This window comes from Macaca mulatta, chromosome X, assembly GCF_049350105.2.
Source record: "Macaca mulatta isolate MMU2019108-1 chromosome X, T2T-MMU8v2.0, whole genome shotgun sequence".
In the NCBI taxonomy this organism is placed as follows: domain Eukaryota; kingdom Metazoa; phylum Chordata; class Mammalia; order Primates; family Cercopithecidae; genus Macaca; species Macaca mulatta.
Window position 1 is genome coordinate 100,382,649 of NC_133426.1, and position 144,179 is coordinate 100,526,827.

At 36.3% G+C, this 144,179-nt stretch overlaps 1 long non-coding RNA gene across 1 annotated transcript; it reads left to right on the plus strand.

Annotated features, from left to right (window-relative positions):
* Positions 1-27,787: 27,787 nt before the first annotated feature.
* Positions 27,788-82,478, plus strand: LOC114674925 (uncharacterized). The gene is made up of 4 exons (XR_013412754.1): positions 27,788-27,922; positions 54,424-54,526; positions 79,427-79,522; positions 80,118-82,478. It is a non-coding gene; the product is annotated as an uncharacterized LOC114674925 (long non-coding RNA).
* Positions 82,479-144,179: the final 61,701 nt, after the last annotated feature.

Here is a 144,179-nt window from a genome sequence, read left to right on the forward strand (position 1 = left end):
TATAATAATGGAATCTGGACCACCTATTATGGAGAAAAACCTGATAATTTGCTTGCCTCTGGACAATCAGGACATTCAAATAAATAAGCAAAATGGGTACTTGGAAGTGAAGACATCAGGAAGGGAAAGTGACTGGAAAGGGATGGGAAAAAATATGATAACAAACTTCACAATTTGGGCCATAGGTTTACCACACTTTTTGGATTTCTATTTTTGACCAATAACTGTAAGTGATAATTTTTCAATAAGATATTTCCTTGCAGAAAAGGATAAACTGTTTCTGGTAATCTCTCTGTATATTGGGTTCAAATTTGATAAAGTGGAAGAGGTACATGGTTAGGTAAATTTCCTGTGTTTCTACTGATTATATGGCCTTGAAGCAAATGACACTGTTGAGTCTCTGTGAGCCTTAGTTTACACGACTATGAAATTGGAACATAAATACCTAACTTGCATAGTTACTATGAGGATTAGAAGAGATAATAAATGCTTATAAAACACCTGGCACATAGGACATGTATTTTAGTGTTTGACTGTTTGAAGACTGGGTTCAAATCCTGTGTCTGCCACTTAGCTGTGTGACCCTGATAAGTTTTCTAACCTCTGAGCCTCAATTTCCTCATCTTTAAAATGGAGAAATAAATAATACTTAGATTTAGTATTTGTTTTTGATTGAGTGAAATAATGCATCAAAATCTTTAGTGTAATGCCTGACATACAGTACATTCTTAATACACATTTATAGTTATTTCATGTATTTCATGTCTTTAAAAAGTAGCTATTATTGGTTTCCATAACATCAATTTTAGGTCCTTTTAGGCTACTTCTTGTGTCCAATAAACTCTAAAATGGTCAAACAAAAATAAACTTGTAAAATTCAGCAATCTAAGGGTAGAATACAATTAATTTCAGTGGTAGGTACATTCAGAAACTTTTCTTTAGGAAATAAATTTCTAAATTCATGTTGCAGCTATCAGCTTTCATATACTCTTAGTGATGATATTACTTTAACAGGGCACACTATTCTCTATCTATGTAGACACTACAACTGTTAAACAAGAAACATACATTAGCTGCTTAAAATATTGAACTATGAGTTAGAAAAACCTGGGTTCTGACCCTAGCTATATTATTTATTAGTCATGCAATCTTTTGCAAGTCATATAGTATCTCTGAGCTTATTTCCTCACTTATATAAAAGAAAACAATTATCCTTGCCCTAGCTAAGATTGAATGAAGTATTTGCAAAAACACCTTGTGAATGTAAGATAGTGCTTGAATTATTATTAATTATGTGCACAAGCTTGAGGAAAACAGTCAACAAGAAACTATATTTTACATGTCAATGCAACAAACTATAAATACATTTAGAATCCAAATCTTTCAGGTACTAAAGTACTGAAATTTGAGAATCTCGTTTGCCACTATATAAAAAACTCATCTCTGGCTTCCAAATTCCCCTGAGGAAGAGACTGTTACAACAGTGAAATGTCTTTTCTGGCCTTTCTCATTTTTGACTCACATCTAAATACCAAAGACAAAATAAAAGGAAAAAAAAAACACACACACATGCAGGTTTTCCTGTAGAACTAACGTGTGAAAAGCACTGTCTGCGTTTGATGTGTGCCAAAAGCAAATTTGAACAGTTGAGGGAAGAATCAAGATTAGGTGCCACTGGGTGTTTGCCCTATTTTCAGGGTGGCTACACACCAAGTGAGTTTTATTCTCCATTGCCTTGACACCTTTGAGTTTAAACCAGTCTACCATGAGCTTTTGGCACACCCAAAGTGCCTCTAGGCAGTTTCCTTATGCAACACATTGTCTGTTTTTTTCTTTCTTTTGACAATAAACATGATTTCCCAAGTGACACAATTACTATACTCCAAATGTATAGAAATAATAATATTTTCCCCCAGAAACCCGCATCTGTGTGAAATTAAAATGTGTTACATAGGAGGATCAGTTGTTTAGCCAGACAAATGCAGAAATATGTATTTCTTAAAGCAAATAACATTTGATTCCTGCTGTCAATTTCCTGGATTCTGCCTATCATTTTGGCTGAGTGTTGGCACTTCAAAACCGAGAGCAAATGAAACCCATGTCTATTCTGCCATTGACATGCATTGGCAGGTGTCTTTTTGACAGGTGTCATTCTGCTCTTTCTATATAAAGGTATTTCTTGTTCCTTCTGGGCATTTTCCCTCTGGTATTTTTCTCAGTAACTTCTCGTTTTCTTTTCATGGCCAATTTTTTGAAGACTATGTTATTTCTGATTGGCTTCTTTCTCTGAGGGAAGAGTAGGGAAAGAATGACCTGCTGGAATATCATTTTTATAACAACATGCCATCTGTGGGCCATAGATGGAGTATAGGTGATGGAGTTGCTGACGGGACTTGAAGAGAGAGGTACTTTTTGGGATCTAGAAGAGAGAAAGGTCCTGGCCCCTTTAGTAGTAATTCTTCTTTAGTAAGGAAATGGCAGGCAAGTTTTTTTTTTTTTTTTTTTTTTTTTTTTTTTTTTTTAATTGCTGTGGCTTTCTAATGTTGGCTTCCCTGGAGTTTGCTTCTTCAGATTTGCTTCCTGTGGGGTCAAGCTAAAACCTCCCCTTGCCATTTCCAGAATAGCTATGTTGTTCTGCAACAGAAGCTAGGACATGTGTAGACCATCAATGTGGTTTCTTAATCCAGGTTCACTGGCACTACGGTAAATAGAAATCTCTCTATGAGTCTGATGGTCTGATGACATTATTGTAGTTTTGATGAGTTTTTTGTTCTGTTTTTGTTTTGTTTTGTTTTGTTTTTGTGTGTGTGTTTTGTTTTGTTTTGTTTTGTTTTGAGACAGAGTCTCACACTGTTGCCTGGGCTGACTGGGTTGGAGTGCAACGGCGCGATCTCGGCTCACCGCAACCTCCACCTCCTGAGTTCAAGCGATTCTCCTGCTTCAGCCTTCCAAGTAGCTGGGATGGCAGGCGCCCGCCACCACTCCCGGCTAATTCTTTTGTATTTTTAGTAGAGACGGGGGTTTCACTATATTGGCCAGGCTGCCCTTGAACTCCTGACCCCGTGATCCATCCGCCTCGGCCTCCTAAAGTGCTAGTATTACAGGTGTGAGCCACTGAGCCCAGCCTGTTCTGTTTTTTACATAAGTATTTTAACAGGAAAATCAGAGGGAACATATCAGGCATTATTATCTTGCCATTTTAACCTGGCATTAACAAAAGTGTTACTTCCCGTTTTTTTATTCAATTGTTTGCTTTTTTTTTTAGAAATTAGAGTGCACCTTGCCGGGCGTGGTGGCTCACGCCTGTAATCCCAGCACTTTGGGAGGCCGAGGCAGGCGGATCATGAGATCAGGAGATCCAGACCATCCTGGCTAACACGGTGAAACCCCGTCTCTACTAAAAATACAAAAAATTAGCCAGGCGTGTTGGCAGTCGCCTGTAGTCCCAGCTACTCAGGAGGCTGAGGCAGGAGAATAGCATGAACCCAGGAGGCAGAGCTTGCAGTGAGCCGAGATTGCGCCACTGCACTCCAGCCTGGGCGACAGAGCGAGATTCTGCCTCAAAAAAAAAAAAAAAAAAAAAAAAAAAGAAAGAAAGAAAGAAAGAAATTATAGTGCACATTAATACCTATTCTGTATTTCCCCTGAGATAATGTGTTTCACTCCTAAACAGAATTGAGCCTGCCATGTGAGCAGCTTCTTACTAGTATACTGCCACCCACAGCAACTTTCACTTGCTTTGGAGATTATCATCACTGCTCGCCGAAGAGTAAGAACAAAGGAAACTGGGATTTAGGTTCAGTAATCTGGCTTCCTTGTTATAAACTCCATGAGAATGGGCACCCTTTATTTCTTCATCATTTCTGCTTTGCCAGCATTAGCATAGTATCTGACATATGATAAACATGTAATAAATATGTTGAAAGAATTCCTCGTGTTTCTGAAAATTGTAACTGTGGCCCAAAGATTACAGTGAGGCTCTGGAGGCTGTGTGTATTTAGGGGGGGAAAAGTTTCTATAAAGAGGGCTTCTTCCCCATTAAAAAGTGTACAAAAGAATGCCTCAAAAATAATGTCTGAAAACTATGTCTTAAAAAATAAAAATAAGCCTCAAAAAAAGTCTCAGAAGAAGACATACATGCAGCCAACAATCATGGGAAAAAAAGCTCAATACACTGATCATTAGAGAAATGCAAATTAAAACAGTAATGTGATACCATCTCACAACAGTCAGAATGGCTATTATTAAAAAGTCAAAAAATAACAGATGCTGGTGAGGTTGTGGAGAAAAAGGAATGAGCATACACCGTTGGTGGGAGTGTGTATTAGTTCAACCATAGTGGAAGACAGTGTGGTAATTCCTCAAAGACCTAAAGACAGAACTACCATTAGACTCAGCAATCCCATTATTGAGTATATACCCAAAGGAATATAAATTGTTCAATTATAAAGACACATCCATGCGTATGTTCATTGCAGCACTATTCACAATAGCAAAGACATGGAATCAACCCAAATGCCCATCAATGATAGACTGGATAAAGCAAATGTGGGACATATACACCATGGAATGCTATGCAGTCATAAAAAAGAATGAGATCATGTTCTTTGAAGGGACATGAATGGATCTAGACGCCATTATCCTTAGCAAACTATCACAGGAATTGAAAACCAAATACCGCATGTTCCCACTTAGAAGTGAGAGCCAAATGATGAGAACACATAGACACAGTGGGGAACAACACACACCGAAGCCTATCTGAGGGAGAATGGTGGGAGGAGGTGGAAGATCAGGAAAAATAACTAATGGGTACTATGCTTAATAGCTGGATGATGAAATAATCTGTACAACAAACCCCCATGACACACATTTACCTATGTAACAAGCCTACACATGTACCCCTGAACTTAAAACAAAAGTTTTAAGAAACATTTACCATGTAAGAGAAAACATTAGAGCATAGGTCATGTGAGCTGAGACTCTCGAGACAGACTGAGTCAAGCTCAGGCTCTCCTGTGCCTTTCCTGCAGGGCTTTTGGATCAGATTCAAAATTGGACTACGAGATTGGTAATAGCACCTATTTCTTGAATATTGGGCAGATTTTATGAACTGATAACATTTAAAGCATATAGTAAACAAAAAAGGAAAATAAGTTCTTATTAAGTGGCAGAGTGGAGGTAGAGATATCTACATGTAAATCTAGGCTTTTCAACTTCCTTTCTTTTGAAGCTTCAGATCTGCAAATTTGATATTAGGAAAGCAAGACCACTTAACTTGACAGTTTAACTTCAGCTTACCATTTCACTCTTTTCACAAATTTGTTGCTAGGACTTGAGACCTTCCTTAGCCTTCTCTACCCCAAAAAAGTCTGACCCATGGGATTTTGTGCAGACAGTTTATTATTGAAAGTGATTCCAAGGAAGAAGAGCAGGAGACTGAGACAAATGGAGTAAGGCATCTGGTTTAAAACAAACAAAAACACTAGTATGAGCAGGGAACAAAATACATACAGCAACACTAATTTATTAAACCTTGAATGTGTGTATCTATGTGTATATCTGAGAATGGTGGAGTAAATAGAACACTCAAGGATATTCGGAGTGACCAAGTTAAAGGAGAAGGTACAACTCAGAGTTAGTTTTGTTAGTCGTAAACAGCATTGGTTATGGGGAACAAGGCTAAAACATAGGCTAAAGTGAGCTGTGACTTAATGTTCCTTGTGGAAATTATCATTCTCCACACATTTCACCCTTTATTTTATCTCTTCTTTTCCACACTCTTGTCTTCTTTCTTCTAAAACAGACACACACACACACACACACACACACACACACACACACAAGCATGTGCACACGCACACCCAGTTTTGCAGGTGCCCAGAAAAACCAAAGTAAAAGGCAAGTCTCATTACAAGGTTGCTACTTTATTTCCCTTGAGTCAGTTTGAGTTTTCCTTTACCTCTGCGATTGGAGCATTATCTTAGTTTTGTTATTGGTTAATTTGACCCAGAATTTTAAAGGCAAAATCTCTGCTTTGTTCTACACTGTACATCAATAAGATGTGGGTGCATTTTCAAATCTTGCCCAATCCTTAGAGAATGTGTTCTCATTATTTTCAACAGGGTTTTTTGAGTGATATTTGAAATGTCAATAATTCAGTCCAACTAACATTTAATAAGTGCCCATTATAATCGGTGAATTAACCTTAAGGAAAAAAAAAGAAGATGCCATGCCAATAATGAAAGTGCAAAGAAAGAAAACAAGGCTGATTTTGAGGTTTCTAAATTGACTTACTAGGTGGATAGAAATGATATTACGATATGGAGTAAAGAAGAGTTTTGTTAGTGGAAATACTTAGTTTGATTTTTAAATTTGTTACTCTGAGTTGCCACAAGACAGACAAAGTTGCCTGTCTAGTTGTTATTGGTGGCTATTGAACATGTTGTGGATTTAGCAGGGAAATATACATGCTAGGGATTTAGAAATCATTGGTATATATATGATAGTTCCAGTTATAGACATAAACGAGAAGGTCCAGAGAGATTGTACAGAATTAGGAGATAAGAGGTCTGAGAATGGAACCTTGGGGGAACACTTAAGGGGAAGTAAGGGAAAAAAGAATAAATGAAAGAAACCAATGAACCTATTATAAAGCTATGAGGAAAGCCGAGATCAAGTGGTATCATAAAAGCCAAGGAAAGAAAGTTTTTCTAGGAGAACAAAGTCAACAGGATCAAATGCCAGTGAGAGGGAAAATAAAGTGGAGAGATAACTAAAAAGAGACCATTTAATTTGTACATCCAAGCAAAGATTTCAGTAGAATTGTGAAGGTGGCAGTCAGATGACTGTGGGTTGAAGAGTGAGTGAAAAGTCAGCTCGTCTTTCAAAAAGTTTAATGTTACAGTAAGGAGAAATATGACAGAGAATTGGAATTGGAGAAAGGCTTGGTCATTTTTGTTGATGGTTTGGTTTTGTTTTGTTTTAACATAACAAATACTTCAGCATGTTTGGATAGAGAGGTGAGAAAGAAAAGAAAGAGAAAATAAAATTTGTATTGTGTGGGAAAGGATGAGATGAGGCATAAGGTGGAGGAATTTGTCGTGGCAAGACACAGGGACATTGTCCACTGGGGCAAGAAGGAGATTAGTTTTTAAGTGAATTGAGAAATTATAGGAGGTATGGGAAAGTAAAGAGATCGTACGAGGTATAGGTATGAAGGCACAAACACATCTGCTATTATCTCTTTTCTTTTTGTAGTAGAGACCAAGTGTGTGCCAAGTAGTAAATATGTTTTAATTTTTAAATTGTTTTCTAAAAGTCATTGTGATAATTTATAACTAAACTAGTAAGAAATCATAGAAACTATTGATTCTTATATGACTGGTTGTTTCACATTTTGGTAACGTCTAATTTGCCTTTCTCTCTGAGAAACTTTAGAAAGCACAAATTTTCTCAGTATTTTGACGGGATGCTCCTTCATTTTAATTAAATAGAACTGGATTTGAAGTACACCATATTTTAAATTTTTAATAATATTTCAGTAAATGATACTTATTACATAAAATTTACCACACCAAAAAAGCATACCTTTGAGAGTATATATAATGCTCTTCATGAAATGGAATGTTCTAAAATTTGCGTAGATACTGTGTTTCAAAGAAGGATTTTAATGACACAAGAAAGTCAATATAGTATTGAAAATGATAATTGTTCAGCTAAATCAATGTAGTTTGGATTGTTTGCCTCCATCAGAACCCTAGTTATAAAATTTCAGTACTTTTCCTTCTTCATTCTCACGTATCTAATGCTTTCTTCTTAAAACTCTTCTATTTGAAAAGCTGGTTTTATAACTTTGTTGTCACTCATTACATGTTTACCCATCATGTTTCTTAAACTACTCACACAACTTTCAAAATGTTTTCCTTCATAATACTTGTTCTTAACATGAGTCCAACCAACAAATAACTTCTAAAATTTCTGCTCTTTCACATAATTGAAATCTCAGGTAAAACCTCTTGCTTATAACAAGAAAAAATAGATGGAAGGGTTGGATAGAAATACTATGCATTTGCAGAAAAAAAACATCATTACATTTCAAAGCAGGTGTCTTTTCATAGATGGATTTAACTACTTCTTTCTCCAAATGACATCTGTGTTTCACTTGTAGCAACTTATTATAGCCCATGCTTTTCAATTGCAACATTTATTGCATAAATAAAAATTGATGAGTGTATTAGCCCATTCTCATGCACTAACAAAGACATACTTGAGACTCACTAATTTATAAAGGAAAGAAATTTAATTGACTCACAGTTCAGCATGGCTGGGGAGGCCTCAGAAAACTTACAATCATAGCAGAAGGGGAAGCAAACACATCTTTCTTCACATGGTGGCAGCAAGGAGAAGTACCAAGTGAAGGCAGGGAAAACCCTTATAAAATCATCAGATCTCGTGAGAACCAACAAGAGAACAGCATGGAGGTAACTGCCACCATGATTCAATTACCTTCCACCAGGTCCCTCCCATGAAATGTGGGGATTATGAGAACTACAGTTCAAGATGATAATAGGACACAACCAAACTATATTATTCCACTCCCGGCCCCTACCAAATCTCATGTCCTTACATTTCAAAACACAACCATGCCTTCCCAACAGTCCCCCAAAGTCTTAAGCCATTCCAGCATTAACTCAAAAGTTCAAGTCTAAAGTCTCATCTGAGACAAGGCAAATCTGTTCCATCTATGAGCCTTTAAAATCAAAAGCAAGTTAGTTACTTCCTAGACACAATGGGGGTTCAGGCATTGGGTAAACACACCAGTTCCGAATGAGAGAATTTCAATATTTAGCTGAGAGGAACTTGAAAAACCTAGAACTTTCATAAAAGATGGCAATCAGGCTATAATATATATTGTTACTGTTATTTGGTCTTGCAAAAAGCTAAAAAGAATTATTTTTGCTTGTTTCTTTTCTATATTTTACAAAAGGTATGTTAAAAATCATGTAGTTATTTACATTAGTTTTTCATAGACTAAATTTCAATTATGGAAAAACAACACTAATAGAAAACACCAAGACTCATTTTAACCACAAGCTTAAATTTCTACAAAAGCAAAAATACAAATAATACACATAAACATACATAAATATGTGTACTAGAACAACTTCAGACCGTAAATGAAAATTTATAGTATCCAAGAATCTAGGTGGAGTTATGCGCTTTTATTACAATGACCTACTGTATTTTTGAATGAATATGTAAGCCAACATTCAATTTCCTGTTTTTTTAAAAAAGTAATAACTTTTACTTTAGGTTTGGGGGTATATGTGGTTTTTGTTACATGGTAATCTCATGTTATGAGGGTTTGCTGTGCAGATTATTTCATCACCCAGGTATTAAGCCTAGTGCCCAATAGTTATTTTTTCTAAACCTCTCCTTCCTCCTACTTTCCACCTTCAGGTAGGCCCCAGTGTGTTGTTTCTCTTTCTGTGTCCATGTGTTCTCATCATTCAGCTCCCACTTGTAAGTGGGAACATGCAATGTTTGGTTTTCTATTCCTGCATGAGTTGGCTGAGGATAATAGCTTCCAACTCCATCCATGTCCCTCCAAAAGACACTATCTCATTCCTTTTTATGGCTGCATAGTATTCCATGGTGTATATGTGTCACATTTTCTTTTCTTTTTTTTTTTTTGAGATGGAGTCTCACTCAGTTGCCCAGGCTGGAGTGCAGTGGCGCGATCTCGGCTCACTGCAAGCTCTGCCTCCCGGGTTCACGCCATTCTCCTGCCTCAGCCTCCCAAGTAGCTGGGACTACAGGCACCCACCGCCACGCCCGGCTAATTTTTTGCATTTTTAGTAGAGATGGGGTTTCACCGTGTTAGCCAGGATGGTCTCGATCTCTTGACCTCGTGATCTGCCTGCCTCGGCCTCCCAAAGTGCTGGGATTACAGGCATGGGCCACCGTGCCTGGCTTATGTATCATATTTTCTTTATCCAGTCTATCATTGATGGGCATTTAGGTTGATTCCATCTTTGTAATTGTGAATACTGTTTCAATGAACATATGTGTGCATGTGTCTTTATAATAGAATGATTTATGTTCTTTTGTGTATATACCCAGTTATGAGATTGCTGGGTCGAGTAGTATTTCTATCTTTAGGTCTCTGGGGAATTGGCACACTGTCCATCCGTTAGTTGTGGGAGTGATCACCTCAAGCTTTCTTGAGAATAAGACAGGTACTAAAAAAGCATATCAATAAATAAAAGTGATACATTTATTATATTAAAAAATGCTTGCCATCATTTGCTTAGAGTATACTGTTGTCTTATTCTTCTATTTATCAATCTAGTACATTCTTGATGTCTGCCAGCCTCTTTTCTTTCTTATGTCCTTTCATTCTGGACATCCTTCAGGGTTTAATCTTGGATATTTTAACAATTCAGCTATTTCATCTCTCAAAAAGGTTTAAACTACCACCTGTCAGCAAAAATTTAAACTTTGGCTTTGATTATTGACTCTTGTCCTAAATAGCTAGCTTACCCTCAATATTTTACAGCTCTTCAGCATGGCATATCTATGTGTACTCTATTAATTTGTACCTTGATTAATTTTTGAACTTTTCCTTGAGTAAGCCTACATTTTAAAGGCCATTCTCATCTCAAGGGAAGAGGCAGTTTTCCATTTCTTTTGCACCTTTCCAAAGCTCCTAGTAATGTGCTATTATTATGGACATCTAATAAAGGTGTTGAAAAGCAAAAAAAAACAGATGCTGGTGAGGATGTGGAGACATAGGAATGCTTTTACACTGTTGGCCGGAGTGTAAATTAATTCAACCATTGTGGAAGACTGGCGATTCCTCAAGGATCTAGAGCTGGAAATACCATTTGACCCAGTGATCCCATTACTTAGTATATACTCAAAGGATTATAAATCATTCTACTATAAAGACATATGCACATGTATGTTTATTGCAGCACTATTCACAATAGCAAAGACTTGGGACCAACTGAAATGCCCATCAATGATAGACTGGATAAAGAAAATGTGGCACATATACACCATGGAATACTATGTAGCCATAAAAAAGAATGAACTCATGTCCTTTGCAGGGACATGGATGAAGCTGGAAGTCATTATTCTCAGGAAACTAACACAGGAACAGAAAACCAAACACCGCATCTTCTCACTCATAAGTGGGAGTTGAACAATGAGAACACATGGACACAGGGAAGGGAACAACACACACTGGAGCCTGTCGGGGGGTGAGGGGCAAGGGGAGGGAGAGCATTAGGACAAATACCTAGTGCATGCGGGACTTAAAACCTAGATGATGGATTGGTAGATGCGGCAAACCACCATGGCACATGCATACCTATGTAACAAACCTGCACATTCTGCACATGTATCCCAGAACTTTAAGTAAAATTAAAAAAAAAAAAAAAATGAAAGCAAACAGATTGCTTAATCTGAGTTTTACTCCATCATTTCTGAGTTTCAATCATGTGCACAGCACTATCAATATAGCGATTAATAAGACGGTTCTTCATGGAACTCACAGTTTGGGAATGGGAGACAGATACATAAACAAATTCAATCAATTTGCTAAGGGAGGTAATACAAGGTACAGAGGTAACTCAGAGCGAGTAGTGAATGCCTATCAGGAAGTGAGGAGATGAGACTCAAGTATCTTCTGATATTTTAGAAATAAGAAAAGTAAAGTATCCATTTGATAGGCAGTCGGATGGTAAAGAAGGACAGACAAAAGGGCTGCACAACATGTTTCTGAATAATTGAGAGCCTCCTGTAATATATTTTCTGACATGAAGTAGTTCTTTACACCAATGATGAAGCTCTCTTTTCAGAGTTGACTTGAACTACATCAGAGTCCTTGGGAGGTTATTTTATTCCCCTTGCAAATGGGTTTCAGCTGAGTTTCATTGAGTACAATAAACTGAGATGAAAATTTAAAATATATAATGAAAATTAACATTTTACTAATTTTATTTCGTGGAGTTCATCTTTGAGCATATTAAAATATCAATAATCATTTTTTGCCCAAAGTCAGATATTCTGGCATTGCAGTCTAATTTGAATCTCCTGGCAAACCTAGTACTACTTAGCTTCAGGAAAACTAACTGAAAACTAATTTCTGTTACCACTGCGCCCTTTGAAGTTTTAATTTAAATGGAAATGTGAGGATTACAGAAATCTTGCATATTTTTGGTTGTTGTTTCAATTGGCAAACAGTAAAAAAAGTTTATGTAGATAATCATAATTTTTGGTAAGTCTTACATAAATGCAGAAGAAGGAAATTATAAACTATAAAACCAAAGCTCATCTTGATGCCTAAAGAGCCAAGAAACTTTTTTTAATTATATTTTTTTTGCTTGAGAAAAATAGTTTAAATATTTCCTAGGTTTGCTAGGCTTAAAAATGACAGCTCTGTTTTTAGACATTTAATTGCTCCTTGGAAATAATTATTTGTGCAAGTAAAGTTTCTGTACCAGTCTGCAAATTTTTGCTGCCCTCTGTTGGCTTGCTGAGAAATCTATAAACTGCCTTCTAATGATAAAGGAAAAATGAAACTTGAACAGAACTGAATGGAGTTTTAGGGATCATTCAGTTCAACATCTGACCTCCACATGCAATCACTTACACATTTAAATTACTTTAAAAAAAGCAAGAAACTACCAGAAGCACAGATGTATGTGTGTAGATAGTTAACGGCATTTTCAAAATCTCCTTTTTTTTTCTTTCTTTCTTTCTTTCTTTTTTTTTTTTTTTTTTTGAGACGGAGTTTCGCTCTGTCGCCCAGGCTGGAGTGCAGTGGCCAGATCTCAGCTCACTGCAAGCTCCGCCTAGCGGGTTCACACCATTCTCCTGCCTCAGCCTCCCGAGTAGCTGGGACTACAGGCGCCCGCCACCTCGCCCAGCTAGTTTTTTGTATTTTTTTTTTAGTAGAGATGGGGTTTCACCGTGTTAGCCAGGATAGTCTCGATCTCCTGACCTCGTGATCCGCCCCCTCGGCCTCCCAAAGTGCTGGGATTACAGGCTTGAGCCCCCGCGCCCTGCCCCTCTTCTTTTTTTGTTTTTAAGGTAAGGTCTTGCTCTGTTACCAAGGCTGGAGTGCAGTGAGCATGATCTTGGCTCACCGCAACCTCTGCCTCCCATGTTCCAGTGATTCTCATGCCTCAGCCTCCCGAGTAGCTGGTACTACAGACATGCGCCACTACGTCCAGCTAATTTATATATTTTTTGTAGAGACAGGTTTTACTATGCTGGTCAGGCTGAGCTGGAACTCCTAACATCAAATTATCCACCCGCCTCAGGCTCCCAAATGCATTTTCAAAATTTTATTCATGGTGCTGTCATCCATTTTAAAGCAAGCAATAATTCGGGCAAATAAATGACAGAACAAGTCAGAATGTATTTTTTCCCCCAAATTTAAACACTCTAAAATACATTTAAATCATCCCTGAGTATATGTATACAAACTAACAGCCCATACTTTTAACATAATCCACCTTGTGGACAAAACAAAAGAGATCACAGTCCTTTTCCACTTGGCAGACATTAAATGAAGGGCATGAGCTGGGTATGGTGACCCATGCTTGTAATCCCAGCACTGTGGGAGGCCGAGGGGGGGGTGGATCACTTGAGGCCAGGAGTTCAAGACCAGCCTGACCAACATGGTGAAACCCCTTGTCTCTACTAAAAATACAAAAAATTAGCCAGGTGTGTTGGCAGGTGCCTGTAACCACAGCTACTATGGAGGCTGAGCCAGGAGAATCACTTGAACCTGGGAGATCATGCCATTGCACTCCAGCCTGGGCAACAGAGTGAGACTCTGTCTCAAAAAATAAATAAAATAAAATAAAATAAAATAAAATAAAATAAAATAAAATAAATGAAGGGTGTATTAGTTTGTTCTCACATTGCTAATAAAGGCATACCCAAGACTGGGTAATTTGTAAAGGAAAGAAGTTTAAGGGATTCACAGTTCCAAATGGCTGGGGAGGCCTCACAATCATGGCAGAAGGCAAATGAGAAGCAAAGTCACATCTTACATGGCAGCAGGCAAGAGAGCTTATTCAGGGGAACTCCCATGTATGAAACCATCAGATCTCATGAGACTTAGTCACTACCATAAGAACAGTATGGGGTAAATTGCCCCCATGATTCAATTCCCTCCACCTGGCCCCACCCTTGACACATGGGGATTATTACACTCAAGGTGAGATTTGGATGGGGACACAGCCAAACCATATCAAAGGGGATGATTGCTCCCTTCATAAATTGGTCTTTGGACTCATTTTCTTCTCTGTCTATACCTTGCTCCCTTCGATTTTGACAGTGAATAAAATAAGAAAATTTGTCTGTGCATTATAGGCATGGTGAACATGCTCCAAGGAAAATGACAGGTCAGAGAGGCAGTAGCAAAGGACATTTCTGATGGCCTCAATCATTCCTTGATTGTATTTAGAATTTGAAGAACACACTCCCCATTCCCCACTTTTGCCACTCTTTCTTCCCAGCTTAGCCCTTTTGAATGTTGTGATTTATAATGAAACCATGCTTTTGGCTTTCTAGTCATTTGCCTTTTCAGAAAGATTTGTTTCAACAAGTGAATTCACCAAGTGAAAGTTTTTCCTATAAATATCTCTGTCAGAAATAAACGTACTATATACATCACATGCAAATTGAAAAATCTGAACTATCTCCAATAAACATGTAAATGTAACGAGAAAAATTCATGATCTTCTACATCATTATCCCTGTTCTAGAGCCTCTGAACAAAATGAAAGTGTGCAGGAAAATGGCTTTCAGACCAGACCCACTGTTCCTCTTACAGTACATGCTATATGGATCATTCACATAATAAGTTACAATATGTTGTAGCAATTCAGCGCAGCACACTTTGCTGATATTTGTACCATGATTGTACTAAGAAAACGTTATTATAAAATATTCACATGCATATAAACCAATTGGAAAGCCAGAGCTCTGCTTAGAATTAGACTGTCATATTTTATTCCTACTCTTATTTTAACCTTGAAGAAATAGAAAAAATAATTATGCTCTGTATACTTAAAGGACAGATACTGTTTTTATACTGTATGATATATTAAATAATTTATTTCCTCAAATAAATATTTGCTTCATTTATATTGTTCACATATTGGGTTTAAATACACCTTCATTTTTATGTGTAGTGGTTTCTACGGAAAAGCAGAAGTGAGATACATAAAAGAAGAAAAGCTGAATAGCTGGGAGAACCCAGAGTGGCAGCAATTTTATAGTAGAAGAAGGAAACTCATAAATATCAGAACAGATGATTAGAAGTCTGTGTATAAGAGTGGGTTGAAGTAATGCAGTTTTAAAACCATGAATTTTTGGCATATGTTTAGATAAATCACTGGGGCAGAAATTAGAGGAGAAAAGTGAAATCCCATCTACCACTAAACATTTTGTTTCAATTAGTGCCTTATGATATAACCACAGAGGGTGGATAATAGTGAGGAATCCTACTGGCCTAATGATAAAAGGTGCTAGGCAAATGATTCGTCTTAATCTTGGTTAGTGACTTTAATATTACACCATTTGCTATATATGCAACCTAGGAAAAGAGAACTGAGAACCCCAAAGTAATTTGTTTGAAAGATTTATAACTATGTGAGACAGTCAGAATAGTAAGAAGATTTTTCCCCTGAAGAGAACATCCAGTATACAAACGTTTTCATGGGCTGTTTTGCTTAAAGGAGTAAATAGGCACTCTAAGAGTTAGAAGAAAAATAAGTATAGAAACATATCCTCATCAGTAACTCTAAGTGCTCCATTGAAAATTCAAGGATACATGTCCTTAAAAGAAAAAGAGTGTTTTGCTTGTTTCGTTTTTTGTTGTCTGATAGAGTATTCATGTATTGCAGGTTATTATACTATTTGAGACAATAAAAGAATGGATCCTCTGTTTTAACTCATTAAATGAGAACAACAATTCTGAACACTATTTTTTTCTTGGCTTGATCCCTGAGTTTCATGTGTATATCCATACTTTCATAGGTTTATTGAGCTTATGCTGTGTGTAAATCATAAATGTATGAAAGCACATATATAAACACATATGTCCACATATACTCATATGGACACATACTTTCTTAGAGACCCAAAACAAAGCACAGAAAAAGAAATCATTTACAGGGATATTAATAAATAACTTATGTTTGTTAAAAAATTAATTTAGAAAAGTAATGCATGATTTCTTTAAAATAATTCAAGCACCATATTTGTGAGGTAAAAAAATGTGCAAAGTCATCTGTCACCTTCTCCTCATCATAATAAGAAATTTCTGTTTGTGATCCAATGTGTATCCTTCGAGAACTCTCTTTTGCTCTCGCTGTGTCTCTCATATCATATATTAGGGGCATGTTTGCCTGTACTGTTTGTGAAAGAGACAGAGAGAGAGAAAGAGTAAGAGAGAACATCTATTCTGCTACTTGGTACTTTAGTAATTTACCTTGAGCATCTAACTATTTTAATACATATAGATCTACAAAATTATTTTTAAAGTGCATAATATAAAAAAATTGATAGATAATTTCCTTTAAAAAAGTTTTAAAGGAAACTTTAAGATGTGCAGCACAATTTAAGGTGTACAACACAATCTATGTGTGTATACACACACACACACACGCATTATACAATGTCCTTCAGGTTCATCCGTATTGTGACAAATGATAGGATTTTCTTCCTTTTTATTATTTTATTATTATTATATTTGCTTTTCTTCTTTCATATGTATACATGTGTACACACGTTGTGGAATGAATAATGAAGCTAATCAATAAATCTATCATCTCACGTACTTTTTGTGATGAGAACATTTAAAATTTACTTTGCTATGCAATTTTCAAGTATATAACAACTATTATTTACTACAGTCATCATTCTGTACAATAGATCTCCAGAGCATATTCCTTCTATCTAACTGACACTTTGAACCCTTAAATCAACAGCTCTTCAACTTACCTACCCTCCACCAGACCCTGGTAATCAACATTTTACTCTATCTCTATGAGTTTGACTATTTTTGATTCTACATATAAGTGAGATGTGGCATCTGTCTTTCTGTGTCTGACTTATTTTACTTAAAAATAATATCCTTCGGGTTCATTTGTGTTGTGACAAATGACAGGATTTCCCTCTTTTTATTATTTTATGATTATTTTTTCTTTTCGTCTTTCTTTTTATGATTGAATAGTATTTCAGTGTCTGGATTACCACATTTTTAAGCCATTCATCCTTTAATGAACACTTAGGTTGATTCCGTGTCTCAGCTATTGTGAATAATGCTGCTATGAATATGGGAATGCAGACATCTCTTTGACATTCTCATTTTATTTCCTTTTAATCATTTCTTATTGATGTAGAATCAGGTTGTTTCCAATCTATCACTATTACAAACAATATTTTAAAAACCCAGTTTTTTATATATATATATTATATATATATATGTATATAATTGTGAATGTTTGCAAGCTTTTCTGTAGAACAGATTCTTAAAAGTGCTCTGCGAAGTCAAATGGTAAGCACAAATTATTTCCAAAGAACTTCACCTAATATCTAGTGCACCCAGACAAACATTAACCTTGTGATTACAGAATCTATAAGGGGTACTTGTTACCCTTGTTTGTCCATCTTGGGAATCAGAATCTTGTTTGCAATAGTCAGGAGGTCAACCCAGCTCATTATTGGGCACAACAAAAGCATATATGACCTTTTTGAAGAGAAAATAATTGTTTAATTGAATTTGACTGTCTCTGTGAATACTACATAATTCTCCTTTATCTATATCAACTCTCTCTGTGTGTGTGCAAAATAATTGTTTATTTCAGTTTGGCTGTCTCCATGCATATTATATAGTTCTCTGCACTGTTTTTGAGATATATTAGCCATGTCATGTGATTAATGCAATAGTTTTTAGCTTGATTGCTTCTGTGTTCTTTTTCAATAACTGCTTATTTTTACTGACTTCCATGCCATTCTGGCCATACTGGGATTGTTATGTATTTGCATAGAGGTCTTTAATCTGTTTCTACTTATGAGTTTACATGAAAATTTTTTTACATAAAATCTTTATCAAAGTACTTTGACCTGAGGCTCTGCTTCTATCCAACATGATATGCCCGACACACTATGCCCAACACAACTTTCCACTTTATTCATTCACCTGGGAATGACGGTTCCAGCATGGCTCTATTTAAATACTTCGTAGTGTGTGAAATCTGTATTTTATCAGTATTTCAGTACTGTAGTGATGAGAGGAGTATTTTAACCACTTTTGAGTTGAGGGCAAGGGGACTTAGACTGATTGGGGTCTGAATTGTGCCACAGCACATTCTTTATAATACCATTAACAACCTTCTGCATACAGCTATCTGTCACTTCAGCCCTGTCCCCATCTGCACCACCCAGGTCTATCAACATTATCTCACTCTCACTAAGCCATGTTAGCAGGCACAGTGTCCTACACATAATAGGCATTCAAATGTTTGTTTAATAAGTGAATGATTTTATCAATCCTACTGACAGATTATTCTACAAAGAAATTTGCTAAAACCCTGAAATATGCCATATTGTCATTTCACTTTGGAGAATTTGGAAGGAACTGATACAAATTAAACATGCCACCTCAAAACTTTGTGTTTTAGAAATCTGCCATATAACCTTACTTTTCTCCCACAGATATGAAATGCTGGAGGCCATTATAAACTGGTCATTCACCATTAACAGCACCCTGCTATTGTTTTTCACTGTGCTCTTAGTATTCTCTTAGCTTTTTGTTGTCAGAGGAATGAATGGTTAGTATTTTAGCACAGTGGTTATAATCAGTATTATTAGGTATTTAGCATTAGTCACTATAAATATTCTATCATCCATTAAAATATGGGAGAATTATATCCTGTAGAAACGATCAACACTTAAAACATTGACCTTTTCAGTGTTCTAATATATCACATCTATTCTGGTTTCCCCTGAGTGCCTACTCTGAGTAACCTATAGGGAGCAAGTGAAGTGGCCAGTCATTCTAAATACAAAATATTTGAAGGTCAACTATAAAAATAGTCAATTAATGCCAGGACATAAATCATCATAAGCAGAGAAGACTAGTTATCAAAACAGAATTCATCCTCAGTCACTTTAATGAGAACAAAAAATGGCAGGGAGGTAACCTCTTTTGATTCATGTAGTGCCTACAGATCCGTGGACTGCCTGAGGTAGCATTGGAGTTATTATAGATGTTATTCTATTGCAGATGAATGATGATGCCTTGGACTCAGGATTGGTGTGTGACATTTCTGTTTTCTTCTCTGTCCCATCACTTTTGATTAAAGTCAAATGAAAGATCATTTCAGTAAGAATGCTTAGAGTTCAGTAAGAATGCATGTTGATTCATGCTTTCTTACTGAACTCTAAGCATTCTTACTGAAAAGAAACTGCCTAATTTCAGTGTCTAATAAGACACTGAAAAGTGTCTGCCTCATTAAATATTATAACATTTCCCAAATTTTCAAAGAAGAGTAAGATAAGCCAAGGCCTTCTGTAAGCATGGACCCTTTCTAAAGCTTTTTCTTATACTTTGAATGCCTTATTCTTTTTTTTTCTTTTTTTTTTTAATGGAGTCTCGCTCTATCGCCCAGGCTGGAGTGCAGTGGTGCGATCTCGGCTCACTGCAAGCTCTGCCTCCTGGGTTCATGCCATTCTCCTGCCCCAGCCCCCCGAGTAGCTGGGACTACAGGCACCCGCCACCTCGCACCACTAATGTTTTGTATATTTAGTAGAGACAGGGTTTCACCATGTTAGCCAGGATGGTCTCGATCTCTTGACCTCGTGATCCACCCACCTCGGCCTCCCAAAGTGCTGGGATTGCAGGCGTGAACCACCGTGCCCAGTTGCCTTATTCTTTTTATACCATGATCCTATTCATCTTTGAAGTGAAGTTCTCTGTCACTAATGGTCAGTCATAATCAAACTAGAGAAAGTTAAGGAACATATTCATATTATCTACAAATTGGCTATAACTTGAAATAAGTAACATGACAGACAGTTACACTGAGAAATGGGTCATCTGTCCCCTCTTTAGCTCTCACTGTTAGTTATACAAAAATTAGTTTAGATGAGAGATCCAAAACCTCAAATTCTAAATGAATACATGCATAGCTGCCATTTAATCCACTAAATTTTTTCGGAGTGTTATACATTAGGGTAACATAGGCCAACAGTAGAACTCCAAATATTAATCTTGTCTTCTCTGGATTCATGAGCTAGAGCATATATAAACCTGACAACCTCTCTATTCTATTCATTTATCACACAATCTTGTTTGAGGCCTGTTTTTCTTTTCTCATGGTTCCTCATTGAGCCTCACTTGACTTTTCAGAGGTAGGATTTTAAAAGTAAATAAGCCATGTCTTTCTTCCCTAACATCTAGGATAAGCTGCTAATTTTATTCTTCCTTTCACTGTATTGACAAAACAAAAAAGCCAAACTCTATAAAATATTTGAAGAGATTTTTTCTGAGCCAAATTTGAGGACCATGGCCCATGACACAGCCTCAGGAGGTCCTGAGAACATGTGCCCAAGGTGGCTAGGTTCCAGGTTGGTTTTATACGTTTTAGGGAGACATAAGACATCAATCAATACATGTGAGGTACACATTGGATAGGTCCAGAAAGGCACAATGACTTGAAGTAGTACCTTAAAAGTCATGGGTGGACTCAAAGATTTTTTGATTGGCAATTGGTTGAAAAAGTTAACTTATCATCTAAAGGCCTGGAATCAAGAAAAAGGAGTGCCTGGTTAAGATAAGACTCTGTGGAGACCAAGGATTTTATTATATAGATGAAGTCTCATAGGTAGCTACCCTTAGAGGCAATAGATGGCAAATGTTTCCTATTCATACCCTGAAAAGGTGTCAGACACTCTGGAACAGAGCTACTAAGGGAAGGGGAGTCTCTATAGAATGCACAAGAGATAGCCATGCAGGACCAGTCTTAAAGATGTCAATGAAATACATTTGGGATAAAATACTCTGATTTTCTTCAGGGCCTGCTATTTGTCACGTGATGCTATACTACAGTCAGTTTGGAATTTTGGTATCTTATTGGTACAAAGAGTCTGTTTTGTGAATCTTAAGATTTCTGTTTAAATGTTAATGCTGGTCTGTTGTGTCTGAATGCCAAAGGGAGGAAAATATAATGAGGCATATCTGACTCTCCTTCCAAACATTACCTGAACTCATATTTCAGGATTTCTTTGGATCCCCTTGGCCAAAGGGGGGGTCCATTCTCTCAATTGGGGGACTTAGTATTTTATTTTTGAATTACATCTGGGTTTGACTTTGGACTGCTCATTTAATCAGGGGCAAGGTCATCTCATCTCCCATACAGTATATGACTACACGAATCATATAGGGAAGAGTGAAGAGGAAGAAAATGATTAAAAAGAGAAGAGAGAACCAAAAGCAGAAAACTTCACCTATCCAATCTGCTGATAATACATGTTGTTTTTACAGTAAAAGTAATATTCTTTTCTTGATGAACCTCTTGTGTGTTTGGCTGTCTTTTTTTTTTTTCTTTCTAGTATGACCTTTTTGGGCAACGCTGCTAATTACTTACCCAGTATTTGTACTCCTTGTATTCCTTACCTAACAGAGCCCTAATTTTGGGTAGGACGAAGAATGGCAAGATACTGGAGGAGTAGAAACTACATTTACCAGATCCTCTTGCCACTGGGCACGATATATCACTTTGTTCTGGCCAATGAGATGTATGTGGAATTTTACTCTGTGAGGGTTTTAGATCAACTATTGTTTTTATAATAAAAACAGAAAGACTCAGCTATATTGTGTATTTTTCCCTTTGCCCTTCCCCTCTCTTTCTGCCTATAGTTAACAGAGTTAAAAAAAAAAAGAAGGGGCCGGGCGCGGTGGCTCAAGCCTGTAATCCCAGCACTTTGGGAGGCCGAGACGGGCGGATCACGAGGTCAGGAGATCGAGACCATCCTGGCTAACACGGTGAAACCCCGTCTCTACTAAGAAATACAAAAAACTAGCCGGGCGAGGTGGCAGGCGCCTGTAGTCCCAGCTACTCGGGAGGCTGAGGCCAGAGAATGGCGTGAACCCGGGAGGCGGAGCTTGCAGTGAGCTGAGATCCCGCCACTGCACTCCAGCCTGGGCTACAGAGCGAGACTCCGTCTCAAAAAAAAAAAAAAAAGAAGGAATTTAGTATACTTGAGCCACATTATCAGCCTTGTACTGATGTCCTTATGGATTTATCTTTATGTAAAGACATAAATTTTTATACATTTAAGACATTATCTATCAAGATTTTTATTAGTAGCTCTTGAAAGTAATTGTTATCAACACAACCTATAAGAGAATTCTTTCTTCTTGGAAGGAGAGAAAGATACAAGTGAGGAGGAGTAAAAAAGGAGAGAGAAAAAGAAAATATGTATTTATCTATCTATATACATACATATGCATATGTATATATACATATACGTATATATATGGCTTTATATATATGTATATGTGTATATATATGTATATGTGTATATATATATATAAAGCTATGTATAACAGACCCACAGCTAATATTACACTGGATAGGGAAAAACTGAAAGGCTTTCTTCTAACATCTGGAACATGACAAGATGCCCACTTTCACCACTTGTATTCAACATAGTACTGGAAGGTCTAGCAAGAGCAACTTGATGAGAGAACAATATAAAAGAAATCCAAATTGGAATATAAAAGTTGTTGGGAACAGGCCCCCCAAAATCTGGCCATAAACAGGCCCCAAAACTGGCCATAAACAAAATCTCTGCAGCACTGTGACATGTTAATGATGGCCATAACGCCCAGGCTGGAAGGTTGTGGGTTTACCGGAATGAAGGCAAGGAATACCTGATGCGCCCAGGGCAGAAAACTGCTTAAAGGCATTCTTAAACCATGAACAATAGCATGAGCGAGCTGTGCCTTAAGGGCATGTTCCTGCTGCAGATAACTAGCCAGACCCACCCCTTTATTTCCGCCCATCCCTTCGTTTCTTGTAAGGGATACTTTTAGTTAATCCCGTTTCCCATAAGGGACACTTTTAGTTAATCGAATATCTATAGAAACAATGCTAATGATTGACTTGCTGTTAATAAATACGTGGGTAAATCTGTGTTTGGGGCTCTCAGCTCTGAAGGCTGTGAGACCCCTGATTTCCCACTTTACACCTCTTTATTTCTGTGTGTGTGTCTTTAATTCCTCTAGCACCGCTGAGTTAGGGTCTCCCCGACCGAGCTGGTCTCGGCAAAAGTCGAACAGTCCTTGTTCCAGATGATATCATACTGTAGCTCAAAAAACCTAAAGACTCTACCAAAAAAACTAATAGAACTAATAAATTCAGTGAAGTTGCAGGAAACAAAATTAGCACACAAAAATCTGTAGCATTTCTACATGCAAACAATGAACAATCTGAAAAAGAGAAAATTAATTTTATTTACAATAGCAACACGTAAAATTAAATGCCTAGAAATTGTTTAACCTACTCATGAAAAATTGCTATAATAAAAACAACAAAACACTGATGAAGGAAATTTAAAAGAACACCAAAAAATGAAGATATTTCATGTTTATGGATTGGAAGAATCAATTTTTAAAATGTACACAATACCCAATGCAATCTACCGATTTAATGCAATCCCTCTCAAAATACCAACGACATTCTTCACAGAAATAGAAAAACAATCCTAAAATTTACATGAAAACAGCAAATGCCCAGAATAGCCAATGCTACTTTAAGCAAAAGGAACAAAACTAGAAGATCGCATTATCTGACTTCAAATTACACCACAGAGCTATAGTAAATAAACATTGAGCCTTCGATATTGCGCCATTCTTTGGGTTGATCAGTCAGCTTCCTGGTGGCAGATTGATTATATTGGACCTCTTCCGTTATGGAAAGGGCAGAGGTTTGTCCTCACTGGAACAGGCACTTACTCTGGATATGGGTTTGCCTATCCTGCACTCAATGCTTCTGCCAAGACTACCATCCATGGACTCATGAAATACCTTATCCACCGTAGTAGGTATTCCACACAGCAGTGCCTCTGACCAAGGCACTCACTTTATGGCTAAAGAATTGCGTCAGGGGGCTCATGCTCATGGAATTTGCTGGTCTTACCATCATGTTCCCCATCACCTTGAAGCAGCTGGATTGATAGAATGGTGGAATGACCTTTTGTAGTCACAATTACAATGCCAACTAGATGACAATACTTGGCAGGCTGGGGCAAAGTCCACCAGAACGTCATATACACTCTGAATCAGCATCCAATATATGGTACTTTTTCTTGCATAGCCAGGATTCACAGGCTCAGGAATCAGGGGATGGAAGTAGAAGTGGCACTAGTCACCATCACCCCTAGTGATTCACTAGCAAAACTTTTGCTTCCTGTTCCCATGACATTCGGTTCTGTTGACCTAGAGGTCTTAGTTCCAGAGAGAGGAACGCTGCCACTGGGAGACACAGCAATTCCATTAAACTGGAAGTTAAGATTGTCACCTGGACACTTTGGGCTCCTGCTACCTTTAAGTCAACAGGCTAAGAAGGGAGTTACAGTGTTGGCTGGAGTGGTTGACCCGGACTGTCAAGATGAAATCAGTCTACTACTCTACAACAGATTTAAGGAAGAGTATGCATGAAATACAGGAGATCCATTAGGATGCCTCTTATTATTACCATACCCTGTGATTAAGGTCAATGGGAAACTATGACAGCCCAATCCAGAAAGGACTACAAATGGCCCAGAACCTTCAGAAATGAAGCTTTGGGTCACTCCACCAGGAAAAAAAAAAAATATGATCTGGTCATAAGCTTTATTTTTTATTTATTTTTTAACGGGGAGGCTTTTTATTACAGCTTTCATCTCATTCGTTGTTATTGGTGTGTTTAGGTTTTGGATTTCTTCATAGTTCTATTTTGGTAGGTTGTATGTGTCTAGGAATTTGTCTATTTTTTCTAGATTTTTCAATTCATTAGCATATAGTTGCTCATGGTAGTCACAAATAATCCTTTGAATTTTTGCGGTGTCAGTTGTAATATGTGTTTTTCATCCTGATTTTATTTATTTGGGTCTTCTCCTTTTTTTCTTAGTCTGGCTAAATGTTGATTTTTGTTTAATTTTTCCAAAAAGAGTTTTTCATTTTGTATTATTTTATTCGTTTCAATCCATTTATTTCTTCTCTGATTTTTGTTATTTATTTTCTTCTACTGATTTTGGGTTTGGTTGGCTCTTGCTTTTATAGTTCTTTAACATGCATAGTTAGGTTGTTTATTTTATGTTTTCCTTCTTTATTGATATGGGCACTTATAGCTATACATTTTCTCCTTAGTACTGCTTTTGCTGTGTCCCATAGATTGTGGTATGTTGTGTTTTCATTATCATTTAAGAAATTTTTCAGTTTTCTGAATTTCTTCACTGGTCTTTCAGAAGCATTGTTTAATTTCCACTTTTGGGTAGTTCCAGAATTTCTCTTTTTATTGATTCTTAGTTTTATTCCATTGTCATCAGAAAAGATGCTTGATACTGTTTCAATGTTTTTGAATATTTTAAGACTTGATTTTTTTACCTAACATATGACCTATGCTTGAGAATGATCCATGGTTGAGGAATAGAATGTGTTTTCTTCAGCCATTGGCTGAAATGTTCCCTAAATATATATTAGATCCATTTGGCCTATAGGGCAGACTGATATTTATTTGTTGAATTCTGTCTGGGAGATCTGTTTATTTCCCTGTACCTTAGCCTCCTGAGTAGCTGGGATCACAGGCATGCACCACCATGCCTGGCTACTTTTTGTATTTTTAGTAGAGACAGGGTTTCACCATGTTGCCCAGGCTGTTATTGAGCCCCTGACCTCAGGTGATTAGCTCACCTTGGCCTCCCAAACAGTTTGGATTACAGACGTGAGCCACCACGCACAGCACTCATCTTGATACATTTAGATGTTCATTTTTGTCTGGGCATTGAAGAGTTAGGTATTGCAATCTTTACAGTTTAGGCTTGTTTTCACCTGTCCTTCTTGGGAAGGCTTTCTAGGTATTCTAAAGGACTTGGGTATTGAAATTTAGGCTGTTTGTGTTTTGAGGGGACCCCAAGCCCAGTAACAGTCATCCTTGAAGACACATACATACTTGATGGTCTTGGCCAAGATTCAGAAGAATTCTCTGAACTACCAGGCAGAGACTTGTGTTCTCTTCACTTATTTCTCCCAAGAAAATTGAGTCTGTTCGTTCTGTGCCACCTGTAGCTGTGCGTGGAGGGACACAAGAACCACTGTGGCCACCACAGCTAGAACTGCACTGAGTCAGACTTTACGCCAAAACAGCGCCGGGTCTCACCAAAGGCCTGCTGTAACCACTGCCTGGCTATTGCCTATTTTTGCTCAAAGCCCTCGGACTCTACAATCAGCAGGTTGCAATGCCATTCAGGACTCTATCTTTTCCTTCAGGGTGGCAAGTTCCCCCAGGCCTTGGATGGATCCAGAGGTGGCGTCTTGGTGCCAGAGGCTAGAGTCGAAAACCTTAACAATCTACCTGTTCTATTTACTGTGGCTGAACTGACAAATCACAAGAAGCAGATCTTTCCACTCTTCCCTCCCCTTTCCAAACACAGAGGAGCCTCACCTCATGGCCACTGCTACCTCAGGCTCACAAGGAATACTGCCAGACTACCACCAATGTTTCCTTAAGGCCCAAGGGCTCTTCAGTCAGCTTGTGTTGAATGCTGCTGGCCTGGGACTCACCCTTCAGGGCAGTGGGCTCCCCTCCTGTCCTGCAGCAGGTCCAGAAATGCCATCCAAGAGTCATATCCTAAAATTAGGGACCCCAAGAGTCTGCTTTTAGCTCTATTCCCTTGTGGCCAAGCTGATACTTAAGGTGCAAGACAAAGTCCCCTTTCCTTTTCCCTCCACTTTTCTCAAGCAGAAGGAGTCTCATTCCATAGCACCCATAGTTGGGAATGTGCTGTGTCTCACCCGAAGCCAACAAGTCTCAGTGTCTCACTCCTGGGCCTCAACATAATACCTGGTTTCACTGCTGGTTTATAAGGACTCAGGGGCTCTTCAGTCAGCAGGTGATAAATCCTGCCAGGACTAGGTCTTTCCCTTCAAGACAGAGGATTCCCTTCTGGCCCTGGCATATCTAGAAATGTCCGAGAGCCAGGGCTTGAAAAAGGGGCCACATGACTCTCACTTGTTCCCTATCCTGCTGTGGCTGAGCTGGTACCCAAGATGCAAGACGAAGTCCTTCCCACTCTTCCATTTCCTCTCCTCAAGTGAAGGCAGGAGGCTTCCTTTGGAGAGATGAGTTGTGCAGCCTGGGGTTAAGGGAGGGGTGATGCCAGCACTCCCTTAGCCACCCCGGTTGGTATCTAAGATTGCACATCTCCTTAGTCCACTGTTTCTGGGCTGAATTCAGCCCTGGGACTTGCCTAGGTGTTGCAGTCCTTGTGGCCTTGACTGCCTTTCAAGTTTATTTTGGGTTCTAGGACACTTCAGTCTGTGGTGGTGAGACTTGCAGGAACTCATGTTCCAGCCACTGGGATTGGTGATTCCCTTTTGCCTAGAACTGGCTTCATTACTCCTTCCATGGTCAGGTGCCAGCTGAGTATAGTCTGGTTTCGGTTTCTTCCATAAAAGGGCAGCCCTATGTGCAATACGTCACAATTGCTGGTTCACCCTCTCCCTAGAGCACGGAAAAGTTCTCAGCACTATGCTGCCAGTGCCGGTGGATGTGGGAGGAGTGGCATCAGCAATGCAATACTGTTTTTGCTACCTCTTCAGTGCCTCTTTCAGTGAAGTTAAAACCAGGTACTGTGAGTGCTACCCTGATTTTTGGTCCTATTGAAGATTGTGTGTGTGTGTGTGTGTGTGTGCGTGTAGATAGTTGTTAAATTTGTGTCCTTGTGGAGGGAATGATCAGTGCAGTCTTCTATTCCGCCATCTTGCTCCACTCCCTCTCCCAGAAGCATTTTGACTTATACATTTTGGTGTGTTTAATATTAAGGTTTTAAGGAAAATCTGAACAGAAATGATCTTATACCAAGGATAAAGAAAATTTTATTTGGTGACTTGGTTCATGATAGGGTCAAAATAAGACTGGTTCAGTAACAATTAGCAAATATGCAAATCAGAAAATTAACTATATACTCCAAAGTTTATAAAATAACTCGGTGATATGGTTGTATATTTTCATCTTTTATTTTATGAATACTTAGAGATATTTACTGTATGGACAACAAACAATGTTATAATGTTAGGGTGGCAGTAAAGCCTTAAAGTTAAGAGCATTGTCTTTGGAGTCAAAGTTGTGTTCAAATACAGATTCTGCCACTTAGGATTGTTTTGCTTAGAGCATATTACTGTAAAATGGAGAGAATCATAAGTTGTCGTAAAAACAAATGTGACAATATTATAAGTTATTTAGCCAAATGCCTGCAATAGCTATAAGACTTTTTAAAAATACAAAGAATGATGAATAAAAAGGTAACCAGATTAAAGGAGATATCCTTTTTCTAACCTATAGAGCATCCCTGCATACATTAGAAAAGCATGTTCTCTCTTGGTGGATATAACCTTGAGAGTGCAGGATTGTTTCTTTGTGCAAAGCCAAATTCATTTCTTTCTGCAGGCTACAGTAGCCCTGCATTAGAATGCACAGTATGATAAGCCAAGTGTAAATTAGATTCCAGCCTTCATTTGCTCCGTCTCCCAGGTGTCCTTACAGTGAACAACTTATATAACTTACAACTTTGTCTAAAGTTATACCCTAACTAGATGTGTCAATGAATTGTTTCTGAACAAACACTAGCCCTTTTCATGAAGGGAGTTCTGGGGAATATATTTTTCTGTATATCATTACAGTATTTCAGTTGAATAAAACTTGTTCAAAGTAAAGAGGAAAGAATTCTCTCCAAATTCACTATTCGATCAAGACTTGGCTATGGGTCCTACTATGATGTCCTCACATATCAAAGTAGTTTAGACCAAAATTCTGGTGTTACTCCTACTAGAGCAACACCAGAAACATGCCTATTAAAAGGTTAGACAGGATATCTCAAGTACCACATCCACTTTGCATAAGTAATTTAAGAGTGCTTTGAGATATCAAGAGATGGAATCCATCCTCAACTGGGAAGAACTTAGAAAAGGAAGTAGTAGAGTATACTGGCTAGGAATGTGGGTTTTGGAGTATAATAGGGTTGCATTTGAATATGGATTCCAGTCTGTTATTTAGTAGTAATTTGGCCTCAATCAGGTTTCTTTACCTCTCCGAGCTTTAGGGATTTCACCTGTAAATGAAGCTAATACTAACTTTGCGGAGTAGTTGTGAGGATTATAAAATAAACTATATAAAGAGCTGGTATACTGTAGTCATTCAATAAATGACAGATATTTTTATTGACTATTGATGTATGTTCCTAAATACCTAATATTTATTATGTTCTATAGTGGCTAGCATCAGACAGATTAGTTCAGCCTGACGATGGGTAAGTTTATTTATGCTGTATCAGGACCCTGGAAGGACTTTTAGACATTTTCTGTGCATAATTGGATGAGACTCTTTCATGCTATTGAAAGAAATACTGACAGAAGGCAAATGTCAGTATCCTTGAAGCAAAGCAGGCGACTTATTTAGCCTGGGCAGCATGCTATCAATTTGACTGTTTGCCATTAGAAGGGTAAGACTTGTAACTGTGTACAAATCTTCAAGTCTGATGCTCTCGTGAACAATGCGAATCTACGCAATCGCAGCTAAAATTTTAAAAGTATGTTTTCTTATATCTACTACCAATACACAATGGCATTATGCTTCCAGGAGCCCAAAGTGATACATAAACATTAAGCTACGTCTGTGCTTCATTCTTTTCACAGACAGTCAGGCACACAAGGAGGTTAAGTGATTTGCCCAAGGCAGTGTGTTGTGCCACTAACAGAACTGGGAATTGAACCAGAAGTCAGGCTCCCAGGTAATATAAAACCTAGATCAGAATGTCCTTTTGTTGCTGCTGGGTCTGCGGCTCATCCTTTTTCTCTTTAGACTAAAGCATCAACTATACTCCTTCCCTTAACTCTGATTCAATGTTTGTATGGCTGTACTAAATCACTGGTGCTTGTTTTAGATGTTGGCAAACTGAGAAGGGAGGGTCTACATTTATACAATAAAGACAAATGGGACTCATGATTAGTTCTCCAAAAAGTCAATGTGTTTTTCAAAATCTGAAGAAACTTGCAATAAGTGCTGCTAGAAAAATTACAATATGAGGTCGGGTGTGGTGGCTCACGCCTGTAATCCCAGTACTTTGGGAGGCCGAGGTGGGTGGATCACCAGGTTAAGAGATCGAGACCATCCTGGCCAACATGGTGAAACCATGTCTCTACTGAAAATACAAAACTTAGCTGGGGGTGGTGGTGTGTGCCTGTAGTCCCAGCTACTTAGGAGGCTAAGGCAGGAGAATTGCCTGAACTTGAGAGATGGAGGTTGCAGTGAGTCAAGATCGCACCACTGTACTCCAGTTTGGGGACAGAGTGAGACTCCGTCTCAAAAAAAAAAAAAAAAGAAAAAAGAAGAAGAAAAATTACAATATGACAATATGAGGGAGGACTGTGGCTTTCTTGCAAAAAGTAACGCCTTTACCCTTCTTTTTTCAGAATTACCATTTTGAGGGGGTATTGGAGACATCATGATAGAAGAATGGTTACTCTCAACCAGCAGCAAAAAGGAGAGATCCTGAGATTTCAGTTAGTCACTATGATTACAAAAGCAAATTGGCAAGAGTTGAGTATAGTTAATTTTTATGATGTCAATAATTGTTGAAAATCTTCAGTAGTCAATACCAATTTTTACCATCCTTATCCTTAGTGAGGTGGGAAATCCATTTGGCAAACAATCTTGTTGTATAATCAATCAAAGATCATGCAAGCAGTCAAAACATCATAACCATGTTAATAATTTAAATAGCATGCTAAAACCTTCAACAGCATGCTAAGGTTTACCAAAAACATTCCACTATATCATTGCATTTGATGCTCAAAGTAGTCTCATCAAGAACACAAAACATAAATATTCCATTTTATTTGTGATCTGTCTCAACACCTGACTAGCAAGTTATATAACACTTTACTAGCAAGTAAGAATAAGGAGTGATGTCTTCTTACCTATAGGTCCAAGGTACTTTTCATTATACTATGCTGCCAGAGAGGCTTTAAAAAAAAGCATGTCTGGACTACTGCATATTCCTATTTAATAGATGGAGTACTCGAGACCCAAATAACATATTACTTCTCTACCTCCAGCTCTAGATCACATAGGTAACCTCCTAGAGAGAGGTTATACTCAACACAACCTGTTGATTTATCTTTAACAAACTTACTTTTTTCCTGACTCCGTATAGTTAATATGACCAGCACAAATCACTATCTTTTTAAATTAAAATATATTTTTCTTGAAAATGTATTCTAATAATAGAAAGATTACATTTTTCACACAAGGGGCTCTTATGATTTAAAGGACATCAAAAGTCCACCTATCTTCCACAGGTTATATAAACACCTGTCGTAATCACCTCTGTTCTCTTCCTCATTCATTATTTTATTTCTATATATAAGTCAGGAGTGGGATAATGGTGTGCTGATAAACTGATTTTGGAGAGGGAGAAGGAAGACTTGATTTGCATTATTTGATGAATTCTATTGTGTAAATATGTCTATCATGGCTGATTTCGTTCTACCAGTGAGATACTATTGAACATGGAATTGAAAAGAAACGTATACAAATCAGTTCTTGTAAGCTGGTATGAACTGACTCTAGAACAACCTGGAGAGGGAAGCTCAGAGTATCAAAAATTGTGAGGACATGGACAGGCAGGGTGAAGCATGTATTCATTTATTCAAACATGTGCTCAGCACCTACTGTTTAACTAGAGTTCTGTTAATTGCTTGTGGAGGGGCGATAGAGATAATAACATCTATCATTTTTTGAGTGCATGCAATGTGTTGGGCAAAATGCTAAGCCCTTTATGTACAGATCCTTATTTTATCTTCACGTTCCCCATATAAAATATACATTACCATCCTCACGTTTTAGATGAGGAGACATGCTTACTGAGATTAAGTGATTTGTCCTGTGAGCAAGTGGCTAAATCAGGATTCTAGCTCATACCTCAGTGTCTTCAAAGCACTTTATATTATACCAAGCCTACACAGTCAGGGATTCATGGCATTCAAGAAATTCACAGTTTAGTTGAGACTATAGATAAGAAACACAACCATAATATAGTGTGATAATATGAGAATTTTTGCAAAAGAGGGACAATTAATAAAGTGTAAAAGATGTTAAGGAAGGCTTCTGAAGAAAGCAAATCTTAATTCATAAGAGTAGGTAGGAGTTAATATGGCATACTTAGGTAGGGAGGGTATTCCTAGCAGAGAGAATAGCATATGCAAAGTCATGCAGAGAGTGTGGGGGTTCTAGAAATTTCAAGTAGATTTGTACATTCTTCATTCAACAAATCTTTATCAAGTACCTACTATATTCTAGGTACTATTCTAGGCTCTAGATATACAGCAGTGAACAAAACTTAAGATAATTCCTGTCCTCATAGAGCTTGCACTGTTTTAGGGACAGAGACAAAAGTAACAAATATGTAAGTAAATACGTCGAATGGTGACAAATGCTATAGAGAAGTAAACCAGAGGAGGGGGAGAGGATGTGTCAGGGTGTGGTTACAATATTATATGGTAGATACCAGGGAGGCTGGGGTTAGGGTGGGGCAAGGAAAGTCATCAGAACACAAAACGTAAGAGGGCACTAATTCTCAGTAGCCAACATTGCACTTTCACAAGTCTGGGAGCAAATTCCTCCTTAAATTTTGTGCCCTTGGCACCTCATTTCCCTCACTGTAATCCAGATCCTGGGGCCTGGCAAGAGATATTTGAGCAAAGGCTAGAAGTAAATGAAGGGGCAAGACATTTTGACATCAGAAATAGAGCATTCCGGCAGGTTCACAGCTCTGAGGCAGAGTTCTTGTGAGCATTTGATAAGACAAAGGAAAGGGAAGAGAGAGTCAGAACATGGAGAATGTTGCTTGCCAACTGAAAAATTTGATCTTTATCCTGAAGACAATAGTGAGAGGTGTTTAGTGGGTTTTAAATGGGGTATGCTTTACATTTTTTTTTTTTTTTTGAGACAGAATCTTGCACTGTCACCCAGGCTGGAGTGCAGTCGTGCCATCTTGGCTCACTGCAAGCTCCGCCTCCTGGGTTCATGCCATTCTCTTGCCTCAGCCTCCCAAGTAGCTGGGACTACAGGCCCCCACCACCATGACTGGCTGTTTTTTTGTATTTTTAGTAAAGACGGGGTTTCACCGTGTTAGTCAGGATGGTCTCCATCGCTTGACCTTGTGATCCACCTGCCTCGGCCTCCCAAAGTGCTGGGATTACAGGTGTGAGCCACCACACCCGACCTGCTTTAAGTTTTAGAAATATCATTGTGGTTGGAGTATGGATGACACTGTGAGTGAAGGGAGAATATATGAAACGTATTTAAGAGGTAAAAAGAAATTAGTGACTATAGAGGAAATGTGCTATTGAGGGAATTAAGATGAGCTCAAAGAGAGGATAGAGGAAGAATAAAGATGACAAACTGGCTTTCCCTAAAACGTTTCTGTGATCAGCTTTAGTCCTTAAATATTTACGCTATGCAGAGCAATGAGAAGGAGTAAGATCTATGAACAAAATATCATTTGAGTGGTATACAAGAGAAGAAGAAACAGCCTGAAATGACAGAAGATCTACATCAAAAGATTGAAAGTTAGAAAAAATACTAAAGGACTAAACCATACCTTATTCTTTCTGAAATGAGTTATATTCATCTATGCACACACACACATTTGTTGATGACCATTAATTTTTATGAAGTAGGAATTCGGGTCAGGTAAGTGATAATAATCTAGCAAGGGCTGAAGTTATGAGCTAACTTGTGTTTCCCCAAATTTATATGTTAAAGTCCTAACTCTCAGTACTTCAGAATGTGAATGCATTTGGAGAGAGAATCTTTTAAGCGCACACACACACGTAAAAGGTCTTTTTTCATTCTTGTTAGAAGTTTTAATTTAATTTTTAATTTTTTTCTCTTGTCACAAATGATGGGTTTTGGGTTGTACATAAATAATAGTGTTCTTCATTTTTACAAAAAATATTTTATGGCATTGGATTAAAAATAGAAATGAAATATATATCAAGAAATAGTATACTGTCCTTGGTGGACATTGTGTTGCAAATTATATTCCTGTCAGAATGTTAAAAAATAGACTCAACTACTATATTAGTAAGGGGTCTTTGGTTATAAAATAAAGAAGACCATGTTGCGTTAGCTTAAGCAAAATAGGGGGAATTTATTGATACCCTTGATATGGTTTTTGTGAAAATTCAATCAAATAAGATATGAAAAATACTTAGTTCACTGCCTGGCATATAGTAAATGTTCAATAAATGGTATTTGTTATCATCAGTATTCACTCAAGAAATATTTACTGATGCTTGGCACCTGTACCAAGCACAACAATCCTATGAGGCATGTATTATTATCCTTATTCTACAAATTAGAAACTGAGTTCAGAACAATTAGCTGAAAGTCCCAAGGTCACACAGCTAAGTGAGATACAGACCTGTAATATCAAATATTCAAATTTATCTTCATGATATCAACTACCAAAAAAGGCTGGAGTTAGTGGAACTGAGAACATGAGTAGAGGATTTTCTTAAAAACCAGAGGCATGGAAAAAGGATGAATGTGGATACATTCCATAGTGGAGATGACGATATTGAAGCAATTCTCACTAATAGGAGGAAAAGAAAAAGGAATTCATGTTTGTTTAATATTTACTTCGATCGGACACTACAATAGGTTCTTTACATGTAGTATATCATTTAATGTGCTCAAAATTTCTATAAGACAGATATTATCATCCTTATTTTGCAAGTCAGGAAACTGAGGATAAGAGTGTTTTTCTTGGCCAGGCATGGTGGCTCACGCCTGTAATCCCAGCACTTTGGGAGTCCAAGGAGGGTGGATCACAAGGTCAGGAGATGGAGACCATCCTGGCTAACACGGTGAAACCCCGTCTCTACTAAAAATACAAAAAATTAGCCAGGCGTGGTGGCGGGTCCCTGTAGTCCCAGCTACTCGGGAGGCTAAGGCAGGAGAATAGCATGAACCCAGGAGGCAGAGCTTGCAGTGAGCCAAGATGGCACCACTACACTCCAGCCTGGGCCAAAGTGCGAGAGTCTGTCTCAAAAAAAAAAAAAATGTGTTTTTCTTGACTAAAGTCACAAAGGTACTACACAGCAGAGGGAATAAAAAAGCAAATTAGTTGACTAAATGATGTTATCTCTATTTTGTTGATGACCATTAATTTTTTATGAAGTAGGTATTCGGGTCAGGTAAGTGATAATAATCGAGCAAGGACTGCAGTTATGAGCTAACTTGTGTTTCCCCAAATTTATGTGTTAAAGTCCTAACCCTCAGTACTTCAGAATGTGACTGCATTTGGAGAGAGACTCTTTCAAGTGGTAATTAATTTAAAATGAGATAACAAAGATAGGCCCTAATTCAATACGGCTGGAGTCCTTATAAGAGGAAGCAATTAGGACACAGAAGTGTATTTGTACAGAGGGAAGACCATGTAAAGACCCAGGGAGAGGACAGCCACGTACAAGCCCAAGAAGAGAGGCCTCAGAGGAAGCTAGCTCTGCAAACACATAGTTCTGGGTTTCTAGGCTCCAGGACTACGAAAAGAAAAAAAAAATCTGTTATATAAGTCACCCTATCTGTGGAATTTTTATGGCTGCTCTATCAAACTAATTCAAATTTTGATATTGGAAAACAGGGTGCTACTGCAACTAATAAATAAAAATATGGATTTGGCTTTGGAAGCACATAATGAGTAAAGGTTGGAAGAGTTTGTAAGTGCATGTTAGAAAAAGCCTAGATTGTTTTGAAGATGTTAAAAAATATGGATGTTAAAGGTGATTCTGGTGAAGAATCAAAAAGAAAACAGAAGAGGTATAGAGAAAGATTTTATTATGTTAGAGAATACATATATCATCATGAAAATAATGGTTATATGAACATTAAAGCTGCTTCTGGTGACATCTCAGATGAAAATTTGTAACATATGACTGGAAACTAGAGGAAAGGTGATCCTTGTCATACAGTGGCAAAGATCTTTGCCAAATTGTGCTCTAGCATTTTGTGGAAAGTAGAACTTATAAGCAGTAAATTTGGATATTCAGCTGAGGAGATTTCTAAGCAAAGTGTTTAAGATGCACTCTGGTTTCTCCTTTCTGCTTATGGTAAAATGTGAGAGAAGAGCCATTAACTGAAGAATTTTTTAAAAATTAGTAAGCGTTTATATTTTTCAAAATTATTTTGTTGTGCATATTTAAGGCATACGACACAATGTTATGGGATATATAGGGAGAGTTAAAAGGTTACTATGGTGAATCAAATGAACACACCAACCAACTCACCAAGGTACTTATTTATTGTGTGTGTTTCTGTGGCTACAGCAGCTAAAAATCTACTCATTTAGAAAGAACTCCAAATATATTACAATTTTATTATCTACAGTTCTCATGTTGTACATTAGATCTCTAGATTTTTTACATCCTACATATCTGCTACTTTGTATCTTCTCACTTACATTCCCCAGTTCCTCTTCCCTTGCCCCTAGTAACCACTGTTCTCTATCTGTGTATATTTGATTTTATTTTAGATTTCACATATAAGTGAGATAATGCAGTATTTTTTGTGTGTGTCTGGTTTATTTCACTTAGGATAATGTCCTCCAGTCTCATCCATGTTATGGCAAATGGCAAGATGTCATTCTTTTTTAGGGCTGAATAATATTTCATTATATATATATATATATGAATGAATATGTATAATGAAATATATAATATATAAATATAAATGAAATATGAAATATTACATATTTCATTTATATATATATGAACTGTTAAACACACACACAAAATAGAATGTGAAGATTTCCAAAGTTGTCAGCCTATCCTATATTTTAAAAAATGAGAACGCATATTCTGGAGAGAACAAGGTTGTGGCTAAACAGTCATTTGCTAAAAAGATTATGAGTGTGTCTCGCGGGTTAATCAGCTATCTCAGTAGAAGCCAAGATCTGATTATCTAGAAAGATCTGTGGAGGATCTTTTTGTCTGAAAGCATGGACTCTAGTGAATTGCATGCGAGATCAATAATATTTTTGAAAATTTTATACCAGCAGAAATTCTGCTAACTTGTATTGAACAGAACAGAGATGAGATTAAATGAAGGAAGGTTGTTGGACTTCTGTGATTCTACAAGATCGTCAGTAGAGATATCTAACTGTGAACATAAATTATCCTTCAAGAAAGGGGAAAGATAATCTTGAAGGTAGTTCAGAGGTTAGCATGACTGGTATAGAGAGCACAGATTCAGGGCATGGGGCTGCTGCCATGGTGAACCTGGAAGGCAGGGCCACACAGATGGGCCTAGAGAACAGATCATCAAGTCAAAGAGGATTATTCTTGAACCTTAAAATCGAATGGAATTTGCCCTGATAGGTTTTGGACTTACTTGGGGCCCACGACTCCATTGTTATTTACAATTCCACCTTATTGGAATGAGAATAATTATTGTATAACTGTCTCACAATTGCATTTTGAACACAGATAATTTGTCTCGTTTCCCAGGTTTACAGCTGGAGAGAAATTTTCCCTCAGAATGAATCATACTTTAAGTCTCACCCATTCCTGATTTAGATATTTAGATGAGATTTTGGCCTTACATTGATTCTGAAATGGGTTAATACTTTTGTTTTGGGCTGTTTAGAAGGGGTATATATATTTTGCATGTGAGATGGACATTCATTTGGGGGTTCAGAAGGTGGAGAGTTATGGGCTGAATTGTGTCCTCCAAGATTTATAAGTTGAAGTCCTGAATTCCAGTAACTCAGCATGTGACTGCATTTGAAAAGAGGATCTTTAAAGAGAAAATTAATTTAAAATACAGTCACTATGGTGGACCCTGCTCCAGTATGACTGGTGTCCTTAGAAAAAGAGGACATTAGGACACAGACATGTTTGTGTACAGAGAGAAGACCGTGCAAAGACACAGGGAGAAGATGGATGCTTACAAGCCAAGGAGAAAGGTATCAGAAGAAACCAACCTTGCCAACATCAGCATTCAGACCACTAGGCTGCAAGACTGTGAAAAAGTAAATTACTGTTGTTTAAGTTACACAGTTAATGGTACTTGCCTATGGCAGCCCTACTCCACTAATACAGCTGTCTAGAGTAACACTCAGGAAAAGTCATACTACATGAGAAATATAGTGGTTACACTCATATTTATTTTAATAAAAATTGCATTACAAAAATTGTGTATATGTGTGTGTGTATATATATATATATATATTTACTTTTTCAAAAATGTGAACATCACAGAAGAGAATTTCACCTAAATACAGTGACTGCCTCCTACCACTCAAAACAAATATTAACATTTTACTATTTTTTTCCAGTTGGTTGCAATATAGTTTTTTACTTATATAAACTGTTTATCTTACTTTACCCATAACATTTTTAAAGTTAATTTACTTTTCATTCAAGTGTTTAATGTATTTTTCAAGTTTTGTTTAGGTATAACTAGTATATAGCAAATGCTTCATAATTAATGTATACACTTTGGACCTATGTGTACACTCAAGTTATCATCACCTCAATCAAGGTAATAAACATATACATCGATTCAAAAAGCTTCCTTGTTTCCCTTTGTTGTTGTTATTTCTGATAAGAATACTTAACATGAGATCTAATCTCTTAAATTTTTATGTGTGCAATACCTTATCATTAACTATATGCACAAACACATATTTTAAATTTAGCATTTTCACATGCTACCAAAAACATTCCATAATTGTAATTTTAATGGTCTTATAATATTTCATCATATTTGTCTATTTTTATACACTTAAATTGCTTATATTTTCACTACTCTGAATAATGTTTCAGGAAGCACCTATATGAATTAATAGTTTCTAAAATTTGATTTTTCCTTAACTAGATTCCTCACGGTAGGAATATTAGATGACAGTTCCAGGAATGTAGTTCTAGCATATACTGTGTACATAAAGATGCTGCAAATATGGTCAATATGTCACAAGAAGGGAAATAATATGGATTGGGATGCATTGGACAACTAATAAGTACCAAATTCTACACAAGGCATTTTAATATATTTTTCTCACTATTAATATAACCCTACGGAGGCTCAGAAGCCTAAATAACTTGCTCAAGGTCACATAACTAGTAAGTGACAGAGTAGTAGGCTATCAGAAAGCATGGTTTCATTGAACATAAGAAAGGACTATTTTATCATCACTGTGCAGATTTTTTTTTGCTTGTTTGCTTTTTTTTTCTTGTGAGGAGAACAGTTTCTATCATAGGCACTATGTCATTTTTCTTTGACTATATCCAGTATATAGAAAAACTATAATTTCCAGTGCGCTCTGCTTTTATGACCCTCACTTCCATGTTGTATACCGGGAATTGTTCCTTCCAATAGGATGGAGAGAGACAGTCCTCTTTGGGCTTATGAGAGTGAGGCAGTACTGGTGCTTCAGGACCTGTCAGAGTAGATGGCTGCCATAAACCTATGAGCAGGTAATACAGACGGGGCCATGTTTTTTCACGGCTACACTCAGGCTGCTGTTTCTTACTTTCTGCCCTCCCCGCAAGTTGAAATATGAAGGCTAGAAGTGACTGGAGTTGTTGATGGATGGACAGAGACTTCGTACTGATTGCCATGTGTGATTGAGCTTAAAAGATGACTGAAGTCGGGTAATTTTTGCCTCCAGTTTCATCATGCTCTTGATAAACTCAATGTGGTCAGATTCTGGTTAAATAGTTTTCCTCGAGGGCATTTTTTTTTCTTTTTTTTCTTTCTTTCTTTTTTTTTTTTTTTTTTGGAGAGCAGAATGCTCTAGGCATATTTTTAAATGGCATTTTTTCTTTCTCTGTATTGGCGGAAGGGAATTTTTCTTCATTGTACACTCTCCCCAATGACCTGGTGGGGATCCTAGAGGTAAAATTCAGGAACGTGTAAGGGCTACCACTAAAACTGGGACTCACTGCAATTTTTAAATCTCAAATGTGTCAAGACTGAGCCTCCAGCAATTTGTCAATTACATTTTAAGTGTTCATACTCTGGTTCCAGTGGTAGGCTTCTACTTCTGAGTTTTTGCTCTGGTAATCTGTTATTCTCTGTATTCATCTGTATTTCCAAATTTGGAGCACTGACTTGCCCAGTGACCTAAATTCTCTAATACATCCAAGAAGAGCTACTGACTTTCGGCGTATTTAACGTTTTTCTTCATGTTGATGAGGCCAGCACGCATTAGCTATTTATCCTGATGCTCTCCCTCCCACCGCCAATCCCAACAGACCCCAGTATGTGTTGTTCCCCTCCCTATATCCATGTGTTTGCATTGTTCAGCTCCCACTTATAAGTGAGAACATGAGGTGTCTGGTTTTCTATTCCTGTGTTAGCTTGCTGGGGATAATGCCTTCCAGCTCCATCCATGACCTGCAAAAGACATGATCACATTCCTTTTTATGGATGCATAGTATTCCATGGTGTATATGTAGGACATTTTCCTTATCCAGTCAATAAATGATGGGTGTTTGGGTTGATTCCACATCTTTGCTAGTGTGAATAGTGCTGCAGTGACCATATACATGCATGTATCTTTATAATAGAATGATTTATAATCCTTTGGGGATATACCCAGTAGTGGGATTGCTGGGTCAAATGGTATTTCTGGTTCTAGGCCTTTGAGGAATTGCCACACTGTCTTCCACAATGGTTGATCTAATTTACATTCCCACCAACAGTGTAAAAGCGTTTCTATTTCTCCACAGTCTCACCAGCATCTGTTGTTTCTTGACTTTTTAATAATCGCCATTCTAACTGGTGTGAGATGATAACTCATTGTGGTTTTGATTTGCATGTCTCTAATGATCAGTGATGTTGAGCATTTTTCATGTTTGTTGATCTCATGAATGTCTTCTTTTGAGGAGTGTCTGTTCATGTCCTTTGCCCACTTTTTAATGGGGTCATTTGTTTTTTCTTGTAAATTTGTTTGCTTCTTGCTGAACAATATTGATCACTTCAGTTCACAGTGAATATTTTTGTAAGACCATTAACTTCAACATGAATTAAGAGACACTGATGATTACTTTGACCAAAAGCATTTCCCATCCTATCTCCAGCTTGCTATGATGTCCATGTTAGTCATTTCTATAAGCAAATGCACTGAAAATATTTTTAAAGACAACATTCTATTATCATCAGTTACTTTATCAAATTAGATATTCAACTGACCCATTCCTGAAGGGGGGTGAGATGAGGTAAGATTTTATGAGTGAGAGAAGGGACAGAAAATGGAAAAATTCAAAGTAAGGACAGGCTTATGTGGTTCCGACATCAGGAGAGAGCATCAGGACCCTGGATAGCCAGACACAAGGATATATAATAAAACCTGGAAAAACAGTTGCTGGACACATTTAAAGCAGTGTGTAGAGGGAAATTTATAGCACTAAATGCCCACAAGAGAAAGCAGGAAAGATCTAAAATCAGCACCCTAACATCACAATTAAAAGAACTAGAAAAGCAAGAGCAAACAAGTTCAAAAGCTAGCAGAAGGCAAGAAATAACTAAGATCAGAGCAGAACTGAAGGAAATAGAGACACAAAAAATCCTTCAAAAAATCAATGAATCCAGGAGCTGGATTTTTGGAAACATCAACAAAATTGATAGACTGCTAGCAAGACTAGTAAAGTAGAAAAGCGAGAGAATCAAACAGACACAATAAAAAATGATAAAGGGATATCACCACCGATCCCACAGAAATACAAACTACCATCAGAGAATACTATACACACCTCTATGCGAATAAACTAGAAAATCTAGAAGAAATTGATAAATTCCTGGACACATACACCCTCCCAAGACTAAACCAGGAAGAAACGGAATCTCTGAATAGACCAATAACAGACTCTGAAATTGAGGCAATAATTAATAGCCTACCAACCAAAAAAAAGTCCAGGACCAGACAGATTCACAGCAAAATTCTACCAGAGATACAAAGAGGAGCTGGTACCATTCCTTCTAAAACTATTCCAATCAATAGAAAAAGAGAGACTCCTCCCTAACTCATTTTATGAGGCCAGCATAATCCTGATACCAAAGCCTGGCAGAGACACAACAAAAAAATAGAATTTTACACCAATATCCCTGATGAACATCGATGCAAAAATCCTCAATAAAATACTGACAAATTGAATTCAGCAGCGCATCAAAAAGCTTACCCACCATGATCAAGTCGGCTTCATCCCTGGGATGCAAGGCTGGTTCAACATATGCAAATCAATTAACATAATCCATCACATAAACAGAATCATCGACAAAAACAATATGATTATCTCAATAGATGCAGAAAAGGCCTTCATGCTAAAAACTTTCAATAAACTAAGTATTGATGGACCATATCTCAAAATAGTAAGAGCTATTGATGACAAACCCACAGCCAATATCATACTGAATGGGCAAAAACTGGAAGTATTGCCTTTGAAAACTGGCACAAGACAGGGATGCCCTCTCTCACCACTCCTATTCAACATAATGTTGGAAGTTCTGGGCAGGGCAATCAGGCAAGAAAAAGAAATCAAGGGTATTCGATTAAGAAAAGAGGAAGTCAAATTGTCCCTGTTTGCAGATGACATGATTGTATATTTAGAAAACCCCACTGTCTCAGTCCAAAATCTCCTGAATCTGATAAGCAACTTCAGCAAAGTCTCAGGATACAAAATGAATGTGCAAAAAATCACAAGCTTTCCTATATACCAATAACAGACAAACAGAGAGCCAAATCATGAGTGAACTCCCATTCACAATTGCTACAAAGAGAATAAAATCCCTAGGAATCCAACTTACAAGGGATGTGAAGGATCTCTTCAAGGAGAACTACAAACCACTGCTCAATGAAATAAAAGAGGACACAAACAAATGGAAGAATATTCCATGTTTATGGATAGGAAGAATCAATATCATGAAAATGGCCATACTGCCCAAGGTAATTTATGCATTCAATGCCATCCCCATCAAGCTACCAATGACTTTCTTCACAGATTTGGAAAAAACTACTTTATAGTTCATGTGGAACCAAAAAAGAGTCCACATTGCCAAGACAATCCTAAGCCAAAACAACAAAGCTGGAGGCATCACACTACCTGACTTCCAGCTGTACTACAAGGCTACAGTAACCAAAACAGCATGGTACTGGTACCAAAACAGACATATAGACCAAAGGAACAGAACAGAGCCCTCAGAAATAATACCACATGTCTACAACCGTCAGATCTTTGACAAACCTGACAAAAGCAAAAAATGGGGAAAGGATTCCCTATTTAATAAATGGTGCTGGGAAAACTGGCTAGTCATATGTAGAAAGCTCAAACTGGATCCCTTACTTACACCTTATATAAAAATTAATTCAAGATGGATTAAAGACTTAAATGTTAGACCTAAAACCATAAAAACCCTAGAAGAAAACCTAGGCAATACCATTCAGGACATAGGCATGGGCAAGGACTTCATGACTAAAACACCAAAAGCAATGGCAACAAAAGCCAAAATAGACAAATGGTATCTAATTAAACTAAAGAGCTTCTGCACAGCAAAAGAAACTACCATCAGAGTGAACAGACAACCTACAGAATGGGAAAAAATTTTTACAATCTACCTATCTGACAAAGGGCTAATATCCAGAATCTACAAAGAACTTAAACAAATTTACAAGAAAAAAAAAAAACAAACAAACAATCCCATCAAAAAGAGGGCAAAGGATATGAACAGACCCTTCTCAAAAGAAATTTATGCAGCCACAGACACACGAAAAAATGCTCATTATCACTAGCCATCAGAGAAATGCAAATCAAAACCACAATGAGATACTATCTCACACCAGTTAGAATGGCAATCATTAAAACGTCAGGAACAACAGGTGCTGGAGAGGATGTGGAGAAATAGGAACACTTTTACACTATTGGTGGGAGTGTAAACCAGTTCAACCATTGTGAAAAATAGTGTGGCGATTCCTCAAGGATCTAGAGCTAGAAATACCGTTTGAACCAGCAATCCCATTACTGGGTATACACCCAAAATATTATAAATCATGCTACTATAAAGACACACATACACCTATGCTTATTGTGGCACTATTCACAATAGCAAAGACTTGGAACCAACCCAAATGTCCATCAGTGATAGACTGGATTAAGAAAATGTAGCACACATACACCATGGAATACTATGCATCCATAAAAAAGGATGAGTTCATGTCCTTTGCAGGGAGATGGATGAAGCTGGAAACCATCATTCTGAGCAAACTGTCACAAGGACAGAAAACCAAATACCACATGCTCTCACTCATAGGTGAGAATTGAACAACAAGGACACTTGGACACAGGGTGGGGAACATCACACACCAGGACCTGTCATGGTGTGGGGGACAGGGGGAAGGATAGCATTAGGAGGAATACCTCATGTAAATGACGAGTTAACAGGCACAGCAAACCAACATGGCACATGTATACCTATGTAACAAAACTGCACATTGTGCACATGTACCCTAGAATTTAAAGTATAATTAAAAAAAAAGAAGAAAAGGAAAACAGTTCCCAACTTTATACTTTTCTGACATTGGCTGCATTTTTTATATCTTATCTATTTTTTAAGTAATGCATTACTCAAAAGTTATTTTTCCACCTAACTTTCCTTGATCTTCAAAACTGTATATTTCCCCCTTCATCTCCATAACCCTGGTTACACTCTGACTTATGTTAAATTATATACTCTATCTTCTCTCCCCATTCTAGATTGTAAGCTATTTCAGGACCTATCAGGTGATTGACTCTAGACTGAAAGTTGCTGGAGCCGAGTTGCATCATAACTGAGTGAGGAACTCCTTATTAATAGATTCCTGGGCCTATTCCAGATCTCCCATGTGTATAGTTAGAATTTTTTATGCTAACGTAACCTTGACATATGATTACGTGGGGACAAGAACAAAACAGAACATTAGCTTTAATAACAAGATGTATAGTTAATTTTTAGGCACACTAAAATTTGAGAAGCCCTTATCTGGGGGAACTGGCTGGGAAATGCTTGCTGATCAAGAGAAATAATACATTTTTTGCAGTGACTTCTTTAGCTTCTGTGGCCAGTGGTCACTTTTTTTTTCAGTTTTGAGCAAAGAGTAGGTGAAGTTTGTCTTGAAATCCTATTCTTTCCCCTCTTATTATGTCCCTGGCATTTCTGCCCAAATCCCCTTGCTTCCAGATCCCAATTTTTTCTCAAACTGATCTAGTGATCAACTAATATCTATGTTGTTAATTGACACTTTTCAATTGTATTTATTTATTTTTACAGACAGAATATTCCTTTGTCACCCAGGCTGGAGAGCAGTGGCATGAACATAGATTGTTGCTGCCTTGAACTTCTGGGCTCAAGGTATTCTCCTATCTCAGCTTCCAGAGTAGCTGGGGCTACAGAAGTGTTCCACGGTCCTTGGATAATTTAATACATTTTAGGTAGAGACAGGGGCTTGCTCTCTTTCCCTGCTAGTCTTGCACTTCTGGGATCAATTGATACTCCCACTTCAGCCTTCCAAAACATTGGAATTATAGATGTGAATCACTGCTCTCGGTCTACTTTTCAATTTAAAAAAGAGATAATTTTTTTTGGCCGGGCGCGGTGGCTCAAGCCTGTAATCCCAGCACTTTGGGAGGCCGAGGCGGGCGGATCACAAGGTCAGGAGATCGAGACCACAGTGAAACCCCGTCTCTACTAAAAATACAAAAAATTAGCCGGGCGCGGTGGCGGGCGCCTGTAGTCCCAGCTACTCAGGAGGCTGAGGCAGGAGAATGGCGGGAACCCGGGAGGCGGAGCTTGCAGTGAGCTGAGATCCGGCCACTGCACTCCAGCCTGGGCTACAGAGCGAGACTCCGTCTCAAAAAAAAAAAAAAAAAAAAAAAAAAAAGAGATAATTTTTATGGACTACAAGGCTTTACATCCAAAAAGAATAATTTTATAAATGAGAAATTATAGGTTTTATGATAGGCAATAAGAGAAATATTAAGAGTGTTAGGAGCTCTTTCCAGCACATCTCTGTTTAGACTTCACACTGTTTAGATATATATTCAGCCTATACCCAAATGTAGCCTTGCTCATTTTTTGCAGCCTCTTCTGCACAATATGCCTTATAAATTAGAAGAGGTCACATCCATTTTTTTAAAAAGAAGATTTGGGAGCTCTAAATATGCTGGACTGAATGATTCATGAGTTTTCCCTGAAACTCAATGATTTCAAAATATTCTATAATTTTTTTCTCAGATGTTTCCCCTGTGGGCTCAGAAAATTCAAGTACAACTGAGAAGAACAGAAAAGGCAAAAGGGTTTCACATATCTCAAATTACAGAAATGCATACTTGCAGAAACATTGGACTAACAAGACAAAAGGCAGAGGCATCATACAGACTATTTTGAAAGCTATTTCAGCCAGATACTATGGTACAGATGTAGAGCAGTACAAGGTAATTCAGATGAATCTAAGAGTATTAAAATGCCAATAAACATAAAATTATCAATTCAGTAGAGATCTATTTTACTTCATTTAGTAATGTTAATCAGCACTCCTAAACCTAAAATATAACCTTTCAGTTCTCTTTGCAAATGTTATTTTTGCTGTTACCATTAAAATCATTTTAATGGGGCTATTACTTAGAGTGTCGATAATCCTTCAGAAAGAATTCATGCTGTTATAATATCTTAATTAATTAATTATTATTATTAATTTTTTTTGAGACAGAGGCTCCATCTGTCGCCCAGGCTGGAGGGCAGTGGCGCGATCTCAGCTCACTGAAAGCTCCACCTCCCGGGTTCACGCCATTCTCCTGCCTCAACCTCCCAAGTAGCTGGGACTATAGGCGCCTGTCACAACGCCTGGCTAATTTTATTTATTTATTTATTTATTTATTTATTTATTTGTATTTTTTAGTAGAGACGGGGTTTCACCGTGTTAGCCAGGATGGTCTCGATCTCCTGACCTCGTGATCACCGCCTCGGCCCCCCAAAGTGCTGGGATTACAGCCGTGAGCCACTGCGCCCAGCCTATTAATTAATTTTAAACCCTGAATATTTTCTTCCTGCACCCTGTTACAATGCAGAATCGCAGACTCTCTCTCTCTCTCTCTCTCTCTCTTTCTCTCTCTCTGTCTTCCCATGACATTCAATTATTTAGCATATTGACTTTTGCCTTTAGGCTTGACTCTTTAGCATTACAGAATAGCTACTGCAGTTGCAAATATCACATTGTCCTCACATTTCCTTATTACCTTTATCTATCTATCTATCTATCTATTTATTTATTTATTTATTTATGCTTTAAGTTCTAGGGTACATCCTTATTACCATTATTTAGAATGAGAACAGCTTTCTCAAAGTACCTGGGTGGAATTTTCTTTGTGTCTCATTGGCTATGACTTTGCCAATGAATATCGAAAGAAGATGAAATTACCGTGATTCACTTAAATTTATCAATATTCGTCTCCTGGGATGTGGAGAAGGCACCGCCTCCTTATTAAAGCACCTGGCTGTCCAGAGCCTGACCAAAATTAGGGCTTTGTTACTAAGGAGTGTACAGGGTTGGGTAGGATAGAAAATGGCTATTGTGAGATAAAAATATCTGCAATAGGGAGTTTAAATATGGTATTTTGGGAAAAAAGCCGCAAGTCTCTGCTTTTCAGCAAATAGCTGTTTGACATTAAGTATTTTCCTCAGTTTTCTCTTCAGTAAATAAGCAAGTTTGACTAAATCAGTGATATTATATGGTAACTGGCATGATATCTCAGAGGGAAATATCCAAAGTACCTTGGAGAATTTTTCAAAATGCATACCCAAATAGCATTCCTTCTCAGAATCATGAATTCTGAGATCCTTCTACCAAAATAAAGAATTGTTTTTGAGAGTAACTATTTTAACAGTCACGCTCTTCAAGTATACTGAGGCAAAAAGAATGAGAATTCTTGGAATAGATAATTTCTAGGTCTCCTATAAGTACTGTCCTACTTTGTGTGTATATTCTAAAACATAATGCGTTTCATAAAAGGGTTTATGTATTTTTATGTCAGTTAACAAAATGTAATTTAATGTATATTCTTAAAATATAGCTAAAATTCAATTTACAGGAATGCGTTTCTCTATAACCATTATCCTGAAGTTTGTCATATAGTTCTCGTATGTTTGATAAAATAGAACATTCCCAGAATTTTCCTGAAATACCAGTTCAGATAAAATAAAAACGACAAAATCAAATACTAGTTTCAAATACAATATTAGATATGAGGAATAATGCTGCAAATATAAAGCAGTAGATGACCTCTAAGGACTTGTTCAGTTCTAAAATTATTTATATCTAGGCAATCTTCAGGTAGTCACTTATGGAACTACAGATTATCAATAACAATCACGCAAAGAAAGTGTTTTAAACGTTCAATGTCATTCTTTGACCACAGAATCAGAAACAAATATCAAGTTGCAATGGTCTGTTGGTTTGAAAATGCTACACTAGGAGCTTTGGCCCAGTGCAATAAAGGTTCTTCAATATGTGGTGCCCAAAAGTCAAAGGTATAAAACTGAAGACAAAACAAAGAAGTGGCTAAGATGAAATGCCTGTTTTAAAATAAAAACAGACTGAGGAGAAAAAAGTTTCTCTACACGGTGGGTCTTCATGTAAAAATTTTATAATCTACTGTGTCACTATGTATGAGGCCATCTGAGAATTAACTGGTGTCTGAAACTTAATTGACTGATTGATCGATTAGCAGTTTTGTTTCACATTTGATCTTTTCTTTTTTTTTTTTAGCCTCCTTAAACCTAGAGGAAAAGAATTATTTGTAGAGGAAGGGGCTTAGAATTTAAAAGACTGGGTTTAAATCCAAGATCTAACATTTCATTAATGGAGTAACCTAAGGAAAGTCTTATTCTTTTCTGTGATTATTAGGGTAATAACATTTTTACGTCATGGTGCTGTTACGGAGAATAGTAAAATACTATATGGAAAAAGCATTATAGATGTGCTAGTTGTCACAATTTTCAGTTTAAAACCAAGAAACTCTATTATATATTAGCAATATGAGGACAACAATACTTGAAATTATATAGAATTTAAAAAATTGATATGTAATATTCATATTTTAGGGGTTCATGTGACATTTTGATATACAATGTGTAATGATCAAATCAAGGTAATTGACCAACTTCAAATTGTACCATAAGGCTATAGTGACCAAAACACCGTGGTACTGGTATAAACATAGATACATAGGCAAATGGAGCAGAATAGAGAACCTAGAAATAAAGCTGCACACCCACAACCAACTGATATTTTGACAAAGTATACAAAAACACAAACTGGAGAAAGAACACTCCATTCAATAAGTGGTGCTGGAAAAATTGGATAGCCACATGTAGAAGAATGAAACGGGATCTCTGTCTCTCACCATATACAAAAATTAATTCAAGATGGATTAAACACCTAAATCTAAGACCTGAAACCATAAATATTCTAGAAGAAAACCTAGGAAAACTTTTCTGGACATTAGCCTAGGCAAATAATTTAAGAGTAAGACCCCAAAAGCAGATGCAAGTAAAACAAAAATAAATAAATGAGACCTAATTAAACTAATTAAAGCTTCTGCACAGCAAAACAAATAATCATCAGAGTAAACAGATAAACTACAGAAAATATTTGCAAATTATGCATCTGACCAAAGGCTAATATACAGAATCTGTAAGGAGCTCAAACAAATAAGCAAGAACAAGACAAATACCTTCATTATAAAGAGGGCAAAGGACATGAATAGACATTTCTCAAAAGAAGATATGCAAATGATCAATGAACATATTAAAAAAGATTAACATCACTATCATCATGGAAATGCAAATTAAAGCCACAATGAAATACCATTTTACCCCAGTCAGTATGGCCATTATTAAAAAGCCAAAAACCCAATAGATATTGGCATGGATGTGGTGAAAAAGGAATGCTTATACACTGCCATGGGGAATGTAAATTAGTATTACCTCTATAGAAAATAGTAAGGACATTTCTCAAAGAACTAAAAGTAAATCTACCATTCAATTCAGCAATCCAACCACCGGGTATCTATTCAAAAGTAAAGAAGTCATTATATCAAAAAGACACCTGCATGCATATGTTTATTGCAGCAAAATTCACAATTGCAAAGATATGGAATCAACCTAAGTGCTCATCGACCAATGAGTAGATAAAGAAAATGTGAAATATGTGTGTGTGTCTGTGTGCATGTATGTGTGTGTGTGTGTGTGTGTGTGTGTATACCACGGAATACTACTCAGCCGTAGAAAAGAATGAAATAATGTATTTTGCAGCAACTTGGAGGCCATTATTCTAAGTGAAATAACTCAGCCATTGAAAATTAAATCACACATGTTCTCACTTATAAGTGGGAGCTAAGCTACTAAGCTGTGGGAACACAAAGGCATACAGAGTGGTATAATGGACATTGAAGATTCACAAGTGGTGAGGACAAGAGGGAGGTGAGGGATTAACGACTACCTATTGGGTGCAGTGTACACTACCCCGGTGATGGGTATATGAAAATCTTAAATTTCACCACTACACAACTCATCCGTGTAACCAAAAACCATTTGTACCCCTAAAGCCATTGAAATAAAAAATAAAATATAAAAAAGAAAAATAAAAGCACAGTTCCACATAAAGCAATACATAAAAAAGTAAATAAAATCCTGGTTCAACTTTGAACAATAAAAAATCATAATATTTGGAATGTCTATCATCCTGAACTTTTTACTTTACATATGGAACACTACAATTCTCTTCTAGCTAGTTTGAAATATACGATACATTATTGTTAACTATAATTTCCTTATTGTACTATTCAATATTAGAACTTATTCCTTCTATCTAAATGTATTTTTGTACCTGTTAACCAATTTCTCTTTATCCACCACTCCCCCATTCCCTTCCCTCCTCTAGTAACCACTATTCTGCTCTTTACCTCCATGACATCCACTCTTTTAGCTCCCACATATATAAGAAAATATGCAATATTTGTCTTTCTATGTCTGACCATCCCACATATATAAGAAAATATGCAATATTTGTCTTTCTATGTCTGACCATATTGCACTTAACATAATGATTTCCAGTTTCATCCGTGTTGTTGCAAATGAAAGTATTTCATTCTTTTTTATGGTCGAATAATATTTTATGATGAATATATACGATATTTTTATCTATTTATTTGTTAACGAACACTTAGGTTGGTTCAGTATCTTGGTTATGGTGAGTAGTGCTTCAATAAACATGAAAGTGCAGATATCTCTTCAATATGCTGATTTCTTTTCTTTTTGGATATATACCTACGAGTGAGATCACTCGATCATATGGTAGTTCTATTTTTGGTTTTCTGAGGACACTTAATATTGTTTATCACAATGGCTGTGTTATTCTACATTTCCACCAACAGTGGACAAACGTTCCCCTTTTTTTGCACCCTCATTAGCATTTGTTATCCTTTGTCTTTTTGATAATAGCCATTTTAGTTGGGGTGAAATGACATCTCATTGTGGTTTTGGTTTGAATTTTCCTGATGATTAGTGATGCTCAGTGTTTTTAAAATAGATCTTTTGTTTATTTGTATGCCATCTTTGGATAAGTGTCTATTGTAATCATTTGTGGATTATAAAATTGGATTATTGTGTTTTTGTTATTGAGTTGTTTGAGTTCCTTATATATTCTGATTTTTGTCCCTTTTCAGATGGATAGTTTTCAAATACTTTCTCCCATGTTGTTGTTTGTCGCTTCACTTTGTTGATGTCTCCTTTGCTGTGCAGAAGCTTTTTAGCTTGATGTAACCTGTCTCATGTGCTCATTTTTGCATCTGTTGCCTGGGCCTTTGAGGTATTACTCAACAAATCTTTGATGAGAGTAATGTTCTGTTACATTTCCCCAATGTTTTATTTTAATATTTTCATAGTTTCAGGTCTTACATTTAAGACTTTAATCCATTTTGAGTTGATATTTGTCTATGGTAAAGGATGGGGACCTGGTTTCATTCTTCTGTGTGTGGATATCCAGTTTTCCCATCACCATTTATTAAAGAGACTGTCTTTCTCCAATGTATGTTCTTAGCACCTATGTTGAAAATGAGTTGGCTGTTTAAGTGTATGGATTTATTTCTGGGTTATTTATTCTTTTCTGTTGCTCTACAAGTTTGTTTTTTGCCAGACATAATGCCAACTCTTTTGGTTACTGTGGCTTTGTCATATAATTGGAAATCAGGTAGAGTGATGTCTTCAGCTTTGGTTTTTTACTCAATACTTCTTTGGCTATTTGGGGTCTTCTTTGGTTCCATATTAATTTTACAATTGCATTTTCTATTTCTGTGAAGAATGTCATTGGTATTTTGAAAGAGACTGCATTGAACCTGTAGATTACCTTGCGTAGGATAGCCAATTTTACAATATTAAACACACAAGCATAGGATATCTTACCATTTTTTCTGTTCTCTTAAATTTTGTCCATCAGGGTTTTTTTAGTTTTTGTTATAGAGACCTTGCACTTATTCAGTTAAGTCTATTACCAGCATTTAATTTTGTTTGAGGCTATTTTAAGTGGGATTGCTTTTTATTTTTGTTTCAGATTGATCACTTTTAGCATATATAAATGTTACCAATTTTTCTATGTTGATTTTGTATCCTGAAGCTTTACTGAATTTGTTCATTAGTTCTAAGAGTATTTTGGTGGAGTTGTTAGGTTTTTCTTAGTATAAGATCATGTCATCAGCAAACAAGAATGATTTGACTTTTTTCTTTCTAATTTAGATGTTTTTATTTCTTTCTCTTGTCTAATGGCTCTGGTTAGAACTTCCAGTGTTATTTTGAATAGAAGTGGTAAAAATGGGCACCCTTATCCTATTAATTGGATATAATTTTAAATTATTGTCAAAAAGAAATCTTTGCAGTGTGTAGTAATATTGATGAGATTGTTTGCTTTTTTCCATTATAATTACACCCAAATAGTTGTCCATATGAATATCATACTAGAAATAATTTAGAATTAATAAATGGTATACATAGTGGCCACAGGAAAAAAGTTAAGTCTTAAAAAATGTCTTAGAAATCATATGATAGAATTGTGGATTAATTTATTTATTGAGAAATATTGTGAATGTTCAGTATTTTATTGATATTAGTCAATGTGGTCATTTAATATTAAGCTGATTTAATTTGTATAAAACGTCCACATTTTCAAAACTAGTATATTAGTACATATTAGAATATTGATTCAGTTCCCAATTGATACAATTAAATGTTTTATCATTCAAAGAGATAAACTGTTATAGCTCCATAACATTGAATTTAGAGTCCAGGTTGATATCTTTGATTTCCCAGTTATTATCTAGGGGATGGTGGGCAAATAGCTTAATTTCTGTTTTCGCAGGCTCTTTCTGAGGATTAAAAAAGTTAATAATCATAAAGGACTTTAGAACAGTACATGGCATATTGTGAGCATTCAGAAAATAATAACATTTATTTGTCTATTACTTTATTTATATGAAAATGGCTGTTGGAATGTAGCTAAACAAAAAATAAGAACAATATCTTTTAAAGCATCAGGACATTAAAAGGTATAGTCAATGCATCCATAAGTATAAATGAAAGGTGGGAATTTATTCTTATTCAATTGCTCAATTTAAAATATCCTTAGTGAAGTGAACTATTTTTATGCTACTAGTGAGAGTATAAATTAATAGTAGAATGTTTTGAATGAAATTTTAAGAATACTAACAGAAGCCTTAAAAATACCCATACCATTGACCCGGAAATTTATTTAACTTAGGAGGTTATACTAAGGAAACTGCAAGAAGACTTCTATGCTATGTGATGCAGTTTCACCACTGCCATCATTGTCTTTTCTATTGCTGCAGGTTATGTCATGCTCAACTATCACTCTCAACTATGGAGTCTCTTACCTGCTGAAATGCAGTCTCCCAAATCCCGAGGAATTAAAATTTCATTATCCTAACATCTTAATTTTATTGCTTGTGTCTCCCCTGGACCCCTTCAGGTTTCCAAGATCAAGAAAATAGAGTCCTGGCAGAGCAATACTTCAGGTCCTTGACTCCAATGCAGAGATCCGCAAATGTACACTGCTTGGCCTCCCCTGCTTGGTGAGTTGGTGTTCTGTGCCTTCTTATTAACAAGGTGACAGATTAGGAAAGAAGTGTAATTTCAATTGGCTTTTCTAATGTGATCTTTGTCAACTATATTTTGATATCTCACTGGTGAATGACAGGAGTCATGAAGGCATCTGTGATCTTTATGAGGCTGAATGTATCAACCTTCAAAACATGTTGGCAGCAGCATATGCCAAAAAAAGGGTATGGATACAGGGATACCAGTTCAGGCCTGTTACAGTATGTGAGGAGTGGTATTAGCTTAGCCTAGACTGCTGTTAGTGTAGAATAAGATAATTAAAAAATGTTAAGAAGTAATTTGGAAATAAATCAGCAAGACTTAGTTGATTAACTTGATGGCAAGAGTATGAGAATAGAAGGTCTTATCAGGTTATCAGAAATGACTTCTAGTTTTCTGATTCAAGAAATCTAGCTGTATAATGGTGACATTTCCATAGATGGGGAAGTTTACTGGGGAAAATAAGACAGAGATGAACAGTTGAATTTTAATTATTCTATTTGAGATTCACGTGAGTTTTCCAAGTAGGAATGTAAGATATGCAGTTGTATGTACTAATTAGGGTAGATTTCTAAGTCTAAGATGTAAAATTGAGATACATCAGCAAATAGATGGTATACAAAGCTATAGGAGTAGATAAGGTAGCTAAGGAATAGTTGTGAGCACGAGAGGAAAATAGGGCTTAACATACAGTCTTGAGTAATTTTAACAATAATGTGTCAGATATAACAGAAGAGGATGAACTGGCAAAGGACATTAAAATAAACAGATAAAAAGATAAGAGGAAATTCAGGAGAGTGCGATTTACTAGAATCCAAGAGCAAAGAATGCTTTAAGAACAACATTGTAAATACTGTCAAATGTTTAAAGGCCAAGACCAGGCCAACTGAACTGAGTATAATGATATGACTATCATTGGTGAAGGTAGTATGATAAGTTTTAGTAGAATATTGGGAACAGACGTCAAATGAGTTGGTGAAATATTGTTCAAGAGGTAAAAATGGCAACAAAGAGTGCAGAAAACTCCTTCTACAAGTTAGGCTATGAAGGGCAGGAGATGGAGCAGTAGGTGGGAGAGGACATTGAATCCAAGCAGTTACCATTATTTAAAAAGAAAGAGTAGGCAAATGGGCAGCACAGAAGAAGAAGCTGAAAATACAGGGATGGGGTAAAAACTGATAAGACCTCTGGATCTCTGATAAATGAGAGAGAAGGATCGAGGGACAAAGGATCAAGAGTATAGATGTTGTAATCATGCTTCTATTTAGTTTTCTCCCATGATTCTCGCAATAATTTTCTCACCATTCCTCTTTCTTATGACCAACTAAGAATTCCGTTATTCTGGTCTGTAAAGTTTGTGTGTACTATGCTCTTGTGACTCCTACAAAGTTAGAATGATAGAGTCTTTAGAAGATGGGCTTTGGAACCAGTCAGGCCCACTTTGACTCATTTTTTCCACTCCTTTATTATTGCTTAAACTTGGGCAAGTTGAAAAATCTTAAAGTTTCTTCATATTTAAAACATGAACAAAAATAACTAACTACCAGGAATAATGTATTAAATAAGATAATGCATGTGAAACACTTAGCACAATATCTGATATATAGTAAGTTTTTGTTCCATGCGATGCAATAGACTTGCTGCCAGCTCCCAATAATGGCATCTTGGCAAAGCCAGTTGTGAACCTGAATTGTAAATATATTAACTGCATCCCTATTACATCCACATTTTAAACAGTTTGCAACCTTGTGGGCCAAACTGAAATCACCAAATATATTTTATTTATTCCACAGAATCTAAAAAATACTTTACATTTTTGCCAGCATTTAAAAGTCAGGAGATTTTACATATATATTTGGATTTTTAACTTCTCATGAACATTGGTAGATTTGCACTTATGTATGAAAACACAAGATCATGCTAATAGCTTCATTAGTTCTGTTTACCTGCTTTACCGCTGAAGGCACTAGAGTTTACAGCCCCTATAATAAGACATCCCTAAACCTTGAGGCTGTTGCTCAGCAAGAGATCAAATTCATGCCTTTAGCAAAGTTTTCGTAGACATTCATTCAGCTATTTGTAAAATAATTGAGAACAAACCTCTATTTTAAACTGTATTTTGGTCTAATATATATAATTTACAAATAAAAAAATATCAGAAATCAAATTCTCTCCTTAGACACGTATTTTTATCTGGAGTATTTGCAAGTAGGAGGACTGACAAGAGAGAAATAACCTTATTTTTATATTTTAAAGCTAGCTATGAATATCATTTAATTTTTTTTCTCCTAACTACAATTTTAAGTTCAGGTGCTACATGTGCAGGTTTGTTACATGGGTAAATTGTGTGTCGTGGGGTTTTCTTGTACAAATGATTTTATCATCCAGGTACTGAGCATAGTATCCAATAGGTAGTTTTTTGATCCTCACCCTTCTCACAGTCTCTATCCTCAAGTAATAGCTAGTGTCTACTGTTTCCCTCTTTGTGTCCGTGTGTACTCAATATTTAACTCCCACTTATAAAGGAGAACACGCAGTATTTGGTTTCCTGTTCCTGCTTTAATTGGGTTAGGATAATGGCCTCCAGTTGCATCCATGTTGCCGCAAAGGACGGGATTTTATTCCTTTTTATGGCTGCATAGTAGATACATGCATGCGTTTGTTCATTGCAGCACTTTTCACTATCACAAAAATGTGGAATCAACCTAGATGGCCATTAATGGTGGACTGGATAAAGAAAATGTGGTACACATACACCAGTAAATAACTTTAGACTTTGATTAAAAATAATCTCTTCAACATCCTGATCTACCTTCATGTCTAGATTTAAAATAACTTTTATAGGGTCAGTCAGGAAAGCACTTCACCAAAATTAAAGCTCAGAAATAACGTATCAAAATGTTCAGGCCTATTGCCCATCTTACTATCTACTGTAAAGTGACCACTTTCCAATAAATGACCCTCATCGAGTGAGAGCAGAGAGACCAAAGGTTACGTGAGCTTTTCTTTTATTTGATAAATGGTGTCTAATATTATATCCAGCAATCTTCTTCTGTCAGTTTTGCTGCTAGGCAATGACCAGTGCCTTGGGAAATCAATAATACTGTTCAAGTTTATTTTAATTAGAAAATTGTTACAGTTTATTCCTTAATAATAGATGGCTGTCATACTTAATACCTACATATTAAAATTAAAAATCAGTAGAGTCTTTTCAACTATGAAAACATATTCGCCTACCTCACACTAATATTCTTAAATTAGGGGAGTCAATCATATGTATATGCCAGAGAAACAAAAGGAATAATATTACCTAGAACCCTTTGTGGTTCTGTTTTTCCAACACTTGTTACCAAGTCTCTGAATTGAATTTCCATGTCTTGAAATATCTAAGGTAGTTTCTATTTTCCTGATCAGGTACTGACTAATAATTCCAATGACAACAGTAAGTAGGTATAGCGGCAAGGAAGTGTTAGTGATATGGTTTGGGTCTGTGTCCCCACACAAATTTTATGTGGAATAATAATGCCCAATGTTGGAAGACGGGCCTGGTGGGAGGCGACTGAATCATGGGAGTGGATTTTCCCCTTGTTCTTGTAATAGAGAGTGAGTTCTCACAAGATCTGATTGTTTAAAAGTGTATACTATCTCCCCCTTCTCTATCTCTTCCTCCTGCTCATTCCACGTAAGTCATGTCTGCTTTCCCTTACCTTTCTGCCAGGATTGTAAGTTTCCCTAGGCCTCCTCGGCCATGCTCTCCATACAGCCTGCAGAACTGTGAACCAGTTAAACCTCTTTTGTCTATAAATTACCTAGTTTCAGGTATTTTTGTATAGCAGTGCAATAACAGACTAATACAGTTAGTTACAGTGAAATGCCTCCTACCACCATTTAAACACTGATTTTCTACTTTAATCTCACCACATGCATACAAATAAACATATACAAATTAGAACTACTGTATATAAAATGGTGAGTCTCAGATATCAACACTGGTCAAGTCTATTCATAGCCAAGAAATATAAAATCTTAGCTATCAGACTTTCAACATTTCTAGTTCCATTTGTAAGAACATATCAGGTTATTTTAAACTGATATCACTTAGTATTTTGCTCATCTAGCTCATATTGTTTTGACTCAAAGCACAGAAAACAACCTAAGTATGATTTAATTTCCAGTGTTTGGTTACTACTGGAAACAACGTGCCAAAAATAATTAAAATTAATACCAGATGTTTTTGGAGTTGAATTAATATAGTATTTTTAAAATTTAGATTTGTTTTGTGTTTGGCTTAATTACAAGGAGAGAATGCATTGATAATACCAACACAAATATGTTATTTTGCATGATAGTAAGTAAGTCAATGATCTGGAATCTTGTTCCCCAGGTCTTGGGTGTCTGTGACTAGTTTTAGTCAGACTTTCAGGTCCTGATTATATCTGGACAAGAATGTATGTTTGAATTGTAAAGGGATCTCCAGATTCTAGAATATGGTATTTCAAAGTCAGATATTGCAAAACTCTAGCCAGCTTTCCCCTAGACAACATTGCTAGAGGGGTATGACAGTGGGGAAAACTACATTGACATGAACTTGTTTACTGTTTTTGTTTTACTTCAAAACAAACGAAGACAGGAGAAATATGAATTGAGAGGATACAGAAAACATAGACTAATGGATTTGAATATATATTGCTTAATGTTTGTCCAGTGTTTTAAGACTAAGCCTGGTAAAAAACACAAAGTTAATAGTATCTTCTTTTTTAAGAACATATCAGAGAGGGCAGTGTGCTCTTAAGTAAGAAGATACATTAACTGTGTGTTAGTAATACTCAGTATGATAGTAATGCGTACCAAAGTGCTAAATCTCTAGAATCCTACACGTATCCAATGATTTTCAAGAGGCAAACAGGTATGTTGTGCAAATTGAAAACAAAAAGATATTCAAGCAGAGTTTCAAGGATATTGGGGAAATATTTGAAAATGATAGACTTCACTTTATTAAAATTCTTGATTTTACTGTGGTAAGAATACAACATGAGATCTAACCCTTTGGTGGACTTTCAAGTGTACAATACAGTATTGTTAACCATAGGTACAATGTTGTACCTATAGTTAGGTTCAGATCTCTAGAACTTATTCATCTTGCATAATTGAAATTTTATACCCATTGATAAGCAACTTCCTGTTGTCCCCTTCTCCAAGCCCCTAGCAACCAACATCCCCCTCTCAGCTTCCAGGAGTTTGACCATTTTCGAAACCTCATGTAAGAGGAATCAGTGTTTGTCTTTCTGTGACTAGTGAATTTAACTTAGCAAAATGTTCTCGAGTTTCATCTGTGTTGCCATATATTGCACGATTTCCTTATTTTCTTAAACGGAATAATAATAATGTTCCATTATATGTAGAAGCTACATTTTCTTTTTCTGTTCATCCATTAAGGGGCATTGAGGTTGTTTCCATATCTTGGCTATTGCAAATAGTGCTGCAATAAACATGGGAGTTTAGATCCGGATTTCAATTATTCTGGATATATATCCTGAAGTCGGATTGATGAATCATATAATAATCATATTTGTCAGATTTTATGTAATGTCCACTTTGTTTTTCACAGTTGCTGTGCTATTTTGGATTCTCATCAACAGTGTCCATGGGTTCCCTTTTCCCTGCACCCTCATCAACATTTATCTCTTGTCTTTTTTTAATAGTCATCCTGATAGATGCAAAAAATAATTGTCAAGAGCAATATCAAGAAGTTTTTTCTCTATTTTCTCTTTTAGGATTTTTTTGTGGTTTCATATCTCACATTTAAGTCTTTAATTCATTTTGAGTTGGTTTTTATATGTTGTAATCTACTTCTATTCTTCTGAATGTGGATATCTATTTATCCCATCACCATTCATTAAAGGGACTACCTTTTCACCATTGTGTATTCGTGGTACCCTTGGCAAAGATTAGTCAAAGACACAGGTGTGGGTTTATTTCTGGGCTCCCTATTCCATTCCACTAGTTTATATGTCTGTTTTAATGCACTGTCATAGTATTTTGATTACTATAACTTTGTAATATAGTTTGAAATCAAGGAGTGTGGTGCCTGCAGCATTGTTTTTTCTTGTTAATATTGCTTTGGCTTTCTGGCATCTTTTGTGGTGCCATAAGAATTGTAGGGTTTTTAAAAATATCTGTGAAAAAGTCATTAAATTTTTGATATTGTATTTTATCTGTAGATCATTTTGAGTAGTGCAAACATTTTAATGATAATAATTCTTCCAATCCATGTTCATGGAATATCTTTTCATCTATTTGTGGCTTCTTTCATTTTATTTCATCAATGTCTTATAGTTTCCAGAGTACAAATCTCTCACCTTCTTAGTCAAATTTATCCCTAAGTATTTTATCATATTTATGCCATTGTAAATGGGATCATTTTCTTAATGTATTTTTCAGATAGTTTGTTGTTAGTATATAGATGTCAGGTAATTCATATATCTCTGTTTCTTCAGGGTCAGGTTCTGGAGTTTTATCTTGTTCCTTTGTTCGAATCTTGCTTTCCTTTTCTTCAGTTTTCCTAACTCTTTGTGTCTGTGTTTAAGCATTAGAAAAAAACACTACCTATCCCAGTCTGACAATTGGCTTCGTACAGGAAGAAACCTTCACCAGTGAATGCAACCAATGCTTCTGTGGGCTTGCCAAACCTTATACTAGTCCAAATCAACTTTGTTCTTAAGGGCCTGCTAGTATATACAGCATGTCATACCCTGTTGGTATTTTAAGACAAGTGAAACAGGAACCAATCCCTTGTTTAACATTCAGAGAAATTAGAATATTGGATGTGCAGAACTACTCATTTCCTTCTCAGGGATAAACTGGGACCTGGAGTTTTTTTCCTGCTTGTTTTTTTCTCGGCCGTGGGCAGGGGTTGTGGCAACTGCTTGCATGCTCCTTCAAACCACCTTCTTTGTTCTTAGTGATCCCAAGGTATTTAGAATACGTGATGCCCCATGAGTGCTCCAAGACAGGCAACACAAACTAGTCTTCTTGGGTAGCACCTGAAGAAGTTGGAACATTGGATGTGTAGTCTAACTTTTTACTTGCCCAGGTATAACCTGGGAGCTTAATCTGTGCTGAACTGAGGAGAGGAACTGTGGTGGTTGCCCTCACACTCTATTTATTCATTCATTCATTCATTCATTCATTCATTCATTCATTCATTTTGAGACAAAGTCTCACTCTTATCACCCAGGCTGGAGTGCAATGGCATGATCTTGGCTCACTGCAACCTACGCCTCCTGGGTTCAAGTGATTCTCCTGCTTCAGCTTCCTGAGTAGCTGGGATTACAGGCACCTGCCACCATGCCTGGCTAATTTTTATATTTTTAGTACAGATGGGGTTTCACCATGTTGACCAGGCTGGTCTCGAAATCCTGACCTCAGGTCATCTGCCCGCCTCGGCCTCCCAAAATGCTGGGATTACATGTGTGAGCCACCACGCCTGGCTACTCTCACACTATTTCAAACCATTGCCTTTGTTCTCTGTAGTCCTAGGAATCTATGGTCTGCCTAGTCCAAGACAAGTGGGATGGATGATAGCCCCTTGGGTAGCCCCTGGAATAGATGGGATGTTTGATATGTTGTCCAACTCAGGAAGAAGCTGGAAGCTGAATGTTTCCTCCTGATCATGTGGCACTGTGCCAGGGGTGGGGATTGTGGTGAGAAGGTCTTTCTAAATTTTCTATAGGTTGCAACGTAGCTGGTTTTGCACTCACCCATGGTGTAGGAACTTGTCAACCAGTTTCTGAATTTCTTACAAAAGAAACAAATCCGTGTATTTATCTTGAATTAATGTGTCTGTGGGGTAAGGAGTGGCCACAGCTTTCTATTCCATCATCGTTCTGATGTTAGTCGCTAGACATTCTTTTTTGTCAAGTAAAGGTAGGGGATCTGCTTTGGTTTCCTTAATACCCACAATTTCTCTATCTTCTTGATAGATATAGAAATAATTCATATATACTTGTAGCAAGTAACCAACCATTCAATGGGAACACAAATAGAACACATTTTACATCTATTACATAATAAAATCCATGAATAATCTTAGATATAACAATTTTGGAGAAGAATGTTTTGCGTCTAATGCTTCTTTAGAACATTAGAAGAGGCACTTTAGATGAACCTGTAGAAAACACAGCTTTTAATCTTGTTAGATCCTAATGACAGATGTGTCTAAGTAGATTCAATAATCAGATACACAGTAAAATATATATGTATATATTTAACTTAGATCCCAAGAAAAACAACAAAATGTACATATAATTTACTATGCCTAAAGAAATTACAATGTAAATTGGGCTAACTGAAATTTAAGTGAGCATCGGAGGAGCTATTTCATGTAAATTTGGAACCAGCAGAAGTTAGTTTGGGAACTCGTTTTCACATGAATATAACGGAATCACATATACCTAATATTAAATATACATAGATATATAGTTTATTACTAATATGAATATAACTGAATTATATATTTCTAATATTAGCTTATTTATATTAATTTGTGGGTGGAACATTCAGAAAGGAATTCATTCACTTGTCTTTTATAGTTATCTGTATGCATAACCTGTTAACTAATTCATTTTATATTGCATTTTAAAAATCACATACGTAAAATAACCATTTTATTGTCTCTGTGTGAAGACAGATCAGTTGGCCTTTTCAGTTCTGCTACATAGATATAGTTGGACATAAATTAAGGATGAAGGAGAAAAGCATGAGAGGGTGAGAAATAGAGTCAAACAGGTTTCTTCTCTCTGGTGTGACACTAAATTTTTATGATTATACTTTTCCTTTTATTATTTTTCTGATTAAAAATTTTTATACACAGTTTTTAGAAAAATATCGAACAACAGTGAAATCTAGAAAAAAATCACACTGTCATATTTGTACATTTATTTGCACATATATTATTTTTTGTCATTTTCTTCTATGAATGTTTAATATTGCTGCAATTATACCATATTGACCGTATATAGTGGTCTTCCCCAAATCCCCCATTGTAAAAAATTCTCCAATAAAATATTGCATTTAAAGCAAATAGTAACATGCCTAGTTTATTGTAATCACGCAATACGTACTGTAAGATATTTTCTAGTTCTTCTTCCAAATCACTGTGAATTCTTTGTAAACATTTGAATAGTTTTGAAATCTTCCATAATTTACCTTAACACTTCCTTTTTATTGGATATGCTTGCTGTTTACAGTGTGTTCTAATGGTATTGCCAAAGCAATCTTGGTATCTCTGATAATTATCTTAGATTTGTAAATTATGTTGACCAAAATCAAGTGTATATACTTCCTGATATAGTTTGGATGTGTGTCCGTGCCCAAATCCCAGATTGTACTGTAATCCCCAATGTTAGAATTGGGGCCTGGTGGGAGGTGATTGGATCATGTGGGCAGCTTTCTCTTGAAAAGTTTAGCACCATCCCACTTGGTACTGTCCTCACGATAGTGAGTTCCTTCTCATGAGACCTAGTTGTTCAAAAGTGTGTAGCACCTGCCACTTTGCCCTATGGCTCCTACTTTTGCCATGTAACATGCTTGCTCCACCTTTGCTTTTCACCATGATTCTAAGTTTCCTGAGGTCTCCCAAGAAGCTGAGCAGATGCCAGAGCTGTTCTTCCTGAACAGTCTGAGGAACCATGAGCCAGTTAAATGTTTTTCCTTATAAATTATCCAGTCTCAGGCATTTCTTTATAGCAATGAAAGAACAGCCTAATACAGAAGATTGGTGCTGAGGGATGGGGCATTGCTATGAAGATACCTGAAAATGTGGAATCAGCTTTGGAACTGGGTAACAGGCAGAGGTTGGAAGAGTTTGGGGAACTCAGAAGAAGACAAAGAGATGAGGTAAAATTTAGAACTTCTTAGATACTGGATGCATGGTTGTGACCAAAATGCTCATAGTGATATGGACAGTGAAGTACAGGTTGATGAGGTCTTAGGTGGAAATGAGAAACTTATTGGGAACTGAAGCAATGGCGAGTTTTGTTATGCCTTAGCAAAGAACCTGGCTGTATTGTGCCCCTACTTTAGATATCTGTGGAACTTTGAACTTGAGAGTGATGATTTACAGTATCTGGTGGAAGAAATTTTTTAATAAATTACCCAGTTTCAGGTATTTCTTTATAGCAATGTAAGAATGGCCTAATATGTTTTCTTAATATAGGCCTCTGATAGGATTTAAAATGTCAAACATATAAGCCTTTTTCTGTTCTTAATTCATATTGACAAATTGCTTTAGAGGAAGGTTGTTTCAGTTTATATTCCTAGCAACAGGGAGTATCTATTTTTACTATAACCTTATCAGGCTTGAATATTGTCATTAGAAAAAAAACTTTGCTAAATTAATAAACATATTTGATTCTATTTATTTATTTATTTTTATTTTGCCCACACTACACAAATATACTATATTTGACTCTCAAACCAGTGTACCTTATACTACTTTGTTTTGGCTTTGGGATGGCTAAAGAGATTATTACTTAGTAGTTTTACAAGCAAATTGATTTTGATATATGCCATTAATAATTTTACATTTAGGTGAACTATTTTAGGTACAAAATAAGCATGAGTCCTCATATGCTGCAGGTATTCAAAATAATCATTCCTCTCTAGCCACAGAATGTTAGACTGAAATATCTTCAAGGCCCCAGGCAATTAAGGTAAAGGAGTAAAGCAGAAAATACAAAGTGGTAAGAAGGGTTTGGACCTGTGATACATTGGAGAGTGCGTGCCCACTTAAGGGCATTCAACTCATATATATATGTATATATATATGCACACTCTAAAGAAAACATGTCTGCAAGTTGTGAGTTTACATTTCTATGAACATTAGGGAATCATAACTTTTTAAAAATAGTCTGAATCATAATGCTGAAATGAGCATCTCAAGACTGAGATTTGCCAAATAGCTACATTCTTCACCTTGATTATCTCTTTCTGACTCCATATATCCAAGTGGGGTCATGAAAACAAAAAACAAAAACTAAAACAAAAAAATACGTATACCATTATCACACCAAAGTTTCATTTCTCAATCAACCTATGTCATCTCTAGAGGAAAACTGCTCTTCTTAGCTTTTGGCCTTTAATATCTAGATAGATTGCAGCTACCTGTAGTCTCCCTATGGTGGCATTTCATTGGCATGTTTGTGCTTTTGAACAAAAGAAAAGCAGCTGTGGGCATCCTTTGTCTCACACATAGTGATCAAGCGCTTACACACTTCTTCATTCCATCCTGTGAATTCCTCAACCCTTTAATTTTAGATACGACTCACATCCACAACTCATTAAGAAGACAGTTGGTTGAACATAATACTCATTATAGTTAATTGACCTTGTTTTTGAATATTTTCTATTTCTTTCTAACATTTTAGTCAAATTTACCTATATTCAAAATGAATACACAGTAAAACTGGTTTTGTTGATTAAAGATAATGTGTTGTTGATTACAAAATGTTTATGAAGGAAGAATATTTTGTTCTTTTCCATGCATAGAAAATTAGCTGAGATTAGGAGTCGACACTGTAAGTGTAGTGTCAGGTAAAATGAGAGAGAATTCTGTGTCAGGACAAGGAGGGGACTTGGGAGCTGTCCCTGAACCAAAGATTTCTTGGGTCTATACAACAGTTTTAACTTCATGTTGTATTAACTATTCTTTTTAGAAATAGTAATGATAATAAGAACTTGAAATAAAAATATATCAGAAAATAAAGTTATTTTATGCCAATGAAATTGACAGGGAAAGATTTTGTGTATTGTTAAATATTGTTATTTCCAACAGACCCAAGCCTCCTTGTTGCCAAGAAAACATAATACTTTGCACAAAAGAGGTTTTATAGTAAGGGTTCTTAATTTTTATATAGTCAAGGCATAAATGGAATTTGGAAGGATTATGAACTACCTGAAATGAAATGTTATGCAAAACTCTGTTTTTTCATATCTATAAATCACCCTGCCTGGAGAAAGAATTGATAGGTGTCAGCTTCTCAAAATACTCTATAAGATAGGAAAGATTTGGAACTATAGCTTTGTAAGAACAAAATCATCTGCAAAGCAACCGAGGACGGACACCAATGCCCACTTAACAAAACATCTATCCATCAACATAGGCTCCAGAACCCATAGGTTCACCTTATACCAATGGTTTTCTGATGCATATATGAAAAAGACCTTGCTTTTTGCTTAGTTCTAGTATGTAGGTGTATTCTAATCGATATAAAAATAAAAACAAGAATTCTCTGGATCCATCCAAGAACCTTGCTCCACTGGACTTATACTTTTAAAAAAGTGCCACAAACACCTGTGAAATGAATAAAACACTGGCCACATCATATTGCATCTACTTTGTGATTGACCATATTTTTCAAATTAAACACCATGTGCTATTATTGTTTGGAGATTTCTTTGATTTAGATCATGTGTAAGGATACTACAGCATGGCATAGTGGCAAAAAACAAAGGCTTTGTCACCAGACATGGATTCATATCCTTTGTCTATTAATTGGCAATTTTAAATAGGAATAATATTGCTCACTTCATAAGACTTTTCTTAGAATTTTAGAGACAAGATGTGAAAAATCTTAGTGCTGTGTCTCACACATCATAAATATTCAATAATAGGTAGTAAGTACATCCTAGATAGCAGGAATCTTGTCTTCCTTGTGAAATTGTCAACAGTGACTAGAATACATTGTCTTCCAGTCACGTATTTTATACAGCAATTACCTGGATTTCTCCATGTAGTGGCCAAAATAAGGTAACTAACCTTCGCAAAGTTGTATTTGTAATTCATGTGTGAGGAGGATAAAGTTGAACACTTCAGCTATAGAAGATTCTAATTTATTAAAATATACTTATTCAAATTCCATAAAACTCATGAGGTTTTGTGTGTGTCTACATTTCAAAAGTGCAGCTTATGTTCTATAAAGTAGTGTTTATATATCAATATGTGGTGGTACCTTTTACACTGAAATGAGGACTTGTCTTTCAAGACAAATAAAAAACATGAATTTCGAGTAGTGTTATAAGACTGATGAGCATTCTTGTAAATGTGGTCATTGTCACAAATGCATGTTGCATAAATAGCAATTTCCTGACTTTTATGATGTGGGTTTTGACCCACAGAGTTTAATACCATGCTAGAATGAGCAAGAAATAAATAAGATTTTATATTATAAGCCTAAGTCTTTTGAATAATAATCTTTCATTTGACATAAACTTGTTATTATGCCCATTTCAATGACATCTAAAATGTAAGACAAATGTCTGAAGCTATTATTAAGTGCACTATAGCAGTTTTGTTATATGAAAAGGTGATTTGAGATTTGTTGTATACATTTAAAGTTAGGTATATATATATATGTGTGTGTGTATATGTGTGTGTGTATGTGTGTGTGTGCGTGTGTGTGTATATACATAACATGGAAAAATAAATTACCTTTCTCTTATAGCACTGAAACTTGGAATGCAATTTACAAAGGTAATTATCCAATTTATCACAAATACCAAACAGGTCAATGATTTTGGTAATTATTAAGACAACACAATTTTTGCTTTACAATGCAAAACTTGTTTGCTGAACTGGAGATTATCAAAATTACTTACAATATACTCATTAACAAAGCATGAGAAAATTAGACTGTTAACAAAACAATTAATTGAACTTACTAAAGCTTTTAAATTAGTTTGGTTTATTAGCATTTCTTTGAGGTTAATGATGTGGTCTTTTTTTGACAAGAAGAGACAATTTAAAAATTTAGAAGAAAATTAATCTGTTTAGAAATAACCAAGACTCCCTAACTGGTAAACAACAACTTATTCTTCTGACATAAATACTGTTAAAAAACAAAAAACAAAAACCCTGAACACACTAAATTGATATATTTGTACTCTTTGTTAAACATTTTGCCAACCAAAACTTTTTTTTGTATTTTGAATAACTTGGAAGTTCAAGAAGTCTGTGCTAATGTGTTTTTCTGATGCTACCAGGGAAATACATAGAAGAAATTGCTTTTTAGACCAGTTCAATCTTCTGACTAGGGCAAGCATTTTGCAATCTGTTATACACTCTACAGTGCCTGTGGAGTTCATTTTCTCTCTCTAGAGTTAAACCCTGCTTAGAGTCACCTATAATAGGAGCTTTTGCTCTTTGCTCTTTGACTTGCAATTGGAAAAGTGCTTGGTTTTATTCGTAAAAATGCTTCCTCCTTCTCAATTATATTTTTATTTATTTATGTATTTTAGTGCAGAAATAAAAACTATAAATAGATATTTATGATGTACAATATGATGTTTAGAAATATGTAAATAGTGTAGAATGGCTACATGAAGCTATTTAACAAATGCATTGCCCCAAATACTTATTATTTTTGTGGTCAGAACACTTAAAATTTACCTTTAGCAATTTTCAAGTATATAAAACATTGTTATTAACTATACTTGCCAAGTTGTACAATAGATATATTTAATTTATTCTTTCTATCTAACTAAAATTTTATACTTTCTCTCACCTTTTTGTCTTCTTTTGAGCCCTTTGAACTCTTCCAGTCTCTGCACATTACTGACTACCAAAGTCACTTTCAATTGTTAAGTACTTTTATAGAACACCCCATTCCTGATAACAAATGTTCTGTCTTAGTCCACTGAGTTACTTTAAAGTAATACCTGAAGCTGAGATTTAGAATGAAAAAAGTTTATTTGACTCACAGTTCTAAAGGCTGTACAGGAAGCATGACACTGGCATCTACATGGCTTCCGGTGAGGGCCCCAGGCTACTTCCACTCATGGTGGAAGTGAAGGGGAGCCAGCATGTTCACAGATCACTTAACAAGAAAGGAAGCAATAGAGGGAGGGGGATATGCCATGCTCTTTTAAACAATTAGCTCTCATGAGAACTATTAAGAGTGAGAACGCACTCACCCCCAAGGGAGAGCATTAATCTATTTATGAGGGGGATATGCTGCCATGACCCAAACACCTCCCACTAGGCCCCATCTCCCAACCCTGCCACAACATTGATTATATTTCAGTATGAGATTTCGAGGGGACACTCATCCAAACTATAGCAAGTATTCTTGGTTGCCTTTTTATTTCCTTCAACAGTTTGAATATATCATTCCACTCCCTCTTGGCCTGTATAGTCTCTGCTGAGAAATCCATTGCTAGCCTTATTAGAACTATTTAAGATGTTACCTGCCTTTTTATCTTCATGCTTTCAGGAGCCTTTCTTTGTCTTTAGTTTTAGATAGTTCCATTACAATATATCTTAATTTATTCTTGTTTGAATTGAATCTGATTGGATAACTTTTGCCTTCCTATACCTGTATATTTATACGTTTGCCCAAATTTGGAAAGTTTTCTTCTATTATGAACCTGAGTTCACAGGGGCTGGTCCAGTGCAGGAGTCTACTAGGACAAGCCTGGACCCTGAGTCTGTTGGAACATGGAGCTGCGGAAACCATCCTGGGAAGTAGGGCCATAGTGACTGGCCTGGCACTAGGAAGGCCTGGAGCCTATTCCTGTGCCTTCCTACCTGGTTTTAAGTCCAGTAGTGCTAATCTGGTGTTTGGTTGGGCCTTAAACCTGAAAATGCAGTGGTGACTTGGCATGGAATAGGCCTGTATCTACAGTGGTCAGCCTGGATGCTGAGTCTGCAGTTATCAGCCTGATGACCAGGGCTGTAGGGGATGGCCAGGTGTTGGGACAGGCCTGAAGCTTGAGACCATGATGGCCAGCCCAGTGCTAGGGGTGATCTGAAGCCTGGGGTTGCTGGAGCTAACCTGGCTTTGAGTCTAGCCTATAACCTGATTCTATAGGAGCTGGCCTGGTGCTAGTGTGGGCCTGAATCTTGGGGTCTCTGGGGTCTTTCAGTGCTGGGGTTTATCCAGAGCCTGGGGCCATTAGACTCATTCTGACACTGGAGTGGGTCTGGGGACTGAATTCACTGAGCTTGTCTGGAGCCTGCAGCTTTGGGATCCCTCCTGGTTTCATGGCAGAGTTGGAGGTTTCATCTGTAGATAGTGACCAAGATCCTGAGGTTATAGAGACTAGCCTGGTACTCAGTGAGCCAGGGACTTGTATCTGTGGGGGCTGACCTGAAAATCAAGTCTGTGGATTCTGGCCTGATGAATAGGTCTGTGAGGGCCTGACTGGTGCTGGCATGAGCCTGAAGTCTGCAGCTATGGCGGCCATCCCAGTTATGGAGGCAGTCTGAAATCTGGAGCCACTGGGGTTGACCTGGTGGTGGGGTGGTCCAGAGACTGAGACTGCAATGCAAGCCTAGAGCCTGGGGCTGTGGATCCAGCCTCACACTGGGTGGGCCTGGGACCTCAGTCTGTGGGCACTGGCCTGGAGTATGAGACTGTAGATGCCTGCCTGGTGCTAAGGGAGGCCTCCACACTTACTGGGGCAGGCCTGGTTTCAGGGTCCAAGGCAAAGTCCAGTGCTCATGTCCCTCTCTTTCCTCCATGGAAAGGATATGTGTTTCCAAGCTTTTCTGTCTAGTATTGGGTGAGGGATGATAAGGGTAATGCAAATCTGTCCTTCCTACTCTCTTCAATGCATCTTTTCTTAGTTCTGTGCTACATCCGGGGACTATAATCTCTCACCTGGCTTCCTTAGCTCCTGTGAAAGTATTTTTTCATGTGTGGATAATTTTTGAATTGGTATTTTGCAGGGGGCAAGCACCGAAGAGTCCTATTCTGCCATCTTCCTAATATCCATCTCCCTCAAGATGATATAGTCTGGCTTATGAAAGTTATACATGAATGTCCAGAAATTTAAGTAAGGAAGATTAATTAAGTTGATTCCCCACATCCAAGCTTGAAAGACCTAGAAGAACTTGTTAATGTAGAATAAAAATGTGTTGTCTGGCCAGTGCTTCCAATCTCTGGTTCAATACACAACAGAAAAATAGATCACTGCAATAAGGTCAGAATCCAATGTGCATTTCTTAAGCTTGCTATGTTTAGAGTATATCAGAGGATTTTATATTATAGTAGGTAAAAACAAGATTCTAGTAACGCTAGAAGTGAAATTCTAAGGTAGATAAGGGCTTTCCAGGTATCATTCTAGAAAAGTAGATGCTGCATTCAGAGAATATCAGGTAGTTCATTGTGGCTAAAATATAAACCATTTGGTAGCTAGAAATGAAACTGGAATTTATCAGCTGGGAATGACTTGTGAAATGTCTTGTATACCATGCTAATGAATGTGTACCTAGGCAATAGGGAAACATCAAAGATGTTTAAATAGGGCATAAAAAACTCAGTTATGTTTTACTGCTATTCCTACTACCATATATATGCAACATTTACTATGTGTCAGGCAAATAGTAATGTGCTCAGTACTATATACGTATATTTTTGAACTTAGAATAATCGAGATATGTACATGCTATTATGATTCCATTTTTTAAGATAAGGAAAATGAGGTACAAAGAGGTTAAATAACTTGCCTAGGAACACACAGCTTTTAAGTGGCAGAACTAGGGTCACAAATTAAGTCACTCTGTTTTCAGAGTACATACCCTTTACCATTATGCTATTAAGAATGAGCTGGTTTTGGTGGGGTGGACGTGGAGGTAGAATAACCAGTTAGACAATTATTGAAGGTATGATATGAAGGTCTGTGATAGGATATTAGTAGTTGTAGTGGAAGGGAAAGAATCATTTTGGAGGTATAATTGACAGGATATTACAAAGCAACTGAATGTGAAGGCTAAGTAAGGGAAAAACAAGTCAAGGATAACTTGGCCAGTTAAGATGATGGTGCCATTTACCAGAATAAGGAAAACATGAGGATAAACAGGTTTTGGTGGAGATGAAAATGATAAAGTTATCTATGACAATTGAATATACTCCAGAGTTGCTCTTGTGAAACACGCATGTTGAGCTTTTACTTAACTGTGTCATCTCTAGTTACATAAGTAGAAATTTTCTCTGGGGAAACATTAGGATTGTATACAATCTGATCCTAGTTCATTCTCTGCTAACTTCAAATATTGCTGAAATCCTTAGAAACTGGATTAAGAGTTCTAAGCAAAATTATGTGTTGTTAACTAAATCTTCAAAATTCTACTCTTTATTTCCTCCTTTGAGACTCAGTCTCTTTGCCAAATAAAATCATTAGCATACTTTTTTCCCTTGGAAGGAGTCTATATATAAATAAGCATTTTGTCTTAATGGTATTTGGACACATTATCAGAAAGCTAAGTTCAGTTAAGTAACAATGTGAAATGTAAAATAGACACTTAAAAGAGATGATTTTAGTTTAAGAAATATAGAGTGTTATCGTTGTTATCATTACTTTAGTTGGAACATACATATGGTTCTTATTTCCCTCTCTGAGATAATTATGAAAATGTTATAATGCACAGATCATTTCAACACACTGTGTTAGATACAATAATGGGGGGGTTGTGAGTAAAGAATGCTATGGGAGTACTTTTTAGGGGCACTTATTCTAGTATTGGAAATTGTGGAGAGTTACTCTGAAGAAATTACATCTTAGCAGAGAACACTGAATATTTATGGAACTAATAAGATGAAGAAAAGGTAGGTATAAGTGTGTACAAGGTAGAAGGAATAGCTTAAGCAAAAGTGAGAACTTATAGAACATAGGAGGGACTGCATGCACTTTGTGTGGCCAAAGCAAGGCAAACAAGTGAGGAGAGGTAAAGGATGAAGCAAAAGAAGTAGACAGATCCAGACCATATGGGATCTTACAGATCATCTTAAGGAGCTGAGACTTCATTCTGTGGATAATAAGAGTATCATTCAAATGTTATAAGCAGAAGAATTACATAGCAAGAATAACATTTTAGAAAGTTCCCTTAAGCTGCGGGACAGAGACTAGATTGGAGAGAAGCAAAGCTGGAAACAGGGATATGACACATCTGAAAACTGACAAGATTTTCTTTTTCTTAAAAAAGGCATATGAGCAGTTAAATTATATTTATTCTTAGACAAAAGTCAATAAATTGACATAAAAATTAACCCACCAACAATCACATTCTTTAAAAAATAATGAACATGCTTATATAGTGTAGGAAAGATGATAGTAATAAGTTTTCTAAAAGAATGCACCCAGGACACTGAACCAACAAAGACTTGAATGGATCCATTATGTAATTCAACATTTATTGTTTCTTGGCATTAACCCAGGGCAGACTGACTGGCACATTTTAGCCCATATGGACAGTTAGTTGGAAGAATAAAGAGGAATAATTTGTTTAAATAATTAGTTTACAAAAGGTGCACATGGACATGCAGAGTGGAATAATAGACATTGGAGACTACAAAAGGTGGGAGGGTAGGAGGGGGCCGAGAGTTGAAAAAAGTATTGGGTACGATGTTCACTATTTGGGTGACACATGGTACACTAAAAACCCAGGCTTCACCACTATGCAATATATGCATGTAAGAAACCTGTGCTTGTACCCTCTAAATATATAAAAATTTAAAACATGTAAATAAATTATGTAATTGGTTTAAACATTTGTCCAGAATGTGGAGGATTTCTTTGTTGTGGAAGAATCACAATCTTTCAAGCAGCAAATCAATTACGTTCAGAGTTTTCTAAAACAGAATGGCAGAAGACTAAGATGTCTTAAATTTGGGTCAAGCTATTTTAGTGATTAGCAAGCAGCTCCTGATGTTGAATGTACTATACCTCACTGGTTTTAGGATACACACACACGCGTGCGCACACACACACACACGAGAGAAAAGAGAGAAGCAGGAAGAGAGAGAAAGAATTGCACAATTAGCCTGTATTAGGTAGGTGGGACAGAAAAGAGACTCTGCTGACAACATTTTTCCAAACTGGTGTTCTATCAAGGACTCTACTGTGAGAAACAAGTTGTTTCATGTTCCTCTAAATTTAGAAAGTATTAGGCTAAGCACCTTTACACAAGATTCCTTAAGGCAGGACTTCTAAAAGACTTCAACATATTAATATACATTGTGCCTTTCTTAGAGAGAGAGATAGAAGTCAGCATACTCCCATACATTTTGACCACAGAAAAATGAACATCTGAAAGGATGCTCTGTACTCTATGTAATTTCATTTTGGGAAAAGTGGATACACATTTTTCATATACCAGTCATACCTCACAGTTATTATGGGCTTGGTTCCAGATCACTGCAATAAAGTTAATATAGCAATAAAGTGAGACATTCGAAGTTTTAAGTTTCCCAGTGTATATCAAAGTTATATTTACACTATACTATGGTCTATTAAAGTGTGCAATAGCATTCTTTCTGTCTTTCTTTGTTTTGTTTTGTTTTGTTTTGTTTTGTTTTTTTTGAGACAGAGTCTTTCTCTTTCGCTCAGGCTAGAGTGCAGTGGTGCAACCTCAGCTCACTGCAATCTCTGCCTCCTGGGTTCAAGTGATTCTCCTGCCTCAGCCTCCCCAGTAGCTGGGACTACAGATGCTCACAACCATGCCTGGCTAATTTTTTTGTATTTTTAGTAGAGATGGGGTTTCACTGTGTTAGCCAGGATGGTTTCGATCTCCTGACCTTGAGAGGTGACAATCTGCTAGCAGCCCTGGCTCGCTCTGGGCGCCTCCTCAGCCTCGGAGTCTGCTCTTGCAGCCTACAGGAGCCCTTCAGCTCGCCGCTGTGCTGTGGGGACCCCTCTGGGGTTGGCCAAGGCGGGAGCTGGCTCCCTGTCCTGGCAGGGAGGTGTGGAGGGAGAGGCAGGGGCGGGAACTGGGGCTGCGGGGCACTGGCCAGTGTCTAGCTGTGTCTAGCTAAAGGTTTGTAAACGCACCAATCAGCACTCTGACAAAATGGACCAATCAGCTCTCTGTAAAGTGGACCAATCAGCAGGATGTGGGTGGGGCAGATAAGGGAGTAAAAGCAGGCCACCTGAGCTAGTTCCGGCAACTTGCTCGGGTCCACTTCCATGCTGTGGAAGCTTTGTTCTTTCACTCTTCGGAATAAATCTTGCTGCTGTTCACTCTTTGGGTCCACGCTGCCTTTATGAGCTGCAACACTCACCACGAAGATCTGCAGCTTCACTCCTGAAGTCAGCCAGACCACAAACCCACCAATAGGAAGAAACTCCGGACACCTCCGAACGGTCAGAAGGAACAAACTCTGGACGCACCACCTTTAAGAATTGTAACACTCACTATGAGGGTCCACGGCTTCATTCTTGAAGTCAGCGAGACCAAGAACCCACCAATTCTGGACACAACCTCATGATCCGTCCACCTAGGCCTTCCAAAGTGCTGGGATTACAGGCATGAGCCAGGGCGCCCAGTTGCATTATTCCTTAATATGTTAATACTATAATTACAAAACACCTTATTGTTAAAAAAATGCTAATAATCATCTGAGCTTTCAGCAAGCCATACTCTTTTTGCTGGTAGAGGGCCTTTCCTTGATGTTGATGGCTGCTGACTTATCAAGGTTGTCTTTGCAGAAGGTTGAGATAGCTGTGGCAATTTTTCGAAATAAGACAACAATAAAGATTTCTGCATCAATTGTCTCTTCCTTTCATGGAAGATTTCTCTGTAGCATGCAATGTGGTTTGATAGCGTTTTCCCAGATCCAGACGTGTGATGCAAGAGTCAGCTTCTAAAATCAGAAATCTCAAGAGCCTGCTTGGTGTTCTGCCTTCCATGTTGCTGAGCTGGTACCTAAGCTGCAAGACAGCCTCCTTTACTTTTCCCTCTGCTTTTCTCAAGCAGAAAGAGTTTTGCCCCATAGCCAACACAGCTGGTAATGCTTTGAATCTCACCTGAAGCCGGTAAGTCTCAGAGGCTAAACCAAGGCTCTTGATGTAATGTAGGTATAATTGCTGGCTTTTTGGATCCCTAAGTCATTTTAGTTAGCAGGTGATGAATGCTGGCAGGACTGGGTCCTTTCCTTCAAAGCAGTGGGTTCCCTTCTGACCCAGGTTGTGTCTATTGTCTGCATGCCAGGACCTGAAACAGGGGGGCTCATGACTCTGACCAGTGCCCTATCCTGCAGTTGCTGATATCCAAGATGCAAGACAAAGTCCTCCCCACTCTTCCCTTTTGTCTCCTCAAGTGGAAGGAAGGGGTCTCCTTTGGAGCCCTGAGCTGTGCAGCCTGCGGTTAGGGGAAGGGTGACAACACCACTTTCTTAGCTGTCCCAACTAGTGTCTCAGTATGTCACATGCCTCCATGGTCCACTGTCTCTGTGCCCAGTTCAGCCCTAGGAGTCACCTAAGGGTTGCAATCCTTATATGGCCTAGGCTGCCTTTCAAGATTACTTAGAGACCCAGAGCACTTTGGCCCTCAGTGGCAAGGTTTGTGGGAACTCAATTTCAGGACTACTAGGGTTGTCAATTCTTCTCTGGCTAGGACTGATTTAAATGCTCCCTCTGTGGGCTTGCATCAGCTGAGTTTGGTGTGAATTTTTTTTGTGTGTGTGTGCATTGACAGGAAAGCATTGAGTTCAATGCCTCGTAATTGCTGTGTTCTTCCTCCCCAGCACCCAGAGACACTCTGCATCACACTATCACTGCCAGTGGGTTGGAGAGGGACTGTGTTAATGATTCAGGACTGTTTTTTTTCTATCTCTTCCATGCCTCTTTCAGCAAAATGAAGTTAAAATCAGGTACTATGAGGTCCACCTAATTCTTTGTGCTTATGAAGGCATTTTTCTGTTGTAGGAAGTCAGGGAACCTGAATGGAGGGGCTGGCTGAAGCCATGGCAGAAGAACATAAATTGTGAAGATTTCATGGACATTTATTAGTTCCCCAAATTAATACTTTTATAATTTCTTAAGCCTGTCTTTACTGCAGTCTCTGAACATAAATTGTGAGGGTTTCATGGATATTTATCACTTCCCCAATCAATACTCTTATAATTTCCTATGCCTGTCTTTACTTTAATCTCTTAATCCTGTCATCTTCATAAGCTAAGGATGTATGTAGCCTCAGGACCCTGTGATGATTGCATTATCAGCACAAATTATTTGTAAAGCATGTGTGTTTGAACAATATGAAATCTGAGCACCTTGAAAAGAACAGGATAACAGCAATTTTCAGGGAACAAGGGAGATAACCATAAAGTCTGACTGCCTGAGGAGCAGGGCAGAACAAAGTCATATTTCTCTTCTTTCAGAAAGCGAATAGGAGAAATATTGCTGAATTCTTTTCTCAGCTAGGAATAACCCTGGGAAAAGGAATGCATTCCCAGGGGGAGGTCTCTAAAATGGCTGCTCTGGGAGTGTCTGTCTTATGCAGTTGTAGATAAGGGATGAAATACGCCCTGGTCTCCTGCAGCACCCCCAGGCTTGTTAGGATTGGGAAATTCCAGCCTGGTGAAATTCTAGTCAGACCGGTTGTCTGCTCTCAAACCCTGTTTCCTGTTAAGATGTTTATCAATGACAATGTGTGCCCAGTGGGACATGGACTTTCATCAGTAATTCTAGTTTCACCCTGGCCTTGTGATCTCACTCTGCCTGTCTGCCCTTGTGATATTTTATTGCCTTTGAAGCATGTGATCCCTGTGACCCACTCCCTATTCGTATGCCCCTCTCCTTTTGAAATCCACAATAAAAACTTTCTGGTTTTGCAGCTTAGGGGGCATCATGGAACCTGCTGACATGTGATGTCACCCCCGGAGACCCAGCTGTAAAATTTCTTTCTTTCATACTCTTTCTCTTTATTTCTCAGACCGGCCAACCCTTAGGGAAAATAGAAAAGAACCTATGTTGAAATATTGGGGGCTGGTTCCCCTGATATTTTTCCTGTGTAGATAGTTGGTGAATTGATATCCTTGATGGAGGGACCATTGATGGGACTTTCTATTTTGCTATCTTGCTCCACTTCAAATCAGATACATTCTTTTATTCAACACATATTTATTGTGCTCCTTTGAAGAGACATATACTATTCTAGACAATGAGAATAGAGCAGTTAAAACCAAAGTCCTATTCTCATGACATTCTAGTGATGATGGGGGAGAGTGAACAAATACACAAGTAAATATGAATATGCTAGATAGCAATAAGTACTATAGAGAAAAGTGAAGTTGAGTAAGAGGGATGAGAGATAAGTTGGGAGTGAATTAGGATGCTATTTTATGTAAGGTTATTAGAGAAATCAACTAGTGTGGTGACACTTGAATAGATAAATGAGATGGCAAACTATGTACATATCTGGAAAAGAATATTTCAGGCAGAGGGAACAGCAAATATAATGTCCCTGAGGTCCACTTGACATTTTTGATGAACTGCGAGGAGACCAGTATGGAGATAAGTTTATGGAGGATATAAGGGAACCAGGCCGTGTAGTGCGATGAACAATCCAGTAACAGGATTTGACTTGTATTTTAACTGGATTACCCAGGATAGTATCTTGAGAATAGCCAAAGTGTTCAAGGGCATACCTATAAGAAGGCTACTGCAATCATACAGGTGGTTACAGTGAGCTTATATGTTGCAGCTTGGAAGGGTGCTAGCAGTGAAGATGGTAAGAAGCAGTCAGATTCTGAATATATATTGAAGGTAAATTCAAGAGAACTTGTTTATGGATTTAATGTAAAATAAGAGAGAAAAAGAGATATGAAAGATGACTATAAGATTTTTGGTTTCAGGAAAAAGGAAGGAGTTATTTACTGAAATGGAGTAAATGATAAGGTGAAAAGATTTGGTGGTGGAATTCAGAAGTTTGATTTTAGATAAGTAAGGTTTTAGATGCCCAATAGATATTTAAAAAGAATTGCCAGGAAGAAATTTGAATACATGCATTGGATATTCATATATAAAAACCAGGAAAGAATTATAACCTATAGATATGACTTTAAAGGTTATCTTTTTTTTTTTTTTTTTTTTTTGAGACGGATCTTTAATAAAGCCATGGGACTGGAGGTGATCACATAGAAAGCAACTGTAGATGGCAATGAAGTCTGAAGTCTGAGTCTTGGATCACAGAGGTAAATGAGGGGGAAACAACAAAGGAGACTGAGAAGGAAAAGCACGTGAGAGAGAAAGGAAACAATGCCATTGATTTAATAAAAAGGGAGGATACTTCTAAGTAGAGGCCTTGCACATAGGATTATGATTAGTTCATCCACAGCAATAATCTTTCTAGGTAGACTACAGGAGCATAGATGCACACAGGTAGGTGGGGAGATGTGGTGACAGGAACATGAGAAATTTATTTTTTATTGCTTATATTTTCTCAGTGATAAAGGAAGAAAGTTCATCAGTGGGAAGGGAGGAATATAAAGATTTTGGAGCTGTGAAAAGAAAACCATGTGCTATTGCCTTCCAGGAGAGAAAGATAGTGAATGGAATAGTGAAAGAGACTAGAGAAAGATGAAAGAACAACACTGAAGTCCTGCTAGAGATTAGTGGTCATAAGTTTAAAGTGAGGCCAGTCAGCATAGATGTGTTTTACTTAACTGTGTTCAGCAATGTGAGTCTGGCCTTAGAGCATTGAATTTAATTAGGGTTAAGGTTTTCAAACTGAGTAGTTTCACCCCAAAATGCATTTTTAATTTTTTTTTCTTATTTCTTTTCTTCCAGGACTCAAGACATAACCTTGAAACAACATATACAAAACTTTTTTCTTAGTCTTAAAATATAGCCTTAGAACAAATTTTGAAACGCCACTCCCTTCCATTACCCATCATGTACTTCTTTTTTCTTTTTTTTTTTTTTTTTTTTTTTTTTGAGACAGAGTCTCGCTTTGTCGCCCAGACTGGAGTGCAGTGGCCGGATCTCAGCTCACTGCAAGCTCCGCCTCCTGGGTTCACGCCATTCTCCTGCCTCAGCCTCCCGAGTAGCTGGGACTACAGACGCCCGCCACCTCGCCCGGCTAGGTTTTTGTATTTTTTAGTAGAGACAGGGTTTCACCGTGTTAGCCAGGATGGTCTCGATCTCCTGACCTTGTGATCCGCCCGTCTCGGCCTCCCAAAGTGCTGGGATTACAGGCTTGAGCCACCGCGCCCGGCCCATGTACTTCTTTTTTCTATGCACATTTGTCTAATTGTATGCTTGTATCTAATCATGTACTTACTTAGAAGTTCCAGGGGTTAATCTTGAGATAAACTAAGGATGGAGACTGAGCTTCCAAATTCCAGAGATTACCTCAAGGCGGTTGGTCAACAACTCAGCCGTTGTTGAGAGGTTGCCAGCCCATGCTCCAAATGGACCATGGCTCAAGATAGCAACTGGAACAAGACACACAGACCCTGTGCTCAGCACTCCTCCTCCATGCCTCCCGTTGTATCTTCCCTTTTTCAAAGCCCCTCCTCCAAGTCTAAAGTTTGAAGTCATTTCTGGAATTGTAAACCGGCTGCTTTCCCACTGCTAGCTTTGGAAATAAAACCATTTTCCTTTTGCTGTACTTCATCCTTCTTATTGGCTATAAGCAGCAAGCAGCTAAACCTGTGATCAGTTACAGTTTTGTCAGGTAAATAAGATGAAGCGAAAGTGTGCATACAAGAGAGTTACCATCATTGTGGGCCATAAAATCTAAGCTGGATAATAAAGTATGCAAGGACATGAAATGGGTGACAGACAACGCAAAGGTGATGAAATCAGTGAATGGTTGATGCTAATGTTGAATGATACTTGGAAGTAAAATACATCTTGCAGATAAAGAATTGGAAATAGTGGCAGTGGTCATTTGAGATGCATGAAACTACCATTATGGAAGGATCTAGGAAATGAACCATGGAGAGAATGGCTGAGGTCATTAGGGGACAAGGTCGTTAGAAGAGAAGAGGTTTAGAAACTTAGAATCCAAGCATTTAAAGATTCAGTGTTGGTTGAAGCAGGGAGGGAAGAAGGGTAGATTATCCAGAAATGGGCAAATAACATACCTCTAGGCCTAGTGACATTAGATCACACACATAAAACATTTAGCATAGCATTTGACACAGGGTAAGAGTCAACGAATGTTAGCTATTGACAAACATATTAAATAACATATTTTAGACTAGTCCAATTGCAGTAGTGTTTAAAACCTATTGGTCACAACCAGTTAGGGATTTCTGTTTTTCCTTCACTACTCCCATTGCTTAAATTGACTAGCCTAAAAAATTGAATAAACAAATATTTTAGAAACACATAAAATTTTTTAAAAAAATTTTGAGATTCCCTTCTTTCTAAAAATGGTTAAAGACAATAATTCATACTATTTTGTGTAGTACAGATATTGTCCTACTGAAGGCAGCAGGATGAAATAGTCGCCTTTTAGAAGTATGAGGAATTTTGGTTACTGGAAGTTGTTATGTAAGCACCAATGACATACACCAGCACCAAGGCCGGGTCCTGGACAGGGAATGTTCCTTCAGTGCAAGATACGACACATCCCACTACGTATTACTCACAGTCTCAGTCAGGTATATATTGGCAGCAGTGTCCAAGACACAAAGCTGGACTGTTAGGACAATTTTAAATTGAATAATGTCATGTTAGTCAACAGGAGGAAGGAATAAAGTAAAGCCTCCTTAGCACAGACAGATGCCGTGACTGAGTCTGAAAGGATTAGGATATTTCCCCACTTACTGTGCTAATCACTCACCAGACATTAGTCATGGGAGCGTCTTGTATGATGTGAAAGCCACAGAGTTTAATGGTCCTGAGATACTTCCTGTCCTTAGGTCTCCATTCAGAAAAACTTTGCAAAACCCCTATATTTGAGGGTGTTCAATGTGCAGATTTTCTTTAACTTTGCAGTTATCCTTAACATAACAACAACTACTTGTTGAAAATGTAAATCACTTAGGAAAGCAAATTATTTTCAAGAACCTTAAAGGTTTTCAGAGTGTTTCAGTTGTTTTCTAATAACGAATATGTGAAATCTAACATTTTATAATGCAATATTTTTGTTAGAGTTATTCTGGTTCTTCTATGTATCTGGATCAGAATTTATATTAGTAATGTGTCATTAAGCCTACGCTTTTCTTTTTTATCCTCAATATTTATTTATATTTAATAATCACATTATTTTTTAGTTGACAAATAAAAATTGTATATATTTATTGTGTACAACATGCTGGTTTGAAACATGTATGCATTGTGGAATGACTAAATCAAACTAATTAACTTCTATGTTACCTCACATATCATTTTTTTGTGCTGAGAACACATAAAATCTACTGTCTAAGCAATTTATAAGATGGCTGTGCTTCTTTACTAATGAAACAAACTAACTGAATTTCTGATTCCTTGTAACACTTTCCACAACTGAACACAAGTGATTTAGGTATTATATATTAAGCTCTTCTTCATCAGCACAGACATTGAAAAGGTTTTTGAAGTGATTGATCACCCTGAGGTGGCTTGGGAAATGTTTTTTTAACCTGTCAATCTGAAACTTAAGTTGATGCATGCAAAAACATTACCCTTTCGATAAACGTATTTTCTTCATTAGGGACCTGTTATGGAAAAACAATTCTACTGCAGAAATTAATTAGCTGACAGAGAAATCTTCCCATGTAAATGAATGCATATTGATTCTTATAAAGGGCCCTTAAAGTTGAAGTATCTAAACATTTTCAGCTCCTTGCTTTACTAAGTACTGTCTTGCCCCTTTATATAAGCCACATATAGCAACATGGAAACATTTATGAAATATTAGACTTTGTCTTCCCAAGAAGATATATTTCCTGCATATGAAAAAGGGCATTGCCAAGATTCATCCAAATGTTCAGTATCATAGAATAACAGCATAAAGTGATAGAAAGAACACTGAACTAGCATTCAGACAACCTACATCTAGTCCTACTTCTGCCAGTGGTAAGCGACCTTAGAACAAGTTATTTAATATTCTATGCCAATTTTCATATTAGTAAAAGAAGGCAATCAGACTACTTGATTTAGTAATTCCCTACTGACTCACGTCCTCTAATTATTTTTTAGTCACCCATGGAGGAACACGTTTGTATGTATCTCACACTTATTTCTAGCATTTTTTTTTTTTTGTAAATAGGATATTGCTTCTTGTAATCATTTTTATTGAACTGTAATTACTTGGTCAATATCTGACTTTCCCATTAGCTTTTCAGCTCTATAAGGTTATTGTCTAACCAGCATAATTAGATGCTATTTTACCAGTATAATATCAAATACTAGTAATATAGTGAAATAAACACATGACAAATATATACTTAAATACTAAAAACAGAGTACATATATACTATATATATTAAAATGAATTAATGGAATTCAAATGTTGTATTTGCACAATAAGGTATGCTTTTTGCTGTGGTCTGAATGTTGATGTCCCTCCAAAATGCATATATTGAAACCTAATACCGAATGTGATAATATTAAGAGGTGGGACCTCTGGGAACCGATTACGCTGAGGGCACTACCTTCATGAATAAAATTAGTCCCCTTATAAAGGAGCTCCAGTGAGCTCCCTTTGCTCTTTCACCATGCGAGGACACACAGAATGTGCCATCTATGAGGAACAGACCCTAACCAGATGCCAAATCTATTGGCTCCTTGATCTTAGACTTCTCAGTCTCCAAAGCTGTGAGCAATAAATTTATGTTGTTTATAAACTACCTAGTCTAAGGGATTTTGCTATAGCAGCCTGAACAGATTAATGCATGTCATTTGACTGTGTCTTCATTTTTCTTTCTCCAGTGTTGCCAGATATTGGATTAAGACAGTTGCCTTTTCCACCTGGATACTTAATGTACCATATTATCTTAATTTCACACGAAGATTTATTTCAGTTCTTATTCATTTACAATGCAAGTTGAGTCCCGATACTTGCAAGCTTCAATGGCTTTATGAGTAGGCAATTCCAAGAAAAATAATATTCTGAATAAAAGGAAATATATGTTAAATGCCGTAAAATTAAAACATAAAGCTAAGCTCACAAGAGAGCAGAGTCAAATACTATTAGTTGCAGAAATCATTAACAAAGGACACTCTTGCATCTCCAAACAATGGAGATACATCCTGAGAAATTCATTATTTGTTAGGTGATTTCTTCATTGTGAGAACATCATAGAGTATACTTACACAAACATAGATGGTATAGCCACTACACACTTAGGAAAGATGGTATAGATTATTGTATCTAGGCTACAAACCTTCACTGCATGTTACTGTACTGAATACTATAGGCAACTGCAACACAATAATCAGTATTTGTGTATATACAGATATTTAAACATAGAAAGGGTGCAGTAAAAATGTAGTATAAAAGATAAAGAGAAGTTTCACCTGTATATGGAACATCCCATGAATGGAGCTTGCAGGACTGGAACTTGCTCTTTGTGAGTCAGTGAGCGAGTGATGAATGAATGTGAAGGCCTAGGACATTACTGTACATTACAGTAAACTTTATAAACATTGTATACTTGGTCTACAGTAAATTCATTAAAAAAATTTTTTTACAATAAATTAACAAGATACTGTGACATTTTTACTTGATAAACTTTTTAATTTTTTAAACTTTTTGATTCTTTTGTAATAACACAGCTTAAAACAATTATACAGCTATACAAAAGTTTTTTCCCTTTATATCTTTATTCAATAAGCTTTTTTCTATTTTTAAACGTTTTAATCTTGTACACTTATTTTTAAAATTTTTTAATTAAAAACCAAGACACAAACACATTAGCTTAGGCTTGCACAAGGTCAGAATCATTAATGTCACCATCTTCCTCCTCCACATCTTGTCCACTGGGAAATCTTCAGGGGCAATGACACATGAAGCTATCATCTCCTATGACAGCTCAATGCCTTCATACCTTCTGAAGGACCCGCCTGAGGCTGTTTTATGGTCAACCAAAAACAAATAAGTAGAAGGAATATACATTAAAATAATGATTAAAAGTGTAATATAGTAAACACATAAACCAGTAACACAGTCATTTGTTATCATTATCAAGTATTACATATGGTACATAATTGTATGTGCTATACTTTTGTACAAGTAGCATCAAAGTAGGTTTATTTACATAAGTATTACCATAAACACCTGAATAATGTATTGCACTATGACATTAAGATGGTTATGACTTCACTACGTGCTGTAAATTTTCCAACTCCATTATAATCTTATGGAACCACCATTGTATTAATACATGCAGTCCATCACTGACTGAAACATCATTACGTGGCCAACATGACTGTATTCTAGGTCATTAAGCACGCACATTAGTTAATTTTCCTATTTCTGATTAATCGTCTCTATTTATCACCTATAGTTTATTTTAATAAGAAATGAAAGAACTAGGATCATGATAGCATCTGTGGTAAGGAATATTCATTTTTAATTGGAAGAATATTTAGAAGAGATGATTAAATAATTATTTTTAATTGTTTATTGCCATAATTCAAAACTCCCAAGAGTGCCCCTTAGCAGCGTATGGGGAAACTGTGGATATCACACATCATTTGTAGCATATCATCTCAGGAAAATTGGACAGTGATAAAACTTCTAATAAAACTGTGGAAACTGTCTATTGAAGAACAGAGACCTACATTTTGCGCCTCTTCAAAATACAGAGTATCAAATAATTTTAGTCACACGAAGCCTACTTAATTCTGAAATTCTACTTTTGGAGTCACACAATTTCTTACATTTGCTTGCATTAACTTTGCAAAGGGATCTGATGTCCATATTTTCTAATAGCAAATTATGATTTTTAAATGTTTATCTAGATTCAGCTGGAATTTATTTTCATCTAAGGAACAAGGTAGGAAATAGTCGTCCTGCACAACTTGCTGAATAATAAATATGCCATCAGTCAGAATGATTTAATTTTCAAGTAACAGAGATTCTGATTAAATGAGTCAAATATTAAAGGAGATTATTGACCCATGTAATTGGAAGGCCAGGGTTCAGGTGGAATTCAGCATTGGTTCTTCCAGCAGACCCCGTTTCTATTAAGGGAAACTTTGCTATGCCACATACAGTTTTAGATTTGTCCTAATGTCAGACTCTGTCTTTGAGACAAATTAGCTGCAGCAGTTCCAAGCTTCACATCCATATGCCACATCATCAATAATGACATTAAGAAGGATAGAGAATGCTTCTGAGAGTCACACCTGTAAGATTACCCTCGATTACACACTCTCCTCTTTCAGGAAAATGAGTGACCAGGGGCAGGAACGAACTGGGTGAATTTTTGGACTTATGTAAATCAGTGTCCACATTTAGAGTTGATAGTGGGATCAGATACTTCACAAACACATCGGCTATGTGGAGAAGGAGTGAATGCCGCAGCAAAAAATCTGGGTACTATTAGAAATCTCAAAGGGGGGAAAAGGCAATTGTCCATTATACCATCTTTTCCCCACTGATGAGAAAGGGCACTTTCTATCCTGTTCCATTTATTTATTGGTCTGTTCCTTTGACAATACCCTACTGATTTTTTTTTATACTCTCATATATAATAGATCAGTCTTTTCCATTAGTCTTTTTTTTTTCTTTTCCAGAATTTGATTTGCTGTTCACATGTGTTTTTCCTTTCAGCTGTACTTTAGATTTATTTCCTCAGGATATTTACAAACATTTCATTGAGATTTCATTGGGGGTTTTACTGGATTGTTGATTGATTAAAAATAAGTGACATATTTAAAATAATGTGTCTTTTTTGTCTAAGGAGGGATGCGTATTTTCCTATTTAATTCTTTTAAATATATATCCATAAAAGGCTTTAACGTTTTCTTTGAATTGGTCCTGCACATTTTCTGCTAAGTGTCTTCCTAATATTTTTTTGTTTTTATTTTGATTTCTTTCATTATAAATTTAACTGACCGTAATGGATAGTTATCTGAACCCTCCTCTTGTTTCTAATAGTACTTGAAGTTGATTTTTTTTTATTTCTCCATACAATTATAGTATCTGAATAAAATGATAATTGGGCTTGTCCCTTTTTCCCAATATTTTCATATCGTATTTTATTTTTTATCTGATTAATTTGTCTAATGCTTGTAGAACTAAATTTTAAAAGGGATATTTTACTTTTGAAACCTAGAATGATTTTCTAAATACAAGTCAAGAGCAACTTTCCATCTACTTAATGAAGAACCTTCTTTCACAGTGTTTATATATATTCTATTTTTCATCATTCTGTAAAATACGTTATCATTGCAACGTATTGTAAATTTAAAGCACTTTTGAGTGTAATGGATTTCAAACTTCAGGTGCATCAAAATTACTTCAAGACTTATTAAAATGAACATGCTTGCTTCTAGTCCCAGAGGTTGTAATAAATAGACATGGACAATTTTAAATAATAGGGAATATATCAAGCAGCTTTTTATGTTTCCTTACTTTAATTCAAATGCTTTTATTATTTTACTCTAAAATATTATGTGGCTCTTATTTATATAAACAGGTATAAACTGTAAAGTCAAAGGAATTGTGTAATAATATTAGTATATAAAATTGTCTTTAAATTATATTTCTGTATCATCCTTGTCAGATTCTGGCATCAGTGTACTGGCTTTATTTTAAAAAATAGAAAGATTTTCTTCTTTGTAATAGCAAGGAACAGTTTCTAAGCATCAGAAGTAACTTTTTCCTGAAGTTTTTAACAATTAGTTATTAGCCATCTGGTCTTTACATGTTTTTGTAGGGTAAAATTTTGACTAATTTTCTAATTATTTTTATTGTTACTAGTTTATGTACTTGAATTACTATGAGTTACTTTTGTTATTCATAGTTACCTAGACAAAATTTCATTTCATCCACATTTTTAAATGTATTAGAGTTTTATAATGTATTTCATATATTTATTTCTTTTGTATTTATGGTTGTTTCCTTTTTCTCATGTCTAATATTCTAAATTTGTATTATCTTCCTAATTTGATTGTTTACTGATTCATTTTTCCCAAGTATGCAGACTTTATATATATTTTAGCTCTACCATGTTTGTTTTCTGATGTATTATTTTCTGATTTTTACCTCTATGGAATTCTTGTTTTCACTTACCTTAGGTTTATTTTATTTTTCTTACTATAACTTCTGGAAATGTATGGTTAATTTATTTTGTTTAAAACTATAAGAGTTTACAACTATATAGTTGCCTATGAATATAGCTTTGGCTCATAAAATAAGTTTTAAATTAAAATTGTCTCATTATTTTCTAATTTTAAATTTTAATTTTAAGTTCCAGGGTACATGTGCAGGATTTGCAGATTTGTTACACAGCTAAAAGTGTGCCATGGTGGTTTGCTGCATCTATCAACCCATCACCTAAGTATTAAGCCCAGCATACATTAACTATTTTTTCCAATGCTCTCCCTCCCCTCATCCCACCCCCCAACGGGCCCTAGTGTGTTATGTTCTACTCCCTGTGTCCATGATTTCTCATTGTTCAGCTCCCACTTATAAGTGAGAACATATGGTGTTGTGTTTTCTGTTCCTGCTTTAGTTTGCTGAAGATAATGGTTTCCAACTCCATCCATGTCCTCGCAAAGGACATATTCTCATTCTTCTTCTTTTTTTTTTTTAATGAGACAGAGTCTTGCTCTGTCACCCAGGCTGGAGTGCAGTGACAGGGCCTCAGCTCACTGCAAGGTCCGCCTCCCGGGTTCATGCCATTCTCCTTCCTCAGCCTCCCGAGTAGCTGGGACTACAGGCACCCGCCACCACCCCTGGCTAATTTTTGTATTTTTAGTAGAGACGGGGTTTCACCATGTTAACCAGGATGGTCTTGATCTCCTGACCTCATGATCTGCCTCCCTCGGCCTCCCAAAGTGCTGGGATTACAGATGTGAACCACCTCGCTTAGCCTTCTCATTCCTTTTTATGGCTGCACAGTATTCCATGGTATTATGTACCACATTTTCTTTATCCAGTCTATCATTGATGGGCATTTGGGCTGATTTCATGTGTTTGCTATTGTGAATAGTGCTGCAATGGGCATGTATCTTTGTAATAAAATGACGTACATTTCTTTGGGTATATACCCAGTAGTGGGATTGCTGGGTCAAATGACATTTCTGATTCTAGATCTTTGAGGAATCACCACACTGTCTTCCACAATGGTTGTGTATGTGGAATTGGTGGGTTATTGGTCTTGCTGACTTCAAAAATGCAGCCGCGGACCCTCAAGGTGATTGTTACAATTCTTAAAGGTGGTGTGTCCGGAGTTTGTTCCTTCTGATGTTCAGACATGTCCGGAGTTTCTTCCTTCTGGTGGGTTCGTGGTCTTGCTGACTTCAGGAGTGAATCTGCAGACCTTCAGGGTGAGTGTTACAGTTCATAAAGGTGGCGCATCTGGAGATGTTCATTCCTCCCAGTGGGTTGGTGGTCTAGCTGACTTCAGAAGTGATGCTGCAGACCTTCAGGGTATTACAGCTCATAAAGGCAGTGAGGACCCAAAGAGTGAGCAACAGCAAGATTTATTGCAAAGAGTGAAAGAACAAAGCTTCCACAGCCTTGAAGGGGACCAGAGCTGTAGGGGGTGCTAGGGCAGGTGGCCTGCTTTTATTCTCTTATCTGGCCCCACCCACATCCTGCTGATTGGTCAATTTTACAGAGAGCTGATTGGTCCATTTTACAGAGCGCTGATTTGTCCATTTTACAGAGAGTTGATTGGTCCGTTTTGACATAGTGCTGATTGGTGCATTTACAATCCTTTAGCTAGACACAAAAGTTCTCCAAGTCCCCACCAGATTAGGCAGACACAGAGTGCTGATTGGTGCATGTACAAACCTTTAGCTAGACACAGAGTGCTGATTGGTGCATGTGCAAACCTTTAGTTAGACACAGAGTGCTGATTGTTGTTTTTACAAACCTTTAGCTAGACAGAAAAGTTCTCCTGGTCCCCACCAGACCCAGAAGCCCAGCTGGCTTCACCTCTCAATGGCACTTGCAGGGGACTTTGTGGCCCCTAGCCCAGGCACTCCGGCAGCCCAGAGGGAGCTTGTCCCCCATTCAAGCCCAGCAAGTGCCAGGGCCAGGCCTAGTGCAGGGCCGCTGAGTCCCCGCTTACCTGGAACTCGTGCTGCCCTGGCTCCTGCCCACACCTCTCCCTCCCCCCCCCCGCCCCCCCCCCGCCCCCAGCAGAGGGAGCCGGCTCTGGCCTCTGCCAGCCACAGAGAGGGGCCCCCACAGCGCAGCAGCGGGCTGAAGGGCTCCTGGAGCATGGCCAGAACTGACTCCGAGGCCAAGGAGGCACCCAGAGCGAGTCAGGGCTGCTAGCACGTTGTCACCTCTCAGTTGAACTGATTCACATTCCCACCAACAGTGTAAAAGTGTTCATATTTCTCCACAACCTTGCATCTGTTATTTCTTGACTTTTAAATAATCACCAATCTGACTGGCATGAGATGGGATCTTATTGTGGTTTTCATTTGCATTTCTCTAATGATCAGTGATGTTGAGCTTTTCTCATATGTTTGTTGGCCACACGAATGTCTTCTTTTGAGAAATGTCTGTTCATGTCTTCTGCCTCCTTTTTAATGGGGTTGTTTGTTTTATTCTTGTAAATTTGTTTAAGTTCCTTGTAGACTCTGGATATTTGACCTTTGTCAGATGGATAGATTGCAAAAATTTCCCCCCATTCTGCAGGTTGCCTGTTAACTCTGATGCTAGTTTCTTAGTTTCTTTTGCTGTGCAGAAGATTTTTAGTTTAGTTAGATCCCCTTTGTCAATTTTTGCTTTTGTTGCAATTGCTTTTGGTGATTTCATTGTCCCTGCCTATGTCCTAAATGATATTGCCTAGGTTTTCTTCTAGGGTTTTTAAAGTTTTGGGTTTTACATTTAAGTCTTTAATCCACCTTCAGTTAATTTTTGTATAAAATGTAAAAAAAGGGTCCAGTTTCATTTTTCTGCATATGGCTAGCCAGTTCTTCCAGCACCATTTATTAAATAGGGAATCCTTTCACCATTGCTTGTTTTGTCAGTTTTCTCAAAGATCAGATGGCTGTAGATGTGTGGTCTTATTTCTGAGTTCTCTATTCTGTTCCATTGGTCTATGTGTCTGTTTTTGTACCAGTACCATGGTGTTTTGGTTATTGTAGCTTTGTAGTATAGTTTGAAGTGTAGTAGCATGATGCCTCCAGCCTTGTTCTCTTTGCTTAGGATTGTCTTGACTATATCAGCTCTTTTTTCAGTTCCATATGCATTTTAAAATAGTTTTTTTTTTTTAATTCTGTGAAGAATGTCATGGTAGTTTAATGGGAATAGCACTGAATCTATAAATTACTTTGGGCAATATGGCCATTTTTACAATATTGATTCTTCCTATCTATGAGCATGAAATGGTTTTCCATTTGTTTGTGTCCTCTCTGATTTCCTTGAGTAGTGGTTTGTAGTTCTCCTTGAAGAGATCCTTTTCTAGATATCTGTAATAATGGTTTTGATTCCCTCATCCACTTGAATTGTTTGGGAGAATAAATTTCCAAATTAGAGAGTTTTTGATTACCATTGTTTTTATTTCTACTATTATTCTTTCCAGGTGTATAGTAAGACAAATGTGATATTTAAACTAATGTTTACTTCAAACAGTTATTCATGCACATAAAGAGTCCAGTGATTGTACAGATAGCCCTTGACTTACAATGGTTTTACTTACGATTTTTCTAATTTACAATGGTGAAAAAACAATGTGTATTCAGTAAAAACTATACTTTGTGTACCCATAAAATCATTCTGGTTTTCACTTTCAATACAGTATTCAATAAATCACATGAGATATTCTATACCTTACTATAAAAGAGCCTTTTTTATTAGAATTTTTTGGCCAAGTGTAGGCTAATGTAAATGTTCTGAGCACATTTAAAGCAGGCTAGACTAAGCTACAATATTTGGTAGGTTGGATATATTAAATATGTTTTTGACTTTCTATATTTTAATTGTATGATAGATTTATCAGAAAGTAACCTATTGTGAGCTGAGGAGCATCTGTATAAGAATTGTTTAAAACAAGCACATTAACAACAGATTTCTACCCCTCCTCCAATTACCTTTACATAGATAAAACTACTTTTAACTTTTTAAACTTTTTTTTTTAACCTTTAACTTTTCAGCTGATTCTTTTGGTATATACCTCCATATCTCTAAATAGCACACTTTTATTTTTGCTTCTTAATTTTCCAGTTTTAATTATTTTCTATGGACTTTTCAGTATGGAAGATGAAAATTATCTTCCCTCCTCACACACTCAAAATCCACATGCACCCTTACCAACCATTCTAATTATAATTATATCATAATTTGGGTTCAATTAATATTCAGTTCTTGCTTTCCCAAGATAGTGGCAGCACTAGAGCTCATCCATGTAGAAAGCTGTTGTTAATTTTTCTTTTCCGCAAAAATCCAAATTTTGTGCCAACTTTAAAAGAATCTCTTTTAAAGCTGTTCAAACATCTATCTAGTGTTCTATTTCTTTCACTTCCTCTGAGAATTCTCACCTAGAGCTTTCTCATAGATCCCAATCTAGACTCTCCACTTTTGCCCAGATGTCTTCCTGGGAGCTTCCTTCACCATCTTCCTTGGGGTTTTGTTCATCTCTCTCTTTCTTCTGTTTTGGATCTCTTATATCTTGTATTCCACATCTTTTGCTTAAAAAAAACAAAACAAAACAAAACAAAACCCTCCCTCTTGTTGATAAAGTATATTTCTAGTAGATTATTAGGAAAATGCTTATGGGACCTAACTGTGACATGAACGTCTGAAAATGACTTTTACTTAACCTCATCTTGACTGATGATTTGTTTGGGTGGTAGATAACTAGTTTTCTATTTTCCCCCCCTCTTGAGACAGGATCACATTCCCTCACCCAGGCGCAATTGCAGTGGTGCAATCATAGCTCACTGAAAGCTGGAATCCCTGGGGTTAAGGGATCCTCCCACCTCAGCCCCTCCAGTAGCTTGGATTACAGGTGCACACTATCATGCCTGGCTAATTTCTTTTTACTTTTTATTTTTGTAAGGACCAGGTCTCTCTCTGTTGACGAGGCTGGTCTCAAACACCTGGCCTCAAATGATCCTCCACCCTCAGCCTCCCAAAATGCTGGACTGCTTAGATTGCAAGTATGAGCCACTGCACTCAGCCTATTTTCTTTAGTTTCGGATGTTACTTTTTAAAAAACTAAAAGCCATTCTGGTTTTTCATATTCTGTATGTTACTTCTTTCTTTCTGAAAACTTGATAAATCTTTCCTTTTTATTTAGTGTTTTGTAATTTAATAATAATTTGCCTCGCTGTCTGTGTATTTTAAATTTTGTGTGCTGTACTCAGCAGCTCCTTTTGATCATATTCTTTATTTTTGAAAAATATTTTTGAAATATCTTATTGATAATTATTTACCTTCTATTTTCTCTCTTCTCTCAGGACTGCCTGGACTTGTCCTCTAATTTTCTAATATTTTCTCATCTAATTTCCATCTCATTATCTTTTTGCTTTTTCCAGGTTATTTCTTAAACATTATCTTCTGATACTAAAATTCTAAGAGTACTTTGAAAGTATCAGAATACTTGTTTCTCATAGTTTTATTTCAGATTCCTTATTTCAAAAAGTCATCATTTCCTCCAAGATGCATTTTGTCCCTATTTTGTCTTCTTCTTTTAGGCTTTCTTGAAATATCTGATAATCCTCAATTACTTGCCCATAATTGAGAGTGGAGACTAAAAAAAAACTGTTTTGAAGTTCTGAGCATGACTGTGAGTTAGTTTGACTAACTATCTGTGAATTACTGATGTCACTATAGTTTGAGCACCCCAATCTGAAAATCCAAAATCAGAAATGCTAACAAAATCAGAAACTTTTTGAACACCAACATGATACCACAAGAAGAAAATTCCACACTGACCTCATGTAACAGGTCATGGCCAAAACAAAATTGCTCAACACATAATTTATTTAGCATCATCAAGAAAAAAAAAAAAAAAAAAAGACCCTCTAAACCTTTTTCAGGTGTAATATATCTTCTCCACACACGCCCAGATTCTCACTTAAAAATTAATATGCAGTGTGCAGTAACCTTTTAATCAAAAAACAGCATTGTAAGTGGAGACTGAAAGCCTACTGTTTGTTGTTGCTGTTGTTTAATAGCAGATACAGGTATTCTTGTGATGCTATTGTGCTGCTTAGTTACCGTGGACACATTCCTTTTTCACTGTATTAGTGATATGTCATCTGTTTTTTCTTTTAAGTACTGATGTGTGAATGAGTGGAAGAAAATGATTGCTTATCAGTAGCATACAAATTCAGTATAAGTAATTATGGTGATGCCAAACAGCAAGATTGTCCACATGGGTAGCTGAAGAAGGAACCCCTTTGCTTACTGACGGTTCACGTACACAAACTTTGTTTCATGCACAAAATTATTTAAAATGTTGTGTAAAATCACGTTTGGGCTAAGTGTATAAGGTATATATGAAATATCAATGGATTTAATGCACGTGGTCTATATACAATTTTTGTTTGTCAGTTATACCTCAGTAAAGCTGAGGGAAAAATAAATAAATAAATAAATAAAGATTTCTGAATATTTGCAGGAAACATTGCCTATGCAGTCAATTTCTGGGTGCTGTTAAATATGTATTAGCATATTAAAGGCCTGTGAATATCTGCAACTAAAAACTCATTTACCTTTGAAATGTTTCTCAAATGTATTTGACCATGAAATTTTTTTTCATAGCAGCTACTTATCCCACACCATTCAGAGAAATGCTGTATTAGGTCACCCTTATTTCACTATTCAGATCCTCTGTTATCTTCTTTGGTATCTATATTCTTTATCCATCAAATATCAAAATAAATATGTTAAAGTCTCATATTAATTTTTAGCGTGCTTTTCACTTTGTGTTCACACAAAAAATACATTCTTGGGTGGCAAACTTAGTTTATAGTCATTCTAAGACTATCTTTTCTTAAGAAAGTTGGCTATAGTTAGTTGATAAAATGCTGAATGTTTCAGTTTGCATTTTTTAGCTTATATTTTTGTTAGCTATTGTTACTGATATTGTTGTTTAAGGCTTATGTCTATATTAGGTTTTCATAGACCTGTTATGAATATCTGTTTTCTAAACTTGAATATACATTAAGTAGAAAGTAAACTACTAGACTATGAATATTCTTGGCAAAATCTAAAGTATATACTGGTGAAGAGCACAAGGTCTGAATTTAGACTACTAGATTTTAGGCGTGGCTTCATTGAATATTAAATAATTATGAAAACTCTCTTACCCCCATCTGTAAAGCAGGAATAATAAGACCACATGTCATAGGGCTGTGTCTAGGATGAATAAAAATACTGTAGGAGACAAGAAGCTGCAGCTCACTTTGACATAAGGACTATATTGAGCTGAAGGCGATTGAGAAGAAGCAGATAGAAGAAAATCTCTCTGCCCTCCTATTTGCCTAAAAACAGGACATACATTTACCAAAACAAAGGTGTTCTACTCCCCTCTCTACCAGGAATGACAAAGGTTGATCACCAAAGGCACCCTTAGACTCAAAAACTAGTGTGGAGATACCACCAGAAGAGTTCATTAACCAAGTTTATTAACTAGCCTTTATCATTTATTTGCCTTCTCACAATTTTTGATCTGTAGAAACTCAAAATTCTTAGCCTTTGTCTTGTCACTTCTCTAAAAGTTTACTGTTATTTGTTGAAATGCTATATAAGTCATACTTCAAGGCCCTCTTTTTAAGAATTACTCATGCCATGGGTATCTCCCAAGGATATGTGGAATATACATGTTAATAAATTTCTTTTTTTGTTTTGTTTTGTTAATCTGTCTTTTGTTACAGAGATCCATCATAGCTAATAACTAAGGGTAGAGAAAAACTTATTTTTTCTTCCCCTGTGATATATATATATAGATATATATACATATTTATAATCTGACTGATACATAGCAGTAATTGCTCAGAAATATATATTCTGAAAACTTTTTAAAAAATTAATGGCTATTATTAATGAAATCAAGGGTAGATAATTTGATGTCATCCAATTTTCACCTTGCAAAAAAAAAAAAAAAAATTCTCTTTTACATTGTTGCATGTCTTCACTTTCAGTCCATAGAATTAGTTTGAATGTTAGAGAGACCAGTTTTCACATAGTGGGCAAAAAGATTCTCAGACCATCTGTCTAATCAAATGTCCTGCTAAATACAAATGTAGAACAATCAAGTTTTGGAAAATAATGAAGACTTTTTGCATAGCAAAAAGGTGACAGAAAGTTTTACATGACTTTTTAAGGAGGAACATGCTAAGGAATAATAATGAAGCTAAATAAAGAAAATTTCCCCAAAAACTTTTTTGCATCAATATTCATAGCAACTCCATAAGCTTGCCACCAAGTTTTACTATGAAAGAAAGAAAAAAAAAACTACTCTAGTAATTGAACAGCAATCATCAATGGAGGATATGGTAGAGGGGCATGCACATATGCTAGATGAGAGGCCCAGCTGCTGTGGTTATTTAGTTTAAGTTATCCTTGCCAACAGTTTAACACTCCAGAAGACAGCATGTGTTTATCTCAATAGGGGCGTTTATTTTATGGTGTTTTCCTCAAATGTCAGCATAACTATAAAAAGAGAATTAAGGCTTTTAGACATGTTATAACTAAAATATTTTTGACGCTACATACTCTTTAGCTGATGAACATCAACTGAGGCTTTGCGTGGTGTTCTTAATGAAAGATACTAAATCAGCTAACTCTTCCATCCATGTCAGTTTCACTTCAGCCATTTGCTAGAAAGAATCTTCAGGTTCAGTTGAGTAGACATTGACATTTATTTATTACCATAAAGGACCAAATGTTCTTCTTGTGTTCTTTAAATGAACTCTTTTGACATAATGGTTTGTGTGCCAGATTTCTGCACTATAGAGAAAATTTTTCTTCTTTCTAATTAATTGCTAATCTATTGGTAAATATTTTGAATGTATATCCTTCTCCTCAGTACATTCTCAATAAAACAATTCAAACTCATTGATAGAGTTTTCCTGAATAAGTTACTACTATGATGGTTGTAAAAATAATATTCTAAATCTATCAGTCCTTTTCCACATATTTGTTGACATTTTGTTGGCTTTATATTTAACAGGTCTTTATTGCCATTGACAATTGGAAAAAAATTGTAATTGGCCCCACTTTTGTCATTCACATATTACAAATTACATATAATCAATATTCAAGTTATAATTATTTTGTTTTATTTCCTATATATTTTATTTAAAAAATGTCAAATGCTAACTGGACAGCCATGTGTTAGTCAATGGATCAATTATTTTGATTGACTTATGAGGAAAAAGGATAATCAGTATACCCCAAGTCAAGGTTACCTAGTATGTTGGTGTTTTAATCAGAATTATAAACTTGGAATTTCTACTCATTCTATGTGCCTTTTCTACCATATTTCACCATTAAAGTATTCTCACCATCACTATCATTGCCTTACTTTTGTCAATCATAGTACAGTATCTGTGAAGTAGTGTGAGTGCCTTGAAATAAAGTTGCATTTCACCACATGTCCCCATTATTAAACTTAAGAACAATACCATTGTTAGAGGTAATCCCTAGATGATTTAAAATAAATAAATTTTGCAGTAGTGTGTTAATTACATGGAGATTAAATGGTTTAATTTTGGAACTTTTTTGGAAGGTATGACAGAAGCTATTGCTTCCTTGTTTTACAGCAATTATATATATATATATTTTTTTTTTTTTTGAGATGGAGTGCTGCTCTGTCACCCAGGCTGAAGTGCAGTGGTGTGATCTTGGCTCACTGCAAGCTCTGCCTCCTGGGTTCATGCCATTCTCCTGCCTCAGCCTCCCGAGTAGCTGGGACTACAGACACCCACCACCACGCCTGGCTAACTTTTTGTATTTTTAGTAGAGACGGGGTTTCACCATGTTAGCTAGGATGGTCTCGATCTCCTAACCTCCCGATCCACCCGCCTTGGCCTCCCAAAGTGCTGTGATTACAGGCGTGAGCCGCCATGCCTGGCAGCAATTGTATTCTTAAACAATATGATGAATTATTTCCTATGTAATTAGACCCCGACCTTTAAATGTTTGCTGTGATAAAAAACACATAGAATTATTTGTTATGATGATTATTAAACCCTGCAGTCTTTCTGTGACATTGGATTGCATTTTGTCATTTTTCAGAAATTTGTAATGGCAATGATAAATAACAAATATTAACTGACTGTGGCACTTCATTTATAAACAACAGCTTAAATTAAATGAAATGTCTTGATTCTCTCATCTAGACTTTATATTCAATTTTTACCCTTAGAAAAAACTAATCAGTGCCAACTTTAGTTAATTGAAGATAAAAGGAGACATCCCTTAACCATGAGTAATATTTTATCATGTTTTCCTCCTACATTTCAAAAAGATTGGATTAAACAGTTATTGAAAAACATCTGTGCATGCCATACAATATGGTTATATCAGTCAGTTTTTAGTTGCAAGCAACCAACACCATGACAAGTTGAAGCAGAAAACAAATCTATTAAGTGATATTAGGTAGTTCATAGAATTATTAGAAGTTGATATGGTTTGGCTGTGTCCTCACCCAAATCTCATCTTGATATTAGCTCCCATAATTCCCATGTGTCATGGGAGGGATCCAGTGGGAGGTAATTGAATCATGGGGGTGGGTCTTTCCCATGCTGTTCTCGTGATAGTGAATAAGTTTCACAAGATCTGGCGGTTTCATAAAGAGGAGTTCCCCTGCACACACTATCTTGCCTGCTGCCATGTAAGACATCATTTTGCTTCTCATTTGCCTTCTACCATGATTGTGAGGCCTCCTCAGCCATGTGAAACTGTGAGTCAATTAAACCTCTTTCCTTTATAAATTACCCAGTCTCAAGTACGTCTTTATTAGCAGTGTGAGAACACACTAATAGGGTAAGTTGGTACCAAGAAGTGGAGTGCTGCAACAAAGATACTGGAAAATGTGGAAGTGACTTTGGAACTGGGTAACAGGCAGAGGTTGGAACAGTTTGGAGGGCTCAGAAGAAGACAGGAAGATGTGGGAAAGTTTGGAACTCCCAGGAGACTTGTTGAATGACTTTGACCAAATGCTACTCATCTCACATGGAGATGAAAAACTTGTTGGGAACTGGAATAAAGATGACCCTTGCTATGTTTTAACAAAGAGACTGGTGGCATTTTGCCCCTGCCCTAGAGATTTGTGAAACTTTGAACTTGAGAGAGATGATTTAGGGCATCTGGTAGAAGAAATTTCTAAGCAGCAAGCATTCAAGAGGTTACTTGAGTGCTGTTAAAAGCATTCAGTTTTATGTATTCACAAAAATATGGCTTGGAATTAGAACATATGTTTAAAAGGTAAGCAGAGTCTAAAACTTCAGAAAATTTGCAGTCTGGCAATGCAATAGAAAAGTAAAACCCATTTTCTGAGAAGAAATTTGATCTGGCTGCAGAAATTGCTTAAGTAACAAGGAGCCAAATGTTAATTGCCAAGACAATAAGGAAAATGTCTCCAGGGTGTGTCAGAGACCTACCCAGCAGCCCCTCTCATCACAGGACTGGAGACCTAGGAGGAAAGAATGATTGCATGGGCCAGGCCCACGGCCTCCCTCTGTGTGTAGCTTAGGGACTTTGTGCCCTACATTCCAGACATTCCAGCTGTGGATAAAAAGGGCTAAGGTACAGCTCAGGCTGTGGCTTCAGAGTGTGCAATCTCCAAGCATTGCCAGCTTCCATGTGGTGCTAAGCCTGTGGGTGCACAGAAGTGAATAACTGAGGTTGGGGAAACTCTGCCTAGATTTCAGAGGATGTATGGAAACACCTGGCTGTCCAGGCAGAATTTTGTTGCAGGGGTGGGACCCTCATGAAGAACCTCTGCTAGGGCAGTACAGAAGGAAAATATGGGATTTGAGCCCCCACACAGAGTCCCCACTGGGCCAGTGCCTAATGGAGCTGTGAGAAGAGTGCCATCATCCTCCAGACCCCAGAATGATAGATCCACCAACAGTTTGTACCATGTACCTGGAAAAGCCAAGACATTCAATGCCAGCCCATGAAAGCAGCCAGTAGGGGTGGCTGTACCCTGCAAAACCACAGGGACAAAACTGCCCAATACCATGGGAAACCACCTCTTGCATCAGCGTGACCTGGATGTGAGATGTGGAGTCAAAGGAAATAATTTTGGAGCTTTAAGATTTGACTGCCCTGCTGGATTTCAGACTTGCATGGAGCCTATAGCTCCTTTGTTTTGGCCAATTTCTCCCATTTGGAATGGGTGCATTTACCCAATGCCTGTACCAACATGTACCTAGGAAGTAACTAACTGGCTTTTGATTTTACAAGCTCATATGCAGAAGAGACTTGCTCTGTCTCACATGAAACATTGGACTGTGGACTTTTGAGTTAATGCTGAAATGAGTTAAGACTTTGGGGGACTGTTGGGACAGCATGGTTAGTTTTGAAATTGGAGGACATGAGATTTGGGAGGGGCTGGGGCAGAATGATGTGGTTTGTATGTGTCCCCACCCAAACCTGATCTTAAATTGTAGTTCCCATAATTCCCATGTGCTGGGGGAGGGACTTGGTAGGAGGTAATTGAATCATGGGGGTAGGTCTTTCCCAGGCTGTTCTCATGACAGTGAATAAGTCTCACTAGATCTGATGCTTTCATAAATGGTACTTCCTCTGCACACACTCTCTTGCTTGCCACCACGTAAGATGTCACTTTGCTTCTCATTCACCTCTGCCATGACTGTGCAGACTTCCCAGCCATGTGAAACTGTGAGTCCATTAAATCTCTTTCCTTTATAAATTACCCAGTCTTGGATATATCATTATTAGCAGTGTGAGGACAGACTTATGCAGAAGTGCAAGATAAATAGACTTGAAGATAAGTTTCCACTAATGATACTGAGACACACACCATAGAATCGAACTGATAAGGAAGCTGCTGCCAAGGCTGCCATTGTTAAGCCCATATACAAGTTGCCAAGAACTCAAATCTATTGTAGCTGTTAGAGTTGATTTTCAAACCTGGATGCCTCTGTCATGACTTAGGCCAGAACAATGCATGTCCCACTCAGAGCCTGATTCCTTATGCTACCGAGTTCTGAATTGAAGTATCAGATTGATGCATCTACAAAATCACTTATCTTCAGCCTAGCTAAAAGGGAGAGCAGCAAAATAAGTTTTCTGGGTTTGACTCTGGCAAGGTGGGAACCAATGTATGCAACACTATCAATATGTAAAATGATGTTCAGAAGATGTTGGGCAGCCACAAATGACAGTTGATAGCTATATGTAATATTATAAAGAACACACATACTTCCACAGATGCACTTACATACATGTGTGCATACACATGCACAACCAACACAAGACAAAAAGTTATCACAAGGTTAGAGTTATTCTGTTTGGTGGCTGGGTGGCTTTTGGTAAGATATTTAACCTCTCTAATCTCTAGTTTTATCTTTTAGAGGGAATTAGCAGTAGCAACTATCTCACAGGGATTTTGTTAGGATTAAATGAGATAATTCACATAAAGCTCTTAGCACTCTACCTTACACATAGCAATGGCTAAGCTATTTTATGTAATTATCAATTCTCATTTCAGTCCCTCCTCTCTGCCTTTGAATTGTATCTTTTTTCTTTCATTACTATGTATAAAATTAACTTACAAGTTTAGATCATGAAGGATTAGAAAAATGTTTTTAAACCTTAAAACCAACAGGAACAAAAGGTGGTTAAATCAGCAATATAGGAATGAATCATTCCAATTTCTGGTTAATGGTAACTGTACCTTATTGAGTTCTCTTGCATTGTATTCCAAAGAATATGACTTTTTTCTTTGTTCTTTGTAGTTGGTTCAATCTTACAATTACATATGGTATAACTTGTTCTCTGTGATTACAGCCTATTCCATGCACTGATAATAATTCAAAACTATTCATTCATATGTGTTCTCTGTAATAGTTTAGTCCCACATTAAAGTAGTCATATGAAATACTTTTGTCAATCTTCATCTAGGCAGTCAGAAGAAAGAAAGAACAAAAGAGAGAGTCATATTTATATCTGCAATTCTAAACCTTTTAAATCAGTTCTCCAATAAAAAACTATTGTAAGGAACATAAAGTTTTTGTAATTTGATAAGAAGCAAAAGAGCCTACCTGTTGCATTCTCTTTCCTGAGATCGGCTTTATAATTTCTTATCAATTACCACTGTGCTATCAATAGCAATCAACAGTATAAGAAATAGGGACACATTTTATTATTATAATAATTATAACCAAAGGAATTATATATCAAAAGATGACCACAAGTGGACATTTGGATTACATACTCCATATGGTCAACTTTCATGTCTTGTACATAGAAGACAATTGTTATTTAATGTTTAATATACTTTCCTTCAGCTCAACATCATAGTGTCATCTTGGTCTGGCCAGGTTTATGTATTTTGTGCTCTCTGAACTATACAGTAAAAATATCAGTCAGATTTGAACTTTCCTAAGTAACTGGAAAAGTGAATATTCTCTTCCAGAGGCTCAGGATCAAATCTTTATAATAAGAATTGGGAGCTAAAACCAGGCATTTATTATTGTGTGTGTGTGGCTGTGTTATTGGTTCTGTTTCTGTGGAAAACCCTGACTAGCATAGATGGCAATTCTCCTCAAATTGATCTACAGATTTAATGTAATTATTATCAAAAATATAGAAATTGACAAGTAGATTTTAAAATTTGTATGAAAATGAACAGGTCCAAAAGTAGCCTAAACAATCCTAGAAAAGATCACAATTAAAGAGCTCTCACTTGCCAATTTTAAAGCTTATTAAAAAACTGCAACAGTCAAGATAGCATAACAATGATGTAAAGGTAGTCGTTTCGATTGATAGAATAGAATATCAATCCAGATACTTGATGTATTGTGAAGAGCTGGCTCATGTGATGATGGAGGCTGAGAAGTCCCATGATCAGTTATCTGCAAACTGGAGAATCAGGAAAGTCAGTGCTGCAATTCAATCTGAGTCAAAGCACCTGAGAAAACAAGAGGAGCCAATGGTGTAAATTTCAGTTCAAGGGCAGAAGAAGACCAGTTGAGCTATCTCAACTCATGCAATGAGGCAGGGAAAAAAGGAGTGAATTTCCCTTTCCTCTAACTTTTGTTCTATTCAAGACCTCAATAGACTGGATGATGTTCACTCACATTGAGGAAGGCAATCTGCTATACTGAGTCCATCAATGCAAATGCTGTCTCATCCAGAAATACGTTCACAGACATACATAGAAATAACGTTTCATCTGAGCGTACTGTGGCCCAGTCAAGTTGACATAAAATTAATTATCATAAATCCACCCCTTGTCCACTTGGCTCCCACATACATCCTTAAGCCATATTTAATCTCCAAATAAAGATAATAACAAGGTCATAGTTTCCCTAATGTGATACAATTATCTTGCATACAACCAAAAATGCACTAACCCCTTTTTAAAACTTAAATACTATGATGTAAAATTAATAATACTTAAATACTATTATAAAAATCCAATACATTTTATATCACATGATAAGAGATGAAAGAAAACAAAAATATACAGTTGTCCCTTAGATACCCTGAGAAATCCATTCCAGGACAGCCCATCAACGCCAAAATCTGTAGATGATCAAGTTCCTTACATAAAATTGTATAGTATTTGCATATAACCTACACACATTTTCCCGTATGCATTAATTCATCTCCAGATTACTTAAAAACTTAATACAATGTAAATGCTATGTAAATAGCTGTTATGCTATATATTAAAATTTGTATTGTTTTACTGTTTCACTGTTAATTTTTTGCAATATTTTCTGCAGTTGACTGAATCTGAGGAGGCTGAACCTGTGTATATGGAAGGCCTACTATATATAAAATGTCCTACTTGCATTTTTGCAGGTATCACCAGATTTTCTACATAGATGATAATGTTATCTGCAAATGAAGACAGTTTTAAATTTCTCATCTTCAATCTGGATGCCTTTTATTTATTTTTCTTACCCAATTACACTTGACTATATCTTTTAGTGCAATGTTGAATAGAATTGTTGAGAGCAAATATCCTTGTCTTGTTACTGACCTTAGGAGGAAAGCATTAAGTCCTAAATAAATATAGGTCACGCTCTGACACATGTGTGTTATATCTAAATCACTGGCTGTCAAACTCATGTGATTTCTTTCCCCGTCCTGGGGGATATTTGGCAATATCTGGGACATCGCTGGTTGGTAAAACTCAGGGAGAACTACTGGCATCAAGTGAGTCAAGGCCAGGGACACTGAAACGTAATTATCTGGCCCAAATGGTCAACAGTGCATAAGTGGAGAAACTTGATATAATCTATGCCCTTTATATTGATATAAGTAAGTCATTACTTGTAATTATAGTGTGGCCATGAATGTTTAAAATAGCTTGTGGTTGCAGTTATAATTTACAGTTTCTGTCTCTGTTTCAAACACTGATTCTTGATTTGTATCAGTAGACATACGCATATTCAAAATTAACAAAGTTTTAATCAGTTCAATTTCTTTCCCTTAATTCTTACAGCTCAATTGCTTACCCTCCACTTCCTTTTTTTATAAGGAATAGAGAAGAGAAACATGATTCAAATGAATTAGGGATACTTTTTTACAAAGTAGTTTGTATAATTTAAGTAGAGAATTCCAGAAAAAAGTAATAGAAATTAATATAGTTTTATTTTATACAGGATATATTTGTAGTACATTTTAATTTATAAGTAATTCAATGACATGAATGTTCTCTACCTGTTGCCACAGTTTCTAAGTAGCTAGCCATTGTTTATATCCCACTACCAGAGCAGTTGATAATAAATCCCTCTACCAGTCTTCCATCTCCAAGCTCAAAGCGACCATCAGCTAGAGCTAATGGTGCACGATGTAAGATTCTCTTTCACCCAGCAGACTGTGAGTTCCTTAAGGGGAAACATACCATTTTGTTCACCATTGTACAACCAGTATCTAGAAAAATGCCTAATGCATAATAGTTGCATAATAAATATTTGTAAATTGGATTTTACTTATCAGTAAACTACTGACTTGCAATTTTTGTTACAAGGACTTTTAAATGTTCAGAGCTAGGGTTTCAGTGGCTTTTGCTTTTAAACATACTGGATTGGTTGATGGTCAAGTGATAGGCTTCATAGTCACTTTACATTGGCATCATTTGATTTTTTCTTAAGATCCTCATTATAATACATCAAAAAATTATTAAGATTTTGGTAATTAACAAAGATAAACTAATATACAACAGAAAAAATTCACTGCAAACACAACATATTTAATAGTGTTGCCCAATTTTCAGTCTAATAATTGTTCTTCTGACACTATAGGATATATCTATATTTCATCACAAATCATAAACTGATTAAAATTCACCAAAGGCAACATATTTTTTACGGCTACATCAATCATTGAAGGAGATTTATAAATAAGTTCCAAAATCGTACAGACAACTTATCTTCTAGTTTGCTAATTGAATAATCAATCTAATAAAAATACAACATAGAATACATGTAGATATATAAATACATTACCAGGTTAGTGATGATCTGCCTCTGAGATATCTTAGTCCACTTGTGCTGCTATTACAAAATATCACAGACTGGGTACTTTATAGCAAACAGAAATTTATTGGCTAACAGTTCTGGAGACTGGGAAGTCCAATATCAAGGTACTAGCATCTGGAGAGAGCCTTCTTGCTGTGTCATCACATAGTGTAAGGCAGAAGAGCTAAGAAAGATAGCAAAAGGTCAAATTGCCCTCGTATGGTAGCATTAACCTTACACATGAGAGCAGGGCCCTCATGGCCTAATCATCTTTTAAAACTGTTTCAATGCCAATTAAATTTTAACATAAGTTTGGAGGGGGTAGATGTTCAAACTATAGCAGAAAGTATACTTTTAAATGAGAGATTTTTCTTATTTTACTAATTTTTCCCAGCTATATGACACTTACTTGTATTTGACATTAGCTAATTCACTTTATAGTTAAAAGGTCTATCAGTAAGTTATATTTAACTTTTTTACAAAAGTGTAGAATAATATAGACATGAGTTTCAAAAATTAAAGTCTGTGATTCTTATATTCTGTATTACATATTTATAAAATTCTGCACAAAACAGTTACATTTTCACAGTGATTTAGTCAATGCTAGTGACAACTGACCCATATTCATCATTAGTGTAGTGGAAATCGAGCAGAATATAGTTAATGTTTTATCAGACCATAACTAACATGAAATGTGTATCACCTTTCTTTTCACATCATATCTGTCATATTTTGATCAGGGGCATAATGCTCTCAAAAACCATTTTCAATAAGGCCAAACAAAAATGTTTAATCAAACATAGGATACAATCAACATTATTTTATCTAAGAAATCTTTATTTTGGTCAACAAATATATTAAAAGATATTTTAGGTCAGGATGAATAAGTTATGTCCCTGTAGAACAGCTAACAGCATTTTCATTTGTTTTTAAAAGTCACAAAACGAATCATTCTAGCTACTATGTTATAGTTCTATTTAAAATTCATTGGAAACCTCTAAAGGCTATCATTTAGATTTGACAGCAGTCTGTTTGCATTCTTCTTTACTGAGGTTAGAGTTATGATTGGGCTGTAACTTTTCTGATTGCTTTTGTCACCGTTTTAAATCAACTTCCTTTGCTTTTGTCACTTAAATTTATGTTTAGAAATAGTTGGTGATTAAACTATATGACACTTACATGAAAAGGATGTCTTTCTTATTAAATAGCATAAAATTTAAAAATTATTTCTTTATTTCTTTCTGTCTAGAGAAAGTTTGGTTCTGTGTTTGGTAACTTCACCAAGCATGGGGTCTCATTCATCATGTGTGGATTTTACCTAAGTAGGAATCAAGACATTATAAACGTTTTATATTTTGTTGTAATTTTGTGAAATTCACAGTCATGTTGTTACTGGAAGTGTGGGGGTCCTCAGGGCTTTGTTTTCTTGGAAGAAATAATTTGAACAAGAGACTAATTAGTAAAGTAACCAAAAATTATATTAAGGAAATAAAAGAACATTCCAAGAGAGGAGTGGTCTGACATCTGGAAGCAGCCTTTAGCGTGCTGCATTGCCTTTTTTATTATGTTGGACATTTTCTTTAAGTTCCAGCCTCTGTCCTAAGTCTCTGTGTTTGTTTTTGTCTAGTTTCTAGCTTCTGTCTTAAGTCTACACCTTGTCCCTGCCTAGTTCCTGCCCATATTTATGGGATTCCCTCTTACTGTCGGTTGATGCACATGAGCAGGGCCCAGTGACCAATAGGAATCCTAGGTAACAGCAGAGTTGCTTGTTACCTCCACCCACCCAGGAAGGTCATAGAGCGATTAAATCTGTTCTTTTTGTGCCTCCATATCTCTTAGGAATTTCCTTTTTGTCCTTTTCCTCCTCTTATCAGCATGTGGCTGGCTACATTCTGACAGGTTAACCACAGAATGAGCCATTACTGAGTGTCTTAAGGGGCATTTCGGGGTGTTCTTTTCTGCATAGGTGTTTCCTCTCCTCTCTGCTCATGTTTAGCATGCCTGTTTCAGATGGTCTCTGGGCAGTGAGATCTCCAGAGCGTTCTCTCCCAGGGTCTCCCTTTCCTGCTCATGCCTAACTATCTGGCTGCACTAACAGCATGATAAATGAGATTATAAAATAATATTCAAATACATACAGTGTTAAGCATGCATCCTGTTAATTTTATATATCTGTTTAGTAGCTTCACAAGGATCTTTTAGTATGCATATCAAAGCAGATTGGTCACTGCTGAAACATGTGAAGAAAATAAATAAGAATAAGGAATTTAATAGCATACAAACTAACTTTTTAAAAATGAAGTCATTTTCAGAGGAATATAGTAGATTGTATAAAGCATTAATATTAGAATTAAGATAAAGTAAAATGATAAACTCTTTCTAAGGTTAAAACTAAAGAAAGTAGTGCTGAATCAATTAAGTGATTGATGATGTGGTCATTTTCACATCTATTTGCACTGAGTAGCATAAGATATGTAACTAAGGAAAAGAGTAGAAAATTGTATTTTAGCTTATGGAAATAGAAATTAAAATGAGGAACAATTCTATCTGAAGATTATTTGTATTCCCTAACAGAACCTTTTTTAAGGTTTTAGATGTCCATTCCTTTAAATGAACTGTTTTCCATACCTGAAATTATATTTCTCGATCCAAACTCAGTTTTCTCTGCTTGGTAAATTACCCATTTTTCAAGGCCCAACTCAAATACCAACTCAAATACCACCTTTTCCTGGAAGCTTCACCGATTTCCCTTGCTCCTGCCCACTTAGCAGTTGAATATTTTATTCATTCCTTCACTTAGCAAACAGTTTTTGAATGCTTACTAAATACCAGGTCTTGAAGTAGGAGCTGGGGATAAACTAATGGACAAGACAAACAAGGATCATGATATTATAGAACTTACATTTTAGCTGGGAGGATGTAAAATATACGCATAAGTCAATAAATAGATAGATAAGATAATTTCAGAGTAATAATTTATGTAAAGATAATAAAAATAGATGATGTGACAGAGTAGAGGGGGATAGAGGATGATTTTAGATAGGGTGATCAGGAGAAATCTCTAAGGAGGTGAAATATGAATAGAGTCCTGTGTGAAACAAGTGAGATAACCTTTGGAAGATCAAGAAAAAAGAGACTTTTAGGCAGAGAAAACAAAGATTAAGGGCCGGAGGAGCTTCGAGTTTTTGAGAAACAGAAAGCCAGTGTGTATTCTCAAAATGTATTTTAATTTTTTGTTTCCATTTTCTTTGCCATACTAGTTAGTAACTATTTATGTCTTCCCATGTTTAAATTTTTTTAAGCCTGGTACTATATTTGATTATATAACAGGATCTCATAAAGTGTTTGCTGAATTAGTTTGTGGGGCAGGTAACTAACATTTATTAAACACACCTTTTGTGTCTCAGGCATTGTGCTAAGTGTTTAAGAAGGATTGTCTCAGTTAATACATCCAATTATCACAATATGAACCCAATAACTACGTATTTTTAAACATTGTGTATTCTACTTAGGTGTTAAAGTATCTATTTCATGATAAATATTTAGATTATAAAAGCCAAGTAACTTACCTGGGTTTATGTAGCTACAAAGAGGCATGGCTAACTGTTGATACACAGCCATCCTGACTCCAAAGTCTCCACTCTTTCCTTTTCCTCTAGTACCCTCCCTTATGATGTATTTAAGTGAGGCCTCTTTCACAGTGTATTGATGACCTCATCTGTGCCTAGTGATCAGGTCATTAAAAAAGAGATTTATAGTAAGCATTTTGCTGTGTCATGAAAAATATAAATTCTTTGTACATACTTGAGAAAAACTTCCATACCTAGGTTTCTATATTTTATACTGAGGTACCCTTGACTATGATAATTTCCTTCTACAAATAGAACAATATTTAGTTAACTGAAAATTGAAAGTGATATCTCCGAAAACTGCCAGGTACCGAATTGGAAATCCATGACTTCATAAAATTGCTTTCATCCTATAGAGCAATAACTCAATTTTAAATTCACCAAAGCAATGGTGGAGAGAGAGAGAGAGAGTGATAGATATGGTTTGGTTCTGTGTCCCCACCCAAATCTCAACTTGAATTGTAATAATCCCCACATGTCATGGGAGGGACTCAGTGGGAGGCAAATGAATCATGGGGGTGGACTTTTTCCATGCTGTTCTTGTGATAGTAAATAAGTCTCATGAGATATGATGGTTTTATAAAGGGGAGTTCCTCTGCACATGCCCTTTTGCCCTCTGCCATGTTAGACGTGTCTTTGCTTCTCCTTTGCCTTCCACCATAATTTTGAGGCCTCCCCAGTCATGTGGAACTGTGAGTCCATTAAACTTCTTTCCTTTATAAATTATCCAGTCTCAGGTATATATTTATTAGCACTGTGAGAACAGACTAATACAGGGAAAGAGAGAGAGAGAGAGAACAAAAGTGGGAGAATAATATAAAGTTTCATTATCTATACAGGTGTTAGAAAAATAGGATAAGCCTATCATGAAATATTAAGTTATATATGTTTATACTTGTTTTGAAACTTATTTATTTACCTTTTTCCTGATTATATATGTTCATTACAGACCAGTTTGAAACTATGGACAATGAATGTGTTAATTGCATCACAAAGAAATATTATTAATATATATATGTTCTTTCCCATTATTTTTCTATGTGCTTCTATGTAGAATATATATACATATATATACTTGTATTTTGTTCATATCTTTTAACATCATACCATTAGCACCTGCTTACATCAAACTATTTACAAACATTCTTAATGGGTGCATGGCACTTCACAGTAAGGATCCATCAATATGCACTTAACCAATCTTCTGTTTCAGGACATCATTTCTAATATTTAGTTTTTCTATGATCACTAATATGTATAAGCCATGTATATAAAACTGCATACCATAAAGGTTATATTTTCTTACTTCCCTTTTATAAACAATTCTGAGTGCAATTATTTCAAAGTCAGAGTTAACATCATGTTTTCAACAAACTAGAATTTTTTAAATGCCATAGTATGCTTTCTGTTTTAAAACCTAACCTAAAACCCTATCCCCGATTGACAAGACAAAATAATGTCTTAAAGCTCATGTATGAGATCTTAAAGCTTGTGCACTCAATCTATGTGAACAGTCAATCTGTTTCAGTCTTTCATATGGTATGATCTCTTATATTCCTAGACACATAAACACAGATAATTCATTGATAAGAAACTTGCCCTATAAGATAGACTAAAGGGAGTTATCCAGGTAGAAGGATTAGCAGAGTAGAGTTTTTTGTTTGTTTGTTTGTTTTTTAAGTACAATGTTCTGACTATATACTATTAATATGGGAGTGCTGGGAAGGGAAGAGCCTAGTCCCTTTAAATGATAGGGAAGCCGGGAAGGCAAGTGCTACATAGAGGAGGGCGGGTCCATGGCTAGGGCTCCACCCCCACGGACCTAGGTGAAGACAGGCACTTCTGCTTTCATGCCCAAATGTCACATTTCCCAAGACCATCCTGGCCCGCTACACCCCCATCCTGTGCCTATAAAAAGCCCCAAGACCCTAGCAAGCAGACACACAAACGGCTGGACATTGAGAGGAGCAGATCAGCAGAAGAAGACACCGCGGCTGGACGTCCAGAGGAATGCACCAACAGGCACTGGCATGGCAGCAGGCCAGACACTGACATGCCAGCAGGCCACCGACTGGCAGAACAATGTGGAGTTTGGCTGGGTCAGTGGGAGGAGAGCCCAGGCCACAGACTGGCCCAACTCCAGGGAAAAACCATCTCACTTCTGGCTCCCCTATCTGCTGAGAGCTACTTCCACTCCATAAAACCTTGCATTCATTCTCCAAGCCCAGGTGTGATCTGATTCTTCTGTTACACCAAGGCGAGAACCTGGGATACAGAAATCCCTTTGTCCTCGTGATAAGGAAGAGGGTCTAACTGAGCTGGTTAACACAAGCCACCTATAGACAGCAAACTAAGAGAGCACCCTGTAACAGACGCTCGCTGGGGCTTCAGCTGTAAACACTCACCCCTAGACACTGCTATGGGGTCAGAGTCCCACAGCCTGCCTGTTTGTATGCTCCACTAGAGGTTTGAGCAGCAGAGCACTGAAGAAGCAAGCCACAACCCTATAGTATGCCCTGTGAGGGGGACAAGGGAATCTTTTCCATTTCATCATGTACAAGAAAAATACTCTACTTTCAAAGACACAAATTGTTTGCAAGTAAGGATGGAAAAACATACCATACAAAGGGTAATCCACAGGGAACTAGAATATATAAACTAATATCACACAAAATAGACATTGAGTCACAATTTGTTACTATAGACAAAATCAATAATTATAAAGAGGTCAATCAGTGAGATATAATAATTATAAACATATGAGCTTTTAACAACACAGCTCCAAAATACATAAGTTATAAACTGACATAACTGAAGGAAGAGATAGATATATCAACAGAAATAATTGGAGACTTTAATGATATACTTTAAAAATGCACAGAACAACTAGACGGAGGGTCAGTTAGGAAATAAACTTGAACAATAGTATGTGCCAGGTAGGCCTAAAATATATAATGCTCCACCCAACAACAGAACACAGATTCTTCTCATGTGTACTTGAAACATTCTCCAGGATAGACAATACTGTAGACTATAAAATAATTCTAAATAAATTAAAAATACATTGAAATCATACAGAGTATGTACCTGATTACAATGAAACGTAATTAGAAACCAGTAAATTTTGGAAAATCACAAATATGACGGAATTACACAACAGAGTCCCAAATACTTAATGGATTGAATAATAAATTACAAGGGAAATTAGAAAACACTTAACAATGAATGAAAATAAAAATACAATGGATCAAAACCTATAGGAGGCAGCTACAGAAGAGTTTAAAGGGAACTTACAGTTGTAAATGTCTAATTAATAAGTAAGAATGATCTAAAATTAGTAAGTTAATGTTCCACTTTAAGGAAGAAAAAGAAGAGCAAATGACATTGAATGCTAGCAGAAAAAAGTGAGTAACAAATATTACAGTGCAGATAAGCACAATAAAATAATCAAAAATAATACAGAGAATAAACTAAATCTTTTTATTTTCAGGAAAAACCAACAAAATTGACAAAGCTTTATCTTCACTTACCAAGAAAAAAAAAAGGAGAAAACTCAAGCATTAATATCAGGAATAAAAGGGGACAATATTAAAAATGTTGCAGAAATAAAATAATTATAGGGAAACAACATGAAAAGATTGAATGCAACAAATTAGATAATTTAGGTGAAATGGACAAATTCCTAGAAAGACACAAACTAGCCAACTACTGATACTCATTCAAAACATAACAATAACATATCTGAGTTTACCTATGAAATAAAGTTTCAATGAAGCAAGATGGCTAAGCTCTGGAAATCTGCTGTACAACATTGTGCATATTGATGTATTTTACACTTAAAAACTTTTGAGAGGATAAATTTCATGCTAAGTTTTCTTGCTACAATAAAATAAAATAAAATAAAAATTCAATCTTTTCATGGCAAAACCTTCAAACATTATGTTCAATAAAATTTCAAGTCCTATTAACATATGCTATATTTAATTGGCACACTTCTTTATTAAACATCTTTCAAAGCTCAACTTGATAAATAAAATCTCTTTACAGAACATATTATTATCTACTGATATAAATCACAAGGTACACTTGAAAGAGTTGGCAAAAAGGGAAGAAAGACTATCACTATCTACTCTTCCCACTTAGATGGTTTACAAGTAATCAATCTTTTTTATTTGGTTACATCCATTGACTAGTAACTTTCCATTTCCCCTTACCCCCTGCCAGGAACTACAATTCCACTATTAGAGTCTATTCTATTAGAATCTGATTGATATAGATACCTTGTATAAGCGCAGTCATTCAGTATTTGTAATTCTCTGACTGACTTATTTTACTTAGCATAATGACCTCAAAGTTCATCCATGTTGTTACATATTAGAGAATTTCTTTTAAAAGGCTGAATAGCATTCCATTATATGTATATACCACATTTTCTTTATCCATTCATTTATTAAGGAACAATTAAGTTGTTTCCATATCTTGGCTACTTTGAATAGTGCTACAATGAACTTAGGAGTGCGAATATCATTTCCAGGTTCTGATTTCAATTATTCAGGTAAATACCCAGAAGTCGGATTGCTAAAACCTGTGGCAATTCTATTTTTAATTTTTTAAGGAACCTCCATACTCTTTTCTATAATGACTGTACCGATTGCATTCCCAGCATCAATGTGCAAGGGTTCTGATTTCTCCACATGATCAATAACATTTGTTGTCTTTTGTTTTTTGATAATATCTTTCTAACAAGAGTTAGGTGATAACTCATTGTGATTTTGATTTGCATTTTCCTAATGATTGTTGACATTGAACATTTATTTAAAAAAAACCTGATGGCCATTTTTATGTCCTCTTTGGAGTAAAAAATATTTATTCAAGTTAATTGCCCCTTTTTAAAATTGATTTATTCTTTTTTTTTTTCTATCGTGGTGTAGGAGTTCCTCACAGATTTTGGTTATTCACAACTCATCAGATATATGATTTGGAAATATTTTCTCACATTTCATAAGTTGTCCTTTTTATTTTGCTGATTGTTTCCTTGCTGTGCAGAAACTTTTGGTTTGAAGAAATCCCACTTGTATACTTTGGCTTTGTTGCCTGTGTTAAGGTGTCATGTCCATGAAATTATTGGCAAGACCAAAGTCATGAACCTTTCCCCTTCTATTTTCTTCAGAGCTTATGTTTAGTTCTGTAATCTATTTTGAGTTAATTTTTGTATGATGTAAGACAAGGAACCAATTTTATTCTATTGCACGTTGATATCTAGTTTTTCCAATATCATTTGTTGAAGAGACTTTTCTTCCCCCATCATGTAGTGTTGGAAACCTTGTCAAAGATTACCCGATCATCTGAGTAGGTATCTCTTTTCTAGGCTCTCCATTCTGCTGCATTGGTCTATATATCTGTTTTTATGCCGGTATTATATCCTTTTGTTTTCTTTTATTACTGTAGCTTTGTAATAGATTTTGAAATCAGAAAGTTTGAGGCCTCTAGCTTTGTTCTTCTTTCTCAAAATTGATTTGGTTATTCCTGGCCTTTTGTGATCCCATATGAATTTTAAAACTGTTTTTTTTCTATTTCTGTAAAAATGCCATTAGAATGTTGATAAGGATTGCATTGAATGTTCAGAACACTTTGGGAAGTATAGACATTTTAACCACATTACATTTTCCAATCCATTAGCACAGGATGTTTTTCCATTTGTTTGTATCTTTTAAAAATTTGTTCCATGTTTTTCTTGTAGTTTTGTCTTTCACTTCCTTAGTTAGGTTTATTCCTAAGAATTACATTCTTTTTGTAGCTATTGTAAATGTGATTGCTTTTCTAAACTCCTTTTACAATAGTTCATTGTTGCTCTATAGAAACACAACTGATTTTTCTATTTACTTATGACTTTTAAAGGTTCTTTTTAAACTAAGTCTTTAGGGTTTTCTATATATAAAATTTGGTCATTTGCAAAAAGGTACAATTTTACTTCTTTCTTTCTTATATGGATACCTTCTCTTTCTTTTCCTTGCTTAATGGCTCTGGCTCAGACTTCCAGTACTCTGTTGAATAGAAGTGGGGAGAAGTGGCAACCTTGACTTGTTCTGGATCATCAAGGTAAAACTTTCAGTATTTCACAAGTGAGTATGACATTAGCTCTGGATTTTTCATGTATGACCTTTATTTTCTTGAGGTAATTTTCTCTCATTTCTTGTTTGTTGAGAATTTTTAACATGAGAGGATGTTGAATTTTGCAAATACTTTTTCTACACCTAGTAAGATGAACATATTATTTTTATTATTTATTCTGCTAACATGGTATATTACATTATTATTTTTTGAGACAGAGTCTCACTAGGTTGCCCAGGCTGGAGTACAGTGGCACTATCTCAGCTCACTGCAACCTCCACCTCCCAGGTTAAAGCAATTCTCCTGCCTCAGTCTCCCATGTAGCTGGGATTGCAGGCACCCACCACCATGCCTGGCTAATTTTTGTATTTTTAGTAGAGATGGAGTTTCACTATGTTGGCCAGGCTAGTCTCAAACTCCTGATCTCAGGTGATCCACCTGCCTTGATCTCCCAAATGCTGGGATTACAGGCGTGAGCCACCGTAACCGGCCAATGTTGATTAATTTTAATATGTCAAATCTTCCCTGCATTACAGGGACAAATCCTACTTGGTCATGGTGGAGAATCTTTTAACATGCTGTTAGAATTGGCTTGTTAGTATACTGTTCAGGATTTTTGCATCTGTATTTGTCAGGAATATTTGTCTATGGTTTTCTTTTCTTGCAGTTCCATTGTCTTTGGCTTCAGTATGAGGGTAATGCTGGTCTTATAAAATGAGTTTGGAACTGTTCCTTTCTCTTCAGTGTTTTCAAAGAATTTGAGAAGGATTGTCATTAATTCTTATTACAAGTTTGGTAAAATTCACCAGTGAAGGCATCTGTTTCTAGACTTTTCTCTGTTGGGAAATACAGCCCACTTTCAATAGTGGGCAGAATATCCAGACTGAAGATCAGTAAGAAAATTGAAGACTTGAGCAACACAATAAACCACATGGACCTAACAGACATTTAAAACATCTCACCCAACTGCAGCAGAATAAAATTCTTCTCAAGTATGCAGCAATCTTTCTTTAGGACAGATCACAAGAAGAGTCATAAAGTAAATCTTAACAAAATCAGTAAAATATCACCAAATATGTTTTCTGACCACAGCGGAATAAAATTATAAATTAATAGCAGTATGAAAACTAAACAAATCACAAATGTATAGAAATGCTTAAATATTTTTGGTTATAAATATTTCTAGTTTGTGAGTTCATTCTGTTACAAATAACTTTGCATTTGACTATTCCTTAACAAGTATTGTGTCAAATGTGATAAAATTACTCCTGATAAGCATTTCTAAATCTAAAGTATGTTTTAAGTTTGTTTTTAATCAATGTTTATTTTAATATACGTTATGTATGTAGCATTTGTTTTTCCTAATAACTTGGCATTTTAATCTAATGTAAGTCCTGAAAAAACTTTATAACTTGAGCTAGAGTTTATCAACCATCAACTAATTTCAATAATATGATAAATATTTAGATCTGAAATATTCACCGTTATGTCTAAAATACAAATTCCTTAAAGATTTTAGTAAAATTATGCTTGTTTCATTCTTCATAAATTTTACTTGTAAATTTAGCAAGGTATGTTTTTATTGTTAAATGTTTGGTGCTGTATCCTTTTTGCTAAAATTCTGTATGTCTATTTCAAATTTGTGTGTACTAATCATCAGAACAAATGCCAAGAACATAATTCTAAGGGTACTTGGAGGTGATCTAGGAAGCATTCCAAAATTTCAGTCACCAAGTGCTCCAATTTAACTAGGAAATTCAGCCAAGAACAACTCAAAGAGGAGGTTCAAAATCTGAGTGGCAAAATTTAATGTTACTATGTAGTAAGCATTTGCACAAAATAGAACCTTGGTACAAATTTATATATTTGTGGGCAGAAAAATGGAGCATTAAGATGTGTTTGGGATAGGAAAAAAAACGTGTTGTGAGAATGGAACAGGTCTGTAGCAGTTTGTGAACTGGAAATCAGGCCTTTCAGGTGGCTCTCTTATTTTATTAATGGCATGGATTTTTGAAACATTATTTTTAAAAAATTCAAATGATAGGTTTTTAGATGTTATTATGTATTGTATACTTGAAAATTTTTAAGAGCGTAGACTTTAAAATTTATTTCTTTTTTTATTTTTAAATTTTAGATTCAGAGGGTGCAGGTGTAAGTTTGTTACATTGTTATATTGTGTGATGTTGAGGTTCAGGCTTCTAATGATCCTATTGCCCATGTAGTGAACTACCCAATAGGTCGTTTTTTAACCCTTGCCCTGCTCCCCTGTCCCCACTTTTAGAATCCCCAGTGTTTATTGTTACAATCTTTGAGTCCTTGTTTACCCAATATTTAGCTCCAGCTCCCACTTATAAGTGAGAACAGGCCCCATTTGGTTTTCTGTTTCTATGTTAATTTCCTTGAAATAATGGCCTCCAGCTGCATCCATGTTGCAGCAAGAGACATGATTTTATTTTATGGCTGCATAGTACTTTATGGCATATGTGTATCACATATTCTTTACCAATCCACCATTGACACGCACCCTGGTTGATTCCATATCTTTGCTATTGAGAATAGTGCTGCAATAAATATGCAAATGCAAGTGTCTTTTTGGTAGAATGATTTCTTTTCCTTTGGATATGTACTCAGTAATGGGATTGCTGGATCTAATGGTAGTTCTGTTTTAAATTGTTTGAGAAATCTCCAAACTTCTCTCCACAGTGACTGAACTAATGTATATTTCCACCAGCAGTGTATAACCGTTCTCTTTTTTCCCCAACCTCAGCAGCACATTTTATTTTTTGACTTTTAGTAATAGCCATTCTTACTGGTTGGTATCTCACTCTGGTTTTGATTTGCAAGAAGAGTAGAGTTTAAATGTTCTCACCACAAAAAAGGTAAGTATGTGAGGTAACTGATATATAATTAACTTGATTTAGCCATTTCACAACACACACGTATCAAAACATCATGTTTCATACTCTAAATTTATACGATTTTATCAGTTAAAACATTAATTAAATTTTTAAAATTTTATGTGTTATTAATTCTCTGGAATTATAATAAAAGTTCACAAGCAAGCCTAATTTGGGTAGTCCCCGAAAACAATTTGCAAGGCAAAAATGGTATCAAAAATGACCTGCTTAATTTAGTATAGCACCATAGCGGCACATGCAAAATCGTACATATGGATACCAAGAACACACTAAAAATATGTATATTAGAAAGCCACACTGAACACACACTGGTAGAAGGATATTTTCTCATTTTAAGGGAGCACACAGTGAAAGTCAGTAATGTAATGTTTTGGTGTAATTGGAACTATAATTATGATGTAATGAATTGAAAAATTTTAACTGCTGAAGCGAAATCTGGACTACATTTAAGGATTGAGGAGTGTCTTGCATAGCATTCTCAAGATCCTTAATAATTCCTCAATATAAAATATTTGTGTTGATGAGGTTGCATAGAGAATGTATACCCTTAACCCTTACGAGTATTCTAGCAAACAGGTCTCTATAGATCATATAAGTGAGAAAGAAAAATGTGATATATTTTGAAAGCTAAGGTATTTGGGTTGGTGCAAAAGTAATTGCGGATTTTGCCATTAAAAGTGGCAAAAACCACAATTACTTTTGTACCAACCTTATAACATACATTTATTTCTAACACTTAAGTATAATACATTGTTAGCCTTACTACTAATACTATCACTACTTCTAGTAGTTATCATTTTGTAAATTCTTACAATGTAGGTGGAATAATACATACACTCTTTCATTCTTACAACAACCTCAAAAAGTATGCATTTTTTATATTTTACAGGGTTCAAAGAGTTGAAGAAATGTGCCCAAATACCCTCAGTTACCAGGATATTTGAATGTTGGCCTCTCTGATTTTGAGTTCTGTGCTTATCACCACTGATACTGTTATGGGTCAGTAGTGTCTTTTTTTGTTGTTGTTGTTAGGTGAAGTTTCGCTCTTGTTTCCCAGGCTGGAGTGCAATGGCTGGAGTGCAATGGCACGATTCTACTGCCTCAGCCTCCTGAGTAGCTGGGATTACAGACAGACCCCACCACACGCGGCTAATTTTGTATTTTTAGTAGAGACGGGGTTTCTCTGTGTTGGTCAGGCTGGTCTCAAACTCCCGACATTAGGTGATCTGCCTGCCTCAGCCTCCCAAAGCTCTGGGATTACAGGCGTGAGCCACTCCGCCTGGCCAGTAGTGTCATCTTAGTACGTGAAGCTGAGATATCATTTGTTACTAGAAAAATTGTTATCAACATTTTTTGAGAGACATTCAGTTATAGAGACAGGCATGTAAAGCAAAAGGAGTAAAGAAAAATTAAAAGAAGAAAAGGAAAGGGAAAAAAAATCTAGATTTCAAAGAACAGAAACCAATATATAGCCAATATATTTGTATCAATGTATCACTATGTAGCCAATGATTAACCAAATATTGAAATAAACTGAAATTACTTGTTTTCTGCTCTTGCAGTTGATAAAAGTGCTAGTGAATGTGAGAACTAGTAAACTTGAACAAAGTTACTAAATCAAGTCAAACTAACATGATTTGTCATGTGAGATAGAAAGTACTATACAGTCTTTAAAGAAAAACAAAAGCAGGTTCAGTTGGTAATATTGAAAAGGAATACTAAAAAATCACTTAATGTTTTTCAAAGGCTGGAAATCTGAATCTAAAAAAAAATCAGTTAAATTTCATCTTCAAAAATGTAAAATGAAATTATTTTAGGTTGCGAAATGAGCTCAGTTACGTAGAAAGAACACAATTTCAAAGATGGCTCAACAGTTTAACCAGCTGCCAAGCCACCGCTGTTTGCTGCCATCATTTAAGTACCACCTAGATTAAATGGTGATCACTTTGGTCCAATGGTGTGTTAGAGTCAGGACACTGACTCATGAGATCCAACTGCACGCACCTCTGCCAACTCTGTGCCCAGTGATCACTGTAATATTGGTAGCACGCAATCAACAATGAAGGGAGTATTGATATCACAGAAATTAGAAAACACTACAAGTCAAGTCTTTATATTTATGGAAAGCTATTTGGTTAAACATTTATCGGCACACCACTACTTTGAGTTGAACAAATTTTGGAATTCCTTGTTTCATGATTCTCTGAGTGTGTCTTAAGTCTATGATCACAAAATCTATGCAGACAATCTGTTTGTGGAACATTATGTTAGGGAATAAAGGGGAGATTACAGAGTTGTGGAAAAAGAATGGGTACTGTATCTATAGAGGTCAATTACTATAGAATTAAATAAATGATCAGCTGGCATATTTACAACTCACTAAGAAGGTTAAAATAATCTGATTATGATTGGTTTTATTTATCTATTTTGATTATTGATTCAATTATTTGATAATTTGTTATTTCAGCTTTCACCCCAATTGTTACTCTCTGTGTTACTTCAAATCCAAATCCGAATCAATTGACTGTGTCGCATATAAATTTGACCTAGATACAAATATTTAATACATGATGTCTAGTATCTTCAATGTGTATGGTTTTTGTTACTATTATTGATTGTCTGCTCACTCAAAAATTGGAAATGTATCAGGATACGTGCCTCTCATTAGTCAGTTAAATGAAGCACTTGAGCAAGATAAAGAATAATTTCCCCATAGTAGTGACCTTAGAAACATATTTATTGCATGAGTACATTATAGGAGCATCAAATCATATAATGGAGCATGTCATTGATGCTGTTTTTCAAAAACTGCATAAAATCACATCAAATGGATTACACTAAAAGCGCAGGCTTTACCGTACACAGTATATATATGTAACAAACCTACACTTGCCCCACCTTAATTTGTACAAAAAAAACTATGTTTTGTTATCCATGCTTTTAATAGCCCAGCTGTGAGGAAAGCAAGATGGCACTGTCCTTCAGGTTCACATAGATCAATTTCTTTATGTGCTTTATACCCATAGTTTCCCTAGGGCATTTACATGATAGGAGAGGGGAAGTTATTAAATAATACTGTAGTAAAAGTACAGAAGTGTTGTTACTTTAGTTTCTATTTCTAGTACCTGTTTATTAATATATTTTTATAATGGAATTCAGGTTGAGAGGCAGTATATAGGAAAGAGTCTATAATTTCTGAACCTGTCTAGGGATAGAGACTGAACTGTTTACATCTGAGATGTGAGCACAGAATCCAAACTTAAATTTAGGAGTTACTTCAAAATAGTTCCTCAGCAGGATAAATTCATAGACAAAATAAAATAAGACAAGACACTTTTCGGTGTGTCTTATGCCTACCACTGTTTTCAAAATAATATCTATTTTTCAACAAATATCCATGTCGTTCTTTAAATATCCAAATGTAATTTAACACATAAGTGAAATATATTATACGGTTATAATTTTGAAAATGAAACTTCTGGAGAAACTAAATAATTTATTAATAGCAAATATGTGATTTCAGCTATTCAGCTTGTCCTACTCAAAAATCATTTATTGTATTACAATGGATGTATCTTTTTGAATACTTACTGGTTTGCTACAAGTTTCTATTACACGGTGAGCCTGGTAAATACCATGCAGATGAAATCTCTAAGAACGTACAGTGAATAGGAGGTAACTGTCTCCTGTATCTGTTGCTTAGGGTTCAGACTCTATCAGATAAGTTTTTGCAAAATGTTGCCATTCTTTAGCAGGATTCTTCATGTACATTTATCAAATTCAATCTTCAGCTGGAATCCAACAGAATGTCTTAAGGAAAATATTAAATTAGTCATCCACATCAATCTTTTATTTTAAAACAATCAAGCAAATGAAACAGCATACAAATGAATATAAACACTTTCAATGTAAGAGATGAAACTTGAGGCTGATAATGCTGTAACTGAGAATACAGTTAATGATCCAGTTCAGCAAACCTTCCCTGTAACAGCACATGCAATATTTTGCCCGAGACCTAGCATATGTGCTGAAAGTGCGCAAAACTATAATTAGAGTATAAGCCAATCTGCTTTGTGATGGCATTGGGTAGCATGGAAAGTGTGTTGCTTGATTATGAAAACAGAATGCAGTGTCATGTGGCTACTTGTTCTTCTGCATGGGAAAAAAGTATTCCTGGCAATGATTTTTGTACCATTTCAAAATTCCTAGAGTGATTAGATGATACTCAAAGAAAAGCAACTACTTATGCATATTTTGGACAGATAGGCTTTTTCCAACTTAGACTCTGATGTTACAGAAATAAGGAACTACTCAAATCCCCTGACACATTCCCCGCAAGGCATTCCAAATGTTGTCTTTTTCACTGCCTTAAATTAGCATTGTTCTATAGCTTTCTGCTTTAGGTCTTTTGCTGGTAGCTCACCTGCTGTCACTCTGCTTCATTACATAGTATTCATGGTAGGCATCCTGCTGATCAAACATCCATATTTTTACATGACAACAATCTAGTGATAAAGATGCATATGAAATGAGCAATAAACTCTTCAGAATAAGTTAGATGCATATGAAATGAGCAATAAGCTTTTTAGAATAAGTTAAAGTAATACACTCAAATATTTCAGTAATGAAGGGTAGTTGTTAAAGCAGAGTAACATGTGACCACATTAATTCCATAAAATATAAGTGCACTAATAGTTTAAACTCAAAGAAGTTTAGAAAAATAGAAATAAAAAAATTAAAAAGGAGTTATTGTGTTACTGCTACCTAGGTCCTAGGTCCTAAAAGCTACTACGGTTTTTGTTTCTTAGAAGGTCTGGTTTCCATTCAAGTCTGTACTATCTGCATATGCTTTAAAATAATTATTTATCTCCCCCATACTTTTGATGTTTCTGCTTCTGTTACTCGCACTTAAATAAACCTATCTGATATATATAATTTTTCAAACCTCAATGAAATAAATACCATATTAATCTGTGTGAGATCACCTGGACTTTAAACAGGAAAACTAAAACGGTCAATTAATCCGATTCTTTGAATATCTTTGCCCTTCTTCTGAGAAAAGATAATCAAAAGCTTTGCCATCCTGTTATAAAACATAAGTAATTGGATTGCCAAAGAGCTCTAGGCATGTTCCTTCTTGTAAGCAAAGTGATAAAATCTTGATTAAAAATTAGGGTCTGGCACAAGGAGTATGTGTTATCTTTCCAACAACCCTATATTCACTCTCCCCTAAGTAAAGGTCGAACATTCCTAATCCAAAAATTCAAAATCCAAAATGTTCGAAAATCCAAAACTTTTTGAGTGCCAATGTGATGCCACAAGTGGACAATTTCACACCTTTCCTCATATGACAGGTCACAGTCAAAATGCAGGCAAAACTTTGTTTCATGCACAAAATTATTTACAGTATTATATAAAATTACTTTCAGGCTATGTGTGTAAGGTATATATGAAACATCAATAAATTTTATATTTAGACTTGTGTCATATCACCAAGATATCTAACCACGTATATGAAAATATTCCAAAATCGCAAAAAAAAAAAAAAAAATCTGAAATCTGAAACACTTCTGATGCCAAGAATTTTTAGAAAAAGGATGTTTAACCCTTACTGTCTCATATCTGGCAGGCTTTAATATTCACAATGGTTTTATATTTAGTAATTGATAATTGCTTCAAGAGCGAATACCACTTCTTATTTACAAATAGTTTTTCTTTAATTTGTAATTTTATTTTTGCAAACTTAAAATTACAATGAATTTCTCATGTTCAGTTACGTGCCAGATAATATACAAAACTTTTTATTTTCCACTTCTGACTCTTCTGACTCCTCTCAACATTCAGAAAATGAGCCTTGTGATCCAGCTATAGGAACTGTGGTTTTGAGATGTTTTCATATATATTGCTTAGTACCATATATTGTTGTAATATATACATAAACCTTCACATCTAAATGCTTAGGTACCCAGTGGAAAGTTTAGAATAAAAAATCATGTGGTCAAATTCTGGTATAAAGCAAAAGTTGATGCTGTAATTTACTATTTTTTGTAAATCAAGACTGTCCTCTTGTGGTTTACTTAAATCGAAAATTATCTGTAGTTAGAGTTTCACATGCTTATTGAGAACCTTGTATTTTCAGGGTCCTTTTAGAGGATTTGGGGTTAGAATAGTGTTAAAACCTGAAAAGGTCTCTGCTCTCATAGATTTATAGTCCCGCAAAGGACGGTTTCCACTGACAAAGGACACCTGTTGTGGACTTCACATGAATGAGAAAGAAATTTCTATTGTATTAAACCAACGATTTTTCAGTGATTATCTATTAAGACAGCTAGTGTCTCACAGAACAGTCACCAATTTGCAAACACCCTCAGTACCCATCCCCCTCACCTTTCATTGTATTCACAAACTTTAATCCTTGCTATATTCAGCTTCACCAACTCTATGCCAACCTGCAAGAGAGCACCTGAAAGTGATGGGAACACACACACACACACACACACACACACACACACACACACACACACACACGCACATTTTGCCTGAACTTGCTTTTATATCGATGTCCATTCCGATAAAGTAGGAAATTAAAGATGCCCAGCAATTCTACTGCATTTGCTAGTTAATCCATTCTTCCACTCCCCTACAAGGCGAGAATTTTACATCTCTTTTGCCCTTTTCATTTTTCACTGATGACCTCCTGTTGTGCCAAGCCCCTATTAATTTCAGTAGGGATGGCACCAGGTTTGAAAGGCCAGAGAAGAGACCCAGAGCCAGTGAACAAGACATGGAGTTTATTGGGAACTTATATACAGTGATGGTCCAGTGGCTGTGGGCTGGACAGTAGAACCACCAGCACCTGCAGAAAATATGTCATTTATATAGCATTTTCACTAAACACCCCTCCCTCTAGCAGCTTCCATGTGGCAACCTTCATTTCTTATGTTAAATTATTGCTGTCAGCTGTGTCTGCCAGCGAGGGTATGCTAAAGTTATTGTTGTCAGGTGCATCTACCATACATCTCCCTTTCTATTTTCTATTTTTCTTTTTTTTCATTTTCTTTTCTTTTTAATTTTATTTTGAGACAGAGTTTCGCTCTGTCACCCAGGCTGGAGTGCAGTGGCACGATCTCGGCTCACTGCAAGCTCCAGCTCCCGGGTTCACGCCAATCTCCTGCCTCAGCCTCCCAAGTAGCTGGGACTACAGGCGCCTGCCACCACGCCCGGCTAATTTTTTGTATTTTTAGTAGAGACGGGGTTTCACCATGTTAGCCAGGATGGTCTCGATCTCCTGACCGTGTGATCCGCCCTCCCTTTCTATTTTTCTAAGAAAATAGAAGCAATTAGAAAATAATAGGATTGCACATTCCTCTACCATCAGTTATACCTTCTAACATCTCTACCTATACACCCTGCCTTTCTTCTTGTTGGATCAACCATTGATGCTTCTACTGTAGACTAACTACTTCTCTTATTCTCCAGATTGCAACTCACTTTACTTGCACATATAACATGGCTCCTATAGTTGTCTCTTTTCTCTGCAGATTCATCATGGTTGTTTTTCTTTTCTACTGAATCATTTGCATCAGGATACCAACAAGCTATAATTTCTGTCATCATTAAAAACACTTCCTTGACTTCACATCACTTTCCAGCTAGCTGCCACAACATTTCTCTGCTTTCCTTACAGTAAAACACCTAGAAATAATTTTCCATATATGCTGTCTTTGTTTTCCTTGAATATTCTCATTGACTGCATTCCAATCAGGCTTTTGCGCTCTCCATTTTTCTGAAAATACTGCTTGTCACAGTCATAAAGGAATTCCATGTTGCCTAATCTAAGTCACCTTTTGGTCTTCATCTTATTTAACCATTCAGCCACATTTAACCAGGCTGATCCCTCTCTTCCAGAAATATTTGTCTCCTTTGGGCTCATGAACATTCTCAGTTATCTTTCTACCTAACTGACTGGTCATTCTTTCTTATTTTTCTGATTCCTAAATATTGGAGTGCTTTAGTCCTGAACTATTAGAACTTCTTCCTTTTCTGTCCACATTCACTTCTTATTTCATTTCATCTAGTATGTGACTTTAAACACATATATTTATTTAAATAAATATATTGATATAGATGGTATTTAAAGTCAAACACTAGATAAAATAAAATAAGACATTAGGACACATTTTTATCTTTAGCCCTATCTATCCCCTGAAATCCAGACTTTTATTCAACCCTTGATTTAATATTTCTACCTAACATGTCTAGTAGGCATCTCAAACTTGACATGTACGCAAATGAACTCGTGAGTTCTCCCCTCTAAAACTACTTTTAAATTACTCTTCTCAGTAAATGGTAACCCCCCGCTACCATTGCACAGACTAATACGTTGCAGCTGTGCATAATTCCTCTCTTTTTCGAATCCCTCTGTGACCTCGCCCTCATCTTCACTACTTCTCTGACCTCATTTCTATTCCTGAAGTACATCGAGCATGTTGCTACCTTAGAGCTTTTACATTTTACTGCCATTTCCCACCAGATGACTTTCCTTCTAACTGCGTTCATGTCTCTACACACCTCTCACCTGCTCGGAGATGTATTTCCTGGCCTTCCTATGTAAAATACCATTGCTTTCCTTTTAGCATTTATCACCACCTGACATATTATGTATTTGTTTATTGTCTGCCTTCCTATAATAAAGCGTTAGCTCCATGAGGGCACAGTTTTACAAGCTTTATTCACTACTGTTTTACTAATACTTGGCAAATGGTAGATAGTAAATGTCTATAATAAATGACTAAATGGGTAGATAAATAACAAGAAAGATGACTATATCTGGAATATAGTGAGCAAAAGAGCATAGAGAACAAGATGGAGGGATAGGAAGGGGCCAGATTTACACAGTCATTTTTAGGCCATTATAAGCACTGTGGACTTTTTTTTAAAAGTATAATATTAGCTACTTACTACTTGTAGAAACTTTGCTAGGAATGATTGTGTGTGTGTTTGTGTGTGTGTGTTGGAAGGATTGCAAAGAGAAGGAAATCGTGTTTTCTCACAATACAAAAGGATAATCTGGTTTGTAAAGAAAACAATAACTAATAGTTTCTTGAAGGAACAAAGAAAACTGGAAGAACAAAGTTCTTCTCAAATAGTTGTCACATTAATAAAAGCAGAGTACATATGTGAAATACTTTTGTAAATTGTAAAGATAGTGCTTACAGCATTTGACCATTCACACACACATGATCTGCACAGTGCCTTATAAATATTAGATGCTAAGTAAATGTCTTTATAATAAATGGATGAGGAAATGTCATTATTAGTATTAATAGGAAATGTTCATATATTAACAATATGCAAGTAGATAGAAGTTAAAAAGTAACCAGTGCACTGCATCATAATACTTATTTCGTCTGTCCCAAAAAGTTTTCCCTAAAGATATTTTTGCTTAAATTCTAATTTCACGGGGACACTCAGCTTATACCAGTGACTATGACTGCCCCAAACCACTCCAAGCTGCCTAGAATGATTGAAGTAGAAAATGTTTTAAATATAAATTTACTAGAGTTGGGTAATGGTAATTATATTGTCATTTTACATTTTCTTTAGTCTGTTTTAATTAAGGTAAGCATCATTTTCCAAATATACAATTGCCATTCTTATTTCAGATTTACAATAGTTCAATGTATCATCAACATATATGTATTTTTTGAATGTTTCTACTCCTTCATTGGCTTCTATGACAGTAGTCTTTCCTTAATTTCTCAAAACTCAATTTATTCATTTGCTCTTTACCATTAAGTAACTATCTATTGCATAACTACTATATGGAAGGCATAATGTTGGGTACTGGAGCATACAAATCCGAATATGATGGGAGGCTGTACAGTGAAGTAGTTCACGGCATAGACACCTGTGTCAGACTGCCTGGATCAACAAGCCAACTCTAGAATTCACTAACTTTGACATTGGGTAAACTACTTAATATCTCTTTGAACCAGTTTTCCCACAGATAAAATAAGAGTAATAATAGTGCCTAATTCATGTATTTTTAATGAAAAACAAATTAATTAATTAGTGTATGTGAAACATTTAGAACAGAACCTGGCATATGGAAAGCACTCAATAAATGATGTTACTAATAACAAAATGTCCTGCCAGCATTGCTGAGAATGTAACTGAGAAGTCAGACAAAAGGAAATCAGTATAATACACACGTTACAACTGAGCTATGTAGTGGGCACTTATTGCTTTTTGTCATTAATTCTTCTTCTTTTGCCTATTCCTAAAATATGGGATCCACATTTTCTTCCTGGTTGATTTCACCTGGTTTCATGGTTTCATTTATCAACTCTTTGCATATGCATGTTAACTGTGTCATAAAGAATTATTATCATTTTCCTGAGAGAAAAGCCTTGTTTTATATGTCTATTATGACTTTCACAGTACAATAAATATTGGGACTCAATAAATATTTGCTGAGTTGATTTTGTATCACTTGGCTGAAAAGTCATAGTCTCTGAATAGGCATATACTTGTACAGGTGAAAGTGTTTTGAATCGCATATAGCAACAACTATATTTTTTAGTGCGAACTCTCCAAATCTATCTTTGTGTGATTATTGACTCAATTTTTTATTTTGATTACTCCAATAGTTGGTAACCCAGTTGCATAGGATGTTAACTGTTTCTTTTTGTAGTATTTTAATTATCTATATGTGAATATATATTATATCTAACATATTGTGTTATGTAATTTAATATATAATGTATTATATTCATAAATATATAGTATACATTATATATGTACATATATTATAGGACATATATAATAACATATACTAATATTACATATTATAGTATATATAATGTATCATATATAACATAATTATAGATCATATACATATGTATATATTACATATTTATGTATATAATATATATCATATACATAAATATATACCTGAACTGCCTAATAAACTTAAATTTTTCACAGATACGGCACATATCAACTTTACTTTGATAATAATACTTTAACAGAGGACTAAAACATGAAAAATAAACAAAATCAAAGAGAAGAGCCTAGTCATCTGTGTATTTAGATATATGTGAACTGGTGTATGTGTATTTATCTCAATATCATTTTAATATGCAACCTCTTTATGAAAGCAACCATATTCTTTTCAGTCTGTACATAGAGAGTTATTTAGGGATAACTGAGTTAGTCATAATTGCATAAATAAGGTTTATATGTAAGGATCTTATAAAGTTAATATGGGGGCCAGATTGCTTTAGTGTTCTGGAAACATTCATCTTCCATAACCTTCAAGTTTTTAATGAGTGAAATAGGCATTATTATTGAATATCATGTTCAGAGAGATTAACTAATAAGCCATAATAACTGACAGAGTTTCGGGCAGTTCATTCATTAGAGTGTAGACTCCTTGAGGGCCTTGTTTTATTTGTCCTTAATGACCAACAAAATGCTATACATATCTGTTGAATGAAGAAATAAATCACTGACTTCAGTTTTCTCCATTTTCACTTACCTTGTCATAATTACCTAATCACTCTAGGAAACTTTATGTTAAAGTATAGTCCAATGTAACTTGCATTAGAATCACCTAAATATCTTCTAAAAAATGCATTAATCTAGGTCTTACCTCCTATCTACGGAATCAGGATTGGGGAGAGGTGTTTTCAAAGACTTTGCATTTTAAAAAAGTCTTCTAGGTGGTTTTATGTAACTCTGCATGAGAGCTGTAAATCATTACTGATTAGAAAATTTATTCAAAAAATACAGGCAACAGGAAAAAATGCTTAACTTTCCTATTTGCAAGTTTCTTTGTTCATTTTGTGAACATTTGTGAGATTTGTGTAGAATTTGAGGATTAAATGTTCATTCTTTTCTGGCATAAAATAAAGAGCAGTCAAGACACACACACACACACGTGCACACACAAAGACACACAGAGACATATACACAGTGATTGCCCTCAGCCAAACACAAATCAAGCAGAAGAAAAAAAAATCAAGATTGATTACATCCATTTAACACTTGACATTTTAATCAGAGTTGTTGGCAGTTCCCGGTTCCTGAGTAGCTATACTAACTTGCAACAAAATCCTACATAGCTCTGATTTCCTGGACACAGATTTTTAAACCTTTTTTAGAGATATATGTATGTGTTTTACAGGTGCCTTTTGAAATCAATGTTTATTTTGGCATTATTTATAACTTACTAAACTGTGGTGTGTGGGTACTTATTGTGACCTTAGTGATGTTTTTAATATGTGGGTTAAAATTATCAAGAGTGTAAAAAAGAATGAAATAACGTCTCTTGCAGCAACTTGGATAGAGCTGGTGGCCATTATTCTGAGTGAAGTAACTCAGGAATTGAAAAACAAATAATGCATGTTTTCACTTATAAGTGGGAGCTAATCTATGGGTATCCAAAACCACCCAGAGTGATAAATGGACTTTGGAGACTCAGAAATGGTGAGGATGGAAGAGAGTGTGGAATTAAAGAATACATATTAGGAACAATGTATGCTACACTGGTGACAGGTGCACTAAAATCTCAGACTTCACCACTGTGAAATTCATCCATGTGACCAGAAACCACTGGTATCCTCAAAACTATTGAAATAAAATAAATAAAATAAAAATAAATAAATAAAATAATTAGTATTTTGAATGGAAAATTATCATCAGTGTGTTAATATTTGCTGTGGTTCGAATATGTCCCCCAAAGTTTATGTGTTGAACACTTTATCCCCAATGGAACAGTGTTGGGTGGTAGGGCCTAATAATATGTGATTATTAGTTCATGAAGGCTCTGCCCTCATGAATGGATTAATGTCATTATTGTGTGATTGAGTTTATTATAAAAGCAAATTCTACCACCTCTTAACACTCTTGCTCTCACCCTCTCTTCCCCTTCCACCTTTAGCCATGGGATGTTCAACATGAAGGCCCTCCCAGATGCTGGTGTCATGCTCTTGAATTTCCCAATCTCCAGAACCATGAGCCAAATGAATTTCTGTTCCTTGTAAACTACCCAGTTTGTGGTACTCTGTTATAACAACCAAAAATAAACAAAGAAGATATTGACAAAATTTGTTTTACACATTTAAGTCTATAAATAAAATCCATTGCAAAAAAGTTATTCTGATATTACAACTTTTGTTCAGTTCATTGTCAAAGAAAATATAACAGTTTCCCTGAAAGGGCTTATTTCATATTTCTGTTACATTTTCCATAATACAGTAATGATTTGGATTCAGTAAATACTTGATGAGCCAATCTTTTATCTAACTAAATAGAGTATTTTTAAAACTCTGATGGCAAAATAATCACAAAACATGTGGGAAAAATTAAACATAATATAATAATACTATCAGATCTACTACTTAAATTCATAATTTATTACTATTTTCATTTTCTTGGTAGAATATTTTCAGTAAAAATAATATAGTCAGTGTTCCGGGACAGGCATACTGCCGCGCTGTTGTTTTCTCCTTATAGTATAACCATGAAAGCGATCTCCATTAATGAGGGAATAAGTAGGCTGCTTGTTTATATGCTAAGTTTTTACTAGAGTCATCTGGGGAGTCATCTGCCAATCACTTTGGGAGCCTGTAGGAGACTGACTTCAAAAATGGCCCTTACCTCCAAACAGAAAACAAGAAAACAACAACAACAGCACTGGTTTCATGGTATGTGGATTGGGTTTAGCTCCTCCGTTTGTGAGAAGGTCCTCCACTCCACAGGCAATCCCAGCTTGTTTGTTGTGCTGTTAACCCAGATAAAGCTTTCTGGTTCATTTTATGAAATTTCAGGTCACATCACAGATTTATAAAATATACTTTAGGTAAAAAAAAAAAAAAAAAAAAGCAAGGTGTGGGACAGCGTATAGTGTATGAAAACATTTGACTAGTTTACATTTTTTTCCCTAAAGGCACTTTGACTCTATCTATCAATCTATCAACAATCTTAACTTTAAAAAGTGATAGAGTTAAATTGGGAATGTAGGAAGGATTTTAAAAAAAAATTATAACTTTCTATGCTGTTTGAAATTTTTGAACAATGAATATATATTGCTTATATTGAAATAATATTTTAAGTTATTTTCTCAAATATCACATATCTAAGACATTATATGTTTTCCTTTAATTAACATAAATCTTAATAAAATCAGAATAGACAAACATATTTAAACTCCTGATGAAAATCTATTGCCATTTTACCCTAAAATCTTTTATTCAAGAAAATATGTTAATATACCAAGTATTTTGGGCAAAATATAACAGATGATTTTTAAATTACGTGTAGTCGTGACATTTTATTATTGTCTTACTTTTTCCCCGTTTAAAAGAAAAACAACTTTAACATAGAGATTATCTGAGTTTTCAAAGGTATTCAGTGATGAGGACGTATTTAGGCATTCTATACTAAATAAAGGCAATAGATTTTTGTGATAGTGAGAAGAAAATGTGTTCTAGAAACACTTTATATTTCTTTTCAGATCAAATATCAAATAAAGATTTGTCTAGTTCTTATTTAGGGTAACCCATGTAGGCCATGATGGGCTTATCTTTTAATGAGATAGCTGTTCACCTAATTCATCTAACACTAATCCTTTTACTAGTAGTTAGTATAATTTCTGTTACAAATAACAGAAACTAATTTAATTTTAAAAAAGGAATATCTCATTTTACATAACTGGGATATCCAGGAATAAAGCTGAGCTCTAGATCTCAGTCTTTCTTGCTCTTTCCCCCCTCTCTCCTTCTCGTTCTCTCCTTCCCTTTTCTCTTCTCATTTGTTTCTTATCGTTTTTTTAGTTTTTAGTTTTTCCTTTATCACTCTCTCCAGAATCCATCTCACATTACCTCCACATATTTCTCTCGTTGTATCTTATTGCTAAGTGTGTAGCAACCAGTATTAATTTTATCATCTCTTATTGCACACGACTTTGAAGAATCGCTACAAGAGTGCTGATTCTCTTAATCAATTAGATCACCCAATGATTAGGAGGCAAGAAGACTTCACCTCCAGTTCAATTTAAGAATTTAAGAATTTCCAGGAAGAACTCTGTTTAACTTGATTCTTATCATATTCTTAAGCTTTGTGCCATCCATCCATCATTATAAAGTAATATGACATTCCTGACATGATCCATGTGTTCATCACCTCAGCAAGAGGAGCAGAGTACTCTTTCGGCAGCCAGCCAAGTATGATTGATGTGGAATTAGTTTCCCATATGAAGTGAAGATGAATGTTTTCTATTTTCAATTAATATATATATATATATATATATAAAGTTTAACATGGAAAAGATATATTTGTGTCTTCCACTTAAGTCAAAGACCTAAACATAAATGTGACAATATTTTCAGTAAAAATCAAGGATTCATTAGGAATTAAGACTTAAAAATTTCTAAATGGTTGGCTAAGAGTGCCAGAGATCAAAGGAATCCCAAATTAAATCTTGTTATACACTCAGTAAGGGATTAGTAAATGTGTTATGATCTAATTGTCCATATCATCAGTTTAGTTATCAATAGTATTGAGAGGAGTCATGAAATTGCAAGAATGGCAAAAACCATATTGTGTGGTAGGTGGAGAGTAAGTCAAGAGCAAATATGATACTAGCATATCAAAGATTAGAAAGTAAATTACCTTATTTTCTAATCCGCATTTATTATAACAAAGTTGATCATATTTTGATGAATCATAGGAATTTTCAAAGCCCATAAGATATTAATTTCCATTGCTAATTTCCAAGAAAAGGATAAGGGTAACCATGTTTCCAAAAAATTATTTGCTTGTGCAAAATTTGTATTAAAACCTACAACCACTGACTTTAGTTTGGTACTTTTTTTTTTTTTTTTTTACAATATGGGGTACTAACTTATCCTTAACATTATAAAATATTGTATTTTTATGAGTACTAGTAAATGAATCTAGAGAGAAATACTACATACCTGTTAAATACAACAAACGATGTATGTTTTTGCTGATATTAAAAGATCCTATCATGAATGACGGTAGTCATCTGTCAGGTAAAAGGCTTGGGATGAATTCTGGATCATCATGTGTTACTGCTCACTGGAAAGGGTTTAATATGTGTCTTGGTCTGTTTGTGTTACTATAAAAGAGTACCAGAGGGCAGGTAATTTATAACAATAAAAAGGTTTATTTGTCTTACAATTCTGATGTCTGAAAAAAGGTCAAGATTGGTCATATGCATCTAGTGAGTGTCACAGGCTGCTTCCACTCATGGCAGAAGGTGAAGGGGAGACTGTGTGTGCAGAGATCACATGGCAAGAAAGAAAGCAAGAGAGCAGGCTCATTTGTACCTGTCTTTTTTGGGAAGGCTTATTAGGTATTCAAAGGGACTCGGATATCGGGAAAACCCGCTCCCGATGGTTACGATGGTTACGTGGGTTCTTTTCTATTTCCTAAGTGTCTTGGTTGGTTTGAGAAATAAAGGGAAAGAGCAGGAGAGAGAAATTTAAAGCGGGGTGTCCGGGAGAGACATCACATGTCGGCAGGATCCGTGATGTTCTCCGAGCCGTAAAACCAGCAAGTTTTTATTAGTGATTTTCAAAAGGGAAGGGAGTGCACGAATAGGGTGTGGGTCACAGAGATCACATACTTCACAAGGTAATAAAATATCGCAAAGCAAATGGAGGCAGGGCGAGATCACAGGACCACCAGATGAGGTGAAATTAAAATTGCTCATGAAGTTTCGGGCACCCGTTGTCATTGATAACATCTTATCAGGAAACAAGGTTTGAGAGCAGACAACCTGTCTGACCAAAATTTATTAGGCGGGAATTTTCCTCATCCTAATAAGCCTGGGAGCACTACAGGAAACCGGGGCTTATTTCATCCCTTCCGCTTTGACCGTAAAAGGCCGCACGCTTCTAAAGGGGCCGTTTATAGGCCTACTCTCAGGGCACATTCTCTTTCTCAGGGGTATTCCTTGCTCAGAAAAAGAATTCAGAGATATTTCTCCTATTTGCTTATGAAAGAGGAGAAATATAGCTCTGCTCCGTCTGGCTCACCAGCGGCCAGTTCAAAGTTACCTCTCTTGTTCCCTGAAAATCGCTGTTATCTTGTTCCTTTTTTTTAAGATGCCCAGATTTCATATTGTTCAAACACACATGCTCTACAAACAATCTGTGCAGTTGACACAATCACAGGGTCCTGAGGCGACATTCATCCTCCTCAGCTTAAGAAGAAGATGATGGGATTAAGAGATTAAAGTAAAGACAGGCATAGGAAATCACAAGGATATTGACTGGGGAAGTGATAAGTGTCCATGAAATCTTCACAATTTATGTTCAGAGATTGCAGTAAATACAGGCATAAGAAATTATAAAGGTATTAATTTGGGGAACTAATAAATGTCCATGAAATCTTCACAATTTATGTTCTTCTGCCGCGCTTTAGCCAGTCCCTCCATTCGGGGTCCCTGACTTCCCGCAACACTTGGGTGTTTTTACCTAAATCTTTGGTCAGTGCAACTATGTCTGCACTATGGGGCAGCCCAAGCCCAGTAATGTTGCAACTCTTGCATTCTCATAGAGTTACCATCTTGATGGGCTTGGGTAAGATCAGGGAGATTTCCCTGAATTATCAGGCAGAGTCTCATTCTTTTTCCTTGCTTTCTTCCAATCTGGAGTTTCTCTCTCCATGCTGGGTTGCCTAGAGTTGGGGGAGGGACGATGCAAACACTCTCACGGTCAGCATAGCTGGGAATGTGCTGGGTCATGCTTGAAGCCAGCATAATACTGGGTCCCACCCAAGGCCTATAGTGACTACTGTCTATCTATCACTGACCTTTATTCAAGGTCCAAGGGCTCTTTAGTTAGGTGGTAAATCCTTCCAAGACTAGATAATTTCTTTCAGTGTACTGGGCTCCCTCCTGGCCCAGGGTGGGTCTAGAAATGCCATCCAGAAGGAAGAGCCTGTAATCTGAATTGACTTTGTGCTTTATTTTACTTTGGTCCAGCTGGTATTCAAGTTGCAAAATGAAGTCTTTTTTACTCTTCCCTCCTTTTTTCCACAAAAGGAAGGGGTCTCTCACTGTGCTGCACTGCCTAGAGTTGTGGGATGAGTGACAAAATACTCTCTTGGCCACCACAACTGATGTATCACTGAATTGCATGCATTCCAATTCCACTTGCTTTAAGCCCAGTACAGTCCCCAGATCTATCCAAGAACTGCAGTCCTTGTGGTCTGAATGCCTTTCAAACATATTCAGGACACCAGGGCACTTTAGTTAGCCAGTGGTGGAGCTAGCCAGAATTCAATTCAGGTTTTAACCACTAGGGTGGAAGATTCCTTTCTGACTGGGACTAGTTTAAATGTTCTCTCCATGGGCAATGACAAAATTATGTCCTTTGTTGTGTTCCACTGTGACAGGACAGCATTGAGTTCCAACTCAAAGTCCCGTAATTACTTTGCTCTCTCTCCACCAAGCACACAGATTTCACTCCACAATGCTGGGGATACAGAATGGGTAGTATAGGCAATGCAAGACTTCTTTCCTACTCTTTGCCATGCTTGTTTCCTTGATATATAATGGTAAAAACAGCTACTGTAATTACTCCCCTGATTTTTGGTTGTTATGAAGGTGATTTCTTTCTTACATGTGAAATTGTTCAATTTGGTGTTCCTGCAAGGGGATAATTATTGGAGGGATTCAGCCATCTTGCCTCAACTCTTCCAGTTTAGGTCTCTGATATATCTGTTGTGAATATTTTCTTTAGTATGCTTCTTATGGTAATGAAACTGTTCTAAAATTGCTGTGGTATTTTTTGCACAACTCTGAATATTCTAAAAAAACATTAAATAGTACACTTTAAATGGGTGAATTGTATGACATGTGAAATATGTTTTGATAATGCCACAGTTTAAAAAAATCTGTATAGAATTCACAGCAGATTAGAGACTACACAGGAGAGGTTTAATGAACTTGTAGACAGATCCGTAGAAATTATTAATATGAAAATCATACTGTAGACACAAACAAAACACAATATTATGGCATATGACATAATACCAAGTGGTCTATGATAGACGTAATTCAAGTCCCAGAGATTAAAAAAAAAAAAAAAGAAAGAAAGAAAAGAAAACTGAGGAGAAAAAGTATTTGAAAATATAATTGCTAAAAATGCTCCTAAATGTGGTGAAAACAGCCTTTACTTTCAAATCTAAGAAGCTCACACACACACACACACACACACACACACACACACACGCAAATTACCATGGCATTGTAGTGGAGAAAGAGTTTAATAGACACAAGGCCAGCCATGCCATGGGGGAGATGGAGCTCTTACTTAAATCATGGCATCCAAAGCTCATAGATTAGAAGTTTTTCAAAAATAGTTTGGAGGAAGGGGTGGGTATCAGGTGCTTGCTGCTGATTGGTTGCAGTGGAGATAAAGTCGTAGGGGGTCAAAGCTGTTCTCCTGTGGGCTGAATCAATTCTGGGTGGGTCTACTGGGGTGAGGGTGGCAATCCAAGGTTTGGTGGAGAGAAACTGTGCCATTCTGAACCATACTTAGATAGAGTTTAAAGTAGAAAGTAATTCATAGAAATAGAACGTAAAACGGTGGTTACCGTCGGCCAGGAATTGAGGAGATTTGAAAGCTGTTAGTCGAAAATACAAAATTTCAGTTAGACAAGAGGAATAAATTCAAGGGTTCTGTTGTACATCATGTTGAACATAGATGATAATAATATGTTGTATAGTCAAAAATTGCCGAGAATAGACTTAAGTGTTCTCACCACAAACATTATAAGTATATGAGGTAATGCATCTGTTAAATAGCTTGACCGAACCGTTCCACAATATATTAAAAAATCATGTTATATCTCATAAGTATATTCAGTTTCTATTTGTCAATTTAATAAACAAGAAAATAATCCTGTGTAAAATCCATTCTTTCATAGTTTGATAATTCAATTTTTTTACACTTTTATTTTGAAAATACCTAGGTGTCTTAAATGGCACTTAATTTACTGTATTGTCAACTCAGTTCAATTCATTTCCATTTCTTTTGTAAATTTTCTTTTATGGCATTACTATTATCCAAGGAAAGTGGTTTTCAGGTAGGATCATTAATCTTTCATCAAATGAAAAAAAAAATTAAACAATTTCTGCCAATCAGGAAGATCCAGCTACCAATCCCAGGTGAGGACTCCCACCATCTGGACGACCTCAAAGATCACAACAGTACCAACCGCAGACCTCAACTCACTGCGTCTTCTATGGGTTCAGAGTTGCCAAGGAGGACTCAACACCAACACTGAAGGCACTGGTTGGAATAATGCTTTACTCACAGAATGGAGATGCAGTGGGCTCAGCATCTGTAGCATGCACTGGTCTCTTGTGGCCAGTGGGTCCCTCCCCAGCAGTGAACTGCATGCACTCCTTTACTCCTGTCTTCATGCTGCAGGCAAAAGTCCCATTCCCTTCCCTCAAAGAGGCAGATACACTGTTGGGGCTGGCCAGGGGCCATATGGCCAGTCCATGTTTAAGCAGTACAAGGAAACTCACTGCATATCCAGAAAAGGGAAAGGGTTTCTCCTAATAAAGAAGAATAATCTGGGGCCAATGAATAAGTCTGCACTCGGGTTCCACATGGGGGAATATTCCAGGCCCAGGACACTTACTGGGCAATTCCAGAGAGGGCAGGAGATCCTGAGATGACTGCTGCTTCCTCCAACAGTTTCTAACATGTTAAGCATGAAATAAATACTAAAGACTAGGGAATATTTTGTTTTATAGAACCCTTAAAGGGATTGAGAATTCGTACATGGTTCAGTGGACAAGAATCTAAGAACAATATAAAGTAAAAAAAAAAAAAAAAAACCAAGTGCTGTAAACTTATCAGTTTGGCCTGCTGCTTAAAAGTTTGGTGAGCATAAAAATAAACAACTGAAGAGCGAAAAGGCTGAAACAAATGTATAATATCTAATTACATATTTCTTGTAATTTGAAGTTATAATAAAAGATAACTAGCTATATTAACATTCTATCAGTGCCATAACAAATTACCTAGTCATTAGTGGTTTAAAACGTCACTCATTTATTAGCTCGTTGCACTGTAAGTCAGAAGTATGATCCAGCCTGGCTAGATTCTCTACTTAGGTCTCACAAGGCTGAAATCATGGCGTAGGCCAGAGCTGCGGTTTACATATGGGGCTCAGGGTCTTCTAAGCTTAGTAGTTGTCGACATAACGTATTTCCTTTTCATGCTCTCCATGTAGCTTCTTCATCTGCAAGACAGTAATGACATGTTGAGTCTTTCTTATGCCTCAAATCTCTCTGATTTCCCTTTCTGTTGCATCTCTTTTGACTTCATATTCTGCTTTTAATGGCTCATGTGACTGAATTGGGCCCACTTGGATAAAAAAACAAAACAAAACAAAACAAAAAAAACTCTCTGTTTTAAGATCAACTGAAAGTAATTTAACACCTTTGAAGTCCCCTGCGCCATGTACTCATAGCATATCTATGGGAGTAACACAAGGTACTATGGTCAAGGGGCTCAAAATTCTATCTACCACACTGGATAAATCAGGGGTCTGGCAAACACATCATGATAGGAATGGAAGGGAGGTAGTATGATATAATGCTTAATAGTCCTGAGCCTTGGAGTTTTAAGTCCTGACTATGCCATTTCTTAACCGTTCTCTCTAAGCTTATTTTCCTTACACAAAAAACAAGGATAATAATGGTAACTAACTCATAGTATTTATTACTGAGAGGACTAAATCATAAATGTAACCATCTGTCATACAGTTTATTCCCATATATGTTAGTTATTACTTTTATTTTCTATATATTTTATTTTTATTTTCATCAAAGTAATACATGCAGGTTGCAAAATGATATATAATAAAGATCAGATTGAAAAGGAAAATCAGTTTACACTTCTATCCTCACTTGTCAAAGGAAACTGTTTTAATCAATTCTGGTTATAGTTCTTTTGAGAATTACCTCTGTGCTCTAAATGCATTTTCATAATTATTTCTTGACACAATCTGTTGAATCCATGCTATGAAAAATAGACTTAGATCAATAGAATCAATAGCACTATTCCCATCTCTTTTCCTTTCCTTTCCAATTCTTGACAACTTTATATTATTTGTATTTCTTCTATTGGTTACTTATGTAATTCTTAATAAATATTTGCTTCTTCTTTAAACTTTAGATAGTTCCCTTAATGCCCCACAATATAAGAAAGGATATTAGAGCTCTCATCTCCTCTCCTTTGCTTCTCTTATTTTCTGTCAGCTGTCATTTACTTTGCATTGTCAATATTGATGTTCATATTGACATCATTTTGAACTGTAGTCTTAGATATTTATAACAACCTTTACGATACCGCAGATTTATAATTACTGTTCACTAGAGAAGTAATGATATAGTTTGGCTGTGTCCCCACCCAAATCTCATCTTGAATTCCCACGTGTTGTTGGAGGGACCTGGTGGGAGGTAATTGAATCATGGGGACAGGTCTTTCCTGTGCTGGTCTCATGATAGTGAATAAGTCTCATGAGATCTGACGGTTTTAAAAAGAGGTGTTCACCTGCACAAGATCTCTCTCTCTGCCTGCTGCCATTCACGTAAGACAAGATTTGCTGCTTCTTGCCTTCCACCATGATTGTGAGGCTTCCCCAGCCACATGGAACTGGAAGTCCAATTAAACTTCTTTCCTTTGTAAATTGCCCAGTCTCTGGTATGTCTTTATCAACATTAAATTTGTATTGGGAGTGGGGCACTGCTGAAAAGATATCCGAAAATGTGAAAGCAACTTTGGAACTGGGTAACAGGCAGAGGTTGGAACAGTTTGGAAGGCTCAGAAGACAGGAAAAAGTGGGAAAGTTTTGAACTCTCTAGAGACTTGTCAAATGGCTTTGATCAAAATGCTGATAATGATATGCACAATGAAATCCAGGCTGAGGTGGTCTTCTCAGATGGAGATGAGGAACTTGTTGGGAACTGGAGCAAAGGTGACTCTTGTTATGTTTTAGCAAAGAGACTGGCAGCATTTTGCCTCTGCCCTAGAGATTGTGGAACATTGAACTTGAGAGAGATGATTTAGGGTAAATGGTTGAATAAATTTCTAGGCAGCAAAGCATTCCAAATATGACTTGGGTGCTGTTAAAGGCATTTAGTTTTATAAGGAAAAAAAGCATAAAAGTTTGGAAAATTTGCAGCCTGACAATGAGATAGAAAAGAAAATCCCATTGTCTGAGGAGAAATTCAAGTGGGCTGCAAAAATTTTCATAAGTAACAAGGAGCCGAATGTTAATCCCCAAGGCAATGGAGAAAATATCTCCAGGGCATATCAGAATTCTTCACAGCAGCCTTTCCATCACAGGCCCTGAGGCCTAGGAGGAAAAAGTGGTTTTATGGGCCAGGTCCAGGGTCTTTGTGCTGTATGCAGCCTAGGAACTTGGTGTCCTGTGTTCCTGCTGCTCCAGCTGTGGCTGAAGGGGGCCAATGTAGATAGAGCTTGAACCATGGCTTCAGAGGGTAAAAACCTCAAGCCTTGGCAGCTTCCACATGGTGTTGAGCCTGCCAGTGTACAGAAGTTAAGAATTGGGATTTGGGAACCTCTGCTTAGACTTCTGAAGATGTATGGAACACCTGGATGCCCAGGTAGAAGTTTGCTCTAGAGCCTCTGCTAGGGGAGTGCAGAAGGGAAATTAGGGGTTGGAGCCCTCACACAGAGTCTCTACTGGGGCACAGCCTAGTGAAGCTGTGAGAAGAGGGCCACCATCCTCCAGACCCCAGAATGGTAGATCCACTGACAGCTTGCACCTCATGCCTGGAAAAGCCACAGACACTCAACAGCAGCCCATTAAGTCAGCTGGGATGGAGGCTGTACCCTGCAAAGCCACAGGGGTGGAGCTGCCCAAGACTATGAGAACCTACCTCTTGCATCAGCATGACCTGCATGTGACATAGAGTCAAAGGAGATCATCTTGGAACTTTTAAGATTTGGCTGCCCTGCTGGATTTTGGACTAGCACAGGGACTGTGGCCCCTTGCTCTGGCCAATTTCTCTCACTTTGAATGGCTGTACTTACCAAATGCTTGTACCCACAAGCTCTCCCTCCTTCTACCTGCTGCCATACATGTAAGATGTGACTTGCTCCTCTCTGCCTTCTGCCATGATTGTGAGGTTTCTCCAGCCACATGGAACTGTAAGTCCAATTAAACTTCTTTCCTTTGTATATTTCCCAGTCTCTGGTATACCTTTAGCAGCTGCATGAAAGCAGACTAATACAGGTAAGTAATGTGATAGGATTCTATTTCCTTTTTTATTGGCCCAATGTCACGATCTTTATGCCACTCAGAGGAGAATATTTCTTCTTTAAATGAGGAGAATTCATTCCTTATAATATGAAGTATTGTTCTGAAATGATACATAATATATAAATGCAGTAAAGACCATTGACAAACTTAATACTTTAATTCTTGGACTACAAATGTTTATTTTCTAAGTAGCCATACTTTGTAGCAAAGCTCATGTAGCACCCTGAAAAGATATAATCCAATTTGCTCTTAAAAATAAGGTTTAACCTTTGATGACTGTGGCTAAAATTATACTTATTCTTTACCATTTGAATTTAGAAATGATGGTTGCAATTTGTTATTTTGATGAAATGAAAGAAATGGCACCACTTATCTAAACTACTTTTTAAAAAGTAGATTTCTTTCAATTCCATTCTTGTTCATTCTTTGGTTTCATGTGAATGCTGTTTTTCCCACAACATTTTTTTTTGTTCAATCTGTGAACAGAAATAGAATGAAATAGAATATCAACTCTTAATTTATGCAATGAATTGAGCAATGAATTATTTAGTACAGTGAAAATTAATTTGTAATGTCACAATGGTGTACACAATCTTACTTATGGACATGCCTATGATAGAAAAACAATAGTTGTGAACTACTAAATTCCAGGTCTATTTGCTATATTTGCCATAAACTTCAGAAAATAAGAAAAGTCAAAACATATCTGTTCTCTGGAAACACAACATTTTCCACCAAATAAAAAATAATCTGATTATGGTAAGTTCTATTTGTTTCTTCTAAGGAGGCCCAGTGAGTGAAAAATTATATGTTAAGAGAAGATCACACTCAAAATTGATATGATGTAAAGATGGAAATAACAGACACTGGGGATTCCAAAAAGGGAGAACATGACAGGGGGTTGAGGGTTAAAAAATTACCTATTGGGTTCAATGTTCACTATTTGGGTGATGAGAACGCTGGAAGCCCAATCTTCCTCATTGCACAATATACCTATGTAACAGTCATGTACATAAAGCCCTTTGATAGAAAATTTTTACATTTTTTAAAAAATTATGTGATCAAAAGATATATTCCCACTTAATCTAATTCATTTA